The sequence below is a fragment of the Triturus cristatus genome, chromosome 12, assembly GCF_964204655.1.
Source record: "Triturus cristatus chromosome 12, aTriCri1.1, whole genome shotgun sequence".
Lineage (NCBI taxonomy): Eukaryota > Metazoa > Chordata > Amphibia > Caudata > Salamandridae > Triturus > Triturus cristatus.
Window position 1 is genome coordinate 414,983,461 of NC_140595.1, and position 144,179 is coordinate 415,127,639.

Genomic DNA, 144,179 nt, shown 5'->3' on the forward strand with positions numbered 1-144,179 from the left:
GGATTGGTTACCGTACTGGTGACAAAAAAGCCTTGCACCGTTAAATGGACCAGAAAGTAACTTTGATATCATGTGGTCCAGGGGAATGCGGTAGCTGTCTGTTACTTTGTGGAAGACAAGAGTACAGTTCCCACAATACACTAGACCATCTGCATTTGGGTGATTCCTTAGGAAGCCCTGTTGGTTAGCGATTCTTCTGAACTGGAGCATTGTTTTACCTGAAATTTTCAGGCAGGCTAGTGCCACTAGCGCAGAGCAGTCTGATGGTGCTTCAGGATTCCACATGGGTCCCTCTGCCAGGAAATGATGAGTTTTAGCCACGGACAAGGCTCAATCACGCAGTTCCAAGTCTGTTGACTCAAGCACAAACTATCCCTCTTTTGCTTTGGTGCTGTGGGCAAAGTCCTTTTGTCACACCAAAGTATAAATAAACTATCATGCCTCCAAATTGCTTTAATGGGCAAAACCACTTGCCATCTAGGCTGTGCTAAAAAAAAGAGTCACAGATGAGCCAAGAAACACTGCAAAAACAGATAACGTAAATAACACATATAACAAACAATCGTACAGTGAATACTCTTGTATTAAACAATGGACCTGCAAAAAAGATACATTCTCAATTTTATTATTGGTATCAAACTTGTAAGAACTAGATACATCAACAATTATTCATACATAAATCAAGAAAGTACAATAAACATAGGCCACACCAAGTCAAGAGTTGTCACCATCACTGATCACCAACTTCCACACATACCACATTCATACGACAAACAGTTAACACGTTCTAAAATCAACAGAGAATACAGTCTGGGAGAACCATCCTGCTATAGTGTACAGAACAAAGCCTAAAATATGATGTCCGCTTGTATGGGAGTAGGTCAGCCTCAGTATCTTTAGAAAGTGTCTATAACAAACAGACGATATGCTCAATATTGTTATTTCTTAAAGATAGGGCTTAATAACATCGATATCCTAAGCAAATACACTTCTAAATGATTTATTAGTTTGTTGATACAGCAGACGTAATGTATGTCGGTTTTATCTTGGTGGTCTCAGCGATAAGCGCCGACACGCTTTTCAGTAATGACCCACCGATGAGGTTGCATCTTCCTCAGGGCACTAAAAACATAGGGGGATCAGGGAGACTTGGAGTCAACAGGGAACGAATACTGCAAATGAAAAATTCGGTTTTAAGCAATGTTTCTTTGCTTATGGAATGAACGAAAACTACACAAACAGATAAAACAACAAGGGTTGGGGAGAGTAGAAGGCAGCACATGATTATAGTGTTAATTTTCTGAATGAAAAGAGTGCCAGGTGAGTCTAGTAATAAACAAGAAAAGAGAACCACTCTCACCAGTGAGTCATAGAATAAAAGATATAATAATCGGACAGATAGCAAAAAATGCGCCAATATAGCCATCTATCTAGCCCAGAAGAATAATAACTTATAAGCACCGGCTGCAGTGAAGTAATAAGAACTGAGTGGTCAGTGCCTGTCAATAAGTGACCATAGGCCAAATGCGACTATGTGCAGTTATGGGCGCAATGCAAAGTAATGTCTAAAGGACTAGATACTTACCTGTCAAGATTGACAAAGCTCAAAACCAAGGAATAAAGGTACTGCAGAATGAAGCGCAAATAAGAAAGCACATCCCAAGGAGATAAAGGTCTTAGAAACAGGCCAAATGAGGATGAATAAAAACAGGCTCAATGGATCTGAAGCCGCTAGAAAAATCAGAGTAAAGCAGATACACATCAATCTAGGTGGATGCACCCTGACTCACATACCTTGGGGGTAATCCCTTGAAGAATGGTCTTTCAGAGTAACGCTGGAGGGGCCAAAGGCCAAGTAATATATAGGCTGATGAAGTAGAGTGATATACACGGCTGAGAATATTCCCAGGAAAAAGCAGAATGAGAGCCAATTGAACTGGATATGTGGCTGGATCTGGGTAATGAATGAAGAAATTACAATGCAGTACGGACATGGTAGACGATGAACCAAAGAGAGACAACCATAAAGTGTAAAAAATTCAGAAGCCAGAATTCACTATCTCTGAGATGCATGTGGACAGATATTCTGTGACTCTTTGTTTAGCACAGCCTAGAATGCGACTGATTCTGCCCATTAAAGCAATTTGCAGGCAGGATAGTTTATTTATACTTTCGTGTGCTATTTTCCCCTGAAATACCTGCTTGGTATCCTTACCTCAGGGGTCCTACCTCTTTTTTGCATTCAAAGTCCTTTTGTCACCATCACAGGTCTTCTCTTGGTCCTTTCTTGATACAGGTTGGTCAGATCTGAAGTTCTGTTGAAAGGAAGGGGTCCCTGTAATCCTACATTTAGGGGAGTTAGGGGTGTGGGAGCTAGTAGCCAATGGACAGCTAGTCTCTGCAGCTAGTCCACCCCTATGGTGACCACATCCGGGGGCGCAGTTCATCTTTTCTACCCCAAACCCACTATTCTGTCACTTATAAAGATGGGGAAAATCTCATTTTAGTGTACAGACCAGGCTGTTCACCCTGGAGGTGTGGCTAGCCTTTTGGGGGTATACACCTCCTATACTACTAATTTCCCACCTACACGGGTGCAAATGTGCCTGTGGAAAGGGGAAAGCTGTTTCCTCCACTAGGAATCAGCCCTGATGTATATCAGAGGTGATGCAGTATTTGATGCTCATTGTCTTGATGTGCTACTTCACTAGCCTGCTTGGGAGGAAGGAGGTGAGACCTCCTTCCTTTCCAAGCCTTGGTTCCTGATTCCTGGGAGTTATCACACTGCCTGGCAGAAGGTCAGAATCCTGTCTTGGCGGCAGCAGGTGTGGGAAATGCAGGCTTGCCAGCCAGAGCACAAAGAAACTGGGCCGAGCAGGTGGGCAACTTTTAAGGTAGCCACCTGGGTGAATGCCACATCAACCAGGGCATGAGATTTGTGTCAGGGGTGATAAGGCACATTGTTTGACACCAAGCATGACATATTTTGGCGGTACCATAATAGAGCTGCCAACCTCCAGAATGCCCGGGTGGCTGGCCATGTTATCCTATGGAACTTATATTAGTTTCCATCGGGGAGCACCACTTTAGGGACATATAGGCTTGCACTTACATGTTCTCACCTGGGCTCAGGAGGCCTTGCTTGGTGGTGCCTAACTTATAATAAAATAGTGCATTGTGCCAGACATTGCGATGACACAGTTGAGTACAAACAGTTTGCACTGCTTCTGCAGTCTACATTGTCAGGCCTGCTGTCACTAGTTTAGTTGGGTCACTCAGGGTGGCAGAAATCCATGCTTCAGATCCTGGGGATCCCTTTTACCACCTATGCCATTGGTACTTCGAGTACTGTTAGTTATATGCCTTCAAATCAATGGAAATTCATGCAGTCCTGTGTGGCTGCATGCAAAAGTAACCATGTAAGGCACCTTTTGTGTAGTGGAGTCTTTAGACACCTAATGGTATTTAGTGGGATGGGTACAGAAAACAGAACAACACAACAGTCTCTACTGCCCAGGAACAGTATTAAACAGACAGTGTCACAGTAGAACAGCTGTTTACATTCACATACTCTGATTGCTGTGGTATACTCTAGATGATGGCCAAGTCATCTTTCCACTTTGAATGTGCTTTTGCATAATCTTATAATCTGCATAAACAAAGTTCTGAAATACTGAGTAGTCAGCAGCTAGTGAAAACTCAGTGTGTTCTGAAGTATGCCAGTGTTTTCAATATAATTCAGACAATTTCACCTCTTGCATGTGTGCAACTAAGGACCTGGGGCTGATTAAAGAAGTGGTTGGGGAACTAAGCTACTACTCTATGCTCAGAGGACACATCCATATTCCAGAGGGTCTGGAATATCCATTTCACATCCCACTCAATAGGGAGGGCGAGTCTCATTTTTTTCTGGGGACATGACACCATGCATCTGAAGGGACAGACCTGTTGGGGTTCTTTTTCCATAGTACATATAAGTATATACAGGCAAAGAGGCTCTTGGGAGGTGAACAAACTACACAATGTAATAAGTGTTATACATTTTATGCACCAACATGGTTCACCTGCATCATAAGACAGTGAAGCCATTTTGACCACCACTCCATAATTCACTTTTCTCTGCAGTGTATGCACCAAATCAGAGAGTCAGTGAATGAGGTAGACAGCATACATATGTCTGTGTAATTGGTGCACTATTTTAGTCTGCAAGGGACACTCCCATCCAGATTGCACATTGGTATTCAATAAGACGATGCACCAGATCTGTAATCAACACATGGGGGGTTATTCACTAAGGTAAACTTACACTTGAGTAAATGCACACACATAAGTTTACTCTTACGTTTTTGAGTAACTTCATTACTTTTGGCTGTTCACCATTTACGAGTGCAAAATTACTCAAAAATGTAGACTTCCACGTTCCTACCCCCTGAATTGAGGTGGTGGAGCCTAATTTACAAGTGTAAAGTTACTACTTCTTGCTTTTCACATGTAGGCAGTGGTCTCCACCACTGGGGAGGAGGTCTCCCTATTGAAAAGCACAGGGAAAATGTATTTAACTTAAAAAAATTGTAAAAATATATTTATGTAAAATATTAATGTAAATTAATTAGAAATATGTATTTTAAGTGTAGAACCTAATAAAATCAAATGCCACTGCATATTAATTTAGGGCCCATTTCTGAGTTTGCAGTAACTGTACCTTACCTGTGCTGCCTTCCATTGGCGACAATGGACATTTGTGTATGTGCATCAAGAAATCAGATGCTTTTTATATGTTGACAGGCGGACCCAGGGAAATATTTATGAGCCCCTTGTACTGCGGTAGCATCACCTTTCATGACACTCTGGCGGCACAAACTACAAAATCATATATATATTGCATTGCTTTAAATGGCCTCATAGATATGGAGTAAGGCAAGGCAGTGCAAATCGCTACTTTGCCTTAATCTACACTAGGGAGGCATTCCATGGGAATTGCATTGGGTATTTCCATGCAACAACCATGGATTTTGATGCTTCCCCAGATTTACAAAATCATGTAAATCTGGGGATGCGCCAAAATCTTACGCCACCACCCCAGGGAGGCGCAACAAGGAGAAATATAGTGCAGGAAGGTGCTCCATCCTGCTCAAAAACAATCCTGCTGACAACATAGGCACCCTTGCACCATGGTGCAAGGGTGCCTGCATTTGTGCTAGGCTGCTGAAACAGCACCAGCGCAGAGATAAAGGACAAGAATGCATCGTATTGGATAAATGCAGTACATTCCTGCCCTTTCACTTTGACATGGGGCAGTGCAGCAAGGTAACCTGCTACGCTGCCCTACGGCAAAACCCCATAAATTAAATCTTCAGTTTTTCCCCGGGTGCTTCCTTGTTTGCACATTTCAGCATATGTTGATGCTATTTGCACATTTTTAAAGGTCTGCATGTATTATGTGTACCACCATACTGGCTCTGTCATTGTCATGGCTAAATGTTTTATATTGCTGTGGTAACAGTATTGTTTCTAACAATGCTCAGTAAACATAAGTTAAACAAAATAATTAACAATGATTTTTTATTTATTATCCCAAATCACACTGATAACATTCTTTTAAAATATAATTTTCTCTCATCTTCTTTTTCTATTCCCAATATTTTTAGGTATCAGCTTAAAATCGCTTAAGAAACCTCTTTCAATAATTTTTGGATGGCATGGCATGGCTTAGCAGGTGATCTGTTGTGATCTAATTGTTACGGTCTCTGAGTACACTTCAGATAGTTAGTGGTTTCATACCTGTTATGTTCCTTCCTGTCTTTGCTTGCAGGTTTTCATATTCTTAAAGAATTGGAATACTTTAACTAATAATCGAATTTTCAAGGAATACCATATTGTAATAACATCTTTGAATCTTTGGTTATCAGGAGTAGATAATGGTTAAGGAATTATATTGTTTGCATTCTCTCAGCAAAAATATGTTTCTTTCTCTCCTTCATCTCCTCTCTTCCATGTGTGTAGGTGGCAGCTTGGAGTCACCTAATATGCTGCATTGAGTTCAAATTTCTTGATGTTTTGCCTATACCATATTTTAGAACGTTTTTATAGAAAATTTCACTTTAGCTAATGTTTAACGTCTCATTTTTGTCTGAAAATCAGGATTCCAATCCATTCTGTCACATTTGAATAATTGATATAATGAGAGAAATTTCAGCAAAAAGCTTGTTGCTGTGTCTTGGTCATGTTTTTTGTACAGAAAAAATATCAAGATTTTAAAACATTATGTTTTATTGCTATTAACATTTTGTGCCAGCCTCGCATTTCCTATTTTCAATATATGGAGGTGGTGAATTGCTGTAATCTATGAAGCCTCATTGAATTCCTTTTTCAGATTGGATGACATTTTCATATTTTTACTTCCCTTCTCAGAGAATACAAACTAATGGTTAAGGTCTTCAACTCTCATTCTGAAGGTTCTGGATTTATGCCCCCCTGCTGTTGTTATACTTCTGTCTCTTTGTACACCTAGGGTGTTTAGATTATCTGCTTAATAAGTTAAATTTAAAACATGATTTCACTGAAGTGAAATCTGAATGCCTTGTTATAGGGAGATGACTAACATGAAAAATAAACATGATATACTCTTAATATACACATTTTATATTATTCGCAATCTCTCAGGGCAAATGTTTCCATCACTCAAATATTAATCTCCTGTTCTGAGTAACTTTATGTGGCAACTTACAGTAAACCATAAATACACCTTCAATACCATTTTTAGATTATTTGTCCATACATTTTGATTAGCATGAATATAGAGAGTTAGTTTTGGCTAACAGTTAATGTCTGACTCTTTATTACCTTGAAGTTGAGGGGTGAAGCCATTTTATTCCTGAATCACTTTCTCTAATGTATGATCCTGTTGCTCTAAAGATGTTTGAGTGCAATTCCAGTTTTATTATATCAAAATAACTGGTTTAAAAGATTAACATAAAAAGGACATATTATTTTGTGAATGAGCACATATGATACTGTTTTCAAATTTGTAGGATACAAATGTCACTATCTTTCTTCCCCTAATGTCCTATTCTCAACATATGTAGGTGGCATATTGCAGCCATTTCTCAAACCAATTTATTTTATAGAATTTTACATAATTACTATATTTTCATCAAATGTATATTAAAAAAAGTCTCTTATGGTCAAATGGATATGATCTCTGTCTTTAATTCTGAAGTTTAGGTGCCATTGCAATGTGGTTGCTGTGGTCATGTCTCTGCTAAAAGGTTTGTCTGCTCATAACGTTTTTGAGTAGTCTAATAACTTAGCAGTCAATAGGTATCTGTGAAGAAGTACAAGGAGGCAGGATGGTTCTTGAGATGAACTTCTTTATTCAAGCTTGAGGTACAGCAACGTCCTACCCACAGGGCACCCCACAGCAACTGACTCTAAGTACCTAGCAACAGGGACCAAACACACCCTACATTCTAGAGCTACATGAAGAAGATGTTCCACATGGAATTAATGACTAGGACACAGCACCAGCACCAGCACATGGGGCAACTACCACACACCTTCCCCCAAACCTAACGTAAAGAAAACAACACAGAGAAGTAATGGAACATAGGTAAGCTACCACAGAATATAAAATTGTAAGTTGGGAGAACAAGGATGCATAATTAATTCAAAACATAGTTGGGTAAGTTCTCTGGCGCTTTACAAGTGCGAGTACTCCTGCACAGAGGAGAAACAACTTTGGAGGGAACAAGTTGGTCATGTCGACCCAAGGAAACAAAGGAATGTAAGGGAGCAATCCTACCCAAATACGCCCATCGTCAAGTTTTACAGCGTTGTGGAACAGCTTGGTCACCTTAAAGGGAGAAGAGAACTTTGCACCAGTGGACTTCTGGGGAAAACGTACTTTTACACGGTCACCCACATGAACCATCATGTGAGAGACCGCATTTCCGGTATGAAAGTTGACCTTGCTCTTGGCTGATTGAGATCCTGTAGTGCCCACCATTGAGCATCCTCACAAACCTCAAAGTCAGTACCTTTCCCTAACATCCAAGTTCGAAACATGTAAGTGTTAGGAGTACGACACTCAAACAACTCAAAGGGAACCTTCTCAGTGGTGGAGTGGGGAGTCAAGCGGTAAACCATAACTCTCTCAAATATCACAGACCTCCAGTCTCTGCCTTGTTCTTTGTCCAGTTGGATTGACTCCTTCAGTACACGGTTGAACCTCTCTACCATTCCGTTGCATTTGGGGTGATGGAGAGAACAATGTTTGTGTTCAATCCCTTTCCTGGCCAGAAACTCTTCCATCTCTCTTGACACGTACTGAACTCCGTTGTCAGTTAGAGGGGATTCTGGAAGACCTTCTCTACAGAAAATGTCCTCCAAGAATTTTGTAACATCTCTGGTCTCTGTACTCTGTGTTACCTTATCCTCAGGCCATCTTGAGTACATGTCAATCAGAACAAGAACGTAGGATTGACCTGCCTTGGTGGAGATAGGCCCCAAGAGGTCCAAGGCCACATGTTGCCAACACCGTGTGGGAGCTTCTTGTATTATCATGGGCTGAACCCTAGTTTTGCAAACTTTATCACAGGCTTTACACTCCGTGCAGTCTCTCACCATGCGCTCCACAAGAATATCAATGCCTGGCCACCAGAAGTGCAGACGAATCCTCTCCTTTGTTTTTGGAAATGCCTTAGTGTCCTTGGTGAGCCAAGTGGACAATTTTCTCTCTAAGAGATGACGGAGAAACGAGTCACGTGCCCATCCAAAGTAAGTCTCTACTCATCGAAAGTTCATTCCGCACATTCCAGAACTTTCGGACACCTTCACCCAAGGCATTGATGCCTGCCCAACCTTCAGACACCAATCTGCAGACTTCAAGCATGTCAATATAACTCTTCATGGCGTCCCTCCACTCTGCCTCAGAAACAACACCTTCAACAATCTCACATGCTTTTAAGTCTTCAATTTCCCAAGAATCTTCGGGGTCAAGCTGGGCTTCCCCAGACTGTTTTGGCACTAAGCGAGAGAGACAGTCTGCAACCTTGTTATCTACCCCAGGGATGTACTTTACGACAAAGTCAAAATCTTGCAGGGCAATCACCCATTTCCATATTCTAGAGGAGACGGCATCTAGAGCCTTTTTACAGAAGACATCTTTAGGGGTTTATGGTCAGAATGGACAACAAAAGAGCTACCCCAGAGAATTTTTTTAAGCCCAGAAGATGCATATTGCTTCCTTTTCGATCACAGAATATTGGAGTTTTGGACCTACAAGAGCGTTTGAGAGAAACATGATGGTCTTGTCCTTGCAGTCTCTCGCTTGCTTAAGGACAGCGCCCAAACCCTTAGAATTTGCGACAGTGACAAAAATAGAGCTTGAAGAAGTGTCGAAGCTCTGAAGGGAGGGAGCTGTACTAAGAGCTTTCTTAACACCCTCAAATTCCAACTGGCACTGGAGAGACCAAGAGAACTTCATGTTCTTTTTTAAGAGGGATCTCATTGTGAAGGTACGGCAAGTGAACCTTGTAACAAATGTATTATAGTACTCTGCCATCCCTAAGAAGGTGACTAATTCGTCTCTGGATTGAGGGACGGGAAGTTCTTCAATGATCATCACCAGGCGATCCCTAGGCCTAACTCCACCCCTAGTCAAGCAGTGACCCAGGTAGTCAATTTCAGGGAGGTTGAAACTGCATTTGTTCTCACGCAAAATCAAACCTCTCGCACTGAATCGCTTTTGCTCTTTATCTGTAAGTATGACACCTAAAGGTTCCTACTGATTTTGCTAGACACTCTAGCTTAAATTCTTTCTTTTTTTTCCATAACGTTTTTAGTCTCCTGATAGACCCAGTTGAAGGTGTTTGCCAGCCTGGTGGTCATGATTCTCTCTGGCTGTAATCCCAAAATGGACATTGTCTTTTCTACAATCACTGCAGGAGCACTCTAAAGTATCATAGACTCTCCTTTTTATGTATGCTTGCTGGGTCTCAGGTGAGGCGTGGTGCATGACTGCAAACACCCATGGGACAGTTCATCTTGATTTGGTTCATTTCACCCTGACTTGTGGATTGCACCTTACAGACATAAATGCTATTTGAAAGTATGCAGAACTACTTTCTCTCTGGCTTAGGTGTTTATTTTGCTAATAGGTTTAAGAGCTAGTTGAAGGGAATTAGTATCAAAAGTGACTTTCTGCCAGTTATTCAGATTGCTGAAAAACTGCTAGTGTAAAGCATGTGTATATTGGATTGTGTTTGATACACTGGTATAAAGACACTGATGAACCAATAGGCAATGCAAATAGATCCTACATCTAGAATGTTGTCACAAAGGCATTTTGGAGTATGTCAAGTAGTACTTCTGTGGTACTCTTTTACACACTTATATGCCTTATTGGTCCCAAAACTTCTAAAAAGTGAATGTGATGAGAATATTAATTTACAATCTTAAAATAGAAAGGACTGGGTCTCTTTACAGTTTTACTAAAAGGGACTTGGACATTTCAAGCCAATTCACAAAAACATGGGAAAGTATGGAAAAGGGTATTCCTGCAGAACAAGTTCCCATAATGCTGTTAAGAATCAACCTTTTAATGTGTTATGTTTGCTGCTGCTCTGATTTGCTGCCACCTGTAATTCTCCTAATATCTGCCATCTAGCTATTTTGGTTGATATAATTTTATTCATTACAAAGCTGGCATTGATCATGTTGCAGTAAAAGTTTTGAAGAGCCAACTACTGACACTGTATGCCATGGTGACTCTACCACTAACAAGCAGTGTTGGTGCAGGCTCTGATGGTCCAACCACACTTCCCTGTTCTAAGCTCTATGTCTCTGTCACAAGTGATACCCTCTAGGGGTAATGAGTAACGATACTTGGGATTAGGTGGGTCTGGTTTCTTTATTGTTCCAAGATACAAGACACAGTATAGGGGGTTGCTACGACGTCTTCCTGCTTGGCTCGCCTTCGCTTGGTAGGTGTCCCAGTGGCTTAGGTTCACGTCCGACTCTCCAGAGTGAATCACCAAAGGAAACAAAATGACGGGAACACATAGGTGAGATGAAGGACCTTCTAACGGAAGTGCAGCAGGGTAAGGGGAGTGAAGGGTCACCGGGGCTGCCACCACGTAGTACTCAAAAAGAGAAAAAGAATCTTCGTAGGTGAAGGTGAAGGGACAAGTGTGAAAGAACGTTACCGGTGTCCAAACACTCACGCCCCAGAGACCACCCCAACTCAAGCCTACCCAGTCCCTCCCCGTGGAAAAGCAAAACCCAGGACTCGGTCCCGTACCTTTCCCAGCCACGCTCCTCCTGGAACGTGGCGGGGCGAGTCGCGTCTCCGTTGGCCTCCTGGCTGCTTTGGGTCCTCGACCTCAGCTTCCTCGATCCCTCCGCTTGTTTTCTTGCCGTCTCCTCCTCTTCCTTGCTCCTTCGCTTCCTCTCTCTCTCCGCTCCTGCTTCCTCCACCGGCTTTCGCGCCGTACTGGTCTTCCGGGATCTCTTTACAGGCAAACACGTCTCCGGATTGGACTGTTGTGGATGACGTGGTTGTTACGGGCTCCTCCAACAGGGAAGTCCAGTTCGGGTTAAAGGGCCCGCTCTCGTCCTGTGGCCTGGGTGGAAACGATCAGTCAGTATCGTCTCCAGCCCGTTCCTCCTCCGGAGTGATCCCGTGACAATTCCCTCCCCAGGAGTACCCCGATCGGGGGAACAAGGGAAACGGGAGAGAAAATCTGCATTTCCCTGATGGGCCCCTTTTCGATGCCTAACGTCTATTTGGAAAGGTTGTAAGGCCAGAAACCAGCGGAGTATGCGTTCATTATGGCCTCGGTTCCTTTGTAGCCATGTGAGGGAGCGTGGTCTGTATACAGTATGAAGGGTCTACCCTCTAAGTAGTATTGGAGTTTTTCAACCCCCCATTTAACCGCCAGACACTCCTTCTCTATGGTGGAATACGCTTGTTTATAACACATCAAAGTATTGGGAAATCCCAATGACTTAAGGGGTAAGAGAGGCAGGATTGTGTAGAGTATATCCTCCCATACAAACTATATGCACAAAAAATACTCTAACAGATCTGACAGGAGATCTAACAAGATAAAGGAATGGGGGGAGAAATGAGAACTCCTAAGATGAGGTTGTGCCTAATACAACCGTGGTCGTGGGGAAACTAAGTATTTCTTTAAGTTACCCTCACACACCCTAGTGGTGTCATGCTTCATCATCAGGTCACCCAGACCCCTAGAAGTCCGGGTGGGCTCGACCACAGTGTTGGGAGTGCTTTTAATATGTTTTACGGCAGAGGGAGTTAACTAGATAAAATACCGCAGGCAGATCCCCAGTATCCCTTTATTCTTGGGTCTGTCTGGGTAGTTAAAATAAATAAAATGGGTCTTTTAGGAGTATTATGGTCCTAGGACCCTAGTGCCGACATGTTTCAGTCCAAAAAGGGGCCAAAAAATGGTCCAGGACTTTCTTCAGGGCAAAAAAGTAACTCCCCTATGTGAGTGAAATTACTCGTAATGGGGTGTCCCTATCCTATCAGTATGGTGAGGGCAGAATAGCTGCTCCACGTGATTTGATTAAGAGTGGATGTATGTCAACTGCCAGGCTCCATCTGAAAAGGAAAAGTAGAGACAAACAACATATAAAAATATCAGCGGTAGAGTTGCTGCTTGGTTCATTTCTCCTTGAGCGGTATAGTGGTTACCGCAAGTGGACATGCGTGTATCTATGTGCGCATGCTCTCGTAGGGAGGAGTGTCCTCCTATCGTGCCAATCAAAATGACTGTAACATATCGTTGTATTTGTGACAGGCATATTGTGCGAGTGGCGAAATGATTCGCATCCTAGCGATAACAGCGTGATGTCTGTTTTATGAAAGTAGCGTGCACACAGTGTCTCCAGATACTAGTGCACATGAGAAACGTGTATGTTCCTGGTGATTCCAAGATCTTTCTACGGGTGTGTTAAGGTGAAAAATGACGAAGATATATACATACTAAACATGCATACAACACATTCATTCGTGCTAGATCTACAGATATACTTTACCCAAATCGGGGAGGTTGACTGAATCTCACAGGACCAGAAGGCCAGATTGGGCGGTCCTGGGGGAACCGTGAATAAAAAGTGTGTCACGGAGCAGACTGAGTGAATCTGCCAGCATGTCGTTCCGGATCGGTGGGGCCAAAAAACGAATGCTGACATACAAGGAAACTGGGACATCGCGCTGGTCAAATTACTTACTTATTTAAGATCAGTCGCCCTGCCTGCTACCGGTTTGGTACTGGTCCTCGGCTTTCGCAAGTAAGTAAAGCCAGAGTAGCGCATAAATAACATGGAAAGCGCGCCGGAACATCGGGCTGATTGGAAAACACGCCCCTCGGTTACAGGAAGTGACGTAATACGTCACGGCGTGTAGTGGCGATGGGAATTGTAGTTTAGTGTATAGGTAATGATAGATACTACAAACGGGCTGGTGATGGCATTACCCGGGGAATGTCAAATTGGATACGAGTGCAAGTATAAGTGCTCGTGTGTGGTAAAAGCGGTATGGACGGGAAATGGACATAAAACGATAATTGACGAGCACCGCAGATATAATGGGAATAGCCAATAATGCCCAGATGTATAGTAAATGTTAATATAGTATTGATAGCAGGTCCATCGATGCGGGCAGTCTGCAAATTGCTGTTCATTGGTATGTTAACAACAACAGAGGTGGAGAGGCGGGGACTGAATAGGTTGGTTCAGTTATGACCTCGTGTAAAAATAAATTTGGAGATCGTTTTGCTTGGGTGCAATGATGCACCTGTGATGGCATCTGTTGTCGCATTGGTAGTATTCATTTCCAGTCCGGCATCTCGGTGAAGGGTTGATGGGGATGTACAATATCAGTAGTAGTCATTTAGACAATGTGTCTGTAACTCAGTGTTAAGGTGTAAAGTGGTGGACACATGGGGTGATTATTTATTAAGCTGACTCCACGGTATAGAGTCATTAAGTCCCTTTTCATGTGTTCTCAAGCGATACACCCAACGTTGTTCTCTCTCTAGGAGTCTTTTCTGTAGATTTCTGGTACCATTGATCTTCTCAATGATTGTCCATCGTATGTCTGTGTCTTTATGATGTTTCTCGACGAAATGTGTTGTTAGTCTGGTAGCTGTGATCATACGTCTGATGGTACTTCTATGTTCGCTTATCCGAATTTTTATTTTGCGGCTGGTCATGCCTATGTAGGTCAAATCACATGGACACTTGATGAGGTAGATAACTCCTTCAGAATTACAGTTCGTTGTTCCCAGGGGGTGTTTAGGCCAAGTTCGAGTGTTTTGCTTGGTCTGGTGAATTCACAGGCTACACAGGACCCGCAAGGGTAATGTCCGGTCACTGGTGGTATATTCCATAATGTTGTTTGGACGTCACCCACATTACCATAAGTGTCTGTATGGATCAGGGTATCTCTCAGACTACGGTTCTTTTTAAAAGAGAACATGGGTTTGTCATATGAGAGTTTGTTGGAGGTGAGGATGGGCCACCTTTTATTTATAATCTTTTTAACATCATTTGAGGACGAATTGAATGTGGTAACACAGATCATGTTCTGGGGTTGTTGTCTTTCTTGAGTTTCAAGCAGGGCCTCTCTAGGAGTGTTCCGTGCTCTTTTTTTGGCTTGTTCAATTATTTTAATTGGATAGTTTCTTTCTTTAAGCTTGTCTGTGAGTGTTTCTGCCTCTTTTTTGTAATCTCGGATTTCGGAGCAATTTCTACGTATACGTAGGAATTGTCCTACCGGGAGATTTTCCCTGAGAGATCGTGGATGGGCGCTGTCGAATCTCAACAGACTGTTTCTGTCAGTCGGTTTACACCTTAACACTGAGTTACAGACACATTGTCTAAATGACTACTACTGATATTGTACATCCCCATCAACCCTTCACCGAGATGCCGGACTGGAAATGAATACTACCAATGCGACAACAGATGCCATCACAGGTGCATCATTGCACCCAAGCAAAACGATCTCCAAATTTATTTTTACACAAGGTCATAACTGAACCAACCTATTCAGTCCCCGCCTCTCCACCTCTGTTGTTGTTAACATACCAATGAACAGCAATTTGCAGACTGCCCGCATCGATGGACCTGCTATCAATACTATATTAACATTTACTATACATCTGGGCATTATTGGCTATTCCCATTATATCTGCGGTGCTCGTCAATTATCGTTTTATGTCCATTTCCCGTCCATACCGCTTTTACCACAAACGAGCACTTATACTTGCACTCGTATCCAATTTGACATTCCCCGGGTAACGCCATCACCAGCCCGTTTGTAGTATCTATCATTACCTATACACTAAACTACAATTCCCATCGCCACTACACGCCGTGACGTATTACGTCACTTCCTGTAACCGAGGGGCGTGTTTTCCAATCAGCCCGATGTTCCGGCGCGCTTTCCATGTTATTTATGCGCTACTCTGGCTTTACTTACTTGCGAAAGCCGAGGACCAGTACCAAACAGGTAGCAGGCAGGGCGACTGATCTTAAATAAGTAAGTAATTTGACCAGCGCGATGTCCCAGTTTCCTTGTATGTCAGCATTCGTTTTTTGGCCCCACCGATCCGGAACGACATGCTGGCAGATTCACTCAGTCTGCTCCGTGACACACTTTTTATTCACGGTTCCCCCAGGACCGCCCAATCTGGCCTTCTGGTCCTGTGAGATTCAGTCAACCTCCCCGATTTGGGTAAAGTATATCTGTAGATCTAGCACGAATGAATGTGTTGTATGCATGTGTAGTATGTATATATCTTCGTCATTTTTCACCTTAACACACCCGTAGAAAGATCTTGGAATCACCAGGAACATACACGTTTCTCATGTGCACTAGTATCTGGAGACACTGTGTGCACGCTACTTTCATAAAACAGACATCACGCTGTTATCGCTAGGATGCGAATCATTTCGCCACTCGCACAATATGCCTGTCACAAATACAACGATATGTTACAGTCATTTTGATTGGCACGATAGGAGGACACTCCTCCTTACGAGAGCATGCGCACATAGATACACGCATGTCCACTTGCGGTAACCACTATACCGCTCAAGGAGAAATGAACCAATCAGCAACTCTACCGCTGATATTTTTATATGTTGTTTGTCTCTACTTTTCCTTTTCAGATGGAGCCTGGCAGTTGACATACATCCACTCTTAATCAAATCACGTGGAGCAGCTATTCTGCCCTCACCATACTGATAGGATAGGGACACCCCATTACGAGTAATTTCACTCACATAGGGGAGTTACTTTTTTGCCCTGAAGAAAGTCCTGGACCATTTTTTGGCCCCTTTGTGGACTGAAACATGTCGGCACTAGGGTCCTAGGACCATAATACTCCTAAAAGACCCATTTTATTTATTTTAACTACCCAGACAGACCCAAGAATAAAGGGATACTGGGGATCTGCCTGCGGTATTTTATCTAGTTAACTCCCTCTGCCGTAAAACATATTAAAAGCACTCCCAACACTGTGGTCGAGCCCACCCGGACTTCTAGGGGTCTGGATGACCCGATGATGAAGCATGACACCACTAGGGTGTGTGAGGGTAACTTAAAGAAATACTTAGTTTCCCCACGACCACGGTTGTATTAGGCAGAACCTCATCTTAGGAGTTCTCATTTCTCCCCCCATTCCTTTATCTTGTTAGATCTCCTGTCAGATCTGTTAGAGTATTTTTTGTGCATATAGGAATACACTTGTTCTCTGGGGAATAGCTTTCTGCTGAGATAAAGAAGGGGGCGCTCATGGCCATTCTTGTCCGGTTGTGACAGGACCGCCCCTATCCCTATACCAGAGGCGTCTGTTTGTAATATAAAGGTGTTGGTGAATTCCGGGGTCACGAGTACAGGGGAGGTTGTTAGTGCGTCTTTCAGGGCTTGAAAGGCCTGGGCTTCCCGATCGGAGGGGACTTGTAATCTGGGAGACGTGTGTGTCTTACGTAATAGGTCTGTAAGGGGCCCTGCTATGGTAGCGAAGTTGGCAATAAATCTGAGGTAATAACCGACTAAGCCTAAAAAAAACTGTTAAGTCCCTCTTGGTTTTAGGATAGGGAACTGTCTGGATGGCGGTCACCTTCTCAGTCTGGGGAGCGATGTGTCCCTCCCCCAAGAGATACCCCAAATAACGGACTTTCTGAAAGGCCAATCTTGATTTCTTGGTGTTAACATGCAACCCTGAAAGTCTCAAGCTATCAAGGATGTTCCCTACATGGAGCAAGTGTTCCTCCCAGGTCTTACTGAACACCACGATATCATCAAGATAAGCCCCCAAATACTGTAGGTGAGGGGCCAGGAGGGTGTCCATGGCCCTTTGAAAGGTGGCCGGGGCTCCATGCAACCCAAAGGGAAGGACGGTAAAGTGGTAGTGGCCGGACGGGGTGGAAAAAGCAGTTTTTTCCTGGTCGGCTGGGGCCAGTGGTATCTGCCAATAGCCCTTGGTGAGGTCGTTGGTGGTTATATATCTGGCCTCAAAAAGGCGTTCTATGAGTTCATCTACCCTGGGAAGGGGATACGCGTCTTCCTTGGACACTCGGTTTACTGCCCTGAAGTCAATACAAAACCGGATGCTACCATCCGGCTTGGGTACCAGGACGACAGGAGAACACCAATTGCTGTGAGAGGGGACTATAACTCCTGTGGCCAACATTCTCGTGATTTCTTCTTGGAACGCGGTTCGTCGGGCTTCAGGTATTCGATACGGTTTTTGCTTAACCACTACTCCGGGTGGGGTGGATATGCAGTGTTCTGCCAGGGAGGTCTTTCCTGGCTGGTCGGAAAACACGTCTGAATGTGTCAAAAGGAGGGAGCGTATCTCCTCTTTTTGTATAGAAACTTGATCAGGATTGATGGGAGTCTCCGTGACTGTGTGAGGTAGGGGAAAAACTGCGGACACCGTATGGTCTACGGATGGAGGGGGTCCCAACCATTTTTTGAGCAAATTGATATGGTACATTTGTGTCCTGTTCCGGGTCATCTGTAAGATGTAAGTGGTTTTCCCTATCTTGCGGATTACCTTGAAAGGGCCTTGCCACTCCTTTTTCAATTTGTGGGTGGACGTGGGTAGTAGTACCAGTGTCCAGTCACCTACGCTCAATTCTCTCCACTTAGTACCCCGGTCGTAAAAGGTTTTTTTGTTTGGTCTGTGATGCCAATAACTGGGTATGGGCCAGTGTTCTCAATTTATGTAATCTGGTTTGCAACTGTCGGGTGTAGTCAAGGAGGGCTTCTGCCTCCTGGAGTCCTTCACGCTCCCAACTATCTTTGGTGATCTCAAGTAAGGTTCGTGGTTTGCGGCCAAAGAGTAGCTCAAAAGAGGAGGTGCCCAAACTAGATTGTTTCTGACTACGGAGAACAAAGAGTGCTAGGGGAGTAGTTGATCCCAATCCTTTCCATCCCCAGACAGAAGTTTTTTTAAGGTAAGTTTCAGACTACCATTATAGCGTTCGACTAGTCCGTCTGTCTGGGGGTGATAAACAGAGGTGGTTATATGTTTGATCTGTAATTGGTCACAAACTTGTTTCAGTAGTCGTGATACAAAGGGTGTGCCTTGATCGGTGATGATCTCTGGGGGAAATCCCATACGGGAAAACACCTCTACGAGTCTTTGTGCTATGGCGGCAGAGGTGGCGGCTCGAAGGGGGAAAGCCTCAGGATATCTGGTGGCATAGTCAATCAACACCAGAGCATACTGTGCCCGCATGCTGACTTGGGCAACGGGCCGATAATGTCCATACCCAGTCTATCAAAGGGGGTGCCGATGATGGGCAAGGGGTGTAAGGGAACTGGAGGGGGAACATAGGGATTACGTCTTTGGCAGATTTGACACTCCTGACAATACTTTTGGATTTGGGCATATACCCCAGGCCAGAAGAAATGTTGTAAGATAGCCTGCCCTGTCTTTTCTGCTCCGGAGTGGCCTGCCAACAGGTGGGCGTGTGCAAAAAACAAGATTTGGTCCCTGAATTCTAGGGGGACCACTAGTTGGGGAACTGGGTCTTGTTTAGAGAGGCGATATAGCAGGCCACTTTTCTCAATAAAGGTGGGAAAGGTCTTGTTTAAGGGGTTCTGGGGGTCTCGGGCTTTTTGCCATGCATGTGTGAGGGTGGCGTCATTCAATTGGGCCATCCTGAAATGGTTATCTCTCGTCCAGGGTTCAGGCATAAGTAGGACATCATGTTTTGGAGGACCCAGGGCAGCGTGCATTAAGGGAGCAAAACACGGGGTGTCTATCCCTATGATTAGGGACTCCGGGAGGTTCTCCAATACCCCCACCACTACCTCCACCTGTATATCTCCCTCAGTAGCTAACACCAGCCTAGCCAAAGGGTATTCCTTCACATCCCCATGTATGCACCGGATGTGCACGGTTTTCCCCGGTAGAAGCCATGAAGGGTGTACCAGTTCTCTCTTCACGACCGAATGCCTGCATCCGGAGTCAAGGAGAGCCCTTACCACCCGCCCATCAAGAGTTACACTTACATAGAAGATCGGCCCAGTTTCTTGGGCGAAAAAGACAGAGCGGGGTGCATAGCTCACGTCCATTGGTTCTTCCTCCTTCTCTCTTTTCTTGCAACAGTACCGGGCAATGTGTCCCCACTCCCCACAGTCATAACATTGGGGTCCTGAGTATGTCGGGTTTTCCGGTCGAGACACACGAGGATGGTTGTTTTCGGAGAGGGGCCGTGAGGGTTTTTTCTCTGGCTTCCCCGGGCCGGTTGGTCGGATGTGTCTCTCAGGTTCTTTTACAGGAGGTCGGCCTTGGGCCCTGGCGTATGAAGTTGCCATCTCAATGGCTTGTTCCAAAGTCAGTCCCGCGTGCTGTTTTAACCAGCGTTGGGTTGAATACGGGAGGGCCTCCAGAAATTGCTCCAAATAGATCTTATTCATGACCTCTTCCATGTTGGCTTCATGAGGTTTAAGCCAGAGGTCAGCGGCTCCCTTTAGCTTGAAAAATAGAGTCTTTGGCAAATCACCTGGGGCACCCCGTTCTTGGCGAAACTTTAACCTGTGTGTCTCGTCATCCACTCCCAACCTATCCAGGACGTACTGCTTCACAACAGTATAGGTAGCGGTTCCATCTCTGTTTACCATCTGATAGGCCGCTTGGGCTTCTCCGGTTAGAAGTGGGGCGAGGTAAAAAGGCCAACGATCGCCCGGCCAGGCACTGGCCCTTGCGGCACTTTCGAAGTTAAAAAAAAATGCCAAGGGGTCGTCTCCCGGTACGAATTTCTGCAGGGGGACCACTGTCCCGGGTGGATTGCTGGCCCTACCCTGTCCGAGGGTGACCAGAAGTTGGGCATGTCCTTCAGCGAGTTTTAACAGACTATCGGCTTGATTCTGGATTGCCGAAGTGAATACGGCGCGATCCGCGTCGGCCTGACTAGAGGATTTCTCCACCGCCCACTCGAGTTTGGCTTGGCCCTCCTTCATCTGATGGATAAGGGCTTCCATCCTGTTTCTGATGTAAGGTGTTACCAGCTCCTATCTGGCTCGCCACTTGTCACAAGTGATACCCTCTAGGGGTAATTAGTAACGATACTCGGGATTAGGTGGGTCTGGTTTCTTTATTGTTCCAAGATACAAGACACAGTATAGGGGGTTGCTACAACGTCTTCCTGCTTGGCTCGCCTTCGCTTGGTAGGTGTTCCACTGGCTTAGGTTCACGTCCGACTCTCCAGAGCGATTCACCAAAGGAAACAAAAAGACGGGAACACATAGGTGAGATGAAATGCCTTCTAACGGAAGTGCAGCAGGGTAAGGGGAGTGAAGGGTCACCGGGGCTGCCACCACGTAGTACTCAAAAAAAGAAAAAGAATCTTCGTAGGTGAAGGGACAAGTGTGAAAGAATGTTACCGGTGTCCAAACACTCACGCCCCTGTGACCACCCCAACTCAAGCCTACCCAGTCCCTCCCCGTGGAAAAGCAAAACCCAGGACTCGGTTCCGTGCCTTTCCCAGCCACACTCCTCCTGGAACGTGGCGGGGCGAGTCGCGTCTCCGTTGGCCTCCTGGCTGCTTCGGGTCCTCGACCTCAGCTTCCTCGATCCCTCCGCTCGTTTTCTTGCCGTCTCCTCCTCTTCCTTGCTCCTTCGCTTCCTCTCTCTCTCCGCTCCTGCTTCCTCTACCGGCTTTCGCGCCGTACTGGTCTTCCGGGAACTCTTTACAGGCCAACATGTCTCCGGATTGGACTGTTGTGGATGACGTGGTTGTTACGGGCTCCTCCCACAGGGAAGTCCAGTTCGGGTTAAAGGGCCCGCTCTCGTCCTGTGGCCGGGGTGGAAACGAACAGTCAGTATCGTCTCCAGCCCGTTCCTCCTCCGGAGTGATCCCGTGACAGTCTCCTTCTGCTCTTCCATTGTCCCAGTAATACAAATCAAAGTTTTTCTCAGCTATGCTGCTATCACACTCAGTAGTTTCAATATGCTCTTTGTACATACACTTTTTTGTTTCCCCATTAATCTGGAATGGGAAGCACAGACAGTGAGATACAAAGTCACTCAATGTTTTTGTACAACCATTAGTTGTTCAACTAAACAAGAACTGTTCATAAAAATCTGAACCTGGCCATTTTTAAGATGTAAGGGCAAACAGACAACAATAAGATAGATCCTGCTAAGTGCAATGTGGTGGCTAATGGTTATGGATGTTGTGCTGCTAGCTCTCTTTCTGACACTATTGTTGCTAGTGATTTTGGGGGAGGGGATCATTCTTCTAGGCTTATGCTATTGATGATGATGCTGACACGAGTAGTCATGAAGCTGTTTGATGTAAAGTGTTGAGAGGAGGCTGTGGCAAAGCATCAGTGTGTTTTTTGCCTATAGTGTAAGAAAGATGCTGATGGTGTGTATGTTGGTGACAATGCAGCTCCTTTACAGCAGAGAAATTGTTTCTACATCAGGTCAAAGAGGCAGTAGTAATCTTCAGTGGTCACTAGTGATGCTACTGTGGTGAACCCTCTCATAAACGACATGGTACTGTGCTTCTGCCCTTTTATGTGATTAGTACAGTTGATCCCCCAACTAAGAAGTGTGGACTTCTGAGTTATGGCTAAAGGAGCCTTGATAATACAATGAAACAAGTCAGGTGAGAAATGGTTTTCTGGACAAAAAGCTGCATAGTTTTGTGGGGGTGAAAGGGAAAGAGGTTATCCGTAGGAAATAGTGTAATTCCTGTAGTGAAAAAAAGGTTGAAACATGGACTTGCATTAGCAATACTGATTTTCTCATGTGAAAATTCTTGCAGTTTTGCTTTCACATGGAAATATTGTATTCACAAAATTACATCAGCAGGGTGCCTTGAGAAGCTTCATCTATTTCATATTTTCAGTTGCCATCTGGAAAACCTCTGAAAATTCTAAAAAGTTGTAAATCTGAATCAGCACAAGGTTATGAACTGTTGAGTCAGATCTACTACTTTTTAGCTAATCCTTCCTATTGTTGCATACAATATCAGATGGCTCAAGATGTTTTTGTTCAACATATGATATTTTAATGTTAACATAAATATGCATAATCAATGTACTTCTGAAGTAAAGGTGGAGATATAGACTACTTTACAATCAGTTTATCTGTATTGTTTCAGCTAAAAGTAAAACAATTGCTAAATGCAAAAAAGTATACAAATCTGTTGAATAGAAAGTGTTAACATATAATCACAACTGTGTATTAAATTAGAGGGTTAAATCATTTACACAGGAAACCAACTACTGCTTCTTGCACCCAGACCTAGTAAGCTACAGAGAAGATGAAATGTAAGATGCAACAGGAAGGAACATTGATGCAGTATCACTCCAATTACATAATACAATCTCATGTTTCAGCTCTTGATTCCTTACTGCTTATACAAGAGCAAAAGCTTTTTCCTTTGCAAGGCAGTTGTCATAGTACAGATTAACATAACATGGCTAATTGTTTCTACCCCTCCCATATTGCACTTCATATATCAGCCATATTCTCATTGGAGTGCCAGTTTGCTGTGAATAAATGTACCAGTAAGACCCTAAGTTTTACATTTTAGATACAGAAATCGCTGGATCCCTGGTTTTATTATCTGTGGAATGAATTCAAAACAAGTAAATGTCTTGAGAGTCAAAAATTCTTATAACAAAGAGCCCTCATTAGCTTAACTAATGATCTACTCTTGCTTTATTAGCCAGTAGTGTGCCTTGACAGCCAAAGTTGTGGCCACATCCATTGTACCCACAACCAATCATTTTAATGGGTTTTCTACACGCCATTCTACATGCTGTTTGCACTTCGTAAAGTTGTTCAAGTCCATGATTTTGTGGGTGGAAACTATATGCAGCTGTGTGCAGGAGTTCTCATTAAGTTTCACCCAGGAAAGAGGAGTTTGCAAATGGATCACATATTAGATTCATTTCAACCCTAGTTGAGTCTTCAGGGCCATTTACAGAGCACATGGACCCAAGTGCAAGAGGTTTCTGAAAAAAATAATTCTCTATCTTTTGATTATAAGACATTTTGTGAGAACACCAACAATCTGTGTTATTGGTTGTTCCTGCAACCACTTTCATCCTGTATACTTGCATAATTGGCTGTAGTGCACCAACACCAACATTGTGCTTACTGCTGGGCACATGATATTTTGTGGTGGAATCTAATGCTTAGGTAATCAAAATGTAGGACTCCTTCTAGTGGATCGCCCTTAACAGTAAATATTCACATACATGACATTGAATATTGCATAATATAACTGATATAAACAGGCAAAGGAGCCTAAACAATAGTCACAAGTAGTGACCTCGTAAATGACCAGCTTTTGAAATAGGGTTTTTGGAATTTAATGTGTTTTTAAGTAGTTCAATCTGGTGGACAAAAAAATATCAGAAAGCAGGAGCCTGATCCATCAAATGAGGCTCTAAATTTGAATGGTGGATGGTAGGAGAGTATCATGGCAATGGGTGAAAACACTGAACAAAAAGCATTGACTTTTGAATTGAATTACATGATGCCCATGCCTCAAGGAGTAGTAATATGATTTGATGGCTTCTTTGTGGATCAGGACCTATCCTGTAGCAGCTTCAGAGTGACCAAAAATTGTATTCAGGTTAGGAGTGTATTAAAGAATTACAAATAACTATATAAAAAGAGTGGTTTATAAATGTTTAAGTTTAAAGACCGGTTTCCCAGGATTTCTTTTGTTGTGCCTCAAACCAATTGCCATTATTATGATTGAGAAGAAAATGAAAGCTTTTTTTGCCTGCCTCTAAATTTGCAATATATGTCTCTAAATTTACATTGTCTGATTCTACATTTGTATTGTTGTTAGACCTCTCAGTCATTTGTGGATTATAGATGATTTCTTCTTGCTGTACTTTTGGCCACCAGATATCCATCTGCTTCTTCCTTAATGCTATGCCTTGTGGTACAATCAATACACCAAACACTGCTTTCAAAATATTGAAATATATAAACAGGTTCATATACTATTTTACAGGGATACTGGGAGTGAGTGGCTAATTGCCTTCAACAAGTAATTTGGATTTTGATTGATGGGTCATAAATTTCCCAGTTTTTCTTCCATGTGAGCATTAGTTTGGAAGAATAATAAATAAAGGTGGACACTTTGCTATTATTGACTTAACCTCTTTAAGATTTAGTGCTGGATACTGTAAGATATAGAAAGATATTTAAGATTCCTTCCTGACAAGGAACTGCATTTTCTTTCTTGCCTGTGTTTTAATGTTGTGCCTAATTATGGATATATTGATCGGAAGCACCTTTGAAGTGCTATACCATTTGTCTTTTTTTACGTGTTATTTGACATGTTGAGCAAGAACAGCTTTTAGGCAAACTTTATTTGTCTAGAAATTGTAACGTACAGCACATTGCAGAAAACAATATTATGGAAGTAATCTTACTCTTACACCTCAATGACAGGGTTGTATAGACCAATTTGTTATTATTAAAAGTGCACACTGTATGGTCTTTTCTATTTGTATTAATACATGAATGGTGTTGGAAGGTGGAGTAGTATGTAGTGATGCTGGTTAGGCTTCACTATACAGTACTCTCACAAGACCCCAAAGATAGTCCTTGGATTCACAATAATGAATCCTAGATCAGTCCTGGTAGAGTGTCACAGAACAGTCAGGCTTTATTAGAGGAACGAGTTAAGAATTTGAGAGTACCAACATGGATGATAAGGAACTGACACTACTCAAAGGAAATCCAACATCAATTTATAAAGGTAAAGCAGATTTTTATATAAATTTATACACCAAAATGAAGTCAATCAGATAAGTATAAACGGAGTTATGAAGTTTAGAAGCAAAAATAGATCAGTGCAAATATATACTGCAAAACTTTAGCATTGCGGTCAATGGTAAAAAAGCACTAGTGACAATCAGTCATTTGCAGTTCGAGTTGAGTGTGACTCACTGGTAAGGGAATGCAGATCCAAGGACCAAGGACCAAGCCATACAGTCAGTTCAATTTTATCTGTCTCGAAAAGCCTGGGTCCAGAGTTGTCCTTGCTGCCCTTGGTGTTGAAGTGGTAGCCGCTGGGTATATGGTTTTACCACTTACACAGTGTTGGTGAGGAAATCGATGCAAAAAGTTGACAACAGCACCACTGCTGTGGTTGGTTAAAGGTGCTGTGGAATTACCTTGAGTTTCAGCATCGAGTAAAGGTGGTGGTTGCCATACTGGCCACCAACAAGCCTTGGCAGTGGTAAGGTCAGCAAGAAGTTAATTTGACGTCCAGAGGTCCGTGGGAAAATGGTAGCCAGCTGAAACTTACTGGAGGTCAGGACTACATTTCCCACAATGCACTGGACCCTCTACTTTTGGGCGATCCCTCAGAGAGATCAGCCTTTAATTTTTTTGGTTGTGGTACATTGATTTTACCTGTGGAGTGGAGTGGCTCGTGTCACTAGGCCAGACGAGTCTTGAGTTGCCTTTGGTGCTCAAAGGGGTCATTCTATATGGGGAAACGGATCTTTGATACAAGACGAGTCGCACTTCTGCAGGTTCAGAATGGTTGCCACACGCACAAAGTATTGCACCTTTGTTTTGTGAAGCTCCATTTGTATCAGACTCGTTTTTTTCGTCTAATCCGCCCTTGAGGTGATCACATCTGGGGGGGTGGTGTCACCTTTTCTACCCAGAAACCTCTATTCTGCCACTTTTAAAAATGACAGAAACTTTTTATAGCTGTACAGATGAGGTAGCCCACCCTAGAGGAGCCTTCTGTGAGTGTACGACTACTGACTAAATATGTGCCTGGGTGCAGGGCTGTTTCCTTCTTTGGGAGGCAACTTGGTTGCATATCACAGGCGGTGTAAGCTTTGAAGCTCACCACCTTGATATCTAAATATGTCTATTTATGAGATTTATTAAGCACAACTGTTACTCTGAAGAGTGCCCTGGCGCTACTGCAGAAGGACAAACAGCCGGAAGAAAGAAGGAACAGGCCTAGGGGCAGGAAAAAAAGGCAGGTCTTAAGTTGTTTCTGAAACGCAGGTGTCGCCTTAATTCACCTGAGAGTCAGTGGAAGTTTGTTCCTGAGAGAAGGGCCCAGGAAGGAGAGAGATCTGCCCCTAAGCTTGTCTTTCTGGTCCGTGGAACTTTGGCTAGACAGAGATATTCGGAATGGAGATTTCTCTGGGGGATATGGAACTTAATTCTATCTTGTAGGTAGCCCGGGCCGGTACCATTGAGAGCTTTCTGGATAGCAAGCAATATCTTTAAAATGATCCTCTTCTTAACCAGGAGCCAATGAAGACTCCAAAGAAGGCAAGTGGCATGGGAATTGTGGGGGAACCTGAAGATAGTACGTGCACTGCATTCTGGAACAACCTCAGCCTATCATTCAGGTATTTCGGCAGTCCTATGTTGAGACCGTTCCTGTAGTCAAGCCATGAGTTTATCAAGGTTTGCACACCACTTGTTGTCTAGCCTCAAAGGAGAGGAGTTCTAGGAACTTCCTAATACATGAAGAAGGGCAAAACAAGTGCCCACCACCAACATAACTTGGGAATTAAATAACAATTGGCCATCAAATTTGAAGCCCAGGTTTCTTCACCACCTGATTTTGAGATAACGGGGGGGGAGGCATCCTCAGGCCAGAAGGTCTGCCACAGTGTCTTGGCTTCTGAACCAAAAAAGAGGAGCTCGGTCTTCCCGGCATTACATTTAAGTTGGTTACAGGATAGCAATCTGAACGTTGCTGTAAGCCAGTTACAAATGTTTTCGCCTGGGAAAGCCTTGCTCTTCCCCCAGGAGAAAAGCAGTTTGGTGTCATCTGCATTTGGCACAAATTTAGCCCCAAAGAATTCTGCCAAGGAGGCCAAGGGAGTGAGATAGATTTTAAAAAGAGTCGCAGTCAGGGCTGAGCCCTGCACCACTCCTACCTTGAGTTTACATGAGGCGGCAGAGAAAGGGTTGCACCATACCTCTTATCCTCTCTCCTTCAAAAACAATGAAAGACACTGCCAGGCCAGCCCTCTAATTCCCATCGAATGAAGGCAAGCTAAGAGGATGGGGTCAGAGATGGCATCGAACACTGCAGATAGGTCAAGCAAAACCAGCAGCGCTCTGTCACTCTCGTCCAGACTGATGGATGTGCCACTTCACTAGCCTTCCTGTCAGGCAGGGACCTTCCTCTTGTCCAGGCCATTGCTTCTGACACCTGGGAGAGTTCAAATCTCATGGCAGTCGGTAAGATTCCTGTCTTGGTGGCAGGAGCTGTGGGCTGATAGCCAGGGCACAGGCAAGGCTGGGGCAACCAGGTAGGCAGCCACCAAGGTCACCACCTGGGTGCATGCCACATTGACCTTTACACGAGAATCATGTCAGGGGGATAAGGCGCTTCGTTTGATACCAAACATGTCATCTTTGGGTAGTACCATAATGGAGCTGGCAACCTCAGGGTGCCCTGGTGTCACCCTATGTTATCCTATGCGCCGTTGATCATTTATAGTCATCCTTAATGGAAAAGGGTACAATAGGGACTTACAAGCTTGCACTTATATGTCCTCACCTTTAATATAATGCACCCTGCCTCCGGAGCTCAGGAGGCCTTTCTTAGGGGTGACTGGCATATATTAAAAATAGTGCATTGACCTTGCCATACATGGTGAGGGCAAAGTCGAGTTCAAGCAGTGTGCACTGCTCCTGTAGTCTGCAATGGCAGTACTGCTGTCATCTGTTTACCTGGGTTACTCAGGGTGGCACAAACAGTGCTTCAGGGCCTTTTGACCCCTTTAGCTCCCATGCTCTGGTTATCACTGGTACCATTTACCAAAGACTTATAAGGGGGTTAAGGTCCTTGCCAACTGGGGTTATCAATCCACATGTATCAGTTTTAGGGTGAGAGCACTGAGGCCTGGCCAGCAGGCTCCAGTGAACTTTCATAGTTATGACCATCAGCATTGGGCAAGATGTGGGGGGTGCCCATACAAAAAGTGCACTTTCCTACATGCCCCCCTCAGAGGAAAGGGGATGGGCAACTAACCTGTCCCCTGGTAGTTCTCATTATCTAAGTGGAAAAACCTGGAAAGGCCATCTGCATTCGCATGGTCTATCTCTGGTCTGTGTTCACTGAAAAGTCTACACCCTGTAGACTAATGGACTACCTCAACAACTTTGGGTTCTCTCCCCTCATCTGTAGCAGCCATCTCAGTGGCCTGTGGTCGGTGTGAACCTTGAAGTGAGTCTCAAACAAGTATGATCTCAGTTTCTTCAAGGACCAAACCCAGGGGCAGCTCCTCCATTAGGGCGGAGAAGCGTTGCCCCACTGCTTTCTCACAGTGTGAGAAGCAGAAGCATAAAAATGGCATTATGAATACCATTTTATGTTTCTGCTTTTCACACAGCGAGAAAGCAGAAGACAGGGGATGCCTGGTTGGGGGCGGGTGGGAGGGTATACCTGATTGGGGGCGGGCAGGTTGTCGGGTCAGGGAGGAGTGGCTTGCCCACTGTTGTGGACCCTGACTGTTTGGTCGGCCTTCTGGGGCCAACCAAACCAGCTATTCACACTCTACATTTTCTCTATGGAGGCTGCATGCAGCCTCCATAGAGAAAATGGCCTTCCTACAGGCGCCCAGCTGGGCGCTGTCCCCACCAATCACAATTCTGCGATTGCAGCATTGTGATTGGCTTAGGGGAGAGGAGGGAGGATACCTGTTCCTGGAAAGCAGCAGAAAAACACCAAACGCGGGACCCGGCCATGAGCGGAGGCGGCCTGGGACCAGGTCAGGTAAGTTGTTTTTAAACCCCAGCGCGAACCCCCATACGATTAACCCCACTCGCCCCCCCACCCATGAGTCATGCGAGCCGCAATGGCACTCCAATGCGGCTTTCTAGGGAGGCGTCGCCTGCTGATACATGCAACTGGTTGATCCTGGCCCTCATCATTTCTTTGTGACAACACTGCCCCAATCCCATGTTCAGAAGCATTTGTTTGGACAACTCTTTTTCATAGTTTGGTGCCTTCAGGACAGGTGCTGAGCACATAGCCTCTTTAAGGGTGTCAAAGACCTTTTGGCATCCTGTGGTCCAGTTGACCTTCTTAGTCTACTTTTTGGAGGTATGTTCAGTGAATGGGGCCACAATGGTTCCATACCCCTTCACAATCCCCCTGTAGTACTAAGTCAAGCAGAGGAAAACCCTAACTTGGGTCGTGGTGTTGGGAGTCTCCCACTCCAGAATGGTCTTGATCTTGGGCTGGACAGGTTGCACTTGGCCTCCACCCACAAGTTGGCCAAAGAAAAACAACAGAACTCTGCCCTATCTGACACTTGCTGGCCTTGACAGATAGGCCTGCCTGCTGCAGAGTCTGTAAAACGTCCCCTATGGAGACATGAGGATCCTCCAAGGTGGAACTAAATACAGCAATATCATCCAGATATGCTTCATTAAAGTTGTCCAGACCTGAAAGAACTCAATTCACTAACCTTTGGAAAGTGACAGGTGCATTTTCTAGACCAAAAGTCATCACCATAAATTCAAAGTGACTTTCAGGGGCTGGAAATGCTGGGTGAGTCCAATATGCCAGTACTCTGATGTTAAATCAAAGGTGCTCAAGAATTTGACTGCACCCATATTGTCAATGAGCTAATCTTCTCTTGGTATGGGGCCTGCATCAGTGTTAGTGACTGCATTTAAACTCCTGTAATTCACGCAAAACCTTATCTCTGGTTTTCCACCCTTTGTGTGAGGTCTGTGTTTGGGGACCAGGACAACTGGGCTATCCAGGGATTGTCAGAGTTTCAATCACTCCTAGCTCTAACATGTTATGGTATGTTGAACGATTTGTACAGCGCTTGCATACCCTGAGGTGTCTTGGCGCTAGGAATTGCTCAAACACAACTAGACTGAAGCCCTAATTATGAATAATTGTTCTGCATTCCGTCCATCAATTGTTCTTTTTGCATTTGTCACCCGAGTGGGAAGGGTATGCCCAGACATGGGTCCCGTGATCTCCCTGCCACTGGAGTCAAGCTATCCTGGCTGATGAGGGCTGAAAGCCCAAATCCGGTCCTAGGATGCTTGTTTCCAGTCCAGGGAGGACCTGTTCTGGCAGTTCAGGCTGGACTGTTCCTATTGGGCACAGGATCAAGACTGATTTGAATATGGCTGGGTCCAAACTGGAATGGCATGGTGAGTAAAAAAACGATGGCTTTAGACCCAGACCTCTGTACTGGGGTGAATGTATGACATTGTTCTGCATTCTGTCCATCAATTGTTCTTTTTGCATTTGTCACCCTAGTGGTACGGGTATGCCCAGATGTGGGTCCCTTGCTCCCCATGCCACTGGAGTCAAGCTATCCTGGCTGATGAGGGCTGAAAGCCCGAACTCGGTCCTAGGACACTTGTATCCAGTCCAGGGAGGAACTGGCCTGGCAGTTCGGGCTGGACTGTTCCGATTGGGCACAGGGTCAAGACTGATTTGCATATGGCTGGGTCCAAACTGGAATGGCATGGTGAGGAAAAAAACAATGGATTTAGGCCCAGATCTTTGTACTGGGGTGAATGTATGACATTGTTCTGCATTCTGTCCATCAATAGTTCTTTTTGCACTAATTAATAATAAGCTACGTTTTCTGCTCCTTTCTGGAAGCTAGCAGGGAGGGTATGGCCCTAATATGAGATGGAAGAAGATTCAAAATGTTAATAGCCCCTGTGACAAAACTTCTTCCTCCCTAGTTCATCCTCTTGAATCTAAGGACCACTGGTTTCTACACCCCCTGTGGATTGCAAAGTTCTGCTGGGTTTGTACCATTTGAACGTCTGTCTCGGAAACTCAGGGCCAATATTGTGCAAGGTCTTGTAGGCTATGTAGAGAACCTTGAATTTGATGCAATTCCTGACTGCCAGCTAGTGTAGCCCTCGGATGGCCTGGGAGACAGAATAACATTTAGGAATAACAAAGAGCAACCTGGTTACAGCATTTCACAGGGTTTTTAGTTTGTTCAAATATTGCTCTTGCAGGTTTAAATATAAACCATTGCAATAGTCAATTTTGATAAAACTAGTGTTGTGATTAAAGTTTTTTTTAGCATCTGAAGGAATGTGTGGGGAATTTTCTTGATCATCCTCAAGCTTATTTGCCTTTTTCACTGGATTTGGGAGTGGTCCCATTTCTAATGGCCACCAGGATGGGGCCCCAAACTGGGTATTGTTTCTAAAAAGAATCACCTCAGTCTTTCCAGAGTTGAGCTTTAGGCAATGATTGCTCAATACCGATCATATCTCCATTATTGAATACTGACACAACAATTTTAGTGTTGTCAGCATGTGTAGTAAGGGAGAATCCAATGGATTTAAACAGTGTTGCTAGCTCTGTTATGTATAGGTTGAACAACGTAGGGCTAAAGGTTGACCTTTGTGCAACCCCGCATGAAAGAGAAAAAGATTTTGAAGTGAACTGATCCAGAGCCACTAGTTGTTCTCTTACTTCCAGAAATTACCTCAGAAGGGTGAGTGCTTTCATTTTAATCCCTATCTCCTTCAGACGGTTCATAATGCCATGTGGTCCACCGTATCAAAGGCCTCCAACAAATCGAGGAAAATAAAGGGTGCAGTTCCCACATTGTCCAGAGCCACCCTTGTTTCCTCTGTGCCCTTGATTAAGGCAGTCTCAGTGTTGTGTCCAGGTCTGAACCCAAAGTGTGTTGGGTCCAGAAGATGGCTATCCTGGATAAATAGCACACAGTGGTTCATCACTTTCTCTGCAATTTTTGGCAAAGCGGTAGCCAAGAACTAGGACAATAGTTAGTTGGATCTTCTGAGTTCAGACTAGGTTTTTTTAAGGGGGAAGAATATAATTATTTTTCCATAGTGACAGAAGGTGTCCGATTACAAACATGGAGTTAAAGATGCTGGTTCAGTTAGCAGCTCTCAGCTCTGGAACCAGCTTCACCACCGAGGGCGGACATGGGTCTGAAAGAGAACCAGATTTGGTAGAGTGAATCAGACTGACCACCTGATCTGGAGTGACTGGGGAGAATTCAGAAAAAGTCGCTTGCTCATTGACTTCCTGAATATTTATTTTTTCCTTAAAGCCTTGATTTTTGATTGTATCAAACATAAAACAGTGCTGTGTCTTTCTTGCATGGCACATTGTAGTTTTCCCTATGTTAGCCTAACTGTGCATGTTGCAGGCCTCATTTTCCTCTGCAGACGTTACTATATAAACACACTTGCTATTGTGCCACGTTGTACTTTCACACGGAACCTGCATTTTTTTCACGTTCTGATCTTTTCCCGGGATTTAGTCTGAACTCCACCAACAAGGTCCAACAACAATGTCACTTGTTATTTTTTCTGGCCAGACACTTGCACCTAGACATAACACAATGAATGCAGCTGATTTTTATGTTCACATATGTCTTGTCATATAGATGAGCACAGGAGCCCAAAACACACACACAGTACAAGAGTTCTGCGAAAAGAGCGCTGCGTCTACTAAGATGTAGAATGCCCATCTGTGTATGCTAAGGTATGGGGGTTTGCCAGTAATCTCAGAGATCTTTGCCATATAGTCATTTAGCTTCATTAGTGAGGGAAGGGGGGTTTAGGTTGTCTGTCCTATAAAATGATGCAGCTTTTCATGGTATATGGATCATTACCCATTGTGACAGTATTTTTAGTATGCATTTGTTTTTTAATTGTGGCACATATACTGCATTTCAGCGAACGATAGTTTAAATAAATATTCAAAACTTCCTTCTTGTCTCCTGGGTATCTTATTGTGGACAAGTACAAGTGAGAGAGCGAAAGGGTGTGTCCTGTTACTGCGATCCCTGAGATGGTCGAGAGTGTTGTGTTCTGGGCGCTAATTCACTTCTTTCTCTGGTAAGGTTAGAAGAGCACGTGAGGCACTATAGCTAGTCAACCTCAGACTCATAGATGGTATGGTGACTCATTCTCTACATACTGTTTTTCTATGGTTCAAAGTATAGTTCTGTTCCAGAGCAGAATCCCTGCAAGAATAGATTTGATCAACTTTATCCCGAAAGAAGTGGGCAAGAAAGTAAAAACAAATTGGCTTCTGCTTGCTCCTTTGCTACTAGGAAATTTAGTAAGTTTGGTAATTACCTGAAATAACTCCTTAGAGGAGATTTTAGCTGATTCACTCTGTTTCGTATAAAGGTCCTTATTTCTTTCATAAGTATTTATACTGGCTCATAGAGAGTTTATAAAGGGGTCGTGGCTTAGCCAGCAATGGAGTAGGACGCTTTGTGAGAGGGCTCCGATGGCGGCTCCCCTCGCAGGCCAAAATCCGCAACAGATCGGCATGTGAGACTGCCGCTATCGCTGCCACAGGAGCTTGTTGCTTCCCTGAGCCTGTGTGCTTGTGCGCGACCCGCCGCGGAGCCGGTGGCTGTGGCGGCAGCGCCCGACATTTCCTGATCGGCGACCCGGAGGTGAAGGAGCTGCTTGGTGCTGCTGGGACGCCCGAGGCTGCAGACTGCACCGTAGGCCCTACAGGCCCGCCTACGCACCGGAAGATTGTGGACAGCAGGACTGGACGGTGGCAGTGTCCAGCAGAGGACAGCGCAATCCAGCGGGACACACTGCAGCTGCGTTCGCATTGTGAGGGCGAGTGCAGCGGCGGATGTTCACCGGAGACGGCGGGGACGCCCTACGCGAACCTGGGGCTTTGGGGCCTCAACTGGGCCGCGCGCCATCTCTTGCCCCTGTGTCGCCCTGCCGGGCTAACGGACTGAGTTGTCCCTGGCCAATGACCCTGGCGCCCTAACGCTTGCAGCTGTGACCCTGGGGGGGCTGAGACACGCGGCACTATAGTGACAACCGCGGCCATCCGACGTGGGACTTTTCGCGGCCCCTCACGTTGTGCTGGTCTTGTCGGGCCCTCTGCTTCTGGTTTGGCCGCTGATGCGCTTGAGGCGCGGGAGCCATTGAGTGCTGGGGGACTGCCGGGGCGTGGACGGACCCCTGGCCCTATTGGGCCCCCCCTGCACTACATCACAGACTTACGCTTTGTCTCCGTGTACCTGTGCCGAGGGGCCCTGCACGGGTGGTGTGCTAGGGGGGCGGCCGTGAGGCGGAGGACCCGTCTGGCTGCGTTGGTCACCTGGAGTTGAGTCACGGAGCTTCTCTCTGGCGCGGCACCCCGATTGTGCACTCCTTGGAAAGAGTCGTTCTCTGTCGGAGGCCCTATTGAGTAGGCCGCGCCTGCATGGGTGTGCCTCGTTGAGGGCCTCAACCATCATCCGTCCCGACGTTTCCATGCCACGCGGGAGCCGACAGCTGTGCCATCAGTGGCTACAGCAATGGAGACGCAATCGTCCGACATTATGTCCGGCAAGCTAGATGCAGTGCTGGCGGCTGTGGAAAGGCTGGGTGAAACCATGAACCAGATCCGCACGTCCCTAGAAGACAGAATAGACAAGGTTGCCATTGATCTCCGGTTGCTACATGCCGATCATGGCAAACTAAAGGATCGGACTGCGGCCCCCGAGGTGACCACAGAAGAGGCAGTGCCCCGACTGGAAGTGGCGGAGAAGCAGGTGAAACTGCTGGCGGACCGAGTGCACTTCCTAGAAACACGCGCCGAGGATGCGGAAGGGCGCGCTCGGCGAAACAACGTCCGTGTGGTGGGCTTGCCAGAAGGTTCCGAAGGAAAAGACCCTGTTGGATATGTCGAGACCTGGCTACAACAGTTACTGCCGCCTGGTGTGCTCTCTCAGCAATTTGTAGTGGAACGGGTGCACAGAGTTCCGGCGCGCCCCCCGCCCCCGGGATCCAACCCGAGGCCACTACTGTTCCGAGTCTTGAACTACAGAGATCGCGATGTCATCTTGCGAGAAACGAGTAAACTACAAACTGTGCAGGTGGCCAACAACAAAGTCATGCTTTTCCCTGATTACACCTTGCAGGTGCAGAGATATCGATATTCTTTCATGGCAGTTAAACGGCGGCTCCGGCACCATGGACTTAAATACTCGCTTCTGTTCCCGGCTAAACTTAGGGTGGTCTCCGGGGGGAAAACGCACTTTTTCAACACCTCCGAAGGGGCGGAGGAGTGGCTGGATAGGTATGAGTCGGTGGCGGGCGCTTCTGGTCCGGTGGACCGCTGTGGCAGACCTCCTCTGTCACAGAGGCGTCGGCGGCGGAGGAGAAGGGAGAGGACCGGCTCCTCAGCGGCGCTCTCCTCTAGCCCAGATCTGGAGCAGATTGCACGAGACCAGCGCAGTGCATTACAGGCCGTCCAGGAACTGAGTTGCAATGATGGGCAGTTATCGAGATCTGGATCTGAGGAGGATGCTTTGGTTAGTGATGACGACTACCCAGCTGCTCTTCAGCTGACACAAGACTCCTGTGTACTGCCGAAGGTCACCCCGCAGACCTCTCATGATCTTGCCTAATGGCATTGGGACTTCCACTATTATGAACACCGTAGTGCTACTGCTGTGCTTGCAAGTATAACTGATCTCCGCTGTTACGCTCTGGGGCTGTGAACTTTAGACAAATGTTCGTCCTTTTTAGCGGCTGCAGTGTTGGGTGGCGACTGGGTGGGGGCGGTGGGCAATCATGACTTCTTATACCCTAGCACGATATCCAGTAGGGCCTACGTCCCCTGACGGTACATAGACGGGCAGCACATTGGGCACTGGCTCCATAGTTTGCATCTCTTAAGTATCTCCACTTGTCTTCAGAGTTGGCCTCTGGCTGGGGGGGCCCGCCGGAGCCGTGTATCGCGGTACGGACCGATACCTTCATTGTTTAGGCGCAGCTGACCCCGACTTTGGTGTAATTAGAAGGTCACCTCTGGTGACAGTTTGGGCGACTGCCTGTTGCGGTCTCGCCCTTTTGGTATTCTAGTTATTTATGGTTTCCTTAGGGATTTTTCATTTGTTCGCTTTTGATAAGCCTCTCAGCTCGCATGGGACACCGGGGGATAGGACGACACCCTTCCACCCATTCTGGGAGTCAGGCGCCGGCCCTCATGTCTGCGGCCCACCGGTACTGCGGTGCCGGAGCTGTAGAATAGCAACTAGCTCATTACTACTTGACACATGGCGACATTTAGGATAAGCACTTGGAATGTGCATGGCATACACAACCCGTCGCGGAGGTACCTCATCTACTCTTATCTTAAGCGCCATCGCATCAACATTGCATTGCTACAGGAGACGCATCTCCTTGCAGGCGAGATACCCCGCTTACAGAAACGCTGGAGGGGACAACTATTTGCTACCGGATACTCGGCAATGGCGCGTGGGGCGCTGGTATGGGTTAGGCATGGCACTCCCTTCACAGTAGAAGACACACTGATCGACACGCAGGGCAGATACGTCGCAGTGAGAGGAAAACTCGCTGGCAGATATATAGTCATAGTATCTCTATATGCTCCCAATGCGGACCAGTCGGCCTTCCTGGACACCCTCACTCAGGCCCTGGCTCCATGGCATGGTACCCCAATGATCCTGAGTGGGGACTATAACTGCGTTTTGGATCTTAATTTAGATCGCTCATTTCCTCCGTTGACTGGTACCACCTCTTATAAAGCCATGAGGGCACTATGTGGTTGGGCTCAGCAGTGGTGCTTGACAGATATTTGGCGCCACAGATACCCGGCAGTTAGGCAGTATTCCTATTATTCCGGTGCACACCGCTTGCATGTCCGGCTGGACCGCTTCATGTTGACCGCCGATTTGTTGCCCCAAGTACAGACAGTGGAGTATCTGGGACGCACACACTCGGACCACAACCCGCACGTCCTAGAATTAGGCTGGTCCGTAGAGGCGCCGCCGATCCCACGTTGGCGTCTGCAGCCCAACGTATTGCTGGACACGGTGTTTTGCGACGGATTGGCCGCCTCGGTGGCGCATTATTTTGACGAGAACGAGGGATCGGCTTCCTCCCCTCTGATTGAATGGGATGCCTTGAAGGTGGTGGTCAGGGGGCACTGCCTAGGTTCCCAGGCAGGGATGAAGGTACAAATAGAACGTGACCTTACCACTATTGAGGTTGAGCTAGCGCAGGAGGAGGGAGTCGGAGCTACAGGCCTTGCTAGCCGCCTGGGACGGCTGCAGGCAGAGCATGCGCGCCTGCTGGAGCGTCTTAAGTGTCTCAACTATGCAGCACACTCTGCACGCACACACCGTCAGGGGGACAAGGCGGGCAAACTACTGATTTGGTTAATACGCAATGATGAGACATCCCCCATCATATCCCACATACGAACGCCACAAGACACCATAGTCTACACGCAACAGGAAATTCATCAACAATTTGTTGCACATTATGAGACGCTTTACCGGTCCCAGGCGCAGGCTACGGAATTGGCCCTGCAGTGCTTTGCTGCTGGCTTCAATCCACCCCACCCTACCCCGGCTCAAAGTGCCGATCTCAATGATCCCCTCTCAGCAGACGAAATTCGGGCGAGCATTTTCTCGTTATCAAACGGGAAGGCACCGGGACCGGACGGTCTGCCGGCCGAATTTTATAAGGCATATGCACATATCCTCACACCCCATCTACTGACCCTTTAGATGACCCTTTACAAACGTGCGGTGGAGGAATCTAAGCTTACCTACTCGCAGAACGAGGCGTTGCTGGTGTCCTTATTGAAACCGGTTAAACAACACGAGTTGTTGGGCTTCTATCGTCCCCTTGCCATTCTGAATGCTGATTATAAAATCTTTGCATCCCTACTCGCACGTCGACTGGCGCCGGCGGTGACAATTATGGTGCACTCGGATCAGAATGGCTTTGTCCCAACGAGAAACACAGCACTCAGCATCCGGCGTTCCTTCCGGGTCCAGCGGCACTCACTTCCTTCCTGGCCGCGGTCGGGCTGTATTGTACTCGATTTGGAAAAAGCATTCGATTCCTTATATTATTTGGCGGCTCAGCTCCAGTGGGTAACTAAATGGATAGCGGGAAAGAACCTGGAGGATACGGCTACTACTTTACCGCCTTGGACACACTCGCAAGTACTGCACTTGTTTCACCCACTTGCTCGAAGTCGTAGACCCAAACCATGGTCACTATCTCTTGCTCTTCACTGCTACCGGTGATGCCTTTATTTAACGAGATCCACTAAACCATACGCCCCGGCGCTGCCACTGTTAGGTACGCCCAGAGGCAACAGGGGCACTACGGAACCGGAGCTACGTACATGGCATGAGGTAGATGTTGACACACTGGGCGATCTATATACCGATGGTGAGCTCCTCCAGTTTGAGGTGCTCTCCACTGACACTGGTCTGGCTCCCGGGCAGTTTCTATTATATGGTTCACTCCTCCATACATTGACGTCCTCGTGGGGGGACATCGCTACGGAACTCCCAATGCATCACTTTATTCAATACATGCATGTTATGGGGGCGGGATCTCATATTGTTCATTGGCTGGCATCTGCACTTTTACTACACACTACCCTGCTGCTGGCGAGGCTCCGCGCGAAGTGGGAGGCCGACAGGGGGCGCCCATGGTCAGATGGAGAATGGGACGTGGTTTTAGCGGGGCCTGTCAACATACCACGAAACTCTCGCTTCAAATTGATACAGACGTTTGTACTGCACTGCGCCTACCTCTCCCCAGACAACATAGCTAAATATTTTGGAGATAATACAGCTGCCTGTCCGCGCTGTAGGCTCCGAGGTGCGGATCTGTTACATATGCTCTGGTCCTGCACAGTGCTGGCATTGTATTGGCGGAGGGTCACGGCTCTCCTGGAGCAATGCACTGGTGTGCTGGGTCAGCATACTTGGGAGATGTGCATCTTAGGCTTATATAAGCGAAATAGGCTGAATAGGATATCCTCCCGCTTTCGAGACTTAGGCTATATTACTGCGAAGCGCCTGATCACTAAGAACTGGAAAAAAGGAGAAGCCCCTGTCGCAATTAGCTGGGAGAAGTCATTTCTTAACTGGGCACGAGCAGAGAGTGTGGCATTACAAAGAGAGGAGACTGCAGGTCTCCGCAAGTTCCCAGCAGCCCAGCCTTGGGATACGTTGCTGCATAGCTAAACACAACACAGCAGTACTTATGGTCAACCCCCGCACACGTCCTCCACCAATGCGAACCCTTAAGCTTTGTGCGTTAGCAGCTTGACACATAGATAACAATTGTACGTAATGCAAGGATATTGTCCTTGGCGATCATTACCTGCTCTTCCTTTGTTGGCCTGTAGAACATGCCGTGTGACTGAGGGTACTGTTTGGTGCATTTTGGGTTCATTATACCCTATGGTTCTTGTTGGGGAGGGGAAGGGGTGGTTACTTGGCAGACAGCAATAGCTTGCCGGGAGGCCCAGGGGCTAAGGATTTGAAGGCTAATTTTGCGTTGCAGTTGTTTTACTCATTGCTTCTTTTTCTTTCTGTAGCGGTTGCCGTTTTTATTTTATTTTATTTTGTTTGTGTTTTGGATTCTTTATTGGCACCCTATATGGTATAGGCATATAGTTTCGTGGCGAGGTTAGTACAACTCACTACCAGCCTCCACCAATGTTACCCACCACTGGGGTTTAGTCCACTATGCTCATTATTGATGTTTAAACTCCCCTCATGTGCGAGGCGGTGGGTGCTGCGTCGGCGTTGGCATCCCATATGGCCATGCTGAACATGGTGGACTATGTCATAAGAGGTGATCTGTCATCAATTCCTTAACATCACCATTGCATGGTAAATCGCGGGCATATTTGGAAATGAACACTTGGTCAATCGTTGGGTATACCTGTTGCACTCACTTCCGGCAATATTAGATGTAAGCCCTGTACGGTCTGACATACTAGTTAACCATGCTGTTGTACCATGCCATGTACTTATTCATTTGCTCGCTACTGAATATGCTGTTTATTGAAAAATGGAAAAATAACAAAATGTCAATAAAGATATTTAAAAAAAAAAAAAAAAATAGAGAGTTTATAAATATCTTTCTCATCTGTACTGAAGTGTGACCTCCATTTTCCTTCTTGTCTTCTACAGTTTTGCTTTACCTTTCTAAGTTCTTCTGTAAACCAGGGCGGGCGGGTTTTGACCTTAGGGCATTGGTTGCCTTGAGCGGGACTAGCTTCGAAAAAGCTGAATTTAACCAGTCTGAATAGTTCAGCGTGGCTTGCTCAGGATCATGAGAGAGCAAGGTGCTGCTGAGTGAAATGATCACTATCTGTTTTATTCCAGGCATGAAAACTAGTTGGACAACTATGCACATTACTAGATTGGAGTGTCTGTGAAATATTGATTTAAAAGAAAATTGCATGATGGTCCGACCAGGACAGCGGCAGAGTATCCTGAACTAAAATTAGAGGGTTATTTGAGAAAATCCCATCTAGTGTATTACCTGCTAGGTGGATGGGCTTGTGCAATAATTGTGAGATGCCTAGATACTCATAGTTTCCAGGAGAGCCAAAGTATCTTTCTCTGTGAGGACCTCAAGATGAATTTTAAAATCAGCTATAGCAGTGAAATCTTTAGTGTACACCCCAGCTGTGAACCAAATGTCTTTAGATAACCACTCTTTCGGCCGGGCAGGCGGAATATGAGCAATCCCTTACATGATTGATTTTTGTGAGCTAAAAACAGAAAGCGAGTGCTTCACAATCCAAGGATGAAGCTGTGTCAAATTTGGCCATTAGTGAATCTTTATAAATAATAGCTTAGCCCCCCCCCCCCCTCCAGAGGTCTATCCAGTCTATGAATGAAATAACCATAAAGGACAGCTAGGCCAGGACTTGAAGATGCATCTGCCCAGGTTTCAGTTACAAAAACCATTTTGGGGTGTTGGTTGTCAATAGAGTCAGCAAGTTCTAAACTATGTTTGACTAAGGAAACGGCAATTAGCGCACACCACATTTTAGAGATTGGGACCATCGTGGTGGAAGAGCATGCAGATGACTGGTTAATCTGTTGCATATTATGCTCAATTAGTTGAAAACCACAATTAAGACATATGTGCTTAGTCACAGGATGAAGTGCTGCTAGATGAAAGCATGTTCAGTGTTCTGGGGAGTTGCACAATTACTTACCAGAATAATATATCCTGACTTTCTGGTGCGAGGCGAAACCGTCAGGGGTTCAGCGCTCGGCACGATCTGAGTATAGATGGGAGCAGACGGGCTTGCCTTTGGCACACAAGCAGCATGCCCACTGTGCGGATGCACTGGTAATGACTTTAAATAACCCTCCATATGAGGGGGGCATGTTAAAAAATGCTGGCGCTTGCAGCACAACCCTAAAAACAGGTAGCAAAATTTAAATGCTACAAAACCAGGGTCTAGCAACCCTGCAATTCCCTCCTGTGAGGGAATGAATACTGGTAAAGGAAAGTAAATTAAAATAAATGTGCAAAATATTAAAACATAAAATCATCAAAAGGGTAAATAGTCCCTTTCATTATGGTGCTTAGAAGAAGCATCTTGCTGGCCGAAGCCTAAACGCAATTTTTGACTTGATCAGACAGTCTGTAAACTTTGTTTTTGAGAAGGAGGCTGTTACAAGTGTCCACATCATGGACATACCATGTTGTCTGACCAGGGGTCAAAGAAAACAACTCAAAAAACTGGCCCAGGACTTGCCAGCAGTTAGATTGCTGTTGCACAGTGATGGGAGTCTGATAAAAACAACACCCTCTACTGAACCATCTTGTGGATTATTTTACAGTAGCTCAGGGTGGATTTCACTTTCCTCTTCCCGGCCACCATCAGTGACCATGAGCATGGGCATTTTAGCTCCTTCCTGGTGTGGCTTTAGGTGATTTATGTGGAGAACTCTGTGAGGACTGCTATGGGCGCCTAACTTTACCAGTTAGGTGACTTTCTTTTCCAAAATGGGATGGGACCCAGTCCACTTGTCCTGGAGGGCCCTGGGAGTCACAAGCTCCAACACCCACACCAACTGATCTGGTTGGTACTCAATCATTGTTGACTTTTGATCGTACCAGTGATTAATAAGCTCATGGCTGGCCTCCAGATGTTTGTTTGCCCTGCTCATGTTCTCAGACAATTGTGAACACGGGCCCAGTACACATCCACTATGTCTTGGTTAGGCTCCTTGAGAAATTTCTCACAGTCTTCCCACAGCAAACTCAGAGGACCTCTTACAGGATAACCAAACATAAGTTCAAAGGGGCAGAAACCAAAGTCTATCAGTGGCACTTCTCTGTAAGCAAGCAAGAGGCAAAGTAACAGGACATTCCATTTCCTTCTGTATTTTTCGGGAAGGCCCATTATTAAACCCTTCAGTGTGTTATTGCATCTCTCAGCTAAATCATTTGCCTGGCTTATAGGGGGTGGTGAACTTGTACCTCACACCACATTCATCCCGCACGGCTTTTACGTACGCAGACATGAAATTTGCCCCACTATCAGAAGCCACCTCTTTAGGGAACCCCACTCTGATGAAGATACCAAGAAGGACCAGTGCCACTGCAGGTACAGTGACTGTCCTGAGGAGAATTGTCTCTGGGTACCTGGTGGCATGGCCCACTACGACTGGAATGAATCTGTTCCAGATGCAGTTTGAGGGTCAAGGGGACCAACAGTGTCAATTCTTACCCTCTCAAAGGGAGCCCGTCCCAACCACTGGCAGTGGAATTAAGGGAGCATTTGGTTGTGTCCCTGTTTTGCCACTTGATTGACAGGTGACACAGGAGCAACAAAACTCCTTAAACTTTTTCATACATCCTGGGCATATAGAAATGGGCAACCAACCTGTCCAAGGTATTGCTTTGTCCCAAATGTCCAGCTAGAGGGATGTCATCATCATCATGAAAATACTTTATTCTGCTCTACTGAGCCATAAAAGTCACAGCAAAAAAGACAAATACAATACAGTGCATAATAAACAGAAAAAAAGATAAAAACTTTGTTAAAATCACAGAAATCAAGTATAAAAACAACCATCATTTTAGGAGGAGCACTCGGTATTTAGGTCATAGCTTCAAAGCACTTAAGATAAAATTTAAAACAACATAAATAACGGTTTAATTTCACAAAGAGTGCAGATGAGTAAAAGCAGCTACATGAGATCTAGTTTCTAGTGCTCGTAATACTGGGCGGTGGAAATTCCTTCTTTGTGCAATATAGAATGTGTAAAATAGCAAGAAGTGGAAGGTGCTTAGTTCTGCTGGGACTTTGCAATGGCAAGGCGGAAGGAATGAAAGCCATATGCCTTTTATGGGGAAGGCCAGCTAAAAATGTATCGTCTTAACATGAAACCTTGTCAGCAAGGCCTTATGCCTCTCATTTGCAATTATCTGTAAATAAAGTGCAGGGTGTATAGGCAGTACTCAGGAGACATTTTCCATCCCATTATATATAGTCTCTAACCGTGTCGTTTGAGTAAATTGATTATAGAGCTCTTTCATTTGGTTAAAAGGGATAGTGGATAGACCATCTGGATTGTGATAAAATGCTCAAGTACTGAGCCTTTCAAAGCTCGTTTCAATATAGTTGAGCCATGGAATGTCTAAATAGTTATCCAAATTCATAGAGTCCAATACAAGTGTTCTACAGAGCTGGGCTTCTGGGTTTTTCCATATTCTGTGCCATAGTTATAAGGGTTGTGGCTTAACATAATCTTCTATGTTGTCAAGCCCAAACTCATTATGGCAAAAGATCCCTGAGGTAGAATGTGGAACTGGCCACAGCCTTCTTATAAACTTATTTTCAACAATTTGTAAGGGTTTACAATTAATGTACCTCCATACGCCTGCACCAAATGTAGCAACAGACACCTATTTGCTTTTCAAAATACAAAGCATTTCTCTCATTGGCTTATGTCCTAGCCTTTTAGAGAATCTAAAAACAGCATCAATTGCCCGCTGAAATGGCTGCATTCAGTAAATATTTGCAATTAAAGTCTACATCAATCGGGATTCCCAGGTATGTAAAATGAGGGGTTTTCAAAATTTCTTAACCTCTGAGTAAACATGTTCTGGTCTTGGATAGTTGGGATTGCATTTCATTACTAAGGACTTGGTGCAATTTGTCTTTAATCCCAGACTGGCCATAAAACTATTAAAAACATCTAACAGATGCTGGAGGGCATTAGCTTTTCGGGTAATAAGAACAGCACCATATGCGTAAACAGGACAGGAATTTCTCATGTGTTGACCTTTTGGAGGTCTTTCCCAGTCCTTATCAAATGCTCTCTCAAGGAGTTAATATAAATTAGGAAAAGAAATGGTGCCAAGACACAGCCCTGTCTGACCCCAGTAATTGATGGAAAATCTTCAGAGAGTTCCCCACTCCTGTTATAACGGACTCTGGCTGTGGTGTATTCATGGAGCCTGCAGAGCAAGGAGATGATTGAGCTATCAATGCCCAACTGCAGCATTATTGACCATAACTTGAGGCGGTCCGCATTGTCCAAGCGCATGTTAGGTCCATAAAGGCAAGATGGACACAGCCATTTTTGGCCTTTGGTACATTTGTGAACTATTAAAGAAAGATTTAATGACTGCTCAACTGTTCCCAAACCTGGGTGGAATCCAAACTATAAATCTGAGAGCTTCTGTATCTCTATTGTCCCGCTTTCTAGGTTAACCAAAATTATCCTTCCTATAATCTGAACTGTGCTGCCTAAGAGGGAAATGTTTGGGTTTGGGGACATTTTCCAGCACTATGATGTACGGGGTACACTCCGGTGGAATATGAGAGCGGATATTATTTAACTCATTCCTAGGTCCCTCATTCAAAGTCCTTGCCTCCCTACTATGTGGGCCTTTGAGTGATGCAGGTGGCCTTCTTGGCTTAAGGGGTCCAGGCATCAGGAGGTTAAACGTGTTACAGCCATCCAGATTCATTGGAGGTTTGTTAACTCCAGAGTCTCCTCCAGGAGAATAGGCCTGCATATAATTACGCGAGGGGGTGCGAGCTGGAATTGATGAAAATCCATCTAGAGTGCGCAGCATCTCTCCTAATACTACTCCCGATGTTGAGATAGGTATGGCAGGGGGACAGTCGGAATATAGATGACAGTGTTATCATCCTTGAGAGTCCCCACTTGAATTATCCTTTTGAGGTCCAGCTCCATACCAGCAAGATGCTCCAGAAAAGGTTGGAACCTTGTGCCCAGAGCAGCAATTACTGTTTCATAAAGAGAGTCCAGTGTAATGCCCATCTTTTCTTTTCCCTTTCCTGAAGAGTATTTTTTTGAGGTGACTGACTGGTACTGACCCTTTAGCATTTGTATTTAGTTGCAGCTTCCTGTCTCTTTTCCCCGTCACTCCCTGTTCAATGGGTGTGATCACCATGATTTTCTGGCCCCAGTGATATCACAAGCAGGTGCGGCTGGAGCAGATTTGAAAGCGCCAAGATAGGTTTGCCTTGTTCACAATTCTCCTGACCTTCATTCGGATCAATTGAGGCTCCTAGTTCTTTGTCTAAATTTTTTAGACTCAGGGGACGCTCTTCTCATGAAACAGTGTTGTGGGGTGATGTTTGAGAGGAAAGGGTGATGTACTACACATGTCTGAAAAGCATCCATAGTTGTGGTGATGGTGGTAGTGGTTGTGGTAGCTAATGGGAGAAGTCTTGGGGCCCACCCTGCTGAGAAGAACTTGAGGACCTTTTAAGAACAAATTCTTTTTATCTTTGTTGTCACATCTTTCCCCTTCTAGGAAGTCTGAGCACCCATTTTCTGATCACTTCCATTATGAGTCTTTCTGGACACCCTCGTTCTGACCCATTTGTCAGCTGTCCTCCACAGCTCTCTGGGAAAAGACAACTTGGAATCCACCAAATGCTGATACAATTTTTCTGTGGTACAAGTAGTCAAAATGTGCTGTTTAAAAATTAAATTATATTGCCCATCAGAAGTGGGCACCTCATTGCCTTTTATGCACCCTTCTAGTGCTTTAACTGAAGAGTACACAAAGTCCACCCATGGTTGGTTTTGATCTTTATGGGTGTCCCTAAACTTTAAATTGTGTTCCTCTGTGGTGACACCAAATCCTTCTTTCAGGTTTTCTTTATATGCTGATAGACACAGCCACATCCTCATTAGGGGTCAAAAGTCTATCTCTGCCTTTCACTGACAATAATTCTCACAATAGAGAGCCCCAGTGCTGGCGACATATCTTCCTCATTTTGCTGGCCCTTTCAAAGGCTGCCATTTGTAATATCGCCATAATTAAACTTGGGGACAATCCCTTTGGGAATCTTAGGGTCAAAGGTTTCCACTTTTTCTATATTAAAGTTGCTTCCACTGTTATCTTTGGGCTTCCAGTCCATCTTGACCCTTCTTTCATCAAGGGCTAGTCTCCTTTCCTCAAGTTCAATCTTTTTCTCCTCTAGTGAGAGGTGATCAAGATCTTCCTCAAGGCTTCCTACCACCTTACCAGTAGGTAGTCTAGTGGAGTGATGTCTGTCACTTCATGCTGGTGAAGGGGGTCTGGGAAGTTTTGATCTGCACTTCTTCCCCATCATCTTCAATCTGTGCCAGGACATCATCCTCACCCTCATCAGGGTCTTCTTCTGAGGAATGGCTGTCCCTCACAAGTTTATGTTTCTCATAGGAGCTGAGGGACTTCTTAAGGTCCTCCTTTCTAGCTATTTCACTGAAGCTAATGCCCCTAGCTTTGCCCAAAACCCCTAGATCACTGATCTTCAGGGCTGGGATGACTGACAGGTTGAGTTTCTTGCCAGCCTCCATTGTGTCTAATCTTTTACCTGAAAGTTGGGAGCTTTTTAAAAGTTTGTAAAAACTTTAAAACTTTTTCCTAACTTTCCAAGTCTTTGTTTTAATATTTGAATGGGAGTCTACACAGACCCCTGAAATTCCTCATTTATGACCAAGTGGTACTGCGAAACACAAGTTCAGGGGCCCACCGCTATAACACCAATGTGGGAAGGTGGAGTATTATGTGGTGATGTGGTCAAGGTTCACTGTGCAATACTCTCACAATACCTCAAAGATGGTCCTTGGATTCACTGTGATGAATCCTTAGATTAGTTCTGGTAGAGTGGCAAAGAACAGCCAGGCTTCGCTAGAGGAACATGTATTAGGCATTTCAGATTACCCCCTAGACAATAAGCATTTGACTTGACTCATAAGAAATCTGACATCAATTTATACAAATAAAGCATATTTTTATTTAAATGTAGACACCAAAATGAAGTCAATTGAATTAAGGATAACCAGGGGTAGGGATTTTAGAGGCAAAAATAAATCAGTGCAAATCTCTACTGAACTTTAGCATTGGGTGAAAGCTAATGTTATCCTATGGACCGCTGATCATGTATAGTAAGACTTAATGGAAAAGGCTCCTATAGGGATGTATACACTTGCACTTATATGTCCTTACCTTTACTTTAATGCACTCTGCCTCCTGGGCTCAGAAGGCCTTCTTCAGGGGTGACTGACTTTCTTTAAAAATAGCGCATTGACCCTGCGGAGGGCAAAGTCGAGTTTGAGCAGCGTGCACTGCTACTAGTGTGCAACGGCAGGACTACTGTCATCTGTTTACCTGGGTCACTCTGGGTGGCACAAACAGTACTTCAGGCCCTGGTGACCCCTTTAATTCCCATGCTCTGGTTATCACTGGTACCCATTTTCCAGAGATTATAAGGGGGTTAACGTAATTGCCAAATGAGGTTACCAATCCACATGTATCAGTTTTAGGGTGAGAGCACTGGCATTGGGGTGTAGGCAACAGGCTCCAGTGCACTTTGAGAGTCATAACCATCATCATTGGGGCAAAATGTGTGGGGGAGAGACCATACAAAAAGGGCACTTTCCTACAAATGTTCCCTCAATGTTCCCCCTTTTATTCCAGTTTTAGAAGTTTTTTGCATTTAAGTGTGGTCCGTAGTACAACTTCCTTCATTAATAAATGCTTTTGTTAATCAGCCTCATCATGCTTTTGAATTCTAAATTGTGCACCACTGACTATTTGGCCACACATTTTTCTTGCATTAGATATAGCTGAGTTTTTTAAATTAGTTACTAGCACTGCAATATGTTGACAATCCCATTTGAAGACCACCTTACTCATTACTAACTTTATGCTTGAGCACAGAAACAGCTCTCATGGGTATTGTATAGTTAAACCTGCCTCAAAAAGACCAGCAATCAAAGATATACCACCAATGAATGCCATTTTCTTTTTCACTTTCAAAGTGCTACCCTTCATTTGTTATGTTTTCATCTTCTGAGACACAGCTGCCATCGTTCTTCTTATAGATGTTTCCTCACCTTGAGGACAAGACTTGATCAAGAAAACTTTTTTTTTTCCAACTCCTTTTGTAATAGGCATCTTGCTTTCTCGAGACTGCCTGGGCAAAGTTTGTCCATGGCTTTTCCACCAGAATATTAGTTGTGACACATTCTTTTGCTGCAGTATATTTCAAAACTCCCAATTGTATAGTATACCCCTGCATTTACCCTGTGAAATTGAGATTTTAAGGTATCCCGTAACCACACCTCTAAACGTGTTCTTTCACACCAGAAAGCTTATATATGCTAATTATGTGGATTTACTTCCTAAAAATGAAATAAAATAGTACACCCAAATAAAATAATTTAGGGTGCGCACATTTTCTTCAGAATAAGATAGTTTTGGAAAACTGAGCTTTTTAAAGTCCAGGGGGGTGTTACTTCAAATTCAAGCAAAGGTGGTTGACACAGCTGAGCATGAATCCCCAAAGGCCATCTTAAAGAAAATAAGTAAATCTATTCAAATGTTAATGCCACAGATGCACACGCTTCTCCAGCAGCCATCTTTTAATGAATTTGAATAAAGCATAAGGAAATCCAATGAAAGGTGGCCATTGTGGGTGTGCATGCATCTGCAACCGCCATCTATGAATGGATTTTCTTAAAGCATGAGTGAATTAATTCAATGATGCCCACTGGGTGTTTGAAAGTATCCCCATCTAGAGATAATAATAATTGGCAAAGCAAATAGGTTTCATATGCAAGACCTATTAACCTTGCAAATACTTATTAGGGGTGTCCTATGGGCAGTTTTAACGCTACCCAGGAAGACATAAGTCTTTAAGGAAGTGTTTACCAATATGAGCCAAAGTGCCCTGAACAGGTTGCATTTTATTTATAGGTGGAAGGGAAAACCGGCAATTCAAATAATGCATGCATTACCACTTGGATTTTTGTTGGGAGTGTAAGCCTAGAGGAATGAGGTCTCCAATATTTGTCACGTTAATTCTTTCTGTTTCCCAGAGCTACCAATACTGTAAGTATCAAACATCCAGGTAGGGGAGTTGATAGGGATTACAGATTGAATCCTGAAGTTTCCCTGAAAATTATGAATTACTGAGGGAATGCCTAGCTTGGAAATATCTAATTTTGCTTTTGGACTTTCACTTGAAGATTTCCTCTTCTTTGAGAAGCCAAAGATCTCTGGGCAAAGAGGAACAGATCAGTGGTGATTTAGCAGATCCTAAAACTCTAACGGGGATGCTAACTGCTGTTAGTGGCCACAAAGGAATTAAGAGGCCACGCATTATGATATGTTTTCCCTTTTTCAGTTTCAGTTTAGACACTGAACCATGAGGCTTTGTGGTCCAACCTCAAATAAATGTTCACAAATGTTCTATCCACATTTTTTAAGTGAAAATACACAATTTCGGTACAGGAAGTACAGGCTCCATTCGTTGGTATGATCAGACCTGGGCATTTTTCAGGTTTGGCCATGTTTAGCTGATCAGCAACAAGACAAGGCTAATCGACCTAAGAGTGCCAGAGCTTTTGATTCCTTTCCATATACTATGGAAAGAGGTTTGTACAGTGAGAAATAACTGCTTGAGCAAATTAAATACAATTTTGCGCAGGTTAGTAGTCCTTTGTATAGGACAATCGCTCCTTTCAACCTCAACTGACACACATTTTAATAATACAGGCCAAGGATTTTGACGTGCCTGCAACCTTTTTTTTAGGCAGACATACATATTGAAAGGGGCTACACTATTCTGAGACCTTTGTCCGAATTACACTTTGCAAGAATCAATCCAATCAACACTTGTGTAGTTGTCACATATATCTATCTATTTAGCTTACACGTTTAAAGACTTACACGTAAGTCTGCTCACCAGGAGCAGAGTTTGTAACAGAGAAAGTAGGTGAACTCTTGCAAGCAATTATCGTTGTTGTTTTCTTAGAGAAGCCTTAATACACTGGAGGCATTAGGTCAGCACATAAAGTACCCTTTGCCTTCTACGTTTTCGATTTCACTGAATGTAAAGCAGTTTCATTTAAATGCCATATATGCACATAAACAGAATGGGTAGAGTTTTAAAAAAACTTCAGTTTTTACTACAAGTTAGAAATTAGGCCATAAATCCCAATGTTAATATTCACGTATACACATTAGCCTTTTAAGTGGAAACCATCCATTAGTAAGTTAGCACAGGGACCTATTCAGTAAGCAAAATGAAAAACTTATTCATGAAAGTAATTCTCTAGTTTTTAAACTTGCCTTGTAAAATGCCGGAAACAAACTTTATCGCGGCTTAGGAACAATAAGCCTACTTTTACAAAAACAAGGGAACCCAGAAGGTAGATAAGGACCTTGGGTAACAGTTTAGTATTAGAACAGTGGTCCTTAACCCCTTCAGCGCGGCGCGGATAACCACGCTGTGCTGAAGGGTTCGTGCGCGGGCGGGGCCGTGACGGAGCGGTTCCGTCATCCGCACAGCGCGACCGACGAGCATGACGGAACCGCTCCGTCACAAGCATCGAAAGGGTTAAACGCAACAGTTGAGTAAATAGGATAATTATAGACTTGAATCAGTACTATAATGCGAGTGTCCAGCTCGGACCATCAATTTCATAAATCAAAAATGTCAATGAACAAAAATACAAACATAGTAATTACGTGGGACACAATCCTGCATCCTACATGAACACATGACAAATACATTTAGAACAAAAACATATCAGGCAAGAAGGGGTAGCTTGTGGAATATTGAGCACAATTTCTGACAAGCTTAGAGAAACAGTAACTGCACTTTTTTATGATGTGCGATTAACGTGCAAACTGTTTACATTAGTCAATGACGTTTCGATCCTTTAAAAACAATAAAAGGATCATCATCAGGACAGTTAAGGTGCAAGCCTGAATCAATGAAAATAGCCTGGATAGTGCTTGCGGGAAAAGCACTATCCGTACGCGGACTCAGGAGGGGCCAGAGCTGCAGTAATGATGGTTCTGTGGATAAGGTGGTGAAGATATTCAGGCGTTTTTCAGCAATACGTGATAGTATATTCAATAAATTAGCATGTGGCGATGCACAGAATGATGTAAGATCCGATGCTCAATAGCTGGGAACAATAAGCCATCATAGGAAATTATGCTATTCAGACATACATAGCACTGCACGACTCTTAAACAATATGGTAACTTCAGAGAACTATGAAACAGAGTAGGGCATGGAACCATAGCTATAGGCAAGAGTTAATGAGTTATCCAGGAGACCATTTTTTAAAGAGTTTCCTTGTCTTTATTTACTATGTAAAACTATAGGATTTTTGAAGAATGTAATTCCAAAGATGCACAGCATCATCTTAAAGGTTTTCAATTTCAAGTAAGACAAAGTCCTGGATAGCATTTATATGAGAGCATTTCAGATGAGATAGACCTAGGTCCACATTAGAAGGTGCAAATCTTTGCCCATTTAAATCTATAAAGTGCTATAGAGTCAGGAGGGCAAGAACACATACTAAGTAGATGGAAACATATTTCAGTTTACACAAAGATAGAGATAAATGTCAAAAGTAGGAAATGGTTATTTAAATAAAAATGTTTAGCTTCGTATCCCAAGGCCATATATTCATTTGGGTTCCTTAGTGCTAGAGAAAAACTTCCCATAAATGAGCCATTTGCACCACAAAGCTCCTAACTCCAGCTAAAGTATTTTTAAATTAGGCGCTTTATTCTGTGATGGAAGATGTATGACAGATTATTTGGGTTAATCAAAATGTTCCTAGTAATTTGGAGAAGGCCCATGGAATAGTATCAGAGAAATGATGTACTGGAGCAAACAACAGGGTAACTCCTGAATGAGATACACACATTTTGCTCAAATCCAAATCACCGGGCGGTTTTTAAACCATGGCAACAATAAAGGAAATTAACAGTTAACCCCGTGTTATACATATATAACAAATGCAGTGCTTCTGGGTCATTTTGGGCTCAAGAGACATGTACGAGAAGACATTTTGATTAAAATCCTGCATGCACATTGGGAAATCTTCGCCAAATAAGTATCTGCATAGCATTTGTATAGCAGAAAATTGGGCGTGTTGTTAGGGAATCGGCCTCTTAGATTATTACAATATGGAAGCTGGGATTAAGGCTACTTTGTTGAAAAGACTTCATTGCCATAGTTAAGCTGCACCGCCAAAGACGTGAGTGGAGAACTGAAAAGCACACACAATAAAATACGTCCTACTCTGAAGTTTTCACAAAGGCTGGTATTTTCATTGCTCCTTTAAGAAAGTTTATGTTTGCTCACATGTTTTACTCAGTGAACAACAACACCCCATAAATCCAGCATGTTATCATGACAGCAAAGTAAAATAATTGCACATCAAGTATAGCCCGGTTTTTGACAGAGTGGCAAACTAACATCACACGATGCATCTGCAGTCTCACAAAAGGAATGATGTTCCCTCACCAAAATATGATGGCGAGACACATGGGACAATGTAACCATCAACATGATGATATGGTCATGATGGGCAGTTAATTGTTTTTGGTGCTTTAAACTCAGTATTATTGATATAAATGAGTTCTATTCTTTCTTGGAGAGTTGTTACTTCATAACTCAAGCTGATTCCTCCTGTTGCCTCATAAAAAGAATGATGAACCATAAATTGTTACTATGAAAGGTTTGTCATTGCTGTCCTTTATCATGGCAGCACATTATTGTTTCCTGTTAAGCTGTATTGTTTCTTGTGTTTACTGTTTGTGGTGCTGTCTTTTCAAGACCCTGCATCAGAACACTAACCTGTTTTTCTTTGTCTTCTCTTGGTCATCTGAGAAGCTGAAGATCTTCTGAGAACCTGCAGATCAAAGAGATTCACAGCATTAGAGAGGTTCATGAACAGAAGAGGACCAAATGATCTTTAAAAGAAGATATCCAGCCTCCTAAATGGCAAGTAGGAAAATGTTTCAAAGTACAAGAACTGGATCACAGACGTCCCTTGGCAAAAGGAGTGAAAGCAAAACATTAAGCCAGAGCTTAGGTGTGGTTTATATAGGACTGCGACCAAGATGACTGCCTGTTCTCGCAAGATCCAAGATCTTGTCTGTTCTTGTGACAACTTGTGCCGGCGACTGTGGGGACAGGGCTGCTAGGGAAAACATGGCTTCATGGGTGGTGACAGAGCATTGTAATGTAAACAAGCCAGGCAAGATGCGACAGCACAATCTCGCTAAGGACATTCAACTAGTTTGGTTAGATTATGTGCATGAAACATATGAACCGAGCAGTATTTGACCTTAAGACTCCCAGGATGATTGATTTTCTGGCCCATGTGCTTTCCATTTTACATTAAAATGGTAACACCCTCTACGTCTTTAGAAGTCAAAAATACTAGCCTTCATACTCAAGGTGATACCCAGTGGTGAGGCTTCTAGTGTACTGAGTTCTGAGTATGGGTTTCGCAGAGACACATGGAATACTTTAAGGATTGTCAAATCATGAGATAACTCTACTTCCTCTAACAATGGACCCACTGCACAGAAGATGCAGTTTTCAAGGTACAGGCAGTTTCAGATTTCTTTTTGGATAATCATAGACGTTTATGTTGCTGCTGTTTATATCTCTATTTGGGTTATGGCAAATGTCGTTTTGCTAGCTGAATCTAGCTTAACAATTGCTTGTGGTGGTCTTTGACAACAGGTACTAATGAGATATTTATGTTTATTGCTATTATGATTGATTTCAAGTGCAGAATGACAAACGTAAAAAACTGAATGTGAAACGTTGGATTACGACACTTGAAACTCGCCTGATTTTTGATCATCTGTTTTGTTGACCTCTGCTATGAGTGAATCTCAATATAAGCTTCAACTAAAGTGATTTAGAGAGACTTTTAAAACAATGCCTGCAGCTGAATCTGCTGGGGTTTGAATCTCTCTGCTGTTTGCAGGTGAACATCTGTACACACATGCAGGCTGTCTAACGTAGCTCTGTGTTTGCACACAGGTACTCTGTTGCAGATAGGATTTTGAATAAACTGATTGTGGCTTATGGAAACCTTCTAATTGGAAATCTAAAAAGGAAAATCACAATTTTTTCTTGACTAAAGCGTGAGTCTGTTGAACATCACTGTAAGTCTGTGAAGTTTTACTGGACTAATAGGGAGGGTGAAAACTGTGCCAAATATTCACTTTGCCTTGGCTCAACAAATAGAGGTGTTCAACATAACTTTACGCATAATTAAAAAGGTCCAGAGCACAAATACATCATTAATCCAATGATATACTGTGCTTTTTGCAACATTTCCCTCAGTCAGCCCTCAAAGAGACCCAGGTTTTGAATTACCCTGCAGGGGCAGTGTTAGACTTGGCATCTTTTGGCATGTTTCCCCTGAGTTTTTTGCTTTCTGACCTCCCGGTTCTGAATCTGTTTGTGCTGGCTTAGTGTTTCTGTGCACTTTTCTCACTGCTAATCAGTGGTAAAGTGCAAGTGCTCCTGTGGTAAAATGTGTTATGGATTGGTGTTTCCATGATTGGCCTGTTTGATTTATGTGTCAGTCCCTAGTAAAGTGCACTGCGTTTGCCAGGGCCTGTGAATCAAATGCCATTGGTGGGCAGCAGCACGGAATTGTGCCACCCACATGAATGGCCTCATAAAAAGTAACTCAGACCCGCCATTGCGGAGCCTGTGTGCAGTTTGTAACTGCCATGTCGACTTGGCAAGTGCACACACTTGCCAGTCCCTCACCTTCCCTTTTCTTACATGTCAGCCACCCCTAAGGTAGGCCCAAGGTAACCCGGTGGGCCGGTTGCAGTGTATGTTAAAGGTAGGACATGCCCTGGTGTGAGTGGCATGCCCTGATAGTGAACTACGGCCAATTTTTCGCTATTTCAAGGCTACCTGTTCCCCCTAGGACAGAATGGGGAGTTTGTTTATAACATCTTATAAACATAACTGGGCCGGGGAATTAGGTAGGAAAATAAAGTTTAGTATGCCTGAACTCAGAATCTAAAGATGCATCTTTTAGTGAAGGTGGTTTTTACATTCTGTGTTTGAAAATACCACTTTTAGAAAGTAGATATTTTCTTGCTCAGTCATCCCATGTGCCTCTGGTGGAATGTGGATTGCCTGTCCGGGTTTTGGATGACAGAAGGCTGGGGAGCAGGAGTGGCTCCAGATAGTCTAGGTGGGTCAGGAAAGGGCTGAATAGACCCGGGCTGCAATTGGGGAAGTGGGACAAGATTTCCTTGCACCTCAAGGGTCCTGGTCTGCCCCTGACCATGCCGTCTCCACCTCCTACCAGGAAGTCACACCAAAGAAGGCAGAACTGGTTCTGGCTGGGCACAGACACTCTCTGCCTAAGAGATCAAAGGATTTTGGGATATAAATATTGGGGCCCAGACCCCTGACATTTAGAACTCTTTTGGACCAAGAAGACTGTCAAGAAGAAGAGCTGGAGAAGCTGTGTGGAGGAACTACCACTTTGCTCTGTGCATTACTGTGTTGGCCTGCAGTGGCTGATTCTGTTTTGGGCAGTGAAAGGACTGGACTGGACTTTCTGCAATCTACTTTTGTGAGTTTCTCCAAGAGCTTGAAGTAGAGCTTGTCCCCTGTTCAAGAAGTCTAAGGAAAAGCAAAGACTTCAAGCTCTTCTGCCCTCAGCACTGGGGAGTGTGTTTTTGTGCTGCAATAGAGGAAAAAGCAACCTGACGCCATCTACGACGCCGCTACTGACTCCGTGTCCTGAAGGCACCATTGAGGGCAGAGTCGCAAGGTCGCACCGCGACCCTGGTCTCACCGATGATGCATGCTGACGTAGCCACCGAGCTGCTGCTTGCACCGCGACCTGTGGGCACCGCACTCCGCCCAGCCTCGCTTCACGCCGCCGCCTTGGTATCTCTGGTATCGCTGCTTGCACCGTGGTTCGAGGGCACCGCTCGTAAAGTTACCCGTCGCACCGCCCTCATCCCGCACCCCAGCCTTGGCCTACCGACGCCGGCACCATCGACTCCAGTTCATCAGCCGACGACAGTGCTTCAGCCACAACGACGCCACTGCTCACACTGTGACCTGAGGGCACCGCACGCCACACCGCTGCACTTCGCACTGCAGCACCCGACGCCAGCGCTCTTTACTTTAACAGAGGGGAGTTCGACCTGCAACGCATGTGACTTCAAGAGCCCGACAACTCCTGCACCGACCTACAGAACCCACACCTGCGGACGCCTTGCTTTTGAAAGCTCAAAGAGAGGTCGCCGACTCCCTGCATTTATAAAAGGTACTGTTTGTGGGTTTTCCCAACACTGTAGCTGGCCTGCGATGCCGCGGTCAGCCAGAACTGTTTGGATTTGTTTGTTTACGACGCTGTGATAGCCCCGGACGGAGCTATCGAAATCAAGGAACTATTTTTCAAGCATATTTTGATAATTGAAGATTTTTAAGTACTGTATTGTGGATTTTTATCGTTTTTGGTCTTGTCTTAAATATATAAAAATATTGGATATTTTTCTAAACTGGTGTGGTGTTCTTTTGTAGTGCTTACACTGTATTACTGTTGGTTATGTGCAAATGCTTTACACACTGTCTTTAAGATAAGCCTGACTGCTCATTCCAAGCTACCAAGGGGATGAGCAGGGGTTAATTTAGGAGTGTAACTCCCTCATCCTGACTAGAGTGGTGTTTTCTGCCGGACTTTGGCACATGCCCTAGCCGACCAAAAATCCAATTTCTAACAGGCAGGGTAATTATAGTGCTGGCCGGTAGATTAGGAGAATAAACCTATTTGGGGAGATTAAACATCTTCTAGTAGAGGAAGAGGGTGAATATGAAACTGCATTGGTAGAAAAAGAGGGTGGAGGTGAACTATGCATTGGTAATCAACTCATACTCACGTCACTGACAAACCTGGGCATGCTCTCTCCATAGGAACAATAGGAAAACAAGAAGCCCTCTGGCATCAGTTTTGCTTTGTCTGTTAGGTGCAGAGCTAAGGCCAAGGAGTAAGGGTGTACAAAATTAGTTTAAGTTGCTTTCTAATAATGTTGCCAAATTTACATGAAATGACACATAATTACATAAAATGCAATTATACTGGGGCCAATTCACAGAACTAATCTGAGACAAAATCCTAAACTTACTACTTCTGAGGCACTTACGATTTTTGTTATTCACAGAAATCACTTACGACTCCTAACTTTACATCTGCAGTCAGGCAGGAATCTCCGCACCTGGACCGTACTCTCCGCACCCAGACCGTACTCTCCGCACCAGGACCAGCTCGGGCCTGGTAAAGTGTAATCAATGGGCTGGAATGCCATTTTTACAAAAAGGTACATTAGGAATGTGTGATAAATGGTAGAGGAGGTCATGAAAAATAGTCTGGGCAGGGAAAAGGAAATGGGCAGACACTACATCATAACTAAGGTTCTCTGGAGCATATTCTCAAGGATCTATCGCCGAGTTATCGGCACTTTATTGCAGCCAAAGTCGGGATAAATTTATTGCCCCATTCACAACCTGGTGCTAACAGCAGATAACACCCTTTTACCTGTGATAGCAGCTGCAAAAAACAACTCCAAAGAGGAGCCCGGCAACTATTGCTAATGAGATACAGAGTAGGCGTGCCCGTGCAAAAAGCAGCGACAACACCAGTCCGCAACATTCTCAACAACCAGCGAGATCGGCGATAAGATCTCAAACTTGTGATAATGCGCATTAGCCGCAGGAATCTAACACCTGCTCTGACCTGGTGTAAAGTCGGATGACAACCTGCACCATCAAAGGGAGCCCAGCCCAGAGCCACACATGAAGAACAACAGGTGCCATGGGGCCACTGACCATGCATCCCGGAGCCCCAAGAGGGCAACAACACCCACCGCCACCACCCACAGGCCCTACCTCCCCGGGGCCCCACTCCGGGTCCTCCCCCACAAAACCCCAGACAAAGATATGTCACATCAACGTTACGAAATCATGAACAAAACAATGTGCCTGATGTCGCACAATTACAACACCTAACATACATGTGTGGTCAGAAAAATGAGAATCATACATTCATCTTAGAATTTCCAAATAATTTGTTTCAATCAGAATAAACACAAAACAACTATTTTGAAGAGTCATGGCAGGTCCTCTCAGGACAATCTGTAAGTCACATCCTGCCAAACAAAATTCTATATAAGAAGTGTCATGCGCTCATCAAAGGACAGAGAGCGCGAGCAAAAGAGAGAGAGATAGAGATAGAGAGAGTGAGAGAAAGAGAGGGAGAGGGAGAGGGAGTGGGAGAGAGAGAGAGAGAGAGAGAGAGAGAGAGAGAGAGAGAAAAAGAGAGAGAAAGAGTGAGAAGGAGAAGGAGAGAGGAAGAGAGAGAAAGAGAGAGATTGTACAAGGAGTGCAAGGCCAATTTGGCTCTTGGCTCATACATGCCAACTGTTGTGTATGTATCGCTATTGGTGCACACCAAGTCAAAGGCCTGGCATCAATTGCAATGCGAAGGCCACATCACATTTAAAAAATGCAAGCAGTAGTCAGACTAACATTGGGTATGAAAGCTACTTTGTCTCAATACACAAGGCAGAAGGACATCTGAACCCCCGGCCTTGGTCTTGAATGCGGCTGGCACTCCCTGCGAGAAATACCATACCAGATCTTGACGACTTCCACACCACGAACTGCGCGAATGAAAGACCAACATGTCCACACCCCACACACACTTGTCCCTGCTTGAGGTACACCTGCATGTAATATACTTGACACATCAGTAAAAAACAACCCATACGTTCAAACGTTGCACACAAATATGACTAATTACTCCGAGCAGTGGCATATCATCCACATAACTGCCGCCTGTCAGAAGAGTGGAGTGCCAGTGCTACGAGACCAACAAAGGCTATGGCTGGCAATCCCGGGCACATGCCCAACCCCTGTCACGTGGAACTGTACCGTGCACGAATGCAGTATCTGTTGGGATCACTGCCACTGGCAGTGATCCCATCAGTTACCGGCTAAGTTTCCGTCTTGCATACGTCACCTGCGTCCAGCCCTGGTTCCACTGTCGATCATGCACATTTGAGTGGCCCATGGATGTCTGCCTATCCAACACAACGGTAGCTGAACTGTATTATGACTTGTGTGTGTGCCCCCTGTTGCCCACGAACAGGAGTGTAACCGTGATGCCTGTGCATAGGAGGCCTTGATATTTGGTGTATGTTCAGGCAGTTGGGCATGGGAGATCACACAACTCCTCGTGTGCAGTGACCACATTGAGGCGCTCCCCTATTGGGCTGTGTTGCAGATTGGTGAAACGGCATGGACGGAGCACAGCTGCCCGGACCAGTTAGTGGATTGGCTCACCCTCGTGTTCCTTGAACTCGACAACGATATACTCTTGGAACAGATTGCCCATGAAGCTGCGCTCGCATTCATGGATGAGTAACTACGTTCCTGCAGCCACAACTGATTGTCACCCACAGCACAGGTCCCCACACCTTATAGCATCTTGGAGGAATGGTCACATATCCCACCACAACAGTGGACATGTCTGCCTTCGCCTAGACTCAGAATGCATGTGTGTGGACCTACGCATGTGTACACACACCTGTGCAAGGTGATGCAGTCCCATGGGCAGAGCTGCACACCATCGTTTGGCAATGTTCCAAAATCAGAGAAACTGCTGGGGGAGAGTACAAAAATGGCAATGTAGTACGACATGTGACCTTGTAGGACCCTTTCACCTGCTCACTGTCAGCAGAGCACACAGTCGGCACAGTCCGGTAGTACAGCACTATGCAGATCCCATGGGCTGTGAGTCGTGTCCCCTGACACGAGGCAATGAGCAGACGCCAAACATCACATGACTCGTCCAGCAAGGCAAGGTGGGTTGAGACCGTTAACATCCGTGATGATTTGTGTTTGTTTTTGCCACCCCATTTCTTGCACCTCGACATGTTCCTAAGCTGCCTGTAAGTGTCTTAAACATTGGTCTGCATGTTGTGGCCCTTACCTTGCCCGTACTGACACGCACATATAAGTCTATGCAACTTCACTAGTGTATAACTATGATGAGTGTTGATTATGATGACAAATTGTGTGCCTCCATGAGCATTGTCCGTACACAGGGAGGGATTGCCTGATGCTTGTAAATTGGGGGGAAAGTCCCTATTGTTAGCTCCACCTCTGTGAGCCAGACATTGTGGTTGGGTTAGTTGCTGGCAGCCCTGTGCTCTTACGTGTCTCCAGCAATGTGAGTATGGTGTCCAACTTGTTGCCATGTAGATCAAGGTTGTACATCAAATCAGACTGTGTCCACACATATGTGTGTGAGTAGGTATGCAAAGAGACGTTCTATTGTCACTTGTGATGGGGGCACCACTTCAGGACTGCTACCGATTTTGACATATCTACACACAGCCCTATTTAATACATGGGCGTGGGGCTACGTTGGGGGGTAACAAGATTGTTGTTCATGTGCAATGAGGCTACAGCTAGTTCACACCTTCACAGTCATCTAATTGGCCATGTGTGTCAGGGTCAAACATGCACATTGATAACATTTACCAGGGTGTACCTCTTAGTTCAATCAATGTCCCTACATTCATACTTTTATACATGAGTGAACATAGACATGACACATCTGTGTGATTTGGAATGTTTTATTCACATTTTGGGGAGTGTCGGAGCTGGAGCAGTACATGGCCATTTCAAGCCCATATTACATGGTTGCCCAGTGGTGGGCCAACCAGAGTCCTTGGGGGAATGCAAAGTTAATCTGAAGAGGAAGAGTTCAGTCTGCAGCTGGATTGCTGTGTTATTGGTACTAGAGCAGATATGGCAGTCCATGTCGGGGTCCAAGTGAATGTCGCAGAGTGTTTCGGGGGACAGTGGGAGGTGTTGTTCCAGGGCATGATGCATAGGGCTGAACCAGGAAGGGATAGGCCATATGGCGGGAACGGATGCTCACATGGTCATTACCCTCCATATCTTACTGCTCTGAGATGTCTTTTGTGTCCGGTGTGTTAGGTGTTTGTGGTGGTGTTATGGCTGCATCACTGGGTGCCACTGACACATCAGGGTGCGAAGGTGATAGGGCTGCATCACTGTGTGCCAATGACATGTCAAGGGGCGGAGATGTGTGTGTTGAGGTTCCTACAGCAGTCATCTGGTACAGGCTCAGTAGAAGCAATGGCAAGATGAGGATCTGCAAGGCATGGAAGATCCCAGCTACATCTTACTGGTGTTCAGCCGTGGCAGCCATACTTCCAGGCTACATCGTCTCCATGGTCTCCATTGCCCTCCGCATCTGTGCCAACTCTGTGCTGTCATCGCTGGAGCCTGTCTGACTAGACAGTTCTTGTATCCAATTAATGGCCCCAGCGATGTCAGCCAAGGATTGTTGGTGTGCATGGTGCGGACAGTGGGTGTCCGTTAGGGACTGTAAGTGGTCCCTGAGGGGACTCAGACATCCACTTATGGCATCGAGTTTGGCTGCCATGAGGTCGAACCCCACCCGCAGCTGATCAGCCATCTTCTTCTGGCACTGTAACACATGGCATTTGAATTCCATGTGTTGGTTGTGGGGGTCCTGGGAGCCAGCCGTGGTGGTGTTTGCTTCCTGCTGTGTGGTCTGTGCAGGGTGTGGGGTCACCGCATGCAGCTGGGCTGCCCTGCTCCTGGGGGTGGGGTGCGGTAGCTGTCCATTAGCTGTTGGAGGGTGTCTGAGCAAATGTGTAGGGTGTCCTCTTCATCATCACTGAAGAGATGTGTGGTCTGCTCTGCAGGAGGTGTTGATGCTCCCTCTGCAATGTAAAGGGGAGATGCAGGTTAACAGTGTGTTCCATGTATGTTGACGCATTGTAGATGTTTACTTTCAGACTGCATGACAATGTACATTGTGAGTGTTTTGGTGAAGTTGGCTATTTGATTGGAGACAGTGGACATTTCGACTACATGACGGATGTGTGATTTTACTCGTACATTATCATCTCACAGTGTCATGCAATGCCAGATGTGATTGACCAGTTTCTACGCACGAGCGGCACCAGTTGTGTCCTCTGTCCTGTGGTGTAAGGGTTGCACTTTGTACCACATTGTCGTCAATGTTGAAGTACTGTGATTGCTATGTGTGTGTGCTGCATTGTTGGCGAGTCGCCCCTGCAGCTCTGATTTGTCGGCCCCTTATCCCTTTCGGGTGCTGGGATGTTTGCGACTTGGGTCATTTGTGCTCTTGGACAAATTCTGTACTCTTGTGCATCTACAGATGGGTTGTAGGTGCATGTGGATGTTTCAGAGTGTGACCTGCTCCTTTATGGATGTGGTCCACACTCAGCCACCTCAATGTCATCTCATGCACCATGTCATGTATTGTGACTGCAGCCATGCTATCTGTCATGCAGCGTCACTTGCATTGTCAGTGTGGCTCACAGAGCCGCTGCTTTTCTGGATTCGGCACATGTGCATAGGTAGGTTGTGGCATTGGTGATATGGAGGGGTCCCATTTGTGCACATTGTGGATGGGTACCTACTTGGTGTTTCTATGTGTGCTGCAGTGTGCCAAGGGTATCAGGGACATGTTCCACACTCATTGTGGGCGTGCAGTGTGCTGCACATGATTGTGCATGTGTGCCATTGTGCCCATCTCACTCCGTCCCCCCAGCCCCTGGTCATTACTCATCCTGTTGCTGTAGTGTCAGGTCAAATCGAGCTGTGTCCATACCCCCAACTCCTTGCACCCTCTCCACACTGATGACTGTGGCCACCATTTCCTCCAGCTCATCCAGCTCCTCCTGTGGCACAGGACTCCCACCTCCAGTCGCCTTTGCTGCCTTCCTGTTGGCAGCGAGTTTCTGTTTGGTTTGGCTGTTCACTTCATGCCAGAGCCTCTTGACTACTCCATTGACCTCCTCGATACTCCGACTGCATTCACGTTGGTGACGATGGTCTTCCATAATTCCGTTTCTGTTGCCAATGATGCAGTGGAGGTGGCGATGATCCGGTCTTCCTGTGGACTGAGCCCCGTCTTCCTCTTCTCCATGCACTTTCCCGAAGACGAGGTTCCTGGCTGGTCCTCCGTGGGGTTTGTGGGGTTCAGGTTGTCCTCTGCACTCGGTCCGGGTGCATCCATGGTGCTACGCAGTTTGATTAGATTTTTTTGTTTCTTTTATAGTGCATTTTCCCACATGTCGCATGGGAATTGCAGGCCTGTGACTGGTTTTCACTGATTTTTGTAACGCGTTTGGCATCATCACTACTATTTTCACGTTTGTGTTTCGCGTTTTTGCGGAGTCGCGTTGTTTTTAACACGTTCATTTAACGCATTATCATGAGACGATCGCATGGTACCGCCGTGTTGGGAATATCACGTTAACACGGCGTTATTTTCCCGCGATAGACTGCAATGTAAAGAGTTGCGTTAAGCTAATTTTGTGGTAGTTATCACACATTCTTGAGAATATGCCCCTCTGTTTTCCGTTTTTGCTGATTTTTACAGATAAATACAGACAGGCAACCATTCATTTTCCTGTCTGTATTTATTTTTAAATATGGATAAAAACGGAAGTTAGGTCGTTTTTAAATGATCCTGAATGCTGTCAATCATGACTGCCAGGCCAAAAGCTGTGCGGATTGTCAGGCAAGGGATTAGAAAACATAAGGGAACTTTAGTAAACGGCCTTAAACAGCAGTAAATTTGCACAACCTTGATACTAAAATGTGCTCGTTTTCTTATAAATGTGCATGTTATCATCTGAGTGTGTATATATCATTGAACCCTGTCAGGTGTTCAGGCCGAGCGTACATTAACTGGTTCAATAAATGCAGAAAAATACAAATTTCAGCTACATTTTCTCACAAAACCTAAAATAAATATGGATAAATACAGGTAAAATTAGCAATAAATAAATATGGATAAATACAAATGGAAATGACAAAAATATAAATAAAACCGGGAGCCCTAATCGTAACCTAGAAAAGTTTGCTCCTTTGTATCATGGTACATGCAGTGCAAAATTTGCTCCCCACTCAGTGTTGACTGTAGTGTCAACACCACAGTCAACACTAAGGGTGCTCCACTTAGTGTTGACTTTAGTGTTGACACCACAGTAATCAGTGAGGGGAGCACAAACTGTGGACTGCATTTACCATGATACACAGGAGCAAACATTTCTGGGTTATGATGAAGTGTCTGGCCATACCCTTTTCCCTGCCCAGACTATTTTTTATGACTTTCTCTACCATTTATCACACATTCCTAATGTTTCTTTTTGTAAAAAATGTCATTTCTAGCCCATTGATTACACTTTATCCAGCCCGAGCCGGAGATTACGGCTCGAGCCGGAGAGCACAGCCCTAGTCGGAGGGTACGGTCTGGGTGTGGAGAGTACGGCCCAACTGTGGACGTAAATTTAGGAGTCATAAGTGATTTCTGTGAATACCAAAATTGTAAGTGCATCCTGTGCATACCAGAAGTTTTAGGTTTAGGATTTTGTCTCAGATTAGTTCTGTGAACCGGCCCCATAATTTTGCACTATAATGTTTGCGCAAAATGTTGTTGTGTAGTTTTTTAACATTAGGACGTATTTTGTGCTGAAACAATTGTTCAAATACCAAAGCACCATGAAGACCAGCCACTCATGTTTTGTTATTCCCATTAGTTTTCAGTACATGTTTACAGTAAATAGTTAATTCATGGTGGCAGGTAATTCACAGTAAGTTTGGGAATTTTGCATAACGTGAATTCCCAAAATTGGGTGAATTTTGTTGGTGTAATATAATTTTTCGTCCAGGCATATCCAGGAGAAAGCACTGCCAAAAAAAAAGCTTAACTTCCCTTCTTGGAAAATCCCAGGATGCTCTGAAAGGGGGTGGACCAGACTGTGGGCCTCTTCCAGAAGGTGTTTGTTAGGGTTGTAAGGGTGACATGACATATTTGAATTGGGCAGAGATACCAACCATGTAGAACTCTTCACCTCCATATTTACACCCCTGCACAAGGCACAAACTTTGAGGCAAAGAGAAAATACATAGAAAGAAAGAAGGAACCACTGTCTTGAGACTCTATTGACTCTTTGGAAAGTGCCATTAGGTTTACCCCTACCTCATGGGGACAGTAGAAGGTGGATTTGATGGGGATGTTTTAGTAGAGGGTTCCTTGAAATCTTGTGGTCTAGTTCTGGCTGAAGGAGCCCATGCAGACCCCTGAAAGACACACAGGTACCCAGCAAGTGTCCAGGAGTCCATAGGACGTGGAAAGTGCAAGCAGGTGGTGTAATTTTCATTTAAGGGCCAAAAGATACATCTGCTGATAGCCCCACCCGCAGCAGCTCCTAGGAGCTAAAAGGGTGGAGGGCAACTCACTGAGCTCTTCCTCATTGGAGAGAGTACAGTCTATATAAGTTGTAAAAAGACAAATCACATACCTAGAGACAAAGGGGCCCAGACAAAATTGGCAACATGTAAGAGGTCAGAGAGCCTTAACTGACTATTTCAGGGGACTGGAGTTCACGGACAAAAGTTCAAAGAAACAAATACTGTCCAAATTGAACCATCATGGCCTGAGATACAGAATTCCAAAGCTGCTTCTCGAGTTTAGTGCCTCCACACATGCCAAGCCCTTGGGCACATGGTCCCTTTCCCCTGTCAGCCTGTCCCAGTAGGACCTTATAATCAGAGTGAAATTAACATGTTGTGCTTCATATTGCTGAGGATTGGTTGCTCTGAGGCTCACCAATACCCTGCGGGCACCAGGGTGTGACAGGGAGAGGAAACCGCTAGCCTAGGGAGACCTTGGTCCTGGTCAAGAGGACCATGGGAGGGAGAGGCATCATCAGGCTCAACACACATAGTGGAGCACTGCAACACTGACTCCGCCACTCCCTGAGCCCAAATACAGGGCAGTGGGGACATCAAAGACACAAGGCTGACTGTATGGCACTCTCTGAGCAATTGCCAGGTCAGGGTTGTAGCCATACCTGGCCCTACAACACAGGAGCTGCCAGGTGATCACATTAGTGAAGCACATGTCCCATAGGAAGGAGACAGTTCCACCTGCTAAAGTAACAGTCCAAGGGTCCACTTTGACATGTAAAACCAGCAAAGAAGAAAAGAAACATTATTTTGCAGGTGCTTAAAAAGAATCATACAATGTGATAAGGTGTGCACCAGAGTGCACTGCGCAAACTGTAGTTTGCTTATTTGGCACAGTGCCTCAAGACGGTAGGGGCACCAAGAGTAAACGTAGCTTTATTTGGAGGACACTTATTACCAATGTTGGGTCCCCCACACAATTTTTTATTTGACCATCCCAAATTTACAGGGATTTTAGATGCTGTGCTTTCCATATTACCCTTGTTAAAGGTTGAACATAGACTCAACCCTGTAATTTTCAACATTTCTAAACTTTACTCACATGCATCTTTAAAAGTTAAAATCACTGCATAATTTGTCTTTTCTTTAATTAAGGGGTACCGTCTGTAAAGGTTTTGATGTTTAATATTATTATTGTAAACGTTCCTGTATGGCGTTTCATTATTATGGGGACACCTGGTAAAACCTGTAGGCCTAATATTTTATGAATGCAACTTTCATGCTGTGTAAGGCGCAAGGAGTTAAGGATTACTGGTGTGCAGGCCCTTAGAGGTGCTTCCAGAGTAGGGATTTTCAGAGTTCATTAAGGGGGTTACTACACCTTTGAGACTCTTCTTAGTTGTGCACCTCCACAGTGGGTTATAAGGCTCTTTAGAGGGTGCCACCATAGATATTTCTACTTGAAATTTCGTTCACATATGGGTAGTATTTAGTAATATGTGTAATAAATCACTTTTCTGTCCTTTCATATGAGCAGTGACTGAACAGCGAGAATTACACATTGCTTGTTACATTGCTGAGGTTTGAGTCTCTAGCCACCGAACCTCGGTTCCCAGCTTGTTACTCCACAATAACGGGTCCCAGCACATCAGTGGTAATAAAACTTAAGTTGCTTGGTACCCTTTGTCAACCCTCCTTTGAATCCAAATTTCTCTAATATATATTTAAGTGGAAACATGAGAGCATTATTATAATTGCATTAATTTAAGCAAATTCTCCATGATTAAATGTCTCAATCCCATCACTGGTGAGTGTAGCTAATAAACATCCATGATACTGTTTCCATGACTGATCAACATGCTTCATCTGTCCGTTGGCCAGCAGATGATAAGCTGATGACAGAGGGTAATGAATATCTAATTATGTACATGCAGCTATCCAGAACTTAGAAATTGTAGCAAAGTGCCCTTTTTGTATGGTCAACCGCCACCATTTTTTGATCCAATGTTGATTGTTATGACACTGATAGTGCACTGGAGTCTGCTTTCAGGATCCTTGTGCCAGTGTTCTCTCCCTAAAATTGTTATATGTAAATTGGCAACCCTAATTAACAAGGACTTTACACCCTTTAGAAGTCCCTGGTATATGGTACCAATGCCACTAAGGGAATGGGTGGTAAAGGGGTACCCAGGCCCTGAAGCACTTTTTGTGCCACCCTGAGTGACTGTGAAAGAGAGGCACGCCCGGAGCCCCAATCTCTACCTGATGCCGCATCCCCAGGAGCCAACACGGAGAAAGGGCTTGCAGCATCGAGGGGAAGCACTCAAAGGGTTAATCCTTTAACCTTTCCCGTGCAGGTTGACGAGAAGACCGCCTCCCTAGAGAGCCAATCGGGAGGGAGAGGTGGACTTGAAGAGGATGAGAGCTGGAACGACGAAGGCAAGCTGGAAGCGGAACAGAACACGGAAGACGCTGAAGAACAGCGTGAAGCTGGGTTCCAAAGATGGGAGAAGAAGAACCTACACTCCACCTTCAGGCCCTGGGAGACCGAGAGGACCCCGAAGACGGCGTCCTGGAGAGCTGGTCCAAGGAGTGGTGGACCCCCCCAGGATAGTAGATAACACGCCACTGCAACTCTGGAGAGTTGCTGCCTCTGCAGTGAGTGTCTGAGCAGGGAAACAGAAGGTGGGGGAGAGAGAAACCAGAGGATACCTGTCTCTTTTTTTTTTGCCCTCCTGACTTGAGAGTCTGTATTTTTTATAGGACTTTGACCGGGTATAGTGATATACACGCCCATACGAAGGGCAAGGCATTATTTTTTTATTTTTTTTCTAATTCAGATTTTGTGTTTGTATGTAACGTTAGTATGTGCTCCTTCTCAACACTCCGAAATTGACTGCACATAAACCACAATCCTAGGCGGTTTATCACCTCAATTTTTTTTTCCCTTTCTTTTCTCCATTCGAAAAGTGTAACAGCGAGATAGCTCCCAAAAGGCAGGAATGAAGCATAGGTGCGAGCACTAGTAATTTCGTGCCTTTTCACCCCTCTTCCCCACTACAATCCTTACGCTCTGCAAACCCCTGCCTTCGGTGTGGGGGTGGTCTATTCTATAGAAAAAGGATAAGAACAACCAAATACTTACCGCCTTCTATTCTGTTTTCCTCTGCGAGCGTCCTGGGGTGTGTCCATCACCAGTCCCGAAACCTGTAGAAGCACTTTGAGAACGGTAAAGCACGGCAAAAGCACACAACAACAGGATACTAATCTGGGACAGAAAACCGCTCTAAACATCACCAAGGAACACAGGAAGAGGAAGAATAAGGGAAGAAAGAAAAATGGACAGTAGATTGATGAAGAATCGCTCTTAATATAAAAAAAAAAGTCTCTTAAATATAAATATTCAAATAAACAGCCACAATTGAGCCCATAGTCCGGCCTCCTAGATTTTGTTTCCAACCCTCACTCCGACAGTGACCAAAGTAAACTACTGACAGCAGACATGCCATTGCAGACTGCAGGAGCAGGGCAAAGTTCTCAAACTCGACTCTGCTCTGTCCTTGTTTGGTACAGTCAATGCGCTGCCTTTAATATATGTCAGTCACCCCTTATGAAGGACTACTAAAACACAGGAGGCATGGTGCAGTATATTAGAGGTGTGGATACATAAGTACAAGGTTATATGTTCCTATAGTGCGCTTTACCATTAAGGGACACTATAAGTGATTGACGGTCCATAGGATAACATGTGCTGACACCCGGGCAGCTTCATTATGGTACCACCTAAATATGTCATATTTGGTATCAAACAACATGCCTTCTCAACCCTAACATAAAGCTTGTGTTGAAGGCGATGTGTCATGCACCCAAGTGGCTACCTTAGAGGTTGCCCACCTGGTTGCCCAGCTTCTCTGTGCTTTAGCCAGCAGCCAGAGCTTTCTGCAGCAAAGACAGGATTCTGACCTTCAGGAGGGCAGGAACAAAGACCTGAGCAGGAAGGAGGCCACATCTCCTCCCTGTGAGCTTCAAAGGCTGCACCGCCTCTAATATGCATCAGGGTGATTCCCGGAAGAGGAAACATGCCCTCCACACCAGGCACATTTGCACCTGGGCAGGTGGGAAATTGGGTATGCAAGGAGGTGTAAACCGTGAAAGGTCTAGCCACACCTTCAGAGTGTGCAGCTCAGTCTCTACACTGAACACTGAAAGGAGTGTTCTGCCATTTTTTTAGAAGTGGCAGAATAGAGGGTTCTGGGTAGGAAAGATGGCCTACACCCCAAGATGTGGTCACCTTCAGGATGGATTAGCCACTGGGGCAAGCAGCCCATTGGCCACATGCACCCTTAATGCCCCTAAATCAAGGATTTAAGGGCTAACCCTGACACCAGAACCTCATTTCTAAACAATCTGCATCAAAGAGGACAAAAAAAGAGGTCCATGTCTATGACAATAGGACTTGCGCAAAGCAAAAGAGGGAAACTCTGCACCTGTGGCAACGCCCCTTGAGCTACCTGATTAAGACTCATTCTAGGCTAATTCTAAGATCCCCCAGACAATGGGACCCCTGTGGAAGCCTGAAGCACCCTCAGACTCCCCAGGATCTAGTCCCTCTGAAAGTGCAGATAAAACAATGCTCTGGATCCAAAGAATCACTGGCCCTCCATGGGATCACTCAAATCCAGATGGTCTAGTGCATTGGGGGAACTGTAGTCCTGCCTTTCATGACGTTACAGACAGCTACTGTATTCCCTGGGACCATAGGACATCTAAGTATCTTTTTTCCAAGGATTACAGCTGCCAAGACCCCTTCACTTGACACTGCACCTAGAGCGAACTCCATTCGACCTTTGACAGATGTCAGCAACCACCCCATAGTTGTATTTTTGCATTTTGTTTCCAGCAGCACCATGTAAGCGGTAAAAACAGCTCTCCTGCAGCTCCCGTAGCACCCATCCAGCACCAGGGACAACTAGGACAACTCTACCCCCGGGCTCCACGGGTCAGTTAAAATTGAACTGCCTGTCATGGCCTGGTCCTGGGACCCGCATCACCTTTGCCCTGCAAGTGTACCCCACATCTCGACCTGCAAGTGACCGATTGTCACTCTTGGTTTTTCCAATTGACCGCAATGTAAAATTTTTAATGTACTATTTCGCGCTGATTTTATATTGCTTCTAAAATCTATAACTCTGGTTATATGCTTGCTATTCTATTCATTTTGTTATCTAAATTAAAATTAAAATAAACTCATGTGTCAATTACCTATCATTCATATTGGTACTCTGAAATGCTTCACACATGTTTCTCTAGTAAAACCTGACTGTTCTTTACCACACTACCAGGACTGAGCTTAGGATTCATTAGTGTGAATTCAAGAACAATCTTTGGTGTTTGTGACAGTATTGCAAGGTGAAGCCTAACCAGCATCACCACATAATACTTCACCTTCCTACAGAAATAAATTGAAGTGCTTGATCCAAAATCACTGTGGGAGGCAACCCAAATGTCCTATTTTAAGGAAAGAACTATTTTTATTTTGCATTCTGTCATTTCTTTTATGGTATAAAATACACTATTTTAGTCAACTGGTCCACTACCATCATGATGGTGTGGTGTATCCATGTCTGTTTGATAGTTCAATGGAAAGATCCATACTGATTGTGTGCCAGGGGCTTGTTAGAACAGGCAAGGTTTATAGTAAACCAAATGGTCAAGAGCGAGATCCCTTATCACTGCGTAAAGAATGCACCTCAGAATAAATGTAAGCACGCCCTTAATCCATCAGGCTTCTCCATCAAAACCATCACTGACAAAGCTGCAATTTCATGGATTTTCTAGGATGGCTGTCGAATGCTGAAGAGTGGCAGGACTGTAATGCCGCATTTTGTAACTCAATAAGAGATAAATAAGACTTTGTTCTTAAAAAGAGACTGTTACACATACCCTGTTCTCTCCAGCACTATAAAGCACATTGTGCTGTCCCGCACTGTAGGATGCAAGCGAGCCATGCTCAGGCCAAGGGCTGGTCCATCTACACCTGTACACAGCTGGTCGAGACTGGACAGGGCCCCCTCTCCAACATTTGCGTCTTGCTGTCTCGTCAGGTTACTTATCTTAGGAGGAGAAAATGGAAGGCTTCCATTGCAGGGGATTCTGCCAGTCGAAAAGCCCTGCGCCTATCTAAAACCTGGTATTTCATCTTTCTTCTCTTCTGTGGGCGCTCTGAATGAGGAAATCTCCAGTGTGAAAGAAGTGTTAGCTTCGCAGGGGCGTGGCTGTTCTTTTTCCTCCTTATGCCCCCTCGATCACCAGCATCCCCGAACCTGCTCTTTCCTCCGTCATGGACACCATTGAGAAGGGGTCTGTCCCTCCTGTTGGCACCCCTCTCCAAGTGGCATGGTGGGCAGATGTCTGAATGGAGATTGTGTGCAAGTGATTTTTCATCAGCCATTCCAAAGGGGAGCCTCCCCTGGAAGCGTGATAGGGGTTGACTCTGAGTTAGACTCTTGGCCGCCTGCACAGAAAAGCAAGAAAAGGGAATGGAGGCAGCAAAAAGTCCTCTCCCAGGGAGTTGAGAGTACTTTCCCACAAGGAGGGGTTCTCCGCAACCTTGCTGGAATCTGTTATTGACAGCACAACCCAAAACTCCATGAAAACTCTTTGAGCTCTGCTGGACACGTTGATTAAGGGTCTGCTAGAGCCACCGGTGCATCACCTAGGAACCCCCGAGCTAGCCATTAAAATCTTCAAAGGAGGTGCTCCTACACCTCCTCAACCTTGACTTGGAGGACTGGCTTGTTCACAGTCCGACAAGATGAGCAAACCCTCTGGCAATGTGCAGGGGAGGGGCTATGTTGGGAATCCAGATTGGATGGTGGCCTCAGATGAGGGGACGTCTGTACCCCACAGGGCACTGGCTCTCCCATTTATCTCATCCCCAATCTCCTACAATGGCCCAGGTTGTACCCCCCTGGATTGTGAAACTTCTTGTTAGAGTGTTGTTGCCACTGACCTGCCCCCTGTTGTGACCCCTTATGTAGTGGTCCTGGGGAATATTCCACCCCTGCCTCATGGAACACAGGAGTCTTATTATCAGTTAAAAAACAAAGTGACCCATTGGCTGGTCCACTCCAACCATGAGAGGAAAAACATGGTAAAGAGAGTGTGTTGGCTGGGGAAGGATGTGAAAGCCTGTGAGGGGGATTCCATGGTGGTTAACTTTAATCACCCAACGGAAGCTGCATGTGTCGTGGAAGCGGTGGATGCATTCAGGCTTGCCTTCTTCAATCTTGGTTCTCCTGTTGGGCTTGTATAATAGGCCGGAGGTCGTGAGCCCTGCACAATGGGCAACAGTGGTGCATATGGGACACTTTTGCTTTGAAGCCTTCTTTACCGCCCCCACAGGAATCTGGCTATCGCTTTGCCCCACTGAGCTCAATGGAAACCTGTGACTGACTGGCATCACACAACCCACTACCGTCCCTTGTTAACCCCTCTGTTATTAGCCTTCCGGCCCTCTCATAGTCCATTCCTGCTGCACAAACCTGCAAGGATTGGAACTTAGTATGCTGGAACATTGTGGGACTAGCCTCCAAATTTAGTGATCCTAATTAGCATTTACTTTTCAGGAAGTTCAACGTAACTTGCTTACAGGAAACTTGGCAGCTCACAAATCACTTATTTTTAGAGGAGTTAATATCTTCCTTCCTTCCGGCTGTCGAATCATGCTTTGGGGGGCTAAAGGAGCCTCATGATTTATGTTTCATTGAACCCCATTGGTAGTGTTGTCGCACTCTCTCCAGAGGCATCAATGTTACAGGCTATAAGAATGAAGTTGCCGGGTCTTCCTGTTTTTTATCTACTTAATTTTTATATCTCAAATGCCGGTACCCTGGCTGCTCCCAGTGTTCAATACCTGGGTTCCTTTATCGACCGTATATCGGATATGGGGTCGATTTGCCTAATTTTATCATTGCAGGTGATTTTAACATACATCTATGTGAGTGCCCTCTTGCAGAGAAAAGTAAATATCCCCCTTGCAGCAGACAGAATAACCTAAACATAGGGAAATCATTGAGTTAAATAACATCCTGTATGCAAATAGCCTAGTTTTCTCTATTGATAAGTTGATCTATTCTCCTGCTTCACAGATTATTCCCACATTCAAGGTTAGTGGCAGCTCTACTATCATAGATTTTATATTTGTTTTGACCCCTATTTATTTATCAGTTCCTAGGTTTAGTAATTCACATAAGGTTTTCAGTGACCATAACCCTGTTTCAATCATTCTCCAAAGGGCGACAACCTATCCGCTCTAGAACTAGGGTGTGAGGACGTACTCTCCGCTCAATGATCAGGAAAGGCCGAAAGGGTGAGCAATTATAGAGCTTGACCATTTTAAACGCTCTTTATTCAATAGGACAGGATTTTGCAATATGCCTTGACAAGTCACCCAGCGATCAAGTGATCTTAGCAGCCTTCAGGAATATTTCCAACAAGGTAACAGCACTCTTATCTCACCCAGGTGCACACTCCACCTCTACTTAAATAACCAAAAAGAATGAATCACTTAGGTCGTTTTCCATAGTCTATTGGTAATTTACTGATGAGGACCCTCAGCCACACTGTCACGGCAGTGGTATATCTTGATTCTCCGCTTATTTGATTAAGTGTGATGAATCATCCCAGGGTCTTGGCACCTGATTGTCCCATTTTCCAGGTGTTTATCATGCTCCACCAGGAGGGAGACTGTCTGGTGTGCGACAGTCGTGAGTGGGAAAAGTGTTGGAATAATAAAAAAATCATAAAAAATATCTTCTCTCCTGTGTAGTTTGTTTTTATTTTCACAGGGGAGGGATACGGTTAAAAAAGTGGGTGGTGCTTAATTGAACTATTATAGGTCCAAAGCACCTGGTGAGTGGTTGGTGGACATGTTTCAGCCTGTGTCGCCCAAAAGGGGCGGATGGCTTTCTTCAGGATCAAAGGATACAGCTGTCTCAACTGTTGAGGGGCTGTGTCTGTGCTGTGTAAGGTGAGTGGATTCGCTCACCCTATTAGGGCAACAGATTGTATTTAAAGCCTGTTATGGACAAGTGGTAATAGGCCTTAATTTGGTCTATTGCTGTGGAGGGCAAGGAGAAGATAAGGAAGGATTCAAAGGCTTACTTATTATTCAAAGGCAAAAATATACAAAGGCTTACACGTTATTGAAACAAATGTTAAAAAGCTCAATTTCATGCTTAATGTGATTTAGATGTTGTAATACGTTTCACAGTGCTGGTTTCCTGTTGTCAGTAGATGTAAAGTATCACAAGCCAGAGTGAACTTCCAGGTTGTAAGAGAAGAGAAAAAGTGCAGAAAAGCTGACGTATAGCGTATTCCTGGAAAATTACCGAAGGTGCATTTGTGTGCCTCTATGAGTATAAAAGTGCAAAGTGAAAGTGAGAGAGCTTTATGTAAAATATATTTGGTTAGTTTTACCTAGAATCTGTGCAGGCGTTTCAGTTCCATGAGGCCAGCACTGCGGCTTGTAATCCTGCAGAGTGGGATTCGTAAGGCATGTGCTGTCGCTCTCTTATTTGCCCTGGAACAGAAAGTAGATCCGGAGGGCGGGACTTTGTTGTTTGCCCTCCCGCATGTGGTCTGATTAGTCGCAATTTTCTATGGCTCATAGTGCTCAGCAACAGTTGTTCTTGTTTTCTGCGCAAGGGCCAAAAGCGCTCTTAATGTTAATATGGGAAGTGTTAAACGTGCAGATGTTTTTGGTAGCAGCTTTTAGAGCCACTTGGGGGAGGAAAAGTCCAATAATGTTGCCTAATGGGTAATGTAGTTTTGATGTGAACTGGTAATGAGGCACTATATTTCTCAGGATCGTAGAGGATAAGATGAGATATCACAGTCAAAAAGGTTCCCACCTTTGCCACCTCTGGTTCAGTCAACCCTGGATTTTCAAAGGTCTTGCAGGCTTTAAAGTGTGTTCTGACAGCTAGTCCCAGAGATAGGAAGCTTGAGTTCAATTTCCACTTGATTTATGAAGCTGAACTAAAATGACACAAAGATCTTTTGTTGACTCTGTTATAAAGGCGCTGGGGTGAGTTTTGCTGGTAAGACTCTCTAGTTGGGTAGAGGAGAACAACATTCTTTCTGACCTGCAATATGGATTCAGGCAAGGGCTACCCACATCTGACCAGTGTTTGAACTTGTACTTGATTATTAGGAAGTACACTATTTCTTGCCCCTGTGTCTCTCCATCTGGCCTTCATGGACCTCACGTCCACTTTCGACAGGGTCAGTAGGGATATATTGTGAGTTGTCCTCCTAGGGATGGGGGTGAAGCCAAACATTGTCCACTTCTTCCAGGACCTCCATGTTTGTACAACTACCTCAGTCAGCCTCAGTTAGGTACTCCAGCCAGACAGCCAATACAGATCACTTTAAAGTTGGTAGAGAGGTATGTCAGGGGTGCATACTGTCCCCTTTCTTATTCTCCCTGTATGTCAATAGACTTGAACAAGCCCTAGTGTCCACAGGGACTGATTGATCAAATCTAGCTTCCTGTTCCCTCCTCCTTCTGCAATATGTGGACTATGCGATCCTGATGGCAAAGACCACTTGGGGCCTACAAACGCTAATGAACACCTTTGCAGATTTTATGGCAAAATTAGATTTGACAGTTAATCTCACCAAATCTTTTGTGATGTGGTGGGCCCTGGCTCTCCTAGGACCCAAGCCTTCAGTATCTGTAACCATAACATTTCCCAAAAAATCAAGGCTTTCCCCTACTTAGGAGTATTATTTGATTCCAATATCAACTGAAAGCCCTTGGTGGCAGCTAAGAAGGCGGAGTTATCTAGATCAATCGCCGCTGTTTTCAATTTTGCAACCAGATTGGCTAATAAACCACTTAAATCCTTGATGAAGATATACCAGGCCAAATGTATTTCCAAAGTTGTATATGGTAGCGAAATTTGGGGCTGTGCGTTAGGTATTGGTCTCCAGATCATGGATATTTTTTTACTGCAGCTATTGTGTGTCCCACAAGGCACTCCATCTTTGTATGTTGACAAAGAGTTGGGTGTTGGCTATGTGAGTGATCTCTTAGCCCTCCACCCTTTGTTAAACTGGATTAGTTTATAGTTAACAGAGGAACTCCGCTTGAACACATTAACTCTACAGGACTTTCTCCAGCATAATGGAGCACTTAAAATAACATGGATCAAATAAATCAAGGATATCCTCTCGACACTAGGGAGGGGGGAGCTGTTTAATAATCCAGAAAGTGCCTGTAATGCTTATAGAAAGTGGGTGAAGGAACATTTCTTTGCATAGAGAGGAGACCAAACTGCTAAAACCTACCGTTCTGTGTTTATTTTATTAAAAACCACACAGTTTATGGAACCTTGCCTTGCCATTAATAAAAACATCAGAGAGCACTATCTGCTCATTAGATTCAGGTTTAATCTTTTACATCAGGTTGCTTTCTTCTCCCAAAGGATGTTTTAATCATGCGTCTATGGGGTCCTCTGGTTGCGATACTAAGGGCATCATTAGGATGGTGGTCAGACGAGCGTCTGACCGCCATAGCAGCAGTATTGAGACCACCTGACAAGTAGTGGGTGGTCCCATCCACCATATTTTTATAAGATGGCAGGCAGTCGGAAACTGCATTTTTCTACTGTGGTTTGTGCTGCGGCCCAGTACTGCTAAGTGGCCCCCCAAAGTCCCTTTCCGTCGACCTTTACATGGCGTTGGGACCTCCATGAAAAGGATATAGGAAATTGACATCCTTATCCCTATGGCAGTGCCTGCACATGCACTGCCTCCATTGTAGGGATTAATGTCCTACTGCCGCCCCGATGGGCGCCTTGAGCTCTACTGTCCGACCATCTGCATTGTATTTCTGTGGTCGGATCAAAGGCCTGGATGTCAATGGGGCCGCCAACGACGGTCTGTCGGTGGTGCTCCCACTGACATCAAATTAAGGCCCGATGTCTCCGCAGGACACATTACATTTTGTGATGTTTCGCAAATTTGATGATGAACCTAGACAAGTTTTTTTTGTGTGTAACTTGCTTTTTAAGATCTATTATGAATTTAAGCAACTTGCAGAAAGAGTAGGAGGGTTTCATTTTATTATCTGTGTCACCCTATTTACATAATGATTCATGTCTTTTTTTAATATGTTTATTTTTTGTATTCTTTTATGGTACGAAAAGTAATCAGATAAGGATATTGAATTGAAAGGATAGGATACATTTAACATATGTAGAAGTTACTTTAGGAAGGGGGGATGGGTGCTCATGAGATCTCTGTTTAATTAAACCAATTTTAGGTTTCTGCATTACTCTGAACCTCCAGAATGCCTGACCAATGTTCTGTGGTAATGGATACTGGGCCTAGGTTGAGGCTCACCTTGTAAAAATAATCAACAGGAGTGTTATGGCTATTTAATACACCATAATCAAATCTTTGCTTATCACGTCAACCTAAGAACCCTCTAAGGGAAGCTGTTGGGCCTGATCCTGGTTTTAGTAGTCCAAATAGTATAAACCAAAGTAATGTGTTTTTCTATTTGTGACATAAGTTCTACTAAAATTATGAAGTATGTCCCATTCCTTGCTTCTACTCAAGCAAGATCAGAGCAAAGTAATGAAGATTGCCAGGAATGCACTATAAAGGCAGTGTCATTAGAAGAGACTGCACATTAAAATGTGCGGCACACTTGCTTTAACAATTGTGTCACAATAAACACATAAACGTGGCTATGAGGAGGTGAAGTTTTGCTTCTGCTTACTCTGATTTACAGTCACTCATAGTTTGTTTTCCACACAATAATTCCCAGTAACAGCAAGAATAGATTGTAATGCTAGCATGCAACATTGCTGCCTTTTTTGAAGAGGCCTAAAAACTATTCCAGGAAATGTTATTTGCTGATTCATCAGTTATATAGAAAGATATCCTAATATGTCCCAGATCAGAAGCACTGAGCTGCCTATTACCTAATGATAACACACTGAATTGCCAAGGCACTTCTTTAATTATATTTTCAAAATTGTTAGTCAGTGATTAAAGAAAACAGTGAGTATATAAGATCTGAGCTTTACAGATCAGTAACGGATTTGAAACAAAAAACAGACGATTGCTGTCGAACTTTGGGATTGCTAAATGTTTCCTTCTGAAGGTAAACTTTACCCAGTGGGCTTCCAGTTGACAGTGATAGTCATCCTACCCTATTTAGGGGAAGGATTAACATCATTAATTTTTCCTGCCCATGTCCATCACACGCGACATGGCAGACAAGGACAGGAAAATGTTGAAAGGTCCCATTTATGTGAAACAGCACACAATGGAGAAGCGTTCTGTAACCTATCCCATTCTTTCTCATCCTCTGAAGATGCAATGCAATTTTTCTGCATCATCAGCTCTTATTTCTCATCTTCTCTGTATATAATGAGAAACACATCACTGATTTTGACCTTCCAGGTGCTAAAGATGCTTGACCTGTGATATCTGCGGTTATGATTTGCCTATGGCGAGCTTCAATCCAGGAAAAGGTTCTACAGCCTTGTTCATTGTTCTTCAATGCTTTCATCTCAATCCCTCTGGATAGGGGCAGCAGCGTCCATTTTTGTGACATTTCATCTAAAGTGGAGGATTTCCCTGTATTGATTTTTTCGAGGCCCAGCAATAGTTTTTATGGAGCTCCCCCTTCTAAGCCTTTTCCTTTCCCTTCTCTAGAGTTGGTATGACAAGAATGGGCTAGTCTGTCAAAGACCCCACTAACTCTTTTAAAATGTTTTCCCTCATTGTCAAGAAATTTCAGAATTACGTACTTCTGCTGCTGTGGAAGGGGCATCAACTTCCACTTACCACATCTGCACAGAGAGTGGATTGATTGCTATGAAAGTATTGATTATAATAATATCAAACCTGACCATTTTAGATGACATGGGGCCAAACAAAATGTGCTATTATACTTACACCAGGCTCAGCTTAAACAAATCTGTTTGGGCTGTTATTAGTTGTATTTGAATCCCTTATTAGTAATGAAGCTTGTGACATGTTTCTGCTATGACTTCTCCCTTCTAATACTATAATCTGAAGCCTACCAGGCAGAAATGGCCTCCTTTCAGAAAGAGCCACATCTCCCAGAGCGAGTTATCCAACATTTTGGCATGCTGGGTTTAAACTACAATTTGACCAGGGTCAAAGAGAGATAGGTATTGGTTGGTATCATTATTTGAAACTACAGACAAAGAGACATATTAAAATATTGTCCTGGGAGTGGAATTGAGGTATGCACCCATGATAAATACCATCAAAATTTTGTTGAGCCAACAAACACTACTGCATCCCTTGTGTCATATTAAATGTACTGGTGCTAATCCAGCCATTACACTTTGCAAAGAAGGTGTTCCTGGCTTTTTAAGGGTCATAGGTCCATGAAGATGAGGGAACACCATTGCTCATGTGTAACCACTGTAATACAGGTGTAGGTGCAAACACAAAAAGGCCCTTAGAGACTTTTTAACTGTCAATGGCCTAGGAAAATCAGCACAAATTGTGAGAATTAGCAAACAGGCTAATATGACAGGAGCATGAAACAACGTAGCTTCTTTGCTACATTGAGGGCGGGGCAATGTGTGGATTCAAATGTAGTGAGCACTGATGCTCTATTGGTCATGTTGCCATTTGTAATTATTCTCATGGACCCTACGACAGAGCTTAGAGTATTGGAAGCCGTGAGTGGAGCATCATGACTCTCAGCCCAAGTATCTTCATCGTCGAGATTATCAAAGTACTAGGCGAATATTGCAGGACATTTAGTGGGAAAATGTATTCCTTCATCCTACTGCTCTTGGGAAAGTGACAGGGTGGTCTTTCTCATCTACTTCTCAAGTGCTTAGAATGCTCTTTATTAAACACTGACATCTCCCTCACCTTTAACAAACCTCTCGTCCCTCCACCCATTTTGTATATCGTTTATTTTCAAATGGATCCAAAATAGTTTTGAATAGTATCAAAAGAGTAATTCTTGTGTTGAAATGTAAACTAATTACATTGTAATACATGGAAATCTAGGCAAATGTTATGTTTTGGTGCAGAAGAGTAACAACCTATTTCTTTTCTGCTCAAGAAATATTGCGCAAAACTTAATTATCATAGAATTAAGAGATGGAAATATATTTCAGAGGTGGGTAGCAAGAACCAAGGATGACCAGCCACGGTGCTACTTCAACTTCAATTTTGGAACATAAAGTTGACAATAAGGAACAGATTTCCAAGTTCTTACTTAAGTATATAGCCTAAAGAGCTTTTAGATGAAAGATAGCCCATCATTATAAAAGGCTTGGTGGATCATGCCCCACACCTTAAATTATATTAATTCTCCAGTTGCCGGAGGATGCAGTTAATGGAGTGCTAGGGTATTTATTCCCCAATCTTCTGAAGCAGAGATGAAGCTGTGCTGCTGCATTCTATAGATGCAGCAGCATTTGTAGTAGACACTACAGGGTACTAGCATAGAAGCTTTTGGAGAATCTAGACACATACGAATGAAGGAAATCACTGTTGGAATTATTTTGCTGAAAGTTTAAAACTAAAATTCATTTTCGTGGTGCATGAAACTGGCATGTTTGTATGCAGGGACATTGTAAGTTGCACATTCATTGCAATTCCATTGTAGTGACCATATCAGTATGGCCCTGTATGGCTTGATAAATCTAGAGTAAAGCAAGGTTGCGCAACTCACTGCCTTGCGTTACTCTGCGGCAGGGAGGCGTACCGTGGGCGTAATGTGGGTGCTCCTAGCCATCCACCCATAGATTTTGGCACATTCCCAGATTTACCATTGATGGTATACTTGGGAATACGTCAAAATGCAACACCTCCCCAGGTGATGCGTAGCAAGATGAAAGGTCTTTATTTCTCTCTGTTTTTTCCTCTTTCTGTGTGTGCTGCATTCTTCAGTACACATAGAAAGAGTAAAATGCCTCTCATGATTGTTTTTGTGCAGGAAGGTTGTCCTTTCTGTACAAAAATAATCCTGCCTACAATGCAGGCACCCTTCAACAAGGCTGCAAGGGTGCCAGCATTTGCTCTAGGCAGCCGAAAGTGCGTCAGCACTAGCAAAGGGCAGGAATATATAGTCAATGTGGAGCATCCCTACCCTTTCTCTTTCATGCAGCACAGCAAGGTGGCTTGCTGCATTGCACTAACGAGTGATAAATCACACATGAATAGATACAGTTCAGATCACTGACATCACCACCTCAGCATAATCTCCAATTTTGATCAAACAAGAACAAAAAAAGATTTTACTCGACACTCCATCTGACAAGGACATTTGAATGAACTTGACACTACTTTTACCTTAATGCCAAACCACTATCCTATCCCTGGTTTAGAATAGATGCCAAATGGAGTAATATCATTGGAGTGTCTTGTAAACTTTTGAATAGTTTTGACTGAATAGCTCAGTGCACACCAAACACTTTAAGTGTCATGGGGTTAAGGTTTCAATGAATGAAGTAAGTATATGAAGCTTGGACGAAGTTTCAAAAGGCACAGAATGACCATCCAGCTGCAAATAATGAGAAAAGATGAAGGAAGTGGTTGTTTGTATTTAAAAAAAACTATTGTGGAGTAAATAAGTTTAATAATCAACAAGGTGGCCCTTTGCTAGAACTGCCAAGGAATGAATTTACGAGAGTATAAGAGATTTTGTGGGTCAGATAATACAAATTAAGAGAAATAATTGAATCATTCATGTTTCCTAATGAACAAATTTGGACAATTTCCAAGTAGGCATTCTGCTTTAGGCATTTATGGTTAGGTCAGGTCGTGTGTTACAATGCGTGGCGCCTGGCTACCTTAGTGTTTTGGCGTTCTACAATTTCCGGTTGACTTGGCAGGAAACATAATGTGGGAGAGGCATTTGTGTGACATTTATAAAGTAAGAATGCACAGGGTGTGTGGCAGAACATAACTCGAGACAAACTGTTGGGTCAGCAATTAAATTACATTAAAACTAGAGAGATACATTTTCCAAATTGTTTGTGGGATCCCAGAATTAAGAATGACAATTATAATTTAATTGATCAAGAGACATCAATGCTGAGGTTAAACACATATCTAAAAAGAATTGTCAATGATTCACCTTGATGGTAAAGGACAGACCCTTAGAGAAGCTCCATGATCTGCCCCAACAGTATCACATGTATGTCAATGATGCCCTCTGGAGATCCTTATTGAGGATGTCACAAAGGACCACAACAAACTTTTTGGGAAACAGTCTCTGCACGTACCTGAATCCCAGAAAAGGCAGATTTGGCTTGTCATCCAAGAAAAAATAAATGCCATTTGAGTAACCCAGCGCTCCATCGAGGAACTCAAAAAACGCTAGTATGACCTGAGGAAGCGTGCTAAGGAGAGGCTGGCAGAGAGGCAGGCAGAGAGGCAGAAGCAAGCCGACCGCACAAGTGGAGGGAGAAACAGCACCTGCACCAACTGCCCTGAATCTTCTGGTCGAGTCCACCCTCCAGCAGGAGAGTGTGAGTGGGATTGGGGATGCAGACAGCTCAGCCAGAGCTGGCAACAAACACGGTAAGATGCATGCACTGCTTGCTGTGCCCCCCACTCCCTAACCCCAATTCCCAATGAGGCATTGTGAATCCCACTCCAGTACATGTTTTACTAAAAACCAGCAATGCATTATGGGAGATGCAGTCAGAAGTAACACATGTCAGAACAGTCAGTCCACTGAACCCAAAGGCATGTGACACACATCAGCAATTAGCAAGCAGAGGACAGTCAGTTTGATTGGCAGGCATGACATTTATTATTATACAAATTCTGCCAGATAAGTGAGCAAATGTATATTCTGTCGAAACAGGTGAGCCATCACGCAGGGTTGCAGAGGTGAGCAAAGAAAAGGCACCCAGGACAAAGAGGAGGAGGTCCTGTCGCCTGCAGGGCACACCACCCCACCACCACCACCACCACCATCACCATCACCACCATCACCACCGCCACCATCAACGCCACCAGCACCGAGAACCAGGAGGCCTGCAGTGGCCAGCCTCCAGCCGATGGAGGTGTCCGAGGAGGACAGCATAAGAGGACAACAGTCCACGGTGGCTGAGGATGCCAACGGTGCAGGCTCACAGTCCCCCACAGAGCGCGCCCGCACACGTGCCAGACGCCACAGGGCAAGGGCTGCCAGTCCAGCTTCACAGGGCGATGATGAGAGTGTGTTCGCCGGTCTTGAGGGCAACATGCTAAAGATGCAGCGCCTCCAAGGCAAAGCCATATGGTCAGTCCAGCGGCAGATGGTACAGATGAATGGGCACATGCTGCGAATAAAGAAGGGCATCTGTTCCATGAATGATACTGTGGCTGAGGGCATGAGGGACATCTCCGAGGCAGTGAGGCTGCAGTGCAGCAAATTTGATGAGGACTGTTTGGCAAGGCACAGGGAGAGGCAGAAACTGCAGCCGTGATGTGGCAAGGGGGCTGGTCACAGTGACCAATGCACTAGAAGTGCTACAGACCAACCAGGTAGCCACTGCAGGTGATGGGGGGGATAGTGAAGAGGCTACTAGCCGCAGTAGCATCACGCCACCTATCACAGAGTCCAGGAGGCGCAGCAAACAGCACAGCGCTGCCACAGGACCGACTGGCAGTGAGGACAGTGTGCCCAAGGAACGCACCAGTGCAGCGCGTGGGCGCAGGAAGTAATGATGCCAGCCATCACATGGTTTACCGAAATGGGTGGTGTAACCCGTTTTGGAAACTGCATTTATAGTAGGCCTGGCTTGTGATTCCCTTCATCTTGTGGTGGTGTGCTATGATAATTAAACACCGTCAGTCACTTACAGTAACTGGCTGTGTCTCCTTACTTACTCAGAAATAGTTGCATGTTATCTCAGCCCTTCTGTGCCTCCCATCTGGTGCTGCTGCCACACCTGCTGCGCTGTGCTCTGGCTGTGGATAGTCCTCACCCTCGTCCTCAGAGTCAGTTAGTTCCACTGCTGTTCCTTTGTTTGTGGCAAGGTTATGCAGCATGGCACATGTTGCTATTATTTTGCAGCAGATGATGGGGCGGTACTGACGTGCACCTCCACTTTTGTGGAGGCAACAGAACCTGCTTTTTAGAAGACCAAAGGTGTGCTCCACAACGTTGCACGTGCTTTTATGTGCCACATTGTATCTTCTCTCATTTGGGGTGGAAGGGTTGAGGTATGGAGTTAGGATAAATGCCCGCACGGCATATGTGCTCTCACCTAAATGGGAAAGGAAGTGCCATTAATAAGAGTCACCAACACATTCATTCAAGGTACACATCAGGGTGTGTCACATTGATTTACCTAGCAGGTATCCTTCTCCAAATTCACCCCCAGCCAGATGTGTGTAGATCCCACTGTTCCTGAATATGTAGGAGTCATGGGTACTCCCTGGAAATGTGGCCACGATGTCAGTAATGATGTTGTCCGCATCGTATATCACCTGCACATTGATGGAATGCGTAGATTTGCGGTTCCAGTATATGTATTCTGTAGCTGCAGGTGGGCAGATTGGTATGTGGGTCCCATAAATGCACCCTATTACATGTGGGAACTGTGCCTTTTGGTAGAAATCAAGCATTGTCTTCTGCAGTTCCACCTGTGTGCTGGGGAAGCGTATGTAGTGATGCATTCTCTGCATCCTGGCATCCAAGAATGAGTTGAAGAAACAGGACAGGCAACTCTGTGACACACCTCCTGCCACAGCTATCACCCCCTGGTAACTTACCGATGCAAGTAGGTGCAGGCTACAGAGCACCTGAACATGTGTTGGTATGGCGTGCGCCCTTGGTGTCTGATGCTCCAGGAGTGGGTGCAGGTCCCGTATCAGGTCTAGGATGGTTTGGGGGTGTAGCCTGTACCTCTCATGTATTTCAGCCTCAGTCATTTGGAACAGTGTAACACTTAGTCTGTACACGCGCTCCTCCTGTCTCCAGATCCTCAGTCCTGCTGCTCGCAAACGTAGCCGCCTTGCTATCATGTAGAGGGTCACCATTGTGTTCACACTGTTGCATTTTGGGGCTGTTTATATGCAGTGCACCTGATTACCACTTGCTTTGAGTCAGTGGTAATTAGTGACTCTTAAATACTGAAATCTCGTAAATTCGGTATTACCGATTTTTGGTACATCGTATTTGCGATTAAAGGATTTCTTATTTACCGATTCGGTATTTAGGGGTTTCGGTGTCTGCTAATCGCTAAATAATGAATCGGTAACTGGTTTCCCTTATTTTTACCGATTCCTTATTTGCGATGGCGTTCGGTATTCCCTACATCGCACATGGCTAAATACCGGTCAGTAAAGCAGATATTTAATGAATTTGGGCGTTACCGACCAGTATTTAGCCACCTACATCTGGCCCTTGGTTTTTAGGCCTACATGGATTAGACAGAAGTTGGAAAGCCAGTCGTAACAAAGGCTCGTGTTGAACTCAAGTAGAGGTTGTAAAGTGTAGACCAGAATTCAGGAATGAATGCTGAAGCAAAAAACTCAGGGCCATATGTGCAGATCTGTTCCATACTGAACCACATCCCCCACAGGTTTACTTAGTACCATATAGAAAATATCTAATTGAAATAGGCAGACTGCGGAGAAGTAATGACAGATTTGTGTTGCTCCCTTGAGTATATGCACTAAGTACTATGGCTGTATTGAACAATCATTAGCCGAGCCAATTGGATTGGCTTTAATGTACTGAAGAAATTGAATGGCATTTCTGCATGTCTGTATTAGCATGCCAATACTTGTTATAACACGTTGTTGCCCTTTTATACAATTTGTTCTACCACATTTATGGCACGTTGCTGAAATCCATCTAAATGTGCTGTACCATTATACAGATGCCATATATATTTGATGGTGATATAGTGTTCGAGAAGTGGTAGTATGAGTATATCGGACACTGCACGTTGAGCCTCATTTAGTTGGTTTCCCAATTGAATATATAGGCTTGTGGTTCAAGAAGGAGAGTCTGCAAAAATATATGAATGTTTAGTGCAATGGATTAAGAGGCAAGAGTGTAGGCTTCCAGGTATATGCAGGCGGCACATCCCACAAGCACATGGCCAAGCGAAAGGACCATTCACCATTTTGAAATTCCGAGATTGGAGAGGGGATATGAGTTGTTGAAGTGTGCGGAGCAGGGAAACCGGTAGGCAGCTAATCATCCTCCTTTTGAGAGGAGATACTGTAGCTTTGCCAAATAAGGACTGGCATGTACATCCATTTAATGCAAACTCTGCTTGAATTTATTTTGGATCACCTAGCTATGAGTCAGATGTCTGCTGAAGGGCAAATTGGGGCAACAATGTACATATGCGTATGTTTGTAGCCATGTGTTCTCAGTTGACTTATTGTATAGAATTATTTTACTGACTCCTTAGTTATTCAGCATAGACATTGTTGATGATATTGATAAGTTTTTTAATTTTATTTTTATTGAGCAGGGCTTCCAGGAAAGACAATACATGAATCACATATTATGAAAATAAATTAAATACGAGTCGATAAATTAAATTCCTTAAATACGTTTCAAAGGAAACCATAAAATATATCTCATTATACAGCTTGTTAAAAAAATACAGGAAGTTTATAAACCTGGATTCATACTCTTAACCAATCAAATTTGATTTTATCATCCATTAATAAACAAGTTTCTGAGTCAGTAAAATATTTCCAAGTAAGAGAGAATGTTTTAATTGCCCCCACTCGTTTAGCATAAGCTTCTTCAAATTCTTTTGTACGCTTCTTCTTATTAAGCCATTTCTCATACAAAGGTGCTTCGAGCGATCTCCAGTTTTGTAAATTTAGGGAACAAGCCACCAACATTGAGATAGCTAAAAAATACCCTCTGCTTTAAGTAGTGTAACCTCCCGACTTGTTATAGCAAAGAGGGCGGCTTCTGATATTGGGGCATAAGGTTTCTGAATTGCCCGACTAAAATGCCCACATTTTTTTCCCAGAACACCCCCAGTTTTGGACAGGTAAAAAATATGTGCCTCCATCCCCCTATTTTCAACCTCAGTGTAAATTCTATTTAGGGCCTTAGGAGTATAATAGGCCATCCAGTGCGAGAGAAAGGCCATTCTCTTGACATTAGCAGCTCTGAGGATCTTATTTCCAGTAGCTGATATAATTTGCCATTCTTGACTGGAAAAAGAGAATAAGGTTTCTGAAGCAACTTTCTCCAGAAACTTTTCCAACAAAAGAGATTCATTTTGGGTTTCTATCAGACGATACCAGTTTCCCACCCCTCTCTTATTTACGGAGTACAGATCGGTAGCTGTCTTTGAGGGGGAACAACTCAGTATTAACTTGTATTTGTTCAGGAAGGGAACTATTTGTAAAAATTCAAAAGAGAAAGGCTTGTTCCGATCATAACACCTGATCTGAACTTCTTCCCCAGTAATCATCCTCTCCTGAATAAAAAACTGATTGACTACACCCAGACAAAGATCCTGCCAAGTTCTAAAATGGGTGGAGTGGATGTGAACTCCCTAGTCTCTACAGTCATTTAGCTTTAAAGTATAAAAGACTGAAAAACCGCTCTGTTTTAAAAAAAAAAAACTGTAATCTACTTGAAAAATCCAAAAGCGTTTTGTACCTGCTTTTTTGGGGAGTGTAGAACTTTTAAGAAAAGTGGGAATTTGGGGTTCCCGCTTCTTGGATCATTTTATTTATGAAAAAAGTATCTATACATCTTGTATTAGACAATAAACAAGCTGCATAATCCAGAAATGCTGACTGGTAATATGTACGCATATGGGGTAATGCTAAACCACCCGAGTTTATATCTAATTGTAAAACCGAAAGTTTAACTCTAGAGACCTTTTTATTCCAGATAAATGATCTAATCATAGAGTCGAGCCCTTTAAAATAGCTAGCATTAATCTTGATGGTGATATTAGAAAAAAGAAAAATTAATAGGGGTAATAAGGACAACTTAATGAGCGCTACTCGACATATCAAAGTTAACGGGAGACTTTCCCATTTTTCCAATAACTTCTGTATTTTGATACTAGTAGCCTCATAATTCAGTTTAATGAGCTGGCTATATTGCCCTGCAACGAAGATCCCAAGATAACGTATAGGATCAGTTTTAAGAGCCTGCTATTTTTAGATTATGTGGCAGAAACTCGGTTGTAGTATTTAATATTATAATCTCTGTTTTTATTGGATTAATTCTATATCCCCCAATTAGGTCGTATTGTCTAACTTCAACCATGGTCTGGTCTATATTCGACTTTTCGGGCATAGATATAAAATGGAGCCATCGGCAAATAGCTTTAATTTTGCCATACCTGGAATCGGGGCTTGAATATTCATATTTCTCCTTATTTTAATTGCTAGGGGTTCTATAAAAAAGGTAAAAAATAACGGTGATAAGGGGCAGCCTTGCCTGGTCCCCCGATTGATTTCCACTGACCCTATTTGATTGCCATTAATTACTAGCTGCGCCTGAGGCTCCCTGATAGATATTTTGTAACATGAAAATAACTTGAACCGGGACACCAAATCTTTCGAGCCCAAAAAATAAAGCATCCCAGTTAACTAAATCAAAAGCTTTTTCTGCATCAACCATCATGATGCAGGCTGGTGTCTTGTTAACATTAAAGTAATCAAGTGCTTGAATCAGGTACCCAGTATTAGATGGCATGGTCCGTCCCGCGACAAACCCCGTTTGGTCGACATGGATGACCTTGAGAATAAAATAGTCTCTTAACATCTTCTTTGCTTCATCCCACTGACCCGGTGTTGGAAAATTACAAAATCTGGAGGCACTTTGAAGAGATAACTGGAGTTCTGCAATTTTATCTAAACGTTTTCTCGCCTTTCCTGCAGATACTGCAATCATTTGACCCCAGGCTGCGGCTTTAAAACCACCCCAAACTGAGAAAATTTCAGCTGACCCTTCATTCGTATTGAAAAAATCTAGAATCCAGTCCTTGAAACTCTGAAGCCAGAGAGGGTCCTGGAGGAGGAGGTGGTCCATCTTCCACCTGGACCTCCTCCTCCTCCCATCCCCAACTTCTAAATCTATTTGAACATAGGAGTGATCTGAAAAGGCATTTGCTCCAATTTCTGCAGCAGTGAGTACCAGAGATCGTAATATCAACAAGAAATTGATACGTAAGGTGGTGTGAAATTGGCGAGAATAGCAAGTGTATTCCCGAGCAACCTGATTAATCCTACGGCAAGCATCAATTAACTGCAGATCCCGAGTCAAGGCACCAAAAACTTTTTTCGTCTTGGGTTTCAACTGTTTCTTATTCCTGTTTGAGGTATCTGTTCTTAAGTCTTATATAAAATTAAAGTCTCCACCTAGAATAATTTGACCAGACACCCCAATAAGGAACCTATGTATTGTTGATAATGTAGATATATTGTTCGTAATGGGCCCATAATAATTGATAACATTTAAGATGCTCCCATTCATTTTGACCTTAATCAAAATCCAGCTACCCTGGAGATCTTGTTCTTCTTGTACAAATTCCCAATCAATTTCTATAGAAAAATAAATTGCGACCCCTCTCATCGCGACCCTTGGGATAAAGAGTTTTGGTGAGTTAGTTTCCAAGTGGGTTTCTTGCATGAAAAGAATTTGAGGTTTTAATGTAGCTAACCACCTTACTAACCCGCCATATTTTTGTCTATTCAGTATACCATTGACGTTCAATTATATAATACGATATCTACTAGTTGTATTCATATTCCCAGTATTGAAAAAAGATCTTAACATTGCCTTTTCTATTCTGTATTTTTCTAACCTGTTTGCTACTGCTCTTTTAAAAAAAAATTATTTCACCTTTCCTCCTTCCCAGCACCCTATAGGCTCCCACCCCTTGACCTCGCCCTCCCCCTGGAAATGTGGCCTCCCCCACTATCCGCATTTCTCCCCACCCCTTCTAGACTTAATGGTGCCCTGGTATTGCACCATAGGTGGCCTGCCCCCCCCTCGAATAAAGCGATCCCCAAACAAAATCAAAATCATCCAGAGACAAAAGAAAAAAGAAGAAAGGAGAGAAGAAAGTCAGAATTACTTCACAATTGAGATTACTTTAAGTAAATCCTAAGTCTCCTCAATTTGTGTAAACATGTGGAACTTCCCCTGCACAAGAACTTTGAGTTTGGATTGCTGCGCAATGGAGGCTTGCACCCCTAGAGCTTTAAAAAGATACAAACGTGTTACGAACTCCTTGAGCCTGCGTGCAGCCGCTACAGACATGTCTGAAAAAATTCTACATTTAGTCCTATCATTAATATCGAATTGTCTCAGCTGGATTGCCTTAGTCAAAATTTTCTCCTGAATCCGATAGTCCGCAAAGTTGACTAATATTGTGCGGGGTAACTTCATGTTGGGTGGAAGATGAGCTGGGATGCAATGTGCCCTGGTCAATGTTAGATCTCCAGAAAACTTAGGGATCACCTTTTGCTTGATGAATGTGTCCACCCATTGATCCGTATTGACTGCTTCGCACCCCTCCGGAATCCCAACAATCGACAGGTTTGAACAGCGTGAATGATTTTCAAGTTCTTCAATTTTGTTCTCCATGATTATTCTATCCTGTGCCGCCGAGTTTACTTGCTGAAGCATGGCAATCATTTGGTCCTCTAGTTGGGATATCCTCGATTCAGCTTCTTGGATTCTGATGGGAAAGCTCGCAACTACCTCTTCTATTTTCCCCAAACGGAGGTGAAGTGCCGCTATCTCGATTTCATGAGATTTCTGCATATCTCGTATCTCTTCTAGTAATAAATTCAGCATTGTTTTAATATTGATCTGATGCGTGATAGCCATCTCATTTTGGCTTATGGACTCAGATTCTTCGGGTCTTGGCTGCATCCCGCGTTTATCTTTTTGCATTGGCAACTCTGGTGGCTCTGAGCTGCCCTTCTCTTGAGGCTTATCTTTAGCCAGTGCTGGTGAAGTTTCCTGGGCCTAAAGACTGCCCTCAAGCTGATATTGTATTGCAATTTCACTGGTGGAGAAGAGTGGAGCTGGGCTGCCACAACCATAGGACTAGTTTGAGGGAGAGCGGGGCCAACTTCTTCAGTCAATATCTCTCCTGGTCTCAAAACCTGAACTGAAACACCAGAGAGGGGCGGTGAAGACGGCGAAGGTGACATAGACATTAATGGTGAGGATAGTGTGTTAGAGCACAATTTGTATAACGGAATGGCTAAAGTGTTGGCTCCCCTAGCGAGCCTTGGCTTGGCTTTACGAGTATTTGAGCAGTAAAAGGTAAAAGGTTCTTTTTTACAAAAAGAGGAAAGTCTCTGGAATTTTTCAACTCTTGTTTTTTCTGGCCTGAAAGAGCCCCTAACGTTGTGTCTCGTTCCTTGTCTTTCCTCTCCAATTCTAAACCCTTGATCATACTTGCCTCGTTAGGGTCTTCCAGTCCATGCTGCAAGTCTGAGGCATCTGTCTCCGAACTTTCAGGGCTAGAACTCATCTCCCCTCGAAGTGTTTTATTGCCCTTTTAGGCTGATGGCTGGTTAAGTCTAGCTTGAACAAGGCGTTTTTTAGCCTTGGCCGACACCGCGGCATCCGTTATGGCAGCCGTGGTGGCAAGTTTTAACTGCTTCCTCATCTTAGTGTTTTCTCCGTTTTTGGATTGAGAACAAGTGTCTACCAAGAAGCAGCGTACAGACACTTCGTCTCTATACTCCTGATTCTCCTGCAGCACTATTGCAGTATAACACTGTTTTGGCGCTTGCCCCGTCTCCACTGCTCACAAATGCCGCTCACCTGCTTAAATCAATTGGCTATTGCCACTCCGCCACCTCGTCTCCTCCTCCTCTCCTTAACATAGAGAATGGCAGCTGCCCCTCTGAATCACTCGCGCTCCGTGCTCCACGAGAAAGCGGTTCCGTTGAAGACCTGGAGATGAGAACCTGGCATTCAGCGTCCAGGATCCCGCCTCTCACTGCTCCATTTGCCGAAAATTCACTGGACCTTTCGCCAGAGTCCAGACTCGCCGAAAGAGTTTTTCCAGACACCAGCGAGCCGCGAGCCGCCCTTAGTTTTCCTGCTCGCTTTTCCCACGTTAGGACTGCTCGGCGTACGAGCTCTCAGCTCTCCTGTCTGACATGGCTGGCGTGCTCCATTGCTGAGGGGAGGGGCAGCGGTCATCTGAGGCTAGGTGGAGGCGGGGTCCTCCACCGCCATCCCCAGGAATTTAATGCCTTCCTTCATTACACCTGATATTGATAAGCTTCCTGCAAGAATTTTTTTACTTGATGGTTTTCGATCTGTCAGCAACATTCAAACCATAACACCTTCTGTGCCATACGTTTTGAGCAGTGTCCAAGACTTAATCCTGGGAAGAGTCAGCTTTTTTCTGGCTGTGCTAAAATAATTTAAATTAGGCCTAAAATCTATTAGATGGGGCAGACCACCCGATCAGTCTTGACTCCTTTATATTCTAATGCTGCCTCTTCCCCCGGACTGTACTGGTTCATACAAATGCATTGTGACTTGGATCACAAAGAGTATTATGTGTGCAAAAGTTAATGTCTCCCTCTGTGCCTCCCTTTTACAGACGGAACTGGTGAGGCAGTTAGTTTTCCGGTGGTTAAGCATAGTTTCATGGGGTGTCATTTTGGGCCATTGAAGATGTAGAGCAGAGCAGGGTGTAATTTGTGTATGACTTGGAGATGATGTGCTTCTGAGCACTTAGACAGCTTTGTTAAGTAGTGGTGGTGCAACCGGTCCCTCATGTTGTTCTTGGATCATAGTCTAGAGAATGATCAGGATCCTGTACACAATAGAGGATCATGCAGTCATGTGCATGGTTAAGCTGTGAAGCAGGGTCCCATGATCATGTTTTCAACCCTTTCTTTGTATGGAATTCTTCAGCAGGACGCTACAGATTGCTGTGATGTGCATGTTCATTCTTCTGCCAGGATGGGGGACAGTAGCATCATAGCGACTGAGAAAATTGATTAAGGTGTTCTTGATATCATAAGTGAGTATTACTGGAGAGGGAACCTACGAAATTGTGTCTTCTACAGAATCTGAGAGAGATGCTACTGCTTTTTAACAGACTCTCGCCCACATGTTTCCATGTTGCATGCTCCATCATCAAGCCCTCAGCCTGTGTCATTGTCTAAATTGGGAGGGCCAACCCCTCTGTTGATAGGAAAACAAGAGTGCCTCCCTCAGATTTGGCAAAAGACACAATTTAGGAGGGCACATCTTCAGTGGTACCGATTTATGATTGTCCATCAAACTGAGGTAACCCCCTCAATGTAACTTTCCTCACTCCCTCCATTTTAGGTTCTAGACATCATAACCTTGCCCTGAATACTGATTTTTGCATCCTAGTCAATCGAGTTTTGACCTCGCCATAGCATGGAGACAGCGCTATTAGAGGTATCAGACCACTTTGTGATGTCCCTGCATCAAGGTAAAAACACTGTGTTGATTTTACTCTATTAGCAGCATTCAATACCATCCCACATGCTATAGTTATAACGCCTGACCAATCTGGGGGTTGGAGGTGCAGTATGGGACTGAGAGAAATTGTTTCTTGATTCCAGAGGTCAGTCGGTTTGGTCGCCACCATTTTCATTTGCTGTTAAATCTCTTAAGCAGGGGGTAACAAAGGGCTCCTCGTTGATCTCTACTCTAATTAACATTTTTATTTTTTCATGGTCCTGTTGGCATTGTTGGTGGAATCCTTTGGGAGCAAGTCAGATGTCACTCAGCTGCTTCTCTTCTTTGAGTGTTTCCACTTCGGTGGAGAAATCATTTGAAGTTTGCATGCATGCTTTTTTCTGTTGGATGCGTTGGAGCCAACTGAAATGCAACTCAGATAAGATGGAAATTCTTTTATTTGGCTCCCATCAGGCCAATTGATGGGATGCGGGCTGACCTTCTTCTTTGCTGGCCCGCAACCCCATCTACAGTGGCAAAAAATCTGTGAGTCAAATTCGACAACCAAAGCTCTTTCCAGCCACAGGTGTCGGCAGTGGTGGGATCCTGTTATGGATTGCTTCACACCATCAACAAATTTCTGTTTATGTTTCCTCTACAGTGCAGCAAGATGATGATTGTGTTGGTCATGTCTTGAATGTATTACGCCAATTCTCTCTATCTTCAGATGCCTGAATCATTGCTTGGTCAGCTCTATATAGTCCAGAATGCAGCTGATTGATTTATCATGAGGCCTCAAATGCCAAATTTTTAAGATCTCTGCATTGGCCACCCATCAAGAAGAGGTTCCTCTTTAATCTATCACCGTGATCCATCAAGCACTTTTTTGGCCAGCCCTGCCTATCTTGCTGAGAGATGTTTACCATATTGTCCTTTAAGATCTCTGCACTCTGCGTCAGCAGTCTTGTGGTAGTTCCACAAATCATGTGCATAAGGAGGGGAGGGCTTTCCTTCAGCTATTTAGCTGCTAAGGCATGGAATCAGCTCTACTGGGAACTACAGACTCTGGCATCGGTGGAGGTCTTTCATAGGAGAATGAAAATGTGGCTCTTCTCTGCTGCTTAATTATAGCCTTATTAAGTCTTTCCTTTGTTTTCTGAGTCGCACCCGCATAAATACCTCTAAGGTCAGTCTTGTAAGTGTTCTAATTCTTTTGACTTGCCTTCATATAGTTGCTGGTAATTGTGGAGCGCTTCACCCACTTACAGTTCTTTTTTACCGTACAGATTTGTAGTTCTCTTTCAGTGCTAAAATAAGATAAGTACTGATGAAGTCTCGTATACATATGCTGCTTGTGCATATTGTTTATACAGTTTTCTTCACTATTTATTGAGACTTTTACAGTTGCAAGTGGGAAAATATTTTAAAATGTATTTGTGATCAGTATGCAGTCATGTATTATGTTAAAAAAACATTTTTGCATATGGTACGTTTTATGCAAATTCACATTATGCAGCCTGACCCAAGAAGGCCGTCCCAAAGCCTAGCAAGATTGAGGCTCATTATGTTGCTCTCACAAGACTTATTGGCCAGCTTGAGGTCAGGGTGTCCTGAAATGCAATAAAAATAAAAGCCATTCTGTCTGCACTGATGTCCTCAGCCTAGTATTCAGGTCCTTACAAAAGCAATAAAAGCTTGCTACAGTGAGAAAAAAACAGCATTACTTGCTGTATACAATGCTTGTATGAGATTAACAAAACTGAATGCGAAAAAAAGTGAAATGATTGATTCTACATGCAGACGTAGAAAGTCTGTTATGCATTGTAATGCACTTACTAAGAGGCAAAATGATGCACCATGCCGCCTATAGCATGACTCTGAGAATAAAACGCTCATCTGGGCTGATCTAATATGCAATTCATAGTGTCTAAAAGTAATGGCTAAAGGAGGTTGACCCATAGAAGCCATTGGTAGAAGTGGGCTGACCCAAAGTCCACAAAGTCCATTCTATGAACATTTTGAAACAACACTTCTTGCAAACAGCTGCACTACTGAGTCAGACCTAAACAAGGGAAATGGATTTTGGGAAAAATACTGGCATAATTTGCCCAAAAACATTCTGCCTAAAACCATGAGTGTACCACAAGCATGCCCACTCCATTGGATATTACATGGAACAAGGCCATGCCATGATATAAACAGGTATGTAAATAAAGTCTGCCTATTATGTGCACAGGCTTACAGTCAACCACACTGATGGGAGAAAACTAATGGGCGGTTTATAAACTTATTAGGGGCATTTGGACAACATAGAGAATTCTGAGATTCCAAATAACCTCACATAATAGTCGCTTTTGATGACCATACAAATGTATGTATATTGATGGCAGTAGTGGCTTGTCCCCTGCCAAAGTGGGGGTTGGGGTCAGAGGAGGGTGCGGGGTGGTAGGGGAGGGGAGTTTCGGGCAAAAACATAGAACAGAAAAAACGTACCTGAATGCTGCTGCAGACAATGCCGCAGTCGCCCCTGCATTGCGCTCTTCCTGCATCTGGACACAGGCTCCTAGACTGCACTGTGGTCAATGATTGATGCTACATGAAAGCACCGTCAGGATTTCTGAACTTGCACTCCCAGGCAGACTGGGAGCCTGTGCTGCTCTCCAGCCCCAGCAACGCAGCTCGAGATAGACAGAGCTTCACTGGGCATGAGGGTTTGGCCGGCCTGAGATACCCGGCCAAACCCTCATGCACAGTGAAGGGAATGCGCTAACACTCCCCAACCAGCAGTGTCATCCCCTGGACCTGTCCCCAAGACTCGTCAGAGTCCTGGGGGCGAGTCCAGGGAATTAAAATAAAGCAATAATAAAACAAGTTTGAAACCCGTTTTATTATCGTTTTATTTTTAAGGTGGTGGCAGGGAGGTGGTGCTCCTCCGCTCTAATGGAGGGTCCACCCCTTGTTGATGGTCAGACACATCCTTAGCACAAATGAGGATCTCAGTGAACTGGGAACATGTGTGTATAGGGGGCAACACTACAAGCAGTGACGATTCGAAAACGAAATATATTAAGAGATAGGCATTTAGGTAGATGAATATTAATAAGAAATATTCAGGGTATACATCAGCAAAAACTGTCTGGAAGATGAGTAGTAGACTCTGCGATTTCCATTCTTAAAAATAATGATCTCTGACTGCCAGATGAACTAAGGACAAAAGCGACATTGTCAAAAGTGTGAAGACGATAATCGGTGTATTTTTGTTGTTGGGTTTGGCCTGTAGGATAAAGTTAGTTGTAACAGGGTTGGAAGTTAACTTAACAACCGCCAAGCGATTGAGTCACAGTTATGAGCATGATGATCAAAGCCATGGATGACCAAAGTTTTGGCCAATACTGTTGGTGAGTTCTAGGATCTACTCTCGATTTAAGGCACTGTGCATCCGCCAGTGTGGTGGAATATTGATCATATAAAATTGTGAAACATAGTATATTATTAGTAAGAGAGTGAAGTAAACCTCATAGGAGATCAACACAAGTTTGATATCAAAACTCAGCATACTTAAATGCTCTCACATGTCCCCATGCACCCAGAAGGCACATGTGCGGACGGCAAAGACTCACTAACAACAAAGGATACTGCCAGAACATATTATACACTTACATGTAATATATCTGTCCGATTGTGCACTTGTCATAGCAATGTGAGGAAGGTCACTGCACCCCAAGAAGCACAGCATCCCAGCAGTGAAGAATTTTGTGAGAGTGGCCTAAACTTCAGGTGCAGTCATTTACATCCTCCGTCTTCCAATAAGTACTTTTAGAATGAGTCATTTTTAAAATATAAAAATTGCATGCAACTTCCAAAGGAAGTTATTGTTAGCAAATTAATCACTACAACTAAAAAGTTTCTAAATTAAAATTCATTGGTATGGTTGGCTCCGAAATACATATTCGAGGTTGTTATGATGAACAAAAACACAGTAAGTGATTTCGGATCATTTACTGATTGTCATATTCCCAGAGAAGAAATATGAGTTTATTCCATTTCAGCGCAACACACAGCATAATTGGGAGTCAAATACCCTCCCAAAGAAGAAGAGAGAAGCCCCGTGGAACACATTATTTTACAGCAATTTATAGTAAACAATCTCCATGCCACCCTGATATATTCCATGCTATTCCATCAGCAAGTGAGTATATACTCATGTTATATTCGAAATCGACAAATATCTCATCCTCTTCTTCCCACCTCCCTAAATTATAAAGTCGTCCTCTCGAAGACATTTTAGTGAAGGGACATCCTATAAGGTGTAAACAAGAATTGTGCAGTTAATAAAATATTGGATATGCACACACCTTCATTTTTGCCGAATAAAAAACAGATGGCGGCACAAAATGTCACCAACGTGTCCAAAATCACAACATTCTGTATTCAGCAAAGCAGCTATAACAAATGCCCTCAGAGATAAAGAATCTAAGAAGACATAGCGCAGGCGTCTAATTATACCGTTCAGTTTGCTTCTTTTATCTGTAATTGGATGGTATAGTCTTTCATTCTAATTTACTTTACATCTAAACTGTGATAATCAAGACAAGCAGAACAGAATGGTCTGCAACTGGCTATACCACTGACACCAGTTAATGCCTAATTATAACAGCTAAATTAAAGATGTGACTGTAAAGAGCAAAAGTATCAAAGTGAAGCATTTAATTCTGGGGTAAAATCAGGCTTCCTGCATTCTAACAAAGGAAATCAACATTATGGCTCACTATATTGGTATTGCTAAATAGATTATTGAAATGCGGAATTGTGTATGTAGGGAAAAAGTTGTATCTTGATGTAATGAAGTATTTTAATGAGGGACTTGTGCTAAAGAGTAAGTTCATATTCAGGTCCAAATGTGTTTGCCAATATTGGAATGAAGCCAATCTAAACATTACAGTTTCAACAAAGACTTCCCTTTGATGCCAATGTGTATTCGGGGTTTCCTCTTGTCTGAAACCTGTTCCCACATTTTAAAAATAAATGTATAACTTAGAACAAATACGTGTGCAATGCCCTTCAACATACAGAAAGGTCTTGTGCGCAAAGTTGACTTTGAAGTTACGACCAAAGGCCATACAATAGGTCTGCTTAGCAGCTAATTAGGGAATAACGTGATTAAAAAAGCCTGTTGTAGTGTAAAAACAAAGTATCAAATGTTTGTTTCCTGAAAGTAATGCATCTGGGAGATGATGAATTTAGGGCCAGATGTAATACTATTAGGACATTGGTATTCCTGCGATTCCCAATGGGTACCAAATAGACCTACGTCATGCATGTTAATGAGGGCGGTTGCAATTTTCTACCCATTAGGAATCGCAGCCATCACAGGGATGGTGGCATGCTGAGGTCAGTAGATCCCCATGTCTGTGATTGCTTTTTAAGAAACCAATTTTGTTTTTTTAAATTCATCCCATTTCCATGCTTTTGTCTTGTGTATTATAAAACGCGGGATACTTATGTTACCAAGTGGACTCCATTGTCTAGTGGCTTAAGTGTTTGGGTGTGGTTATCAAAATTTATGACGCAGTATGTGCCAAATAACAGTTACACTCCAGAGCATAAAGACATGTAATACGAGCTCCGTGAGTACTGTAACTCATTTACATGCTCCCAGGCTGGGGAGGATGCTACAACTGGTGATGAGATAGGGGGATATGTAAACCCCGCAACCCAAAGAGTTGAGAGTGCTCTCCCAGAGAGTTTGCCGAGGTCCAGCAAACTGCGTGTGTGTGCCACGTGCCCCTCAGTCAAAGTGAAGGATCAACAGTTGGCGTACGTGGAGTCAAGGTGCAACCCCCAGCCAATATGAGACCTTTGCAGAAAGTGAAGGACCCAATGGAAAGTTGAATTTATAGTTGGTCAGAAAATTGCTACTAAAACCAAAATAAGAAGTGCAACACCACAATTCAGCACAGTGACATCATTCATCCAGTATGATAACTCTAAATGCAGTGATAACCAGGTACAGAAAGCGCAACAGAGAGGGACAGCCAGGTAAACAAGAACACTGTGATCAGAGGTTGATGAGCACAAAGAAGTACTAAGAGGCAGAGGTCAACCAGTTGTTAGAAAATGTCAAGAAACACTAAGGTAGGCATACCTCAGAAACAATCATCTCATTACCAAACATCTAAAGTGAAGAGAGTCACCTGACCTCAGCTCCAGGCGCAGTGACCCAAATGCAAGCATGGGGTATGTGGTTGTGAGGCTGTTGAATCCTGCTGAACTGACTACAGAAGCTGTGAATGGTAGTCAGAAGAGGTCAATCTTTAAGCTCGTCCATGGCTGGTGAAGAGAGTGCCAACTATGGTGCGGCTGCCGTCCTAAAACCACCGTCCGCTTTCGATGTTGCCAAGAAGAAGAATATTGTCACAAGAAGTACTGTCTGGTTCGAAGCTTTCGATGACTTTATTGATGAGCTGGAAGAAACAGAGGACAAAAAGATAATCAAATAACTCAAAAACATAGCATGTGACGGAGTGAAAGAAGTGATTAAAAAAAACAGCGGTGAAGAAACTTCATATTTTCAAATTGAGGAAAGGCTGAACCCCAAATTCAATCCAATGCAGAACGTTGACTATGAAAGGTGCATCTTCAGTCAGGAGAGAGGGAGATGATAAAACGATGGGAGAGTTTGTTGAAAGGCTTGAAATGCTCATCAAACACTGTAAACTGAAAGAATTCAATGACGAAAAAGCCATCCGTCTCGGAGTCATATATGGTTGCCTGTCCAATTCCTTTAGACGCTGAATGCTGAGAGAAAGGCTCAGTCTGGAGCGTGTGCTTATGGCAGCTAGAGCTGAAGAATGTGCAGACAAACAAGCCACTGCCATGAAGGCTGGAGGAGCCAAGAGTGAATTGGCTTTAAGCGTGAAAAGCTAGAAAAATACAAAGTAAAGGCCGCAAAGTAATGTCTCTGAAGAAGAAGCTGTGTTTTCGATGTGGATTTTCCTTTGAGCATGAAGGTAAATGTCCCGCCATTGGGTAGATATGTAAAGGCTGAGGTAAAGAGAACCAGTTTGCAAAGCAAGCGAAAGAGTGAGTGCATCCCATCATGAAGGAAAAATGATTGCCTGAAAGTTCCAGAAACATTCCAGTTATGCCAATTGAAGTAAACAGTAATGTCAGTTGAGGAAAGTAGAAAATGAAAAGGACTGAATGTCATTTAGTTCCTCATCGATAGGATCTTCAATGTCCCTGTGGAGTGACAGTGAAGAAGAGGGGTGTGTGATGTCGATTCTGACTACTGAAAGATGTGCACATGTGGGTCTGATTTCTTGCAAGAAAGAATAACATTTGAAAAATAATTGGCAAGTGAAATCATGACATTCATTTGGGAATTGTCCGAAAATAAATTTTAAGGTTAATGACTGCTATATGCCATTTATCACAGACTGCGGTTCATCGATAATTATTATGGTCACTGACAAGTACCATGAACTGTCTTCGGTGCCCTGTCTCACAACATCGAAAACAAAGTATACAAGTGGGCAGTCTCAATAGCAGTGCAAAGTCTAGGTTAATTTATGGCAACTATGAAATATAAAAAGACAAAGGTACAAGCCCCAATCCATGTCCTTCACGGCACGTTTGCTCAGCTCCAGCACTGCTGCTGAATGGAATTAATTTATGTGAATTATAATGTAAATGCTCTTCACGACATAGTGAATCAGTTTCCGTCTTTGTTTCATAGATTAGGAAACCTTAAGACAATAAAAGTACTGCTTCACAATAATGAGGACATTCGTCCTGTTGCTCAACAACACAGTCGAATTACATTTCATCTACAAGAGGCTGTCGAAAAAGAAATTGAGACTCTGCTAAACCATGATGTCATTGAGTGCTGTACTGATCCAGTGCCATGAGTGTCGCCGATAGTGGTGGTACCTAAAAAGGACAGTAGAGGATCTGTGCGAATCTGTTTTGACATACGTCAAGGAAACAAAGAGATTGAAAGAGAACAACACCCAAGTCTGCACATTACACTATGATTACCCAGTTGAATGGTGCCAAAGCCTTTTTGCGCCTTGATCTGAACAAAGTATATCATCAGCCCCAGCTGGAAGAAAATTGCAGGTACATTACTACCTTTGTTGGTTTGTTCATATACAAAAGATTGAGCTTCAGAGTGTCTTCAGCTACCAAACTTTTTCAGGATGTCATTTGTCTCATTATACAGCCTGTCAAGCATGCTTTCAATTACAGTGATGATATGCTAGTCTTTGGGGGCCACACAAAAGGAACATGACAGAGCCCTTACACAAGTGTACCATCTACTTGCTAAAGCAGGTCTTACATTGAATGCTGAAAAGTGTGAATTTCACAAAACTTAAATTCCAGCAGCACATTTTCATGGAAGTTGGAATGACTCCAAATCCAAACAATGTTCAGGCTTTTTCACCTAACTTCCATCCAAAAGATGTAATCATGCTGCATTCTTTTCTTGGTATGGCCAGCTACTGTTCCAGGTACTTCTGTGGCTCTGCCACTGTGAGTGCCCCCTTAATGAAATGGAATGTTTCATTTCGGTGGTCACAGGAGTGTGATCAAAGTGTCAAGATGATTAAGCATTCAATTGAAAATGCTACTGAGAGGGCTTACGTTGATCCAAAATTGCATGCAGAGATTTTTGTGGATGTCAGCCCAGTGGGCTTGGGCGCGATTCTTGCCAAACATAGTGGACTTGCAAATACACAAAGAAATATAGTAGCTTATGCCAGTCGAAGTTTGTCACAGACTGAATGTGCTTACTTGCAACCTGAGAAAGAAAGCTTAGCTGTTGTGTGGGCTTGCGAATACTTCCATGTATTTCTGTATGGGAAACATTTTGCCATTGTTACTGATCACCAACCATTGCTTACTATCTTTGGCAATCCAAAGGCCAAGATGCTCCCTCTCATTGAGAGATGGGAGATGAGACTGCAAAAATATGACAACACCATTGTGCACAGACTGGGAAAAGATCAAAACCCTGCAGACTTCTTTTCTTGAGTGTCCATGTAGTGCCAGGGTACCCCTTCCAAATTGGCCGAGGCCTACATTAACTTTATTGTGAGACCCAGCTCTTCTGCAGCTGTGTCCGTGCATCTAATAAGTGGTGCTACCAATGCAGACAGAAATGTGCCCATCTTCACAAACATTATTATGCATCAATCCTGGAGAATGTTTACTCGACCTCTTGATAAGCGCATGATAAACTATCCATTAGACAAGAAGTTATTGTCTTGCGAAGGTCAAGAATTGTCTGTCATTGCTGAAATTGAAGTGACACATGAGGGACATTGTGGAATTGTTGCCACAAAGCGAGCCCTCCGAGACCGTATTTGGTTCCCTCATCTTGATGAGAGAGTTTAGAGGGATCTCCAAACTTGTCAATTGTGTAACTGTCTATCTCCTAAAGCAGCACAGCATTCTTTGAACATGTAGGATCTTCCTAGACACATTTGGGAGAAAATTGCAGTTGACTACTTTGGACACCTTGAAAATGGCCATTACCTCATGGTAATTATAGATGAGTGCTCCCGGTTTCCCCTGGTGAAAGACGTTTTGTCACTCATTATTGAGGAATTGATATACTAGAAGTCATATTGCAACCTGGGGTCCATTCTACAATCTGATAATGGCCCATCATTCAATGTCTGGGAATTCAAAAACTTTCTTAGTAATTTGAATATCAAGCATCAAAAAAGCACACCTTTATGGCCACTGGCTAATGGCATTGTTGAACGTTTTATGAACGCTTTTAAGAAGGCTGTCCAGCGTGCTGTGCTAGAGGGATTTGAGCTCAAGTCTGTTCTTCATTCTACTCTTCGTGCTCACAGATCTTCCTGCTCATTCTACAACCAGTGAAAGACTGCCACTCTGGTGTTTGGGAGAGCAATTGTAATTGTGATTGCATTTATAAAGCTCTTACTACACCTGAGGAGTCGTCAAAGCACTTTTTACGCAAATAGCACGCTACTCCGGAACCCAAAAAGGATTAGTGGTGAATTAGAATAGTGAAATATAAAATTAATTGGAGAGTTTGACTTGTTTATCTGTTATTCGGATTGAAAATGATAGTGGAGGGATAGAAGAGGGCAGGGTTTGCATTTATATAGCACTTGCCACCCCTGATGAGGGTTTGAAGTGCTTTTCAGCGAGTAGCACACTACTCCGGAAACCAAAATGGATTAGTGGTGAATTAGTAAAGAGAAATATGAAATTTATTTGAGCAGAGGACAATGAATACCAAGCTGCCCCAGTAGACCACTGGAATAACAACTGTTGCTCAGAAAGTTCGACTCACTGATTCATCTCACAAGTCCAGAATGAAGACTTATGCAGAAAAGCTTTCAGACCCGTTCAGTAAAGAAGTAAACCAGATAACGAATTATGAAGAAACAGTGTCCTTGGTCGTCGTATCTCTTCAGGAACACTCAAACAGGCATGAAAAGAGAAGGAGCCACGCTAAAGGAATGAACAAAGATTATGAATCAGTAAAATTAAATAGTCCGATTAGATCGCAATTTCTACACTACTCGGGAATAAGGCAGGAAGAAATTAAAAAAATGAAAAACTGACATCAATGGAAAAAAGCGAAAAAACAGCAAGAAGAAAAAAGACAAAAGCTGGATAGACAATCAATTGGCAGTAAAAAGTAAAAATAGTAAAGCATTTTAGAGCTTAGCTGCCAAGCAAATGGATGTCAGGAAAACATTACAAGCACTCCCAGTGTCAGCATCGGCCTGGGAAAAATATATCCATAATTTGTATAAACTAAACTTACAGAAGGCACAAAAATGGGATCAGCAGGGTCAAGGGGAGGATCAGTTAAATGCTGTTGCAGTAGCCTCAACAACTAAACAAATAGCTCACTTTATAAAGGCCGCAAGATGTACAGCAGCAACGGGACCAGACAAGATCCGGAGTAAGGCCCGCCAAGCAAATCCAGACGGGTGGAGCACATTTCTATCCCCCTTATTTCTCTACTGTTTTGCAACAGGAAATATTCCAAAATCATGACGGTGGAGTACTGTGGTCCCTATCTTAAAAAAAGGCTCTAGAACAGACCCAAAGAACTATCGACAAATTGCCCTACTCGATGCAACAGGAAAGGTCTTTGCAGCCTGTGTCCTGGACCATCTTAAGGATGGGCCTTTTCCAGTGGAGCAATTCCTATGTCCCAGGCAGGATTCCACCCAAAGCACTCAGTAACAGAAAATATTGCTATTTTACAAGCGATACTGGACAAATGTGTTGTGTCAAAATTACAAATTGTATACTGTGCTTTTATTGATTTTACAACAGCTTTTGATAAGGTGGACAGGCCAACACTCTGGAAAAAACTGGCGAGGCTAGGGATCCCACAAAATTCACTTACAATAATTATATCCCTCCATATAGAAACCTGGTGCAGAGTCCAAATGGGGGGAAAAAAGGGGTTTAACTACACCAATGTCCATGTCAAACGGTCTAAAACAAGGCTGTCTCCTTGCCCCTTGTTATGCTCTCTTTATTTAAGCAACCTACAAGAGTACTTCACCCAAGTAGAACATTTTCCACCGAAATTAAGACTGACGGATATACATATCTTAATGTACTCTGACGACACCGTGATATTAGATCTTACACTGATAGGACTCCAAAGAAACTTAAACGCACTGAGTGCCTATGCAGATGACAACTTTTTAGTCCCAAACATCTCGAAAACCAAAAGTTTACCTTTTAGGGGAAAAAAGCAATACCGACCTTTCTAGTGGACATTGTTTGGGAAAACCACTAGAGTCCATCAAAGAATACATTTACTTAGGTCGGATTTTTACCCAAACTTTACAGAACTCCTCTCACCTACATAGGTCGAAAGGCAGATGCCCACATAGGAGCACTGTTGAGGCTATACTCCTCCTCCGGAAACAGACACTTCCAAGCTTTGTTAGAGGTCTATCATATGAAAAGCCCTCCCCTTCTAACGTATGGTCTAGAGTATATACATATAAAAATTGGCAATTTGTAAAAACGAGAGAAGGGAATTCTCCATGAAAACTGGTAAGAGCTGTTCCGGCCCAAGTATTACCCCTCGAACTATCCTCAGGTAGTATATATGCAAGAGCTATCTCAAATATATTAAGATGGGCATATTATTCTTTTGCATGCTGACTCTAGTTCTTTAAGGCGAATTTTAAAACTGGAAACTTTGAGAGATTAGTCGTTGCAGTACACTTTTATTATAAATCTTAATACAGCTTTTAACCTGTCTCACTGCACAGTAGCACTTTTGCAAACTGGGACACCAGCACTTTAAAAGCACTTTTTAAAGAATCTAACCCCAAGATTAAGCTTTGATCTGGACGTAGCACACTGTCTCCATTTAAAACACTATATAGAGTACGCAAAAACCATAGACTATAAATCCCCTGAGAAATATACTTATCTTTCATTAGATCATAGGGTGCGGCAATATATTCTTTTACTGAGGTTGGAAAACCTGTCTTTGAAAGTTTACATAGCACAGTGGAATAACTCTGAAACCACAACAGGGCTCTGTGACTTGTGTAAGGGAGGAACACAAGAACTAATTCATGTATTATCTGTCTGCCCTAATCCAACCCTAGTTGATGCCCGGCGGTGATATTTAAGGCCTATTAGTATTAGATATAACGTCTCATCTACACAAAGTTTAATTAAGCTTTGTAAGTCACCACTGGATGAATTTGTCTGTTATCAACTGTATACATTTTTTAAGAGTTTTTTAAAGATGTTTTAAAGTCTATGATGAGAATGTTTTAAAATTATAAACATTTAAAGCTCAGCTATAACACCACTTTTTCATAAGATCTAATTAAGCTCTGAAAAATCACCACTGGGTGAATTTATCTGATATTAGTTGTATAATTCTTAAACGAGTTTTTTTCTGAAAGCCTTTTTAAAAGCCATGAAGACAATGTGTTTACATTATAAATGCCGAAAGCTGAAGATACGGGTACCATGATAAATGTTTTCAAGTTATGTTTGTGTATTTGTTGACCTCAGTTGAGGTCTATATCAAAATTTAAAAAATAAACTTTAAACGCAGCGATGAACATTATTTTTCAGAAAGGAGACCATGTCCATGTCAAGCAGAGGCAGACATGCAAAATTGATGCTCCATTTGATGCCAATCCCTTGCAAGTTGGTACTGCTCACCATCCTGGAATGTCCAGTACGAGTGATTTCTAAAATTTCAAGCACCTGCTTCAAAGTTTGTCAGTGCCAGACATCTGGAGTGAGACTGTCGTTAGAGGGGCAGGAGAACCCCAGGACTGCCTCAGGGGCTAGTTCACCAGTGCCTGTGGCAGTTGTTTCTCCTGTGTCTCTCAGACTCACAGCCCAAGATCCGGAAATGTGGTTTGAGCACCTTGGTAAATCATTGAGGAACTATGATATATATGTGTTTTGTTTTTGTCTTTCTATTTAAGAAAGGGGGAGCTGTAATGTTTTGTGTGTTATAGGAACCTTATGTTCCCTAACGGACTATGTAGTCTAGTGACGTACGTGTTTGGGTGTGGTTAATGTATACAGTGCGTGTCAGTTAACGGTTACACTCCAGAGAATAAAAATGTGTAATACTGAGCTCCCTGTGGGTGTAACTTATTTACTTGCTCCTGACTGGGGAGGACTCTACACTATGTAGTTTCATTTTTTGCTCTTAAAAATATTTGATTTCCATTCTAAAAAGGGGAAGGTGTCCCATGGGGACCCTTCACATTTGCTAATGGGTTGCCACCTCCTTTAAAGAGTCAGTAAATTATGAACGTTTTTGCAACTGTAACTCAGTAGCAAAACATTCATACATCCCATTCAGATTTGGTATTTGGAAGGGATGCCCTAAACACAACACTTCCAAATACCGAATCGCAAAAACAAATTGTGAATTGGTAACATGCTACTGAATCACAATTTGTATTTTGTGCATATGTAAAAGCATATTTGTGGTCGGAAACTGCCCGATCAACCATTTCCGGCCACAAAAATACTTTGTACGTGTGGCCCAAAATGTGTGACATTCGCATACTTTGAAGAAGTAATGCAGCCTCGTGCATTGCAAAGCAAGCATTTTATAGGAAGCAGAATGATGCACAAAATATCCAATAGCATTAAGTGAAAGAGAGATACTCGGATATGCTTAGTTTAAACCTATTTTAACACTAGGTCATACTGTATTATCAAGCAAGTCCGAAAAATGGGCGAGAAGTAGTGAAATAAATAACATTTTTAGAAATAAGCACTTTGGTAAGGCATGCTATTGAGTCGGCGTGCAAGTAATCAATCTTGCAGTGGTGGCAATTTATCTATTGTTTAGAAGAACCTTTCTCCAGTACATATGAATGTTGATCAGACCCATATAAGATAGGTACATTTTTGTATAGATACCACATTAGCCTAGAGTGTAAAAAGTAGAGCTTTTTGGATGTGGGACACGCCACCCATCTACATAACAGTGCTCAAGGAAATACACAAGCACCGGGAGCGGACTGATTTCCATCCCCGTCTGAATGGCTCCACAACTTGGGGTGACTTCCACTCCAGGAGGACTCAAGCCTTCGGATGAAATAAGCTGAATGCTTCACCTAACGATACATGAGAGCACCCACACGGTTGCACACCAAGTCATTTTCTGTGGGAGGATGTTGATGTTCTATTGGTTGTGGTCATATGTGGTGCTGGACTTGGCACATATACAACTGTTTTGGGACCTTATTTGGCTGTAGCATCAAATAAAAGTGCATTTTGTGAACACCAAGGCCCTTACTCTTTATTAGCTGGGTGTTTGTACCTCCTTAAACCCTTCCTTAATCCTCCAATAAAACCCCCTTACCACTCCAAAACTCCTTCCTATTTTCTAGTAAGTGTTAGATTTGAGGGTCTCTAATTGGCACAGGTAGGTACCTGTGACATATAGGGACCCTTGCGTCTAGTCAGGGTAAGGGGCTACACTCCTAAAATAACCCCTGGTCACCCCCTTAGTAGCTTGGCACGAGCAGGCAGGCTTATCTCAGAGGCAGTGTGTAAAGCATTTGTGAACACATACAGTAATACAGTGACAACACTACAAATGGACACCACACAGGTTGTATTATAAAAATAAGTATTTTTATATAGACTTAACACAAGACCAAACGACAAAAATCCACAATACTGTACTCAAAAATAGACTTTAAAATGTTGTAAACTAGCTCAGTTCTCTTAAGTTGTGATTGCGACACTTTACTCTCAATGTACCTTTGTTGCGTAACGCAAGGAAAACAAAAGGGTCGAAAGGAAGTTGATGCGTCGGTTCCTTACACGAAGGGGAGTGGATGCGTCGGTTCCTTACTGCTGCACAGGGAAGTTGATGCTCACTTCCTTACTGCTCTCCGGTGCGATACGACACAATGGCACCTCGATGCGATAGTCTACTCCGGTGACGAAACGACAAAATGGCATCCTGGTTGCGATGCGACAATGGTGGTGTGATACGTGCACGCCCGATGGCCGTGTGGTGACTCGATGATCTTTGGAGCCATGACAGGCTCTGCGATGCGCTTCTCCGGTGATGCGACGATGAACTCTGTGGCAGCGATGCGATGATGACAGCGGCGGCTCACTTCCTCAGCGATGCAATGACAGCGGCTGCGCCGGCGACACGCTTCTCGTTGTTGCATTGCACTTCCAGCTCCCAGCGACACGCAGTCTCTCAGAAGGCCCAGCACAACAGCCGGCACTTCAATTCCCAGCGAGGGAATTCAGGGGGGAGCTGGTTGGTGAAGTCTTGTATCCCTGAGACTTCAGGCAGGAGGCAAGCTCTAGTTCAAGCCCTTGGAGATTCTTCTTCATGTTGATAGAAAGCACACTCTGTCCTTTTCTCTTCTCTTTGGTAATGAAGCAACCACTGCAGGCCAACCCCCAAACACACAGCACAGGGGTAGTCTCCTCCTTCAGCTTCCTGGTTCTTCTCCTCAGCACAGGTTTTCTTGATTCCCAGAAGTGTTTTAAATTTCTTGGGTCTGGGTCCCAATATTTATACTACTTTTCTTTTTGTTCTCTGAAGGCAGAGAGGCCTTTGCCTAGTCCAATCCAGTTCTGGTCAGTCCTGGAGCACTTTGTTCACATGTTTCTGCTTTCCTTTCACTGTGCAGGGCAGGGACATCAGACACACCACAGGAGGTGGAGCCAGCATTGTGGAGAGAAGGCCCAGTCCTATTCAGGTCCCAGGTGCAACTCCTCCCACCCATCTAGATGCAGATCTCTCTATTCAGCCTTGTGCTGACTCACCCTGTCTCCTGGAATCCCCCAGCCCCTGTCACTCAAACTCCAGACATGGAATACACAGCCTAGCAGAGGCAGGTTTGGATGGTTAGACAAGAAAATACCTACTTTCTAAAAGTGGTATTTTCAAACACAGAATGTTAAAACCAACTTCACTTAAAAGATGTATTTTATCCTTCTGAGTTCAGGCATACTAAACTTGAATTTCTACCATGTTCCCTGAGTCAGTTAGGATTATAAAATGTAATAATCAAACTGCCCATTCTGGCCAATGGGGAATAGGTAGCCTTGCAATAGTGAAAAACGAAAATGGCTGTAATTCACTATCAGGACATGCCACACACATCAGGCCATGTCCTACCTTTTACCTACAATGCACCCTGCCCTTGGACCTGCCATAAGGGTGACTAATATGTATAAAAGGGAAGGTTTAGGGACTGGCAAGTGGGTGCACTTGCCCAGTCAACATGGCATTACCAGACTGCACACAGGCTCTGCTATGGCAGACCTGAGACACACTTTACAAGCTGCTCCGGTGGGTGGCACAACCAGTGCTGCAAGCCCACCAGCAGCATTGGTTACAAGCCCTGGGCACACGCAGTGCACTGTACTAGGGTCTGACAAGTAAACCAATCAAGCCAATCATGGAGTCACTAATCCATACATCAATTTACCATAGGGAGCACTTGCACCGTGGCACTGAACAGCAGTGGCACAGTGACCAATGCATCTATAGCCAGCAAAAACACATGAGACAACAGCAAAAAATCGAAGGGCGACCCACACCAATGGTGCCAGGTCTAACACGTATCCCCTCCAGCTGAAATGTGGGGAGAACTACCCTTCCTCCAGGGAGTTCTCATCACTAAGGTGGAAAAACCTGGACAGACAACCAGCATTGGCGTGTTCTGTACCAGGGCGGTGTTCCACCGTAAAATCCATCCCCTGTAGGGAAATGGACCACCTCAACTGCTTTGGATTCTCACCCCTCATCTGCATCAACCATCTGAGGGGCCTGTGGTCTGTCTGAACCCGGAAGTGAGTCCCAAACAAGTATGGTCTCAACTTCTTCAGTGCTCAGACCACAGCAAATGCCTCACGCTCAATTGCACTCCACCTCTGTTCCTGTGGAAGTAACCTCCTACTGATGAAGGCTACAGGTTGACCTAGGACCTCTTCATTAATCTGTGATAGAACATCCCCCACACCATGCTCTGAAGCCTCTGTTTGCACAATGAACTCTTTTGAGAAGTGTGGTGCCAGGAGCACGGGCGCCGTGCACATGGCAGTCTCCAGGGCATCAAAAGCTCTCTGACAGGTGTCACTCCAAATCACTCTCTTGGGCTGCTTTCCGGAAGTCAGCTCTGTCAAGGGTGCAACAATGCTGCTATACCCCTTGACAAACCTCCTGTAATACCCGGTGAGTCTTAAAAAAGCTCTCACCTCTGTCTGGGTCTTGGGGGATTCTGAAGCCAGGATGGTTTCAATCTTGGGCTGTAGGGGCGCCACCTGGCCGCTCCCAACCTGGTGTCCCAAGTACACCACGGAACCCTGCCCGATCTGGCACTTACTCGCCTTGATTGTGAGGCCTGCTCTCTGCAGCGCCATCAACACTTCCCAGAGGTGGCCCAGATGTTCTTCCCAACTGGCGCTGAACACTGCAATGTCATCCAGGTAGGCGGCGCTGAACTCATCCAGTCCAACCAACACCTGTTTGACCAACCTCTGAAAGGTGGCAGGGGCATTCTTCTTCCCAAAGGGCATAACCCGGAATTGGTAGTGCCCATCTGGTGCGGAGAATGCTGACCTCTCTCTTGCCCAATCAGTCAAGGCAATCTGCCAGTACCCAGACGTTAAGTCAAACGTGCTGAGGTACCGGGCAACCCCTAACCGATTAATGAGCTCCTCAGCTCTGGGGATGGGGTGCGCCTCAGTCCTGGTGACTGAATTGAGCCCTCGGTAGTCCACACAGAACCGCAGTTCTGGCGTGACACCCGGTGCGGCAGCCTTTGGGACCAAGACCACTGGGCAGGCCCAAGGACTGTTAGAGGACTCAATCACCCCTAACGCAAGCATCTTGGAGACCTCCTCCTTGATGCAAGCTCTCACCCTGTCAGTCACCGTGTAAGTTTTGTGCTTGAAAGGTGGACTGTCCCCAGTGTCTACATCATGGATGCACCAATCAGTGACACTGGGAATCAGGGAGAACAGGTCAGAAAACTGTCCCAGCAACTAGTGACAGTCATTCTGTTGCTCAGGGGTCAGGGTGGAAGAGAGGTTTACCCCATCCACTAACCCATCTTGCTCTGTTGCAGACAGAAGGTCAGGAAGAGGCTCAGTCTCCTCCTCCATTCCAGCATCTGTTGCTAGGAGCATGCCCACTTTGGACCTCTCTAAGTAGGGCTTCAGGCGGTTGACATGCAGGACCCACAAGGGGTTCCTGGGAGACCGCAAGTCCACCAATTAAGTAGCCAGACTCTTGCGCTCCACCACCTTAAATGGTCCGGTCCACTTATCCTGGAGCGCACAGGGCTCCACTGGGGCCATGACCCACACTTTCTGACCAGGCTGAAGCTCTACCAGAGTGGCATTCTGGTCGTACCACTGCTTCATCTCCTCCTGGCTGGCTTCCAGATTCGCCTCAGCGAGTTTTCTGAAATGCCTAGTTTGGTTCCTGAAGGCCAGCACGTAGCTATATACATCCTGGGGAGGTTTCCTGGGAGATTGCTCCCAGCCTTCCTTGACCAAACTCAAAGGTCCTCTCACTGGGTGTCCATAGAGAAGCTCAGAGGGACTGAACCCTAGAGATTTCTGTGGCACCTCACGGTATGCAAAATGCAGGCATGGTAAGAGGACATCCCACTTACGCCTCATAGGTTCCTCAAGACCCATAATCATGCCTTTTAGGGTTCAGTTAAATCTCTCAACCAACCCATTTCTTTGGGGGTGGTAAGGAGTGGTGAACTTGTAGGTTACACCACACTCCTGCCACAGGTACTTCATATACTTAGAAATGAAGTTGGTACCTCGGTCAGACACCACCTCTCTAGGGAATCCTACTCGTGAGAAAATTCCCTTCAGTGCTCGTCCCACCATGGGGGCCATCACTGTCCTCAAAGGGATGGCTTCCAGGTACCGGGTGGCATGGTCCACCAAGACCAGGGTGAACCTGTTGCCCATGGCTGTCATGGGATTCAGAGGCCCCACAATGTCAGTGCCCACCCTTTCAAAGATGGGTGCTGACCACAGGGAATGGCTGGAGAGGAGCCTTGCACTTCCTCCCACTCTTTCCACTTGCCTGGCAAGTCTGACAGGTCCTGCAATGAGTGTCTGAACTCTTGCGCATTTGGGGCCAATAAAAGTGGGTGACAAGCCTTTCAAAGTTCTTGTCCTGCCCCAAATGTCCTGCTGAAGGCACATCATGAGCCAGCCCCAGTAGGAAGGCTCTGAAGCGCTGGGGTACCACCAGCACACGGGCTGACCCAGGCTCAGCAACCTTAGGCTCACTATACAGAAGACCATTCTCCCAGTAGATCCAATGTGATCCAGACTGATCACCTGCTGCCTGGTTTGCAGCCTGCTGCCGCAAACCCATAAGAGAAGGGTACTTGTTCTGCTCCTCACAGAACTCCTCCCTGGATGGACCTCCTTCCTGCTGCCAATGGGTCAGCTCAGGCAGGTCTCCCAGTTCAGCAATCTTTTCCCCGGTTGGCTCCAGGGCATCCCCCTCAGGGCCCGCCTCCTCCTGTGCCGTGGTAATCTCGGGCCAGTTTCCTGTGCCCCCTACCTCTTCTCTTTAAGGCAGGCACCTGGGCCATTTTCTCAGGCTCCAGGTCCTCTTGAACACTTTTACTAGCTGCCATAGACCGAGTGGTCACTCAGGCCCACTCAGGCAAACCCAACATCTCTAAATGAGCTCTCCGCTCCACCTTAGCCCAAGGGGAGCTCTCCAGATTATTACCTAACAGACTTTCAACAGGCATGGCTGGCCTCACAGCTACTTGAAGAGTCCCTGAGATCACCCCCCACTCAAAGGGCACCTGTGCCACCTTGCAGTGGCTCTCTGTGTTGTCAGCGGCAACAACTGGGTACAATGCATTGGGGACTACCTGCTCTTCAGACACCAGCCGACAACTGACAGCTGTCACACTGGCTCCGGTGTCTCTAAGAGCTTCCACCCTCTTGCCATTGATGGTCACGCACTGCCTGTATTTCTTAGTGTTATCAGGCAGCTGGGTCCTGGGGACCACCTCACAGTCTCCTAAAGAGACAAGGGACATCTCTGCGGGACCCCACCCACCCTGGGCACCCATCTCTTTCCCCAGTGCTACACTAGCCAACTGCCGGGGTGGTACACCAGTGGGTGCTGTCTTCCCATACAAGGGACATCTAGCGCCAAAGGAACAGTGGCCTACCAGACCACACTTAAAACAGGTCTTGGGCCCCTTGCAAACAGGTTTTTCTGTCGGGCCACTGCCTTCTTCTCAGGGGGAGGCTGGGAACCTTTCCCTTGGTTCCCTTGGGGATTACTTTGGGGCCCTTTCGGGAACTCCCTCTGTTTACCCTTGTCCCCCCCGCTCTTCTGCTGGGAACCCTGCCCACCTTTGGCGAAGTCTCCCACATGACCCTTCTGGACCTGGGTGCTCACCCAGAGGTCCGCCTCCTCAGCAAGCTTCCTAGGGTTAGTTAGCTTGCTATCAATAAGATGCTGGGGTAGCTCTGGAAAACAGTTATTTGACAAGTGCTCCCATGCTAACAAATGATAGAGCGCATCAAACTTATCCACTTTGCTACCCTTCACCCAACCATCCAATGCTCTGCAAAAGAAAGACACATATTCCACCCAAGTGGTAGACTCCAGCTTTCTGCAATTTCTAAACCTTTGTCTGTATAACTCTGGGGTCAAACCAAATCTGGGCATTAGGGCTCCCTTAATGTGGATATAGGACATCTTGCTCCTCTGTATGCAAATCCAACAAAGTGTCCCTCCCATCACTAACAAAGCGGCCCCACAACCCCGCTCCCCAATCCTTCTCAGGGACCCGGTAGGCCAACATTGCAGCTTCATAAGCCCTAAACCACTGACCAAAATCCTCATTTTTGTGGAAATCTTTAACTACATCTTTGGGGATGTAAGCTCTTGCTTCTACATGCACTGGCGGTATGCTGCCACCAGAGGGAGGAACCTCTGAACTTTTGGCCTTGAGTTCCAATTTCCTCAATCCTCTCTCATGCTCAAAATACATTCTCTTTTCCTCTAAGGCTACCTTATTCATCTCTAATTTCATCCCAAGCTCTATTTTCTTGCTCTCTATGTCTTTCTGACCATTCATTTTGAGCCTAGCCAGCTCCAACTTATGCATACTCTCCTTTGCTCTGTCCTCCAGCTCTCCTGGGGACAATCCTTTGGAAGAAACACTGCTGCCCGTCTCTGAAGGTGTTTTCCCTCCAGTTAGGCCCACTGTCCCCTCAAGCTGCCCATTTAAATCCTCTGCCTCCACTGCTGGCTCCTCAGGATGGTCAAGGGCATTCCTAGATTCTACCCAGGCACTCAGCGCCTTTTGGTGTTCCTCTTACTCGGTGTGACCTTTCACAGAGGTTTTAAATTTTTTGCAAAAAGCTTTGAGATGAGACACAGTGTAAGTATCAATTCTCTCTTCTTCCAATACAATGTCTACAGATACTATGGATGCTGACTTGCTCATGGTAGCAAAAAGACTGGCAGGTCTCAGGATTCAAAAATAGAAAAGAAGTTCGAAGAAAAATTCTCTCAAAGTATGTGGTCGCGTTATGGTCTGCACTCACTAGTAGTGTACACCAATCACTGTATATGAATCACAAATGCAAGTCCAAATCCTCACCGCTGACCACCAATGTTAGATTTGGGGATCTCTAGTTGGCATAGGGAGGTACCTGTGACAAATAGGGACCCTTTCGTATATACAGGGTAAGGGGCTACACTCCTAAAATAACCCCTGCTCACCCCCTTGGTAGCTTGGCACGAGCAGGCAGGCTTATCTCAGAGGCAGTGTGTAAAGCATTTGTGAACACATACAGTAATACAGTGACAACACTACAAATGGACACCACACAGGTTGTATTATAAAAATAAGTATTTTTATAGAGACTTAACCCAAGACCAAACAACAAAAATCCTCTATACTGTACTCAAAAATAGACTTTAAAATGTTGTAAACTAGCTCAGTTCTCTGAAGTTGTAAATGCAACACTTTACTCTCAATTTACCTTTGATGCGTAACTCAAGGAAAACAAAAGGGTCGCAGGGAAGTTGATGCGTCGGTTCCTTACACGCAGGAGAGTGGATGCGTCGGTTCCTTACTGTTGCGCAGGGGAGTTGATGCCCGCTTCCTTACTGTGTGGGGAGTTGATGCGTCGGTTTCTTACTGCTCTCTGGTGCAATGCGACACGATGGCACCTCGATGCGATACTCTTCTCTGGTGCGATGCGACAAAATGGTATCCAGGTTGCGATGCGACAACGGTGCGGTGATGCATGCACGCCCGACGGCTCTGCGGCGACTCGATGATCTTTGGAGCTGCGACAGGACTTGCGACGTGCTTCTCCAGTGATGCGACGATGACCTCTGTGGCAGCGTACTGCTTCTCCGGTGATACGCCGCGCTTTGGCGATGCGATGATGACAGCGGCAGTGGCGGCCCGCTTCCTCGGCGATGCGATGACAGCAGCTGCGGCGGCGACACGCTTCTCATTGTTGCGTCGCGCTTCCAGCTCCCAGCGACACGTAGTCTCTCAGAAGGCCCAGCACAACAGCAGGCACTTCAATTCCCAGCAAGGGAATCCAGGGGGGAGCTGGTTGGTGAAGTCTTGTTTCCCTGAGACTTCAGGCAGGAGGCAAGCTCTAGTTCAAGCCCTTGGAGATTCTTCTTCAAGTTGATAGAAAGCACACTCAGTCCTTTTCTCCTCTCTTTGGTAATGAAGCAACCACTGCAGGCCAACCCCCAAACACACAGCACAGGGGTAGTCTCCTCCTTCAGCTTCCTGGTTCTTCTCCTCAGCACAGGTTCATCTTAGTTCCCAGAAGTAATCTAAAGTTCTTGGGTCTGGGTCCCAATATTTATACTACTTTTCTCTTTGTTCTCTGAAGACAGAGAGGCCTTTGCCTAGTCCAAACCAGTTCTGGTCAGTCCTGGAGCACTTTGTTGACATGTTTCCTGCTTTCCTTTCACAGTGTAGGGCAGGGACATCAGACACACCGCAGGAGGTGGAGCAAGCATTGAGGAAGGAAGGCCCAGCCCTATTCAGGCCCCAGGTGCAACTCCCCCACCCATCTAGATGCAGATCTCTCTATTCAGCCTTGTGCTGACTCACCCTGTCTCCTGGAATCCCCCAGCCCCTGTCACTCAAACTCCAGACAAGGAATACACAGCCTCGCAGAGACAGGTTTGGATGGTTAGTCAAGAAAATACCTACTTTCTAAAAGTGGTATTTTCAAACACAGAATGTTAAAACCAACTTCACTAAAAGATGTATTTTATCATTCTGAGTTCAGGCATACTAAACTTGAATTTATACCATGTTCCCTGAGTCAGTTAGGATTATAAAATGTAATAATCAAACTGCCCATTCTGGCCTATGGGGAATAGGTAACCTGGCAATAGTGAAAAACGAAAATGGCTGTAATTCACAATCAGGACATGCCACACACATCAGGGCATGTCCTACCTTTTACCTACAATGCACCCTGCCCTTGGGCCTGCCATAGGGGTGACTAATATGTATAAAAGGGAAGGTTTAGGGACTGGCAAGTGGGTGCACTTGCCCAGTCAACATGGCAGTACCAGACTTCACAGGCTTTGCTATGGCAGACTTGAGACACACTTTACAAGCTGCTCCGGTGGGTGGCACAATCAGTGCTGCAAGCCCACCAGCAGTATTGGTTACAAGCCCTGGCCACACGCAGTGCAGTGTACTAGGGTATGACAAGTAAACCAATTAAGCTAATCATGGAGTCACTAATCCATACATCAATTTACCATAGGGAGCACTGTGGCACTGAACAGCAGTTGGACAATTCCCAAAGCATCTATAACCAGCAAAAATACATGAGGCAACAGCAAAAAATGGAAGGGCGACCCACGCCAATGGTGCCAGGTCTAACAGTAAGTATTCCCCATTTTCCAGCCAACCTCCCCTGATCTTCCCACATGCACTAAAAAAAGTCAGCCAGAAGATTTCTGCGTAGGAAAGACAGAAGAGGCAGAGGTAACGGTTTGTGAATAGCATATTGTGGTAAATGAGTAATGGTGTTGTAGTACCACTAAACATACTACAGAGGGCAGTTTTCTGAATAGGCCTATTTGTGTGAAACCGCTTAATGATCTTGGAGTTCTGGAGCTCAGTGGTTGAGTGCATGGACAAAGTGACAGGATCATTGTACGGCAAGACCATAAAACATTGTTTAATAGGGACGCAGTAAGAAACAATTTGTTGCCCAAGGTACTATCTTAGCCAAATGGAGAATAGCAATACATTGGGCTAGACTGAGACAACCAAGGTATGGATTAAAGAAATAAGATATAATAGAATGGGTGATAGCAGAGGAACAGCATCTAAAATACACCCGGAACAATTATAAACTAATGGAAGACCTAGAGGAATGGGATGGAATGTTAACGAAACTAAGGGACACACTGGACTCAATGTCATCATAAACTAAAGTATGACACTAGAGGAATTACATAAAGACATACTCATATCAGCAAGGTTAATAAAAAAGGTTGAAAAATGCATTGAGTCAAGAAACAGGGAGCGATGAGTAGAGGGGAGTAATCGAAATAGACTCCAACCACTGTGAGTCCTGAGCTATTTTGTTAATTTGATTTAGCCCTATGTGAATTAGTTGTACTAATGTATTAAGGATTTTTGTTTATGTTAACTGTTGTTAAAACTCTGTAAACATATATTTTTTTAAAAAAAAAACTGTTTACAAACAACATAGTTAAAAGTATTGCCCTATGCATCAACTGTTCAACTAGTTAGTATTTTGTGGAGCAATGTATGTTGTGTCATCTTTGTATATGGGCTGTATATAGCTCTCTTTCGGGTTTGTAAATTGATGCTTTGGTTTAAGATGAGATTTTTTTAATTATAAAGTAAAGCTTTGGCCCATTTTTGGGTTTGTTCCTGAAAACCACTGAAGGTATCTCAGTACTTTAAGGGCCTTAAAATGTTTTGGTACATTTTATCAAACCAGAAATAATACTTTAAATTTCTGAATGAAAGGTCCTTTGCAGGACAGTGCAAGGTCTTGTATCAACCTCAGGAGAAAAGTTTCCTATTTGATTTTCACAAGCATCCTCAAGAGTATGATAGTCAGCAGTTCCTTATGGGCTCCTGTTCTTTAAGTTATCAATAACCAGAAGATCCTATTGTTATTGTTCTTGATTACTTCTGCAAATAGATTTTAGCTGGGAATTTTCAATAAATAATTGTTGTTATTTCCTATTTGTAACTATACTTCAGCACTCCAATTGAGGCATACCACTGAAGAATAATTAAGGATTCACCAAAGTTACTTTCTATACAGACATTTTGTCTTCCAAATAGTAATTGAATAAGAACATTTGCCCTAAAAATGACAAGGATAATTTTTTGATTGATTCAGGTTTAACAGTAGACTGAATGTTACATGCAGCAGCAAGTAATAACTGAGGTCATGTTTCCCAGATAAAGGGATACTTTTATTAATCTTCATACAATTCTACATATTTGAATAAAGGAATAATTTTGGGATAAGCTCTAAAAAATACAATTCTTAGCACAGTTTGTACTCCCTTTTTAGTTAATTAAGCCTACTGATCTCTACTAACTATGTTATCAAATCGTATGCTGTCAGTATTTTCCTATTATAGGAATTCATAAGTAACAATTTTAAAGCATGTCTGAATGCAAACACAAGTTAGATAAATATTTCAGGCCATAAGTACCGGGGATCGATATTGATGAGTTGACCTCGTTAATATTGAACAGTATGGTTTTAGTCAATCATAACTAGCATAAAGTTAGGTTGGGGCCGATACTCCTACCTTCGATCAGAGGCTGCAAAAGCTGCTGAACTGTTACGCATTTGAGAATATCACTTTAGGGGGACAGCAGCCAGTTCTTTAAAAATATTCTAGAGTCACTGACTATTTAAATGGCATGAACTGTGCATTTCAGATTAATGTAGCCTTCTAATTAATTTTGGATTGTTCAATGAAGAGCGAGAGACCTATTTTTTTATGTGCGGAGTCTCTGTACTTATAATGATACCAATTGTAAATCCCTTAGTGAATAGCAAACAATAGTAAACTTACATGAAAGTGTACGTTTACCTTTGTGATTTAGACCCTGAGTGAGGTTATACATTAAGGCAATATTCTGCTTTCTTTTTGAGCCTGTCATCTTCTACATCGGTAATTAAAAATATATTAACCTTGAAAATGGTCATTCTATTCTTGGGCTTTTTTCTCATGTGCTTGGTAATGGAAGGTATGTACTCATACTTTTCAAATGTTTCTACCTAAAAGATTTAAACATGCTTAGTATAACAGTTTTAGTCTTCCATTTCTTGTAATGTACCTCACTTGTTAGTTCACCACTCATTTGTCTAAAGAGAGCCCTGAGGGTTCCTCCCACATTGCTTGTAAGATCAGGTTGCTGAGGTAACTTTGAAAAGTATTGTTTTCTTCTGATGAAATTCAGTTTCATTTTGGGTTTAGTATCTAACTGATACTTTATTACAAGCAATGTGGATTTGAAGGAGGGAGGGTATCTCTCATAATGTCTCAATGAGGTATTACAGCTTTTTTGGTGATGTTGAACAATCTTGAAACCTGAAAGCCAAATGGTTTGCATCATTTTATAGGTTTTAGAAGAAGTAGGAGCTAGCCTGCCTCCACAGTGGGGCCAACTCTTGTCTGATTTAGAGGGGAGTGAGTCAGCTCTATAATTGGTAGAATATTTATTTCACCAAGCAAGGTCATGCATACACACATGGACTTTTGGGATTAATAGAGATTCATACCACCCAGGGAGGGCAGTGAACAAGTAGGGAATTCCCTCCATACTCTAAACAGGCAGCTGTGAACTCATTGTACCACAAAAAGGCCTCTAGGTATTTAACATCGGTACACCATGCACAGATATTGTTGCTAAAGAAAATCTATTTCATGTATAAACCTGAGAACTGCTGACCACGCCTCAACACAATGCACTCTGTGTACAAAGGTTTTCCAGCCACAATCTGCACAGTTTTCTGTTGCAATGGTACTGTACTTTATTTTGTCTTACCAGGTTCACAAAAAGGTGCACGAAAAAGAAAGTGATGGATGAAATGTTAGAATGAATACCACCCTCTGCTAATTACTTTGGTTTGTATTTCTGTCCCTCTTTGTTTTTTTTGTGCCACTAAATAATCGGTCAATTAAATGAAAGCTAGTCACAGTCCTGCTCCAGTTGGAACAGTCCAGTCTAAATTATTGGGCCATGTCCCCTTGGATTAGGAATAAAGGCAACACCAGACATCTATTGGTCATGTTGAGTCTTAAGGTAGTCATGCATAGGAATACCAATTGACTCAGAAAAATAAAAAGAAGTAATGGCTATACTGTGAGATGGTGTTGCCCAGGGATCAGTCAAATTGATATCTGCACATTGACTTATCTGTACATCTGCTTTGATGGATCGTACGTTTGCCTCTTTTAGGATTTAGATCATCATTTGGTTCCATAAAATAAAAAATTGGAAGCGAAAGTAGTGTGTTAAAGTTTTCTGTCCATCACTGTAAGAAAGTGGGTTTCTGTTGCAGTAACTCCCCCCCCTTTTTTCCTAATAGCTGATGCACTTTTCCTTGTTGTGCCCTGGGCTCCTGCCAATCAGGTGCCCAGGGCCTGTGTTCCTTCCCTAAAAACTGCCTAACGGCCACAACCCAAATTGGCAAACCCTGGCCACATGTCAGCCCCTGGTAAATGGTACCCTAGGTACCCAGGGCCTTGTGACCAGGGAAGGCCTCTAAGGGCTGCAGCACTCATTGTGCCACCCTTAGAGGCCCTGTACCCTAACACCCACACACTGCTCTTGCAGGCTGAGTGTGTGGGTACAAGACAAAACAGAGAGACGATATGGCACACATCCCTGTGTGCCATGCCCACAACCTACACTGCCCTGGCATACATCAGCCACCCCTCTAGCTGGGTGCCCTATGCCAGTGGTGTGGGCACAGAGGCAGGACCCCTGTGCCCCTATAGTACCCAGGTCCATTCCTGGGTCCTGTAAGTGCAGTTCTGCCATCTAAGAGTACATGGTGCTGGGAGCTTGTCAAACACGAACTCCACAGCACCATAATGGCAGCACTGAAGACTGAGAAGTTTGGTATCAAACTGCTCAGCACATTAAACCCACACTGATGCCAGTGTGGGATTTAATGTACCAAGCACCACAGAGGGCATCTTAGAGAGGCCCCCTGAAACCTAACCTACAATCCACGTCTGTTCTGAGGCTGCCTAGGCTGCCACACAGCAGACATGTTGCTGGACCCCTGGGTAGGAGAGCCCCTGCTCTCCTGGGTCTGCAACAATGCACATCTTGGGCGAGGTGCTAAATCTCCTCCCCAGGATGGGCAGGGGGAAGCTTCAAAGGCATGCCGCCTCTGTGAGCTTCCCCAGGCCACTGCAACACCCCACTCTGGCGGGAAGCTTGGCCGGAAACCCCAAATAAGGACATGGGATGTGCCAGCCTGCCAACCCCACCCCTCAGGTGGGGGAGGCGAGGTGAAGCACATCTCCGGGCTCTCGCCATCTTGAAGATGGGAAGCCCTGCCCAATCAGGATTAGGCTACTGCCCCCCTCCCACAGGAGAGAGGCAGGATAGTGGGTGTACCCACCCCAGGGCAGGGACCCACTGGTCCCTGCCCTTCACCTACCTGTAACGCCCCTAAATCTAGTATTTAGGGGCACCCTGAACCTTCCTTCCCCAGATTCCAGATTAAAAAATCTGAAGAAGAGCTAGAAGAAAGAAGGCCTGCCCTGCAGCTGCTAAGAAGAGGAAGACACAAACTGCTTTGGCCCCAGTCCTACTGGCCTGTCGACCCTCGAATCTGCTCCTGCTCCAACCCAGCATCTCTTGTGGCCAGCAACCTCACAAACCCCAGAGGACCTGGCTACCTTTTGACTCTAAACCCCTAAGACTCTCATGAGAAGAGGCTCTACTCAAAACCTACTTCTAATCCCTGGCAGCAGCCCGGAACCGCGAACCCAGCACACACTGCACCCGCCAAGCCTGGCCTGTGCCGGAGTGAACAAAGACCACGAGGACGACCCCACGGCGACTGTGACCCCGAGTCCGGCACCCAAGGACCTCCCTCGACACTCCTGAAGAAGCCTGCAGCCTCAGAACCAGGTACCCCCCAACCGCGATCAACAGAAGGTAAGATTTTCCGACAGCAAAAGGCACCCCTGCACCCGGTGCCCCGTGGCCCCCCGTGCCCAATCCCGGGGTACCTACCTATCCTCCAACTACCCAACTTACCTCTCGAAGTGGTGGTGGCACCTGAAGAATCTTTGTCCCCGAGCTTGCAGTCTTTTTCTAAACCGGAGATTTCCCATTGAAATCAATAGAGCGCCCGAAGGCTCAAAAGCACCCTGCACCCAGCCGCCTGAGTGGCCCTGGCAGTGCAACCTCTACACCTATCTACTTCCCCACTCGCCCTGAGTAAGTGACTAGGAGCCCAGCTCCCACAGCCGCGTGGCCTGCTAGTCAACAGCCACCAACCAAGGCCCCCCTACCTCTCATAGGATAACATTGGTCCTAACTCTCTCTGCACCCGGCCGCCCTTGTGCCGCTGAGGGTGAACCAACTGTGCCTACCTGACCCTGGGAGACCCCTGAGTCTATGCCCAGAACCTTAACTCTGCCAGTCGAGGACTTACCTTTAAAACCGATAACTCAATTTTCTCCATAGGGTAACATTGACTGGTTTTTCCTGAAATTTCTTCTAAGTGTGGACTTTTCAAAACTTAAAATATTCACCAAAAATCAGCCGAGTAACGAAAACGAAAATACTCACCTGCTCTTAGGTGAGCTCCCAGTACTGGATCTTGGTGCCCAGCACTGACTCTTAAAAATACTTACAACTGTACTTACGAGTAACCCAATTTTCTCCCGTAGGAAACCATTGACTGTTTTTCTGTGAAATTTTTTCTGACAATTTCTGCAATCTTTAAATATTCTTTAAAGATCGTATACTTTCTGAAAACGTAATTACTTACCTGTTTTGGATAAAGCTCCCAGTACTGAGTCTAGGCACCCAGTACTGGATTACAAAAGTAACGAGAACACACTATACCTGTAACTTGAATTTACTGCCATAGGGAATCATTGACTGTTTTCTATGAAATATTTTCTAAGTGTCAACTTTTAAAATAGCAAAATATTGTCTAAAAATCATCACAGTAATTAAGTCGACTTTCATCACTTGATTCCAAGTACTGACCCAGGACTGAATCTAGGATCCAGTCCTGAAATTCCAAAAGTAATCCTAAAAAGTAATCTGTGGCAAATAACTTGAAACTTCCATTGAACTCAATGCATTATTGTGTTTAAAATTGTGTTGCCTATTGCAACCACTTGTAACTTTCTACAAAAGTCAATTGCATATTGCAAAAGTATTTATATAAAGTATCTCATTCTGAGAAAGTATATTTTAATACATATTGTTGGTTCTAAAATAAAACAAGCATATATTTTTTATATATAAACCATTGGCCTAGAGTTCAGTTATTGAGTGTGTGAGACCATTTGCTGGCTGAGTGTGTGCAACAAATGCTTTACACTGTCCTCTGATACTGCCTTACTGCTCGACCAAGCTACCACTTTAGAGAGTAAGGTTATATCTAACTTTAGCCTCTGCCAAACCTCTGGGGACTCCTATTTGGGAACAGTATATACAGAGCCACTTTCTCACAATCACAAATATACATGTCTGAACATTTCAGCTATATGGATTAAGGGCCCTACTTAAAGCTTAAACAACCCATCATCTGCCAGAGTGGTGGACGTCATTACCTAGGCCACCCTGGTGAACTACTGCCCACCATATCTAGAGATCTTCAGAAGGCAGGAACAGATCTCTATGCTGTTAGAGGGGCTGCCACCACAGATGCTCCTTGCAAGGCATTGTAAGAGTTCTGAGCAGCAGTAATGTGTCAGCAAACATTTTTGTTTTTCAAAGAAAATCCTCCTAAGCAGGAAACAAACAATGAATGAGAAAGTCAGTTTTCTCCCAGGGTGTGGGAGTAATTTTCCTTTTTCTGTTCAGGACTGCCAGGCTTTTCCTCAGTGTCTAGTACAGAAAATAAAAAACAGAATATCTACTCTAAGTAGGGAAGAGCAATGGAAATGCTTACAATTACGACCCCAAGTCAGTCGTACCGTCAGTGTAAGGCAGCACAAGTGGAGGCATGATGGTCCTTATGACTCTAAACAGAGCTGGCAGATCATCAGTTTGGCATAGAGGGTAGTCTGATATGTTTGCAGCAGACATAGCAGACTACCCAAACTGTTCACCAAACTCTAAATGAGACCCAGAGTCTTTGTTCAATGTCTTTACGAAAATACTTGTGTTCTGAACTTAGAATAGTATCATTTTAAATCTGCAAGAAAGTTAAGTTCAAGTTTAACTTCTCTACCATATGTAATTTACATTTGTTGTGATTAATAGATACATTCTGCTCTTTACAGATGCTGTCATCTTAAGCCTCTAGGAAGTGCATTTTGTACACAGTATCAATGGGGGATAAACCATGATCACAGAATTGAGTTTTTCTTTCCACAAATAAAGTTATACAGCCAGTTAAACAGTTCTTTCTGTAGCTCCTTATTGAGTTTGGAGTGAAAATATAAATCTATGCATTGACATGCAATGGTCATTTGATGGCTCCTTATGTAAATGCTGTTCCCACTGATAAAATTGTTTCAGAGCCACCTGTCCATTAGATGGCCTAGATAACTAGTCCATGTTTTTCAAGTTAAAACTCTCAGAACAAACCATTACCATATATAATGCAATACCTGTTTTGCTGTTTAAATCCTAATTAGTTTGCAGAATATCTTTCCACTTGCAAATCTGAGGTGCCTCTTATTTACTTTGTCAATATCCAGGCAACTCTGTACGATTGCACGTCTTTTTATCATGCACAAACGCAGGGGCCTATTTACGAACTTGTCACGTAATGCGTCGCAGCAGCTCACCTTGCTGCGCTGCACCACAGGGAAAGGTCAGGAATGTGTCATTTTTAAGAAACGATGGCACATTACAGCCTTTTCCCCTATGCTGGTACCCTTTTGACAGCCTAGCGCCAATGCAGGCACCCTTGCACCATAATGCAAGGGTGCCTGCATTGCATGCAGGGTTGGTTTAGTACAGAATGCAGCACACATAGAAAGAAGAAGTAAAGAGGAGAAATAAAGATATTTCTCCTCGTTGCATCTCCCTCGGAAGGCATATCTTTTTGGCGCATTCCCAGGTTTACCAATTCCGGTAAATCTGGGAATTTATCAGAAACCATGGGAGTTGCATGGGAACACCCACATAACTCCCCATGGACGGCCTCCCTTGTGCAGATTAAGGCAATGTAGCAATTTGCACTGCGTTGTTTATTCCAGATTTATGGAGACACTCAGGGTCATGCAAAAGGGCCTTGTGTGACTTAAAAAATCCCATTTAAGACTTGCGTCACTCTTGCACCACCTTCCATGGTGCAAGAGCGACGGGTGGTAGAAGAGCGATGCAATCGTGTACATAAATAAGCCCACACTATCTACCGTTATGTAACTGCTTCTCTGTTGGTCATAATTTTATAGAGAGAAGGAAAATTCTGCTTTTATTTATTTATTGTCAAAAATAAAAGGGAACCATTTAGTATTGGTTTGATTTGCAGTTAAGCCCTAGACATTCTATGTTAAGGAAAACTGTTGTAACAATTATACAGATGTTTTAGTAGAAAAAAGACAGTTCTCCAGAAACACAGATGCCGGCTGCATCTATATTAGCTACTCAAAAAGAAAGCAGAAAGCACAATTGCAAAGAAATCCAGCTAACAGCGCTGCAGATTTGTAGACAGCATGTACCCAGAGAGGTCATGCTTTCAAGTCATTTAAATCACCATCAATACATGCCAAACTTGTGAATGAATTACGGTACGTATATAACCTGCCAGCTCAATAGGCCAATCTGTACAGGTGGGGGACGTTCTGCCATCCAGATGTCTTATGACAGGAAGCAGTGATGGAAGTGTGTCCCAGCTGCCTTCCATCAGTCATCCTAAATCATTCAGCAGTAATGGCCATTACCTGACGCGGTGCAGACCTTGATGGAGTGGAAGCACATTCCATGGCTGCAGCTAGGCGGCTCATAGCTCACAAAAGGCAGGCACAGTTCCTGTGCAGACAGATTGTGAAATCTCTACAATTCCCTTTGCTGGATATAATCACACTGGATAGTATTCTGAGTAAGGTAAAACCTGTCTAAGTAACATTAATTACACCAAAATTTGTTCATGTAATTAACTGACATTTTTCAAATTGCATATGTATCTGAATATATATTTGAGAAATATTAGCCAAGGCGTATGTCAAACCCAGGTATTCCAAAACGAACCTAATTTAACACAGACTCATATGGGGGTAATGCACAATACTGTTTTGATATCTTATTTTGTTTGAAATATAACCTGGAATGCCTACATGAAGTGTAACAAGTGCATTGTTTTGATTATTAGGCTATGGATTTTTATATTATGTAGTAATCAGCTTTTGATTACAAATTGCAGTGGTGTACTGGTTGCGGTCATTACCAGGACTTTCTGGCTTCTTCCCTGTATCTGCTGAAGAGCTTTCCTTGTTATGTTGTAGAGTTCTTTCAGGTTTCCATGGCTTGCTGCTTCCTGAGCTTTTGTGGCAAGGCCATAGATGAATCTTCACTTTTCTTCTCTTACGCTTCTCTTTGTTTCCTTGTTGGTTTTGGTGTAGCTGCCTTAAGCTTTTGCTTTTTCTGCTCTTGTTCGACTGGTGCTTTATTTTCCTTTCTCTCTTGGATTTTACGGAGATCCTCAGTGGAGATCCATTCTTTATGCTGGTGTTGCTTAGGACTCAGTACTTCCTGGCAGGTTGATGTCAGGGTTTCTTTGATATTCTCTCACTGGCTTTCTACTGGGCCTCTGTTGTTCTCTAGGTATTGCAGGATTCGAAACTTGTTATGAGAGTGACTGAGTATTCACTCTATTTTTGTGCATCTTTGAGGAGGGTGATGTTCTATCACTGGTGTTGGTTTTTCAATTTGATCCACAGTTTCTTCAGCTTTAGCTTTAGCCTAGCCACGAAAAGGTGATGGTCTGAGGACACGTCCGCTCCTCTCATCATGCTCACATCCTGCAGTAAGCTCCAGAAGTTCTTGGCAATGCAGACATGGTCGATCTGATTCTCTGTTGAATGGTCTGGTGACACCCATGTTGCCTTGCATACTCTTTTGTGTGGGACTACACTACCGCCTATCACCAGACTGTTCAGGGCACAGAGATCTGATAGCCTTTTACCATTCTCATTGATGTGGCCAAAGTCATGGTCGGCCAGGCCTTCTTAGTACCCAATGTTATTGCTTCCAATCTTGGCATTAAGGTCTCCATTAGTAAGATGTTGTCTCTCTCAAAGCATTTCTCTAGGATGGAGCGGAGTCAGTTGTAAAACGTTTCTTTTTCCTCTTCTTTGCTGTCATTTGTAGGTGCATAGCACTGGATAGCATTCATGAAGACCCTCTTTTTCTTTGTGCAGAAGGTCGCTGTGATGATTCTGCTAACATGGGCTTCCTATCCAATCAGAGCTCCGTTGGCTGCTGGCATTAGTATCAGAGCTACTCCTTCAGTGTGTGGGGTGGTCTTTTCCTTGTGTTCAGAATTCAGCAGGATGCCTCATGGAGCCAGTCTCTCTGTCCGGACTGTAACCATCTGGTCTTGCTAATGGCAAGCAGGGTGATGTATGTTTTTATCTGCCATGCCACTTGGGCTGTCTTGCCTGTCTCATACATGGCTCCCACATTTCATGTCCCAATGCTGATGGTCTTGGTCGAAAGCAGATGGATCGGCTTTGTGGGTTTCAGGGATCTCTAGCTTTCATCACAAGCTAGCTAGGATAGTTTTACATGGTGGAGTAGCTAGCCCCATGCATAACGTTCCTCCTTTTTCAGCTGGGCTTGGGACCGCCCATTGCAGAGTTGGGAAAGACTATGGCATATTCTCAAGAACGTGTGATAATCATCTCAAAAGTAACTTAACGCAACCTACAACATCGCAGTCTATCGCGGGAAATTTACGCCATGTTAACCAAGTATTCACAACATGGCGGTACCATGCGATAGTCACCAAATAACGCGTCAAATGGCCGTGTTAAAATCGATGCAATGCCGCAAAAATGCAAAACATGAACACAAAAAAACTGCGATGAGGCCAAGCTAGATACAAAAAGCTGCGAAAACTAGCCACAGGCCTGCAAATCCCACGCGTCTGGCGGGAAAATGCACTATAAAAGCAGAACAAGAAAAACACCAGAAACAATCCAAAGTGTGCAGCACCATGGATGCACCCTGACCGAGGGCAAGGTACAGTGGGGTCTGGGAAGGCCAGGGAGAAGAGGGAGAGGAAGACGGGGTGCAGTCTGCAGCAACACAATACCAGCGTCACAGAGGTGACAGAACACTACCAGCAACTGTCCCACGATCAGACTACTTGGAATGCTGCCAAAGTGTGGAGGAGGACAATGGATGAGGCCAAGAGGTGCTGGCATGACCTGAAAACCTAAACCAGGCAAAAACCCGCTGCCAACAGGAAGGCAGCAACGGCGACAGGAGGTGGGAGTCCTGTGCCACAGGAGGAGCAGGAGGAAATGGAGGCCAGTCATCAGTGTGGAGACGGTGCAAGGAGCTGGGAGTACGGACACAGCTCGAGAGGTCCTAACACAACAACAACAGGGTGAGTAATGAACAAGGACTGGGGAGACAGGAGAGATGGGCACAATGGCACACTTGTGCAATCAAGTATAGCACACTGCACACCCACAATGACCCAGGATCATGTCCCTCATCCTCGTGGCACACTGCAGAACACACACATAGCAATCACAGCACATCCCATGACAATGTGGCACAAAGTGCAACACCGACACTGCAGAACAGGGGACACAACTGGGTCCGCTCATGCGCAGAAACAGGCCAATCACATTGGACAGAGCAGGGAACTGTGAGATGCAAATGCACGGGTACAACCTCACATCCGCCATGTAGTCACAATGTCCACTCTTCCCCCCAAATGGCCAGCACCGCCCAAACAAGAACAATGCGCAAACATTAATGTCAACACAATGTCAACATGCATCTCCCCTTCACATTGCAGAGGGACAAAAAACACCTCCAGCAGGTCAGACTAGACAACCCATCAGTGATGCCGGAGATGACCACCACACCTCCGACGCCCTACAACAGCTCATCGACTTCTCAGGCAACCCACCCCCAGGAGCAGGACAGCCAAGCTACATAGAGAAGACCCCAGCCCCTGCACAGACCACACAGCAGGATGCACCCGCCACCACGGCTGGCTCCTAACACTTTACCGAGGCACACATTGCATTCCAATGCCAGGTGTCAGAATGCCAAAAGGAGGTGGCCGAATAGGTGTGGGTGGGGTCAGATCTCATGGAAGCCTAACTAGATCACATACGTGGGTGTTCAAGTCTCATCAGGTACCACCTACACCCAACAAGGGAGACCCACACCACGACAGATACACATGCATGTGCACATGTCCTGCAATGAATCACGCCCAGAGCCACGGAATCATCATTCACACCCGAAGCACTCCTCTTACATATTGAGTGGCTGACGACAAAGCTACATGTCCATGGTCGTATCCGCTGTCTGCTGTCTGCGGTGACATGTCTGCATCCGCTGTACTCAGCACAATGTAATGTCGTAGGGCCCAGGGCCCTCATGCATACAACAAGGCCACAGGGACACATGCATATATCACGTTGAACTGGCTACGGGCACATGTGCCCGGCCCCTTTTTGCAGGGCCACATGTACAGTGATGCCTGTGCTGGATGTGTGTGGGGTAAGTGTGGGGTAAGTATAAGCCAGCCCGCATGGAGTGCTTGGTGCTGGCAACAACTTTAAAAGTGGACACCTGTGCAATGGAAACAGAAAACAGCTGCATAACAGAGTCAACTGCTGAACAACATGGCGGGAGCAGGAGCACAGACAGCAGTCACCCAACATTCAAATAGAAGTGTCCGTGAGTTGCAGTGCACTGAGGTTGGGGCACTAGAGATGAGCACGCTCATGTGAAGAAACTGCTAGGATTGTGTCTCTTCGCGTTAGTCCTGATGCAGATGCAGTGGGGTGTGTTACACCTGCATCAACTTCCTCATCAACGTCCCGGGACTTCCTGCGCAACCTCTCCACAGCACAAAACTCAATCAGTAACAGTCCATGGGTTGAGGTGCACTGAGTCAGTGGCACCTGAGTGCTGAGCAGGAGACCTGGCAGATGATGGCATCCAAGACAGGTCTGAGCAACTCTGTTAGTCTGCCAGTACCACTGTTTCGACTCTGGCAGATGGTGTATGGAGTTGGACCTTGCGATGGTGGCATGTGCTTCCTGCGGTGATGCGACGTCCGGCCCGGTCAGGACTCGATTTGATGTGTGAGCCCTGGTGGTCCGCAGTTGAGGCCGGAGGCAGCGGACAGTGCAGGGCCACATGCATATGGCGTCGATGACCCCAGTACCACTGTCACAGAGGTCATCCAATATTCATTCAGACAGGGTCCCTGACGTGAGCTGCACAGAGTTAGTGGCTCCGGATGCCCAGGCACACCGCCAAGGGATGGTGTCCTGCGGTGCACTGAGGTAGGGCCATGCGGACTGTGCAGGTCCTCATCGATGTCTGAGGTGAATGTGGCAGAGGGCTGTGGGGGACAGTGGAACGTGTCCTCCAGGGCATGATGCAGAGGCTGATGTTATCCAGAAGCAGCAAATGGAGGAGTGGAAAGCGACAGCCTCGTTGCCACCACCAATTCAGTGACAGCTACATGAGGATGAAAACTACCCCTTACTCCATAGACTCAGACTGCACCAATGTACGACCAGAGAGTGTCCATTAATGTCGGGGAACAGACTTAGTGGCACCGGGGCTGGGATGGGGTGCAGTCTGTGATGATGCCGGTACACTAATATGAACTCCACCATTGCTAAATCAAGACTCTGTGACCTACTGGACCGCAGTGTAGGCCGGATGCAGAGGTCAGCAGTGGCACACAGCCACGTGTCGTAGGCTCGTGATGCACAGAGTTAGTGACACCAGGGCTGTTGTCGGTAGTGTTCGATCACCTCCGTAACGATGATCCTATTCCCTCCGGACTGCAAAGCATCATCCTCTTACGCCTCTCCTTGCATGCAATGACATGTATTCTGCCTTTGAATAATCGATGTTCAGTTCCAATTCTGTGACCTACTCATGTGCAGCGAAGGCCGAGGGCAGTAGTCTGCGTAGGCCTACAGACGTGTTTGGTTGTAATGCTATGCACAGACTTGGTGGCACCACATCGAAGGGAGTATAGTGACGTAAACTCTGCCTTAATGTTCACTGCCATGGTGTAATCAAGACTCAGTTCTAAATGTGTGACCTACTTGTCCGTAGTGTAGGCCGAAGGCAGTAGTTAGCAGGGGACAACAGACATGTGTCGTAAGAATGCCATGCACAGAGTTGGTGGCACCACATCGAAGGGGGTACACTGATATAAATTCTGCAATGAACATATGCACTCTGCCATGGTGTAATCAAGACTGAGTTCCAAATGTGTGAACTACTTGACCGCAGTGTAGGCCGGATGCAGCAGTAGAGTACGTAAACGAGAAAGGAGTAAAGCGAGCCTGTGTCGTGGAGGTCGTGATGGTCTGAGGAGGCTGCCAAGGTCACAAGCCTCGGGCTTGGGGCTTGCGCCAGCATGTGGTGGGTCCTCCGTGACACACGCTGGTGTCAGCAGGTGATCAGAGTGGCCTGGCTGCGCAGGGGTGGGCCTGATGGGTTCGGGGTCCAGCGGGCCGGGGTACGGCAGGCGCACAGGATCGCAGGCAACTCCGCTCATGAGGACGGTGTTGGCCTTGTGGTGGGGTGAGAGGCGCCGCCCTGGCAGAGACGTTGGGCATTCTGGAAGAGGATCACGCCCAGGGCTACGTGCTTTTTATTCACACCCCTACGCTGGCCTGGCATACGCCGGGCCATCCCACTCCGCTCACGCTTACGTGAGGGACGTAACAGGAAACATTTCCTCAAACTCCCCCACTGGCTGGGGTGACATGGTTGCGTCCACTGTCCACTACACTCCATACACCAGCGGTGTATGTCGCCATGCATATGGGTGTGTTATGCATACTGCGGTCTCTCCAGCACATTGCCGCCACTCTTGGCATTGTGCACTTTCCCAATCATGGTTCTCCTGCCTTCTTCACACATGCCTGGTTCCCACATCTCCCCACATTCTGCTGTTGTGTGGCTGAGGTGCCCTGCCATTGATGGCTCATGTTCACGGCTTTCCCAGGTTACCATTGTAAGTTGTTCTGTTGTGTCTGGTGGGTGGGCATGTTGTTTTGCATGTTGTATGTGATTTTGTGACGTGTGCATTGCCAGAGTTGTGAGTTGCATGGTTGTGGAGTTGAGGTGTGTAGAGTGTTAATTTGGTACTTGACAACGGGCAGTGCATTTCCATTGGTGCCATCCTGGAAGCGCTGTTTGATGATGGACTGTCGGAGGATGAAGGAATCATACACTCAGGCTGGGTATTTGGCGACGACGTTGGTGGAGATTACCCGGTGTTCGGATGTTGCCTGCCCATTGATGTGTGCTTTCTGTTGCGGTGATTGTGTGCTGTGTCACCAGGGGACACAAGTAGGACATATGTGCTGTGGATTGCCACCAACACGTGCATGCATCTAGCTATGGCATATGGTCCTTGCTTGGTCTCCAGAGGATCCTGCGCATTGTGGTGGACGTATAGATACTGGGGTACCAGGCTGATGATGGCATCCAGGACAGTGTGAGGGACTTGGATGCGGCTGGCTGTCAAACTCCTCTGACTCTGGCGGGTGTTGGCTGGGGGGTACCAGAGGCCAACAGGTGCAGCACAGCCAGCAGCTTTGTGTGGGGTGGGATGCTGGTTGTCTGTTGTGTTGGTGCCGTCGGCCTGTTGGGCGATGATGGTCAGGATGCATAGGATGGTTGTCCTTTTGAGCTTATAGTGGGCATTGACATTCGCTGGTGGTAAGTCTGTGAGGCTGGTGCGTTTCCTGTGGGTTCGCTGTCTTTGTCCGTGCTGCCTCTGTGGTGGTCGAGGGGGGGTTCCGGGGGAGGGTTGTGGTCCTGGGGGTGGTGGTGGTGGGTGTTGTTGCCCTACTGGGGTTCTGGGCTGCGTGTTCAGTTGCTCGGGGGCATGTGTTCTTCTTCATGTTTGGCTTTGGGCTGTGCTCCCTTGGCTGCTGCCAGTTGTCATCCGACTGTACACCAGGTCAGAGCAGGTATTAGTTTCCTGCTGCTAACGCGCATTAGCGCATGTTTCGTGGTCTTTTCGCAGATCTTGCTGGTCGTTGAGAATGTTGTGGAGTGGTGTTGTCGCGGATTTTGGAACCCCTACTCTGCATCTCATTAGCGATAGTTGCCGGGGCCATCTGTGGTGATGTTTTTAGCGGCTGCTATCGTGGATAAACTGGTGTTTTGAGCTCTTGACACCAGCTTGTGAATGGAGTGATACATTTATTGCAACTTTGGCTGTGAAAAACTGCGGTCAACTCAGTGATAGCTCCTTGAGAATATGGCCTTATCATGGGTGACAAAGCCAACAACAATGATGGATGGAGCACTTTGAAGAACTGCTGAACCAGCCCATGCCTCAGTGTCCAAAAGACATACAGCCAGCTGACAAGGACTTGACAATCGCCTGCAGCAGACCAACCAAAGAAGAAATAGGGCAAGCCATCATTTATCTGAGAAATGGGAAAGCAGCAGGAACTGACAACATTTCTGCAGAGACATTGAAGGCAGACATCAGTAGACCTGTTCTACCCCATGTTTGGAAGGATCTGGGAAGATTCAAATGTGCCATCAGATTGGCAGGCAAGTTATCTTCTTAAGATCCCCAAGAAAGATGACCTGAGTAACTGCACAACTACAGAAGGATAACTCTTCTATCAACCCCAGGCAAAATATTCAACAGAATCACCCTGAACAGAAAGAAAGAACAAGTTGACGTGCAGTTGTAAGACCAGCTTGCTGGCATTTGCAAAGATAGATCCTTCACTGGCCAGATTGTAACACTGCGCAACATCATTGAGGAATGGAACTCCCCCCTCTATGTCAGGTTAATTGACTATGAGAAGGCATCCAACAGCGTGGACAGATAGGCACTTTGGAAACCCCTCTGCCACCATGGTGCGCCAGATAAACTTACAAGAATCATTAGGAACTCTTATGAGGGAATGACCTGTAGGATGGTCCTAGTGAGGACTGGAGTCTGCCAAGGTTGTTTGCTCTAACCGTTTCTTTTCCTGCTGCTCATAGACTGGATCATGAAGAGATCCACAGCAAGGAGAAGAAATGGGATCCAATGGACACCTTGGATGCAACTCGATGGCCTGGACTTTACAGATGACCAGACCCTATTCTCCATACCCATCTGCAGATGCAAGAGGGGACCAACAATGTGGCAGCCACATCAGTGCAAATTGGCCTCAACATCCACTGGGGACAAACCAATATCCTGAAGGTTAACATGCCCAGAACAACTGCAGTCACCCATGCATGTTATGCACTGGAAAAGGCTGAGGCCTTCATCTACCTGGGCAGTGTCATAGACAAGCAGGATGGCATGGATGCTGACATCAAGGGAAGAATCAGCAAAGCAAGGGCTGACTTCATTCAGCTAAAGAAGATTTGGAGCTCCAAGGACCTAATGCTGCAAACCAAGATCAGGCTTTTTAACACCAATGTGAAATTGGCCTTTCTATATGGAGCAGAAACCTGGACGATGACAGTGACCACAACCAAGAAAGTCCAGACCTTCATCAACACTTGTCTGAGGAATATCCTCCAAATTCACAGGTCAAACACCATCACCAACAATGAACTATGGCAGCAGACTTTCCAACTTCCTGCTCATGAAGAAATCATGAAAAGATGCTGGATAGGTCACACCCTCAACAAGCCCATGACAAACACCACAAAGCAAACCCTGACCTGGACCCCTAAAGGTAAGAGGAAAAGAGGAAAGCCAAGAAGCACCCAGCACCAATGCCACAAGCTTGACTGCAAGGAAATGGGTTACACCTGGTGTCAGATTAAAAGAAAAGACCAGGACAGAGCTGACTGGAGAGTCCTGGTTGATGGCCTATACCCCAAGAGGAGTAGTAGGCATAAGTGAGTAGTGTTTGTGCTCATTGGTATCTCTTTCATAGTGTAAAGAGTAATGTGGTATGTAATCTCATCTGTAAGACTACTTACAGCATTTGTAAATATATCTGGCACATCAAGGGTCAGGTCATGAGCATTGCATTTGGTGTGTGATTTCTGGATACCACGACCGTTGTGCAAGTTATGAGTTGTGGTCCTAAACATAGGCCCGAATCGAAGGCCGTGTGCAGGATGCTGCTAGCTGGCTGCGGTGGAGTTGAGTGAATATATTGGCTTAATGTCATAAAACCCATCAGAAATTAAACGGAAAAAAACAAAGGTTAAAGTAACATTATAGGTAGGTATGGTAATAAATTATTTTCTTCTATTAAAAAAACCCTTAAAAATTCACTGAAAAAGCCAAATATTTAAGTGGCGTTATATATAATAAGTGTTGAAATGAGATAAACTAAATCTAAAATTTTAGAACCAAAAACTTGTTGAAATTCTCCAGTTATAGCTACCTGAGCTTACTATAATATGCACCACCTCCATGCACTGCTTATGATCTTCCATATTACATCACTCATGGCATGGTAACTGACATTATTCATTACATAACATAGACTTAACTGCGGCTTTTGATTGTGTGAAACATGCAAGATTGTGGGAGGTCCTTGAGGATTTGAGGGTAGACCCTCAAATTATTGTTCTCTTAAGGGACCTTTATAGTAAGGCGTCAGCTAGCGTGCGTTTTGGAACAGGGAGGGAACGCACAGCTAACTTTCCCGTTAGAAGGGGGGTAAGGCAGGGTTGCGTGTTGGCTCCATTTCTTTTTAATTGTATACCAACGGGCTAGGAGAAGCTCTAGCAAGAACGACACACGACCTTCCCCATATTGCAGGCCGAACTATCCCGGCACTCCTTCATGCGGATGACGCAGTCATACGGATGACGCAGTCATGTTGGCAAGAACCCACATTGCTTTCCAAAGGGTCCTTAATGGATTCTCTGTTTTTATGAAGGATCTAGGCCTTAGCATTAATATTTCAAAGACATATGTGATGAGATGTGGCCGTGGGCCTATGCGAGTGAAGGACATCTTCGTAGAGGGGCAGAAATTAAGCTCAACCAAGAGTTTTTCATATTTGGGCGTGTTATTTAATCAGAAACCCCCTGCGGAGATGATACAAATATATAAAGTGAAGTGTATCACCTCTGCAATGTATGGAGCCGGGGTATGAAGAATAGCAAATACCATGCAGCTGCAACAAGTGGATAATTCTTTTTAAGATTTATATTATCTGTTCCCCCTAGTACATCTTCTTTTGTCTGCCATGAAGAATTGGGTCTCCTCTTTATATCTGATTTAATTAAAATAGAACTGATACTACTGTGGCACAGTATCTGGGTTAAGGAGCAGACACAGTTAAATCGGGATATTCTTGCTGATTGTCTTAAATTAGATGGAGCCTTAAAAATACCATGGATCAGTTTTGTTCATTATTTTATGAAGGACTTAGGGCACCTTGAATATTTTACCAACCCAAGTTCTTTGCAGATGATTTCACGGGAAACACTAAAAAGTGAGGGGCTCTGTATGCTGGAAGAGGCTAGATTGTCTAGCGAACTTATGAAGCCCACCGTTAACCAACATCAAACTATTTAAGCTACATTTGGAATGGAGCCATATTTGTCATTTGTAACTGTTACCTATGATAGAATGTTATTGGCTAGATGTAGGTTTAATGCATTTCATAGACTGGTGTCGTGGCACAAAATGAATGATTGGTCGAGACAGCTCCCACCATGTCCTTGCGATAATCACTCATCCCAGTCTACTATCCACTCCGTTCTGTTTTGTAAATTTTTTACTGAATTAAGAAAAGTGTGGTTAGTTCCGCTTTTAAAAACTTATGGGATAAGACAATGCCGCCCTGCTTTTTTAAAACTTCAGCTGTTGGATAACAAAGACGTAGTATGGAGGCTTGCTATGTTTTTAACAAGAGCATTCTATTTAAGGAAAGGTCTAACAACTACCGATGAATTACAATTGCTTGTTTGAACTGCTTTTAAAACTTTATGGTATAAATTTTATCTATGACTGTGTTTGTCCAACAAGATTGCTGCTACTCCCTAATTTTATCTGATTGGATGTAATGTAAATTGTTTTACTTGTGCTTTTATGATTGTAAATTTGTAACAATCGAATAAAGCTTTATGAATGATTACATAACTAATGACATCTCGAATGAGGCAGTGGGTGTTTAACACAGATCCAAGATTCCAAAACTGGCATTAAGTGAAGTACCAGTCAGATTTGTGAATGTCATCACACACAACATCATTAATGACATCATAAGTGCAACCTTAATTACAAACTTACAACATCACTATTCACATGACTGCTTGAACCATAGCTTGTCCCATCTCATGGAACTGCCTATGGCATCTCATATGACATCATTGACATTGTAAGTGACATCATTGAGGACGTCATTCATGATTTCACAAGTGGCATTGCTGAGAATATCACTGCATCTCCAAAAACAACAGCATATAAATATATACATATAAAAATCAACCTCAAAAGAAAATAAAAATGGCATTTGCAGAACACCGTTGTTATAGAATCGGACACATGTGAGCTTAGACACACGCTCCGAGACTTGAGGGAACACAAATTTGAAGTACACCGCTGACTTAAATACACATACTCTAAGACATATTTACATTATCATATCCAAAGCCACACTTACAAACACCATTTACATAATACACCTGTCTCAGACATTTTATGACAGAGGCACAGAGACACACGTACAACCAGAGATAGGAATGGGTTTGGTTACAACACTATTTACACACACAATGAGTACGTATAACTCATGCCCCCCATGCACACTCCTGCCATAAATATTGCCATTTCAGATGTCATTAGTGATGTTAGCAATGCTGCAATTGAAAACATCTTGTATTCCCTTCTTCCCTTTTAATAAAGGAAAATTAATAATTTTGGCTCTGTATGTCCCTCTTGGACCCCTTTCATCAGGCCCAGGGGGTCAGGGTATACCTACCCTGCCCCCATTACGTTTTCATATTTTTTCCAGGACATGGAGATTGAGACCCGAGTCCTAAAATGGCTGCCACAATACCTTTGTTGATGTGGAAGGCAGTCAATCAAATCTAATCCATTGACCTGTTGGGTTCGCAGATGCTCTGTGGTCTGATATATACACACATTTTGAACGCTAATTTCTCAATAACTACTGAATGGATTTACACTAAATCACAAAAAGCATGTTTTCTGGGTAAAAAAATAACTTTCCTACAAATTCGCTGTTTCATTTACGTATTCAAAATTGCATGGGGAAAATGTGTTTTAGGATTCCACTTGATAGAGAACCCTGAAACGTTCAGGAAGGAACTGAGATTGATAAGATTTCTTTTTGGAAAGCTTTCTGAAGATTTGTAAAACAACGGCAAATTATTTGGAAACACTAAAATGTATTTCATATGGAAATGTGGTCCTAACTATAACTACCCTGTAGAAATATTTTATTTGTGTTATTTCTGATCACATGGGAATTTGTTTTCTTAAGAGCTTTCAGCTAAGTGTGTCTAAGCAAATCCCATAGAGTGATTGACTTTTTGGGATGTTTGGGTTGTGAGTGATAGTTAACAAGGGGCCACTAGGGACAGTATGCCCCAAGGGAATATATTTCTTTTGTTAATATTTTCTATATTTATTCATTTACACTGTGGGTGATTGCAAAGGGTGATAGTGCTTACCCTAAACTAATTGAGCCGTACTGAAACTAAGGGGCATATTTATCAAATATTCACTCAATGCAACTCAGCAAGCCACCTTGCCACACTGTGTGAAAGGGAAAGGGAGGAATATGTCGTATTTAACATTATATATCACAATCCTGCTGTCTGCCTGCACTGGTGCACAAACTGCTGCCTAGTGCCAGGTACTATGATGCAAGGGTGCCTGCATTGTATGCAGGATTGCTATTGTGAAGGAATAGACACCTCCCTGCATAAAACAATCCTGTGCGTTTTTTACCTCTTTCTTTGTGTACTGAAGCACGTGTAGAAAGGGGGAAAAACAAAAAGAAATATGCCTATTTCTCCTTGTTATGCCTCCCCTGGGGAGGCATAGCATTTTGACGCATTCATAGGTCTACCACTAATGGTAAATAAGGAAATGTGGCAAAATCTCTCGCTGCACCCATGGAACACCTCCCTGGGGCGGCGTAGCACAAGGCAGCGACATGCACTGCCTGTGTTACTCCACATTTGCCAAGCCACACAGGGCCACACAAGGTTAAATGTCATTGTAGGTTTAGGGTCGCCCTTGCGCTTCCTTAGGATGTACAAGGGAGAGGCAAAACCAAGATAAACATGCCCCCCTAGTTTCATGCAGATTTTGCCAAACTTGGCCAAAGAGAGAAAAAAAATGCTTTTCCTCTGGAAAGTGCAACTTAAAGTCATGGGGGCATATTATCAAGACAGGCGATAAAATTATCGCTGCTTTAGCGGCAGAAAACTGCAGCTAAAGCGGCGATAATGGGCTTGATAACATGCTCTATGGAATTCCAATTGAAGTCCATGTTAGATGTCCTTCACATCTAACATGGGCTTCAACTGGAATTCCATAGAGCATATTATCAAGCCCATTATCGCCGTTTTAGTGGCAGTTTTCTGCCACTAAAGCGGCGATAATTTTATCGCCTGTCTTGATAATATGCCCCATAGTTTCTCTCACCATCTCTGTAATTATTGATTTATGCGTGCCTAATTTCAGTTGCATATTGCCCCATGGCAGACAACTCAAAATTCCACCACTATCCCTAAGTATACAAATACAACAATTAAGCCATTCTGAAAGAATTTTTACCTGCAGATGCTGAATATAAAATTCTGCCAGTCCTGATACAATGAATCGCGAATTGCATTTTACATTTGTATTCTTTTCTGCAGAACTTAGTTAAATTTAGGTGCACTAAGCAGTCCATGAATGGAATCCTAAAATTATTTACATCTGAATGTCACTAGTATCTTAGTAGGATAAAATAAGAAAAAAACAGTGTTAGTTGACCAATAGTATCTCACGAGTTATGATTGGTTTAATTGACATTATACTCGCCAAAGTCCCATCATTAATTATAATACCTTTCAGTCTTCTATAAACAATGTGTTGAGCTTCCATATAAAGAGAATTAATTATATATATTCCTACATGACAGGTTTGGCGATCTAAGAAATACTGTTGCAACAGCAGGAGGGATGGAAATCGTTCGAAGGCGCCAAGAGAGATCCAGTCAGGTTTTCTCAGTTGCATTTAAATCCGTAATTTATTAAGCATGGGCAGGACGTTCTTGAGAAAATTAACAGAAGGTTTAACAGCTACTTAAGAATGGCCTCATGCAAATTAGCTTGTTGCGGCTAGTGAACTGTGGAAAGTAACCAACCCCTCCCTCGAAGTACGTTTCTCTCTCATTTCCGTCGCGAGCTTACTCAGCAAACGAAAATGCCACCGCGTTTCTTTAATTTCCACTTCTTTGAACCTGCTAAAGTATGAGTTAAACAAGATGTATCCGCGGCATTAGCATCATGCTCACACGTCTGGTTAGAAGCATAAAAAAAAACGCGATGCTTTGACGAAATTTCAAAATCGGCTCTATCATTTTTATTTTCTTTAGCAAGCCTGGTTCGATTTGCATCAATTGGGTTTTTCAGGTATCACATGGCACGAAGGCTAATAACCTAGAAATAACCTCATTAAAACAGACAGCACATCGGTCTACGAGAGAAGGAACTGTAAGCAGAAAAAATTAGTGACCTGGAAACAGCAAAGGAAGGAATGGAAAAAAGACCTTTCCATTAACCAGCAAAAACGAAGTCTCCGGCAGTACCGTCAAAAGGAGGCAGAGTGGATAAGCAGAGCATAAGTGATGGTCTGTGGGTGACTTTCTTGTTAATCCACTACAAACAGGCACGCGGCTTCATAGGACGACAACTCGGATGCTGCAAATGCCAAATGCGCACCTTCCTTTAATAATTACTCCCTGCACTGCGCTTTAGTCAAATCGCGCCTCATACATCATTATGTGGCACAACGCATGTATTTGCACTCCATTCTCTATGCTTGATCCCAGGGCCTGTAAAATAATCTATCACTGCATTCACTTTGACCTTTTAGTTGGTTGCGTGAATATCTCATCTTACGGATTGTGTTAAAAGCAGTCGACGCTGAGAGTTTTTAAAGCAGAAATACTGCTTACCAGTCTAACAGTTTGGTCACAACCTACATATTTCCCGGGTTTTTGAGACAAGAATTAATGTTTATGTTTTTCATCGTTTCACTAATCTATCGTGTGAGAAAGTCAGTGGCAAAGTGGAAAGGTGGCCAGAGGCCTAATACACGGTGCTCAAGCCTGCAACATCCATGCCAAGGGTGGACGTGTGTGCCCTTCAAATAGCATTGGCTGTCCAATTAGGTAGCCAGCCAGAGCTCAGGGCATGTTACAGGAATTAGCAATTACAATCCAATACAGTTAAAAACTACAATTCGATATACAAAAGAAAACACTTATGTTGTTGCCTAGATACACTTGACCAAAAATTCATAATATGCATTCTCCCCTTCCCTCCACCTTCTACTTTTTGTAGTCTGATCCCAACCAGACCCCAAACACAATCCTGTTATGTATACAGCTCATTATGTTGAAGATTTTTCTTTTACAATGCACATGTTCACTGTATAGTTTTCTATTTCTCTTCTGATCTAGGTCTACACCCTTGCAATTGCAAACGCAGTAGGCTACAAGCATTTGCAAAGCCAATAGATGTGGCTTTGTTTACCGAGCTACAGGCTTTACCAATGCTTGATTCCTTTGTAAAACATTAATATTAATTTGCTGTTCCAAGAAAGC